At 39.8% G+C, this 144,179-nt stretch overlaps 1 protein-coding gene across 3 annotated transcripts; it reads left to right on the forward strand.

Moving 5' to 3' along the window:
- The first annotated feature begins 22,662 nt into the window (after positions 1–22,662).
- TSHZ3 (teashirt zinc finger homeobox 3) lies at positions 22,663–99,446 on the forward strand. 3 transcript variants are annotated; one of them, XM_063438543.1, is made up of 3 exons: positions 22,663–24,109; positions 28,977–29,167; positions 94,863–99,446. In XM_063438543.1, exons 2-3 carry the CDS (start codon positions 29,128–29,130, stop codon positions 98,054–98,056), a joined length of 3,234 nt encoding a protein of 1,077 aa, XP_063294613.1. In that variant the 5' UTR covers positions 22,663–24,109; positions 28,977–29,127; the 3' UTR covers positions 98,057–99,446. The 3 variants fall into 3 exon arrangements, with proteins under 3 accessions (XP_063294613.1, XP_063294614.1, XP_063294615.1); XM_063438544.1 differs by lacking the exon at positions 22,663–24,109 and having other exon boundaries at positions 28,689–29,167; XM_063438545.1 differs by lacking the exons at positions 22,663–24,109; positions 28,977–29,167 and adding an exon at positions 50,564–50,674.
- Positions 99,447–144,179: the final 44,733 nt, after the last annotated feature.

The raw sequence follows: 144,179 nt of genomic DNA on the forward strand, positions 1-144,179 counted from the left end.
GTGGTAAACACAAAAGACACCCTTCAGTTTCAACATCTTCATAACGGAACCGAAAAGCACTTTCTGTTGTAACATTTGAGTGTGTGCATGATGGAGCCAGCTTATTTGCTGTCCTTTTCAGAAAGTCCTATTTCTGAAAGCAGTTGTTGTCATTTAATTATTGTAACTGTTTAAAGCACAAAAGTATTTTCCCTGGTTTATATATCTTGTTTGCGCTGAAAATTCTGATTACTGTTACCACGATGACTGGTTGAGAACGTATATAAAGTAACGTTTTTCTTGTACGATGAACCATGACAAATCTCTGTGATGTGCTGCACCTAAACGGCACGCAGCAACAGTGCGACATCTGCATCAACTAAATTGCAAAGTTGGTTAATTAGGAAGGACTCTACACCTTGAGGAACCATGATACATTCTACCAAATATATCATTTAGAATGGGGAGACCCTCGTGGGCTCAGATAGAATGACGTGTGTCCCTGGGCGAGAGGGTACAGTGATGAGTATTTATTCAAATCGTATTAAGTATCCGACTAATCTTGGCTCTGAGAAGCCATGCACATAGCGTTGTGCCAAGTGTTCTTGTAGCTAGTAATACAAGATGAAACCATTCTATTAACGCTTTATACTTCTAAAGATATGTTTTACTTCTATCGCTTTTCTATCAGCACCTCATGATTCTGTTCGTCTTGTGGTAAATACCCACTGTGCTATTATGTTGAGGTTTAACAGTTCCAAGACATGCTGCAGGAATACCAAGACAGAGCACTAAGGAAAGATGTTTTATTTGGTTTTATAATTACTTGTCAGAAATTATTACTCTCATTTGTTTCTACATTTTATAAATGCAACTGATTATCTCTTTTCTTTTTCATTTCCAGAATTTATAAAACAGAGATAAATTATATAAATGTGTTTTTTTGTATGTGTGTATATATGTGTATATATATATATATATATAAATGACATTTTAAAATTATCAGGATAGGACTAAGAAGAGAAGATACTGCCTTTTAGAGATAGCTAGATATTCACTTTTTGTTCTGTCTCCAGAAAGCCCATAACATTTATTGCACAGTCAAATATATCCACATAAGAATATATATATATATGCATATTCTTCTATATGTATTCTCATGTGTAGATATCCGCACTCCCTCTAGCATGTAAGCTCATTGAGCAGGGCCCTTCACCCCCTCTGTTACTGTACATCCAGTTGTCTGGTTACAATTACGTGTCTGTTAGTCAACCCATTGTACAGTGCTATGGAATCTGATGGCGCTATATAAATAATAATAAAATAATATTAAAACAGTGGGTTTCGGTGTTATTGTGGTGACTACTGTAGTCCTGTTATAGCTGTGTTAGAAAAGGTCTGTATTCTTACATTATATCCTGAGCAATGTGACCTTAAACTTGTGGAATGTCTATTAGCCAAATTAATGAACAATGTGGTCCGTCTAACCCAGGCAGGCAAGTTACCTTAGTCAGCTTCCTGAGAGCAGGTGTGCCCGCTGTTAACTTGATAGTCCTCGGGCACTGACAGTGCAATACATTGATGTGCTAGGTTGTACCTAGCAACCAATGATGTGTTACAATCCATGGCTATGTGGGGGCAGCTGTAATTCACAATGGCAATATTAAATTATACTAATAAAGAATGATGTTTTAATGACACTATATCACTAGAATCCAGTGCCATTATAGTGTCCTCTGAGTTTTAATAACTCATTTCTTTTCTTGTAGTATTGTAGATGCCATGTGCACTAAATATGTATTTAGTAAAAGGATTGAATTCATGTTTGACTTGGAGTTCTTTTTTCCACAATATGTTGAATTCTCTTTTTTTTTGTTTTTTTGTTAAGCAAATCTTAAAATCCTCACATGATAAAACAAATTCCCCTTAATGTTTGCGATATATAACACAGTATAGGCAACTTTTATAAAAAAGATAGATGCATATGGTAGTGTGAGCTGCAGCCGGCCTCCCCACCTGGCATGAAAACAGTGCCAGCAAGAGCATCTTCCAGAGTTTCTTTATTTCCGATTCTCTGTTTAAGATACATTCTCAATTTTTGGCAAGTATCCTGTTTTGTATGGAGCTGAGAAATGCCACGAAACAGCTTTGTTTCCATTTTGAGAAGTAAAACATTCTGCAGCCATTCCTGACAGTAGGTTCTGCTTGCAGAGCCTGCCTGAAATTATTTTTAAACACTGAATTTGCCGTCTGTGCACAAACTGATTTGTATATTTTTGTCTTAATCGGCCCCACAAAACCAAGAACTCCAGCAGCAGAGGAAAGGCAGTAGTAAATGTTATGTGAAATTAAAAATTGCATTACTATTTAAACAAAAATCATTATCGGGGTATTTCTGGCAGATACAATTGGGATCGTGTAGCTGCAGATGATTGGGTAGAATATAACACATTATGATTCATTATGTCTGCTGAAAATTGCCCATTGAAGTCCCTAATTTTATTGCACTTTTTTTTTTTTTGCAGTGTCTACAAAACATAAATCAAAACAAGGGCTAGTTCACCTTTTGTTTTCAGTACTTTGACCCTCTTCAACCCCTGCCAATTTCTATCTCATTTTTGTTTAACTTTTACATCAGAGTTTAATTTTAAATCTGGTCCAGGAGACAGTGATGTATAGGATACATCAAGAACAGCCCAAATTACCCTCTCCCCAATGATTTGAGAATGAAAGGAGGATCTTTCTTGTTCAAGGGGGTGGGCGACAGAAAATGGGCTTTATAGTCTTTCTATAGACAGCTGTGCTGTTCACCAACTAATTGTGCTTGTTCAGCATTATTTCGTGAATACAAAAAAAAATCCATTATTTCCGTAACTATATGTAGCTACATTGTCTCTGTGCGTCTCTTTTTTTTATATCTGTGCGTTGTATTAGTTACAGTTCTAACAAGTGACCAGATACAGTTTATTTTTATATTGTAGTTTATATCTACTTATCGCCATCCTAAAAACCAAGTACAGAATTGTTCTGGCACAAAGTGAAACATGGTGGCCTGCAGTGAGTGATTGAAAGCTGAGACCCCAATTCAAACTTCAGGCAAATGTTGCTTTTAATGTATTTGTTGGCAATTCCGTAAGCACAACGTATAGATTTGATTACATCATTTATTGAACTATGCATTATCATCCACATATCTGTGAGTGTCTTTAACAGGAACACAACTGGCAGGCTAATCTTTCCATAATACATTACAAATGTTTCTAAAGTTAGGATTCAGGGGTTAAATAGTTCACCCCCAGCTCGCTGTTCCAGGCGATGTTGGATTAGTGGAACTGAAAGCAGGCATGTCATGGCTTACATGTTATGTGCCACAAACGACAAACCAATTTTAGTGGCTTCACATAAAAAGGGTTCCTCTGGCACCTGCAGCTCGGCACCTTTCTGCTGCTAAGACTATATAGTTACAAATCAACTAGTGGTGTTGCACAGCAGTGATTGGCTGAGAGTGTCCATCACTGCCACTCATTGCTGGACTGTTTTTGTATGTGTAAAGAAAATGTAACATTGCTTTAGCAATACCTCCAATGGTGGCCAGAGTATGGACATACAGGTTCCTTCATTCAGTGTTTAACAATTAAAAAAATGGGTAAACATTGAATAAAAACATGAGCTGGAAGCAGGGGATGCCAGGCATCATAGCCATTTTAATTAGATGAAGTTGTTATGGTGCCTAATATATCCCATTAATAGATCTGATATTCTTATTTTTTCCCTGCTTGGCCATTCAAGTAGGTGTCTGTTCTGGGATGCATTGATGTTTTTTGAGCAATACTTGAATTATCCCCGGCACTTGAATCATTTTATGTATCACTAACACAGAGAAAATACATCTGAAATGGTATAAGGTTCTGTAAGCTACCTAACCAATTACCAATCACAGAAATTCATATGTGTTTTCATGTCGTTGGATACAAACCACAGAGAGATCTCTGAACCCAGCCATAAAATGAGTTTGGCACTTAGGTCTCACAGGGAGACCTAGTTTCGGTTATTGTGTGACCCACCAGCCTAAAAGGATCCTGCCCTTTATTCAGATCTCTATTTCTACGGGTTCCCCAGGGGGAGTAAAACAACTCTAATCTGCTGCACCGATTAAACTGTATGTGTTCTACACATAATATTAACTCAGTCATAGAAAGCTTTCCTTGCATTCCTGGACCATGGCTTTGGATAGTTGTGTCTGGTTACTAAATAAATCTCACAAGGGAATATGGTCTTTCAACACAGTATTTTTCTTTTTCTTTTTGTCTTTTATATATATATATATATATATATATATATATATATATATATATATATAAAATATTTCAAAAGTCATTTTTGTGTTACTTTTTCACCTCTTCCTTTTGACTAAACCTTAGATTATGCTACTTGTAGATTTTTGTTACGTTGGAAGCTCTGGTCACCTTATGTCCAGTTATTAATATTTATTTCTGAATTTCTACTTTGCGCTACTCTTGTACTGCTTTAAAAAAGAGGCAATCAGGTGTCGCTGGTGCACAATTCGTTGTAGCTGATTCCCTCTTACCCAGGGCCAGATTAAGAGCCCTTTGGGCCTGGTGCTGACAATTATGATGGGCCTAATTTATCGACAGAAAACACTAAAACAGTTATACCTCCCAAGAGTCATGCATCTGGTGGAGGTGGTGCTGGGGTGAAATTTACAGGATATAGCTATAAGATAACACATACCATATGCTAATCTCGCGCTTTCATCTTTCAAGTAAATCAATACCCCCTAACAGCAGTGTCTGATGAAGCAGGATTTCGGTGGGCGGGGTAAAAGGGTGGGCCACTAACGCGAATCATATAACCAGAACTGCCCAAAGGGGTGAACATGCCCAAAATGCCTGAAGAATTAGAAGGTCAGCCTAGTGTAAATGCATGACAGGCTGCCTGCCAATCATGCAGACTGGCCAACAAAGGGTATACCATGCAGACAGCACCCTGAGCTTGGCATAAATGCGTCTAATGATGCTCTAGCTCCATGCTTTCTAAGGACTGTCTTCTAGCCCTCGCTGGTCCACTCCTCTCCTAACCTTTTCACTAGCAGGCAGAAGCTTCTGTTATACAGTCTGGGACAGAGGAAAGGTGTATGTAGTGAGTATAGAAGGAAGAGAACATGTCACAGTATTAGAGAGACTAAGACAGCAAGAGCAATTTGCATAATGCGCAAAGTCAGCTTTACTTTAACTAATTTAATTGTCAGACAGTCCACACCGGTTTTGTTCCCCTACATCCCTCTTAAGTTTTTTCTTTTTAACAATGGGCCTATTCCATGGGCATGGACCTGGAGCTGCAGCTCCATCAGCCCCTGTGTTAATCCAGCCCTGTGCTAACCCATACAAATAGTCTGAAAGCATAAAGAGGAAGGTTCATTGCAAAATGGACACAAATCTGAGAGAGAGGATTTGAATGCCTAGAAATCCTACAAGGTTTTTCTGCTTGAAAATGGTTAGAGGAAAACTGAAATAACTCCATCCATACAATTCTTGAACCTTTTTTTGTTTACTAGAGTCCCATTACAAAATTGAACTACCCACAACATCAACATTGCCCATGTTGCTACTTCTGTGAACAAAACAAAACCACACACAACATTGTTCAGTTTAGCTGCATTACTTTTTTTTATTAGCAAAGAGAAATGTAACATTCTTAAAAAGCAGTGTGACATCTTGGAATATGTAAAAAAGTTACAGAAACAAAAGTAGGACAATGAAACTTTGGGGATCTCACGCTTCTATTGCCTATTGTTTCTGTAGTAACGTAATAATGTTAATGTGTTCTATCATTATTTGGCTTGTCTGTTACATATTTATATTTATGCAGCTCTTGTAAAGTTTTAAAAATTGCAGAGTATAATGACACTAAGAGATTGACAAAAATAAATAAATCAATTAATAGTTTGTTCTAAGATGCACAGTCTATCCTAAAATTGTTTCTTCAGGTTCCCAAGCTGTAATCAAGACAATCACTTCTGAAATAAGCAATCTTACAAAATGTACTTTTATATTTTTATTCACTTGTCAAAAATCCATGTCTAAAACGTCTCCGTACATGACAAGCGGGTTGGCTAGCCTACAAAACTATTACTGAAAATAAAAATAGATGTTACATCTGTCACGAGTCCACAGTGATGAGGTTTACTGTTTGAAACAAAACTTTCTAGAAATAAATATGGTGATTACAAGGAAAGGTTAAAGGATCTAAACATGTATAGCCTGGAGGAAAGAGAAGACGGGGGGATATGATAGTATTAGAAACATTTAAATACATAAAGGGAATCAAAGTAGGAGACTATATTTAAAAGAAGAAAAAACACCACAAAAAGAGGACAAAAGTTAAAAAATAATATCAGGAAGTATTACTTTACTGAGAGGGTAGTGGACGCATGGAATAGCCTTCCACCTGAAGTGGTAGAGGTTAACACAGTGAAGTTTAAGCATGCGTGGGATAGGCATAAGGCTATCCTAACTATAAGCTAAGGCCAGGGGCTAATGAAAGAATTTAGAAAATTGGGCAGACTAGATGGGCCGAATGGTTCTTATCTGCCGTCACATTCTGTTTCTATGAGCAGTCTTTGCAAAAGGCCCCCCAAAAATTGTATTTGTCTAATCATGAGCAAAAATATATGGTAAAAGATAATCGTACTTAATGATTGCTCTGTGTGTGGCTCGCACATATTGCATGTAGCTCTCGCAGTGATCCGGACACTGATGCCTGCATAGCATTGGTAGTTTATATGTCTAAATCTTCAGCATCAAATAATATTAGATCAAAAACAAAAAGAGCAACAATTTATTATAAATTGATACTTATCTACTGAATCAAAGTAAAGTTTCTGTTGTAAAACATTAAACAGCAGAGACCTAGAATTACTAGAGTTGGAAAAAAGGTGACAAATGACTGCCAACTAATATGACCAAAAGTGTTTAACAATTTCTCACGATCTATGGCCTTCAAACAGGACATAGATGCTCTTGTTATTAATGGTGTTAAGATTGTCCTTGTTATGTACCCAGCCTGGAGTTACTGAAGCACTTCCATGTTCTTTAACTGACATTCCCATGATGACCTGGGTGTGCTCATGCTCACTTGCACATTGCTTAGAAAGTGCTGTATACTGAGGGCATCCAAGTCTTTCTTTGACGTCTGTGTTTACATGCTTTGCTAAGGCTGTGCATTGACAGTCAGCATGTGTTGAAAATTTTAGAAACAAAACAAAAAAAAACACAATTTATATATAAATTGTTTTTTGACATTTTTTTAAAAAATAAGCACTAGCCACAGCTATCTTGAACTCTAGAACGGAATTCTCCACTTTAACAAAGAAATATCACAACTGTATTATACAAGAAAAACACTTGGTCTAACTTCAGCATCCACACACAAGCTGTTGATTCTAAAAGGTATTCGCAGTGTCTTGGTTCTGCATGATACCTTGTTAGATCAGGCCCTGATTATTTCAGTTCTCATTAACTGGAGAGTGGGTTCATCATTCAAAGCTGTGGGGCTAATGCTTTGGATAGCTGTATGGTTCATTGTTTAGTGTATAAAAAACTGCTGTGTACGGCCTCTGGGGAGTTAGTAGAGTAGTTGAGCTCAATGTAGTGGTTGTAGTACTATGGGTGCCATGAATAATGGAGCACATCGCCATCCAAGAGTTCAAAAATTATTATTTTATTATTTTAAGTATATCTTGTGTATATTTAAGCCAAACCTGTCCTTTGAGTGTTGAGCCGGACTAATGAGAATCCACAGGTTACAATACAGAAATACTACTTGTAAGCTGAAGTCTGGTTTTTAATGACAGCAGACAGATGTAGCTATAGCAAGTCCACTTATGACAGTCCTACAGTTTGTGATTAGATTGTATTCCATCACTGATAAAATACATACAAACGCACATATAGTTATCATGCAGAACAAAGGAGACCCACACTCCATTGATCTGTTGCTTACTTTGTACCTATGTCATCTATATATCTGAGATGTGAGTTCAGCACTGTAATTAAGCAAGTTACATGGCAGATTTCTCTCTATATGTCTCAGTACAGAGCATATAACCTTTTCATTTAAACAGAGAGGGGATTTTCACTCTTTCACAAGCGACGACCCTTCCAAGTTACCCCATTACAAGATCACTTTCCTTTTACCGCTAGCCATTCCACGCAGCATTAAATCACAGCAATTTGTACAATTATTATATTTTTTAAAGTTAACGTACTTTCACACATTGTGTAACCTTTAGTGTTGTGTAACTATCTGAAAAGGTCATTTATTGCAATTGAATGTATCATTTCTATAATTGTTCCTGTATCCAGAAATCCCCAGCCATAGGATACAGTAGATGCCTGAATGCATTGTTATGGTTACCAAGAATTTGTAACCGTACTGATCGCTCTAATGAACTAAGATGGGGTCATCTGTTTTGTGATTGGATAAAGGAGGATAAATTACAATGCTGAGAAGATGGACATTGCAATGAATATATAGCTAAAGCTTTTGATTACTTGCAAATGTCGACAAAAAGCCACACTTCATTATGAAGATGATGTAGCATTTCAGTCCCAATGGACGACGTGCCCCACGAAATGAAAATTCCTACCTCTCCAAGACCCTAATTATATGTGTCCGTGGAGAGTATCTTCCATAACCTTTCCCTGTAAAAGAAAAAAACAACTTTTCAAATCCAGCAGTAAATGCACATATGTTAATAGCAGGTATCATTTAGCATCCTTTAACATATTCATATTGGAGAGTAATTACTTTATTACTTTGGTCAGTATTAGAGGTAATTCAGAAGCTATACCATGTTTAGAAATTATACAAATTTCCTTGCTTATGGAATTTACAAGCCAGTTTATTTTTGTAAGTGTTTTTATTTTGTTTGTTTTGTTTAAGCAGGCACCAAATTACTCTGAAATCTATTTGCACATTTGAAGGACTGCACTGCGCAGTGCACTGTTTTAGTACCATTCCACATATATTGCTTTGAGGATTCTTCTGCAATCTGGTTATCTCTCTCAGCCAGTAAGGCCCAACGTGGGCTGTGCTTAGCTGAATAGTGCCATGCAAACACCCATGTACTGAGGAAAGTTCTCGAGCCGTTTTAACATTGGCGGTGGATATGGTGCTTGAAGGGTTTGTTTAATTCTGATATGGCCTACAAAGAAAAATAACAAAGATTAAGTGACACTGTCACCCCCACCCCACTAATAAAAAAAAGTATTCCATAAGGATGTAATCTTTATAAAATACTTGTTATAAATATGTTGGAATTTCACTGAAATTCCAACCCAGTCAAGATGTATACTGAGAGAAAATAGGGACTACTTTGTCTCTGTATTTATCCTCTGCCTGACTTTCTTACGCAGAGCCTAAGTGCCAATCCCTGCAGCCATCATGAGTGACAGTTGCAGGGAATTGGCTGTGTCTATGGATCCGGCATAGACCTCAGTGCTTTACTCTTTGTGCGTGCATGATAGTACCAAAGTAACGTCAGCGCCAAGGAGGACCATGCTGGACCAAGATGGCAGCGCCCACGAGGGACAGCTTCAGGTAAGTAAACTCACAAATACTGTAAAGATAATGTAAAGTAAGCAGAACGGACTCTGTCACTGGATATAAATAACCCACTACTATAAATGGTGAAAGGTAAGCAAAGCAGCCATAATAATAACCTACCACCACTACTGGTGACAAAGAGTGGGCACACAGCCTCTGTTGCATAGTGATAACAATGAAGAGGTGACTGTGGGAGTAAATGAACACATTAGACTTTGTTAGTAATAACCTGTTACTATGCATACCGGTTTGCTTATTATAGCGGATACCTTATGAAATGATGCACTTGGTTAAATACTACCGTGTCCATATTCTAAGTGCAGTTTAAAGTACTTCTATCTGAATGTGCAATATTTAATTATAAGTTTATGTATACACATTGTTAAATACACAATATTTTTTCACCCAGTTCTAATCAATGAAGTTTAAGCAGTACCCCGTCTTTCTTTCATTTTTTTTTTTATTTGTTGTTGTTTTTTTTCGCTTCACTGTAGCTTTTAGTAATTTCAGGAAGACGTCTGTACAAATATGTTGAGCCTGTAATATCTTAGAGATATATGATCCTTATCAAATTATGTATTATAATAACATCAAGCAACACAGGGCACTTTGCTAATCCTGCCCTAGAATTTGCATGATGAATATGCTGCCAGAGGTAGAGACTTGTTCATAACTGGTATTAATGAGTATAGGACGGAATGGTCTGAACTGACCGCCATACAGTAGAACCGAGTTTAATGCTTTGTTTTGCACATTTTTGCTGAACCCTGTGGCAAACGGAAGGGTTTATTTCATTAAAATCATAGCTAATTACAAACCAAAAGACAGCATTTAGGCCAAAGTTGCAGATTTGGATATGTTCTCCAACTTGCATGAATCCACAAAATAGCTATTTTAGCTTCAGTTTTGCCATTCAGATTTTAATTCAATCCAATTCAGTGTTTCTAGTGAATAATTGTGAAAGAGTAGATTTAAAGAAATTGATAACCACGTACCAAAGCTTCTACTAGGAATTAAAGGGGACTGGTCACTTCTCAGTTTTGTTAATGTTGTTTTTACGAATCCCTTATATTTAGCAAATCTGTGTTTGTGCGGTGTGAAAAATAATATTAAATGTAGAAATTCACAGTACTGTATTTAGCTCCTTCCTGAAAATGAGCGCCTCCATCTTGGGGAGGTTGTTATACACTCCACCCCTTTCACCTGTCAATCACCACAGAGAAACCATAGAGAGGGGAAGTCCAATTAGACTAAATTTAACTTTATTATCATTATACCATGTACATACAAAGACAATGAAAAATAGGAGTCTGATCAGAAATACAGTAACAATTGATAATACAGTAAAATATAGAATGTAATTCATTAAACTTATAGCGGTCCACATAATACCATAATACATCTAATATATAAACAATATTATCCATCAATCATTACTTTAACAGTAGTACATATAGCCATTACACAAGAGACTGCAATATTATACAATACAACTATATTGCCTCCATCCAACTAAAACATCTATCCACTGTAAACCCCATACTCACCTGCAAATAAGTGCATCAAACTACAAATACAATGAATACAATCTAGTGCAAATACATTGCATAATCCTCAACAACACTCCTATATTATATGAAATAAAGCACAAACCACGATTCAATTAAACACATTGAGCATCTGTGGGAAGTGCTCGAATAGAATATCCAATCCATGGTGGCCCCACCTCACAACTTGCAAGAATTATAGGATCTGCTGCTAATGTCTTTGTTCCAGATACTACAGGACACACTGTTTTGTGGAGTCCATGCCTTGATGCATTAGAGTTGTTGTGGCAGTACGAGGGGGACCTACAGGATATTAGGCAGGTGCTTTTAATGGTGTGGCTGATCAGTGTATGAGCCTGAACTGAACTGGTTTTAACAAACATTTAAAAGGAAATGAAGTATGATATGTTTTATTCAATGGTGTAATGTCCAGACAAGTGCCTGTTCCCCTCTAAATAAGAAATACCTATGTTCACTTATATCTCCACTCAAACAACAGTTGAATTGCTTTTGGTATTATCCAACAACTTGTTGATGCTTCTAATCTGCTGGTATTGACCTATCAGTCTGCGCTGTTGTTTTATGCTGCCAATGTTGACCTTTTGCACTGTCGGACCTTGCCGTTGCCAGTTTTATTAACACTATCCAGATCTAGGATGAGGCTCTCATCTTCTGGTGCTAAAATCCCATGCTATTATCTCTTTGAACAGTTATAGTCATGCAAACAATTGTGTAAAACCTCCAATTTCAAAACAGAAGTCATTGCTTTCGCAAGGGATTGCTATCCGTGATATTTGACAGTAAGAACTGCAGTATGTTAACCGGCACACTATTTTTACCTAACTGCAGTACTTGAAATATCCACCAGTGCGCACTAAACAGAGAAACTTGATAAAGTAAATGACACACAGTGGAAATGAACCCCCAGAAGTAATAGGGGCTTTTCCTGAATAGATAATTCAATGACATATTATGGTGTGGAAGGGATTTTATAATAGCCCATTTAAAATCATGTATTGTACATTTCTCTAGAGATTGATTCTACAACTCTCCCAGAATGCAATGTTGAACATGCAAATTAGTGCTGATAATGTTCATATTTGCATGTTGAGAATGGCATTTTAGGAGAGTTGTTAAAACACAAAGTAAAAGTGTTTAAATAAAAAAATTAAAAAGTATATAATCTTCAGATCCTTAGATTAATTTGTGCATACCTGTGACAAGTAACTTAATCTTAACAATAAGTGAAAATACTTTTCCATATACATAACATTGACAGTCTACCTATAAATAAATGTATATTTTTCTAAAAATGTACATATATTTATGAGGCATAGTATATGTAAAAATAATGATTATTGCTTAGTCTGAATCTGTCAGTGGAATTTCAAACCGTGGTCCAAACACCGACAACACCCGAAGGGCCATCATGAATAATTTTTAAGGAATAGTACGTACTGTGGACTTTATTCACTAAACTTAAAACCACATTGCTGAATATAGGCAAAGGTCATTCCGATTTCAATTCACTACAATGTATTATTTGCAAATTTGTTTTATTATAAATGTGGTTATTGCACATCAGTACATCTGAGAAGTGTGTTTGTGTGTCTATATACATATATATATATATAAAATTATTTTAATTTATAATCTTTTTTGAATTCTCAGTTTCTATATGTAGAATAATGTACACATAAGGATCTATTCCCGAACTGCTTTTGCAAATTTGTTCTTTGGTTTATTGTATTTACTAACAACCATATTCTAACCGAATTGAGACAAATGCTCTCCTGCTATTTTCAAATGGATCTCATTGCTGCCATGAGATTAATTTCCTAATAGCTTAAATGAATTGCAACTGGATTCCAGCTGAACTGTAACTGAATGTAACAGCTGCAAAAAGTGCAGCTAATGTAGGTATTCTGCTCTGGGGGATTTAGGGTTAAGGGGGGTTTGGGGCAATAGTAGAATGATTTAGGATTACGATGTTTAGAATTTTGGGTTCAATTTTCCCTGGTCGCTATCAAGGGAATTAGAACAACCGAATGAAGACAACTAAATAGCTTGTGAGTAGCCAAATCACCCACATTGTTATACAGAGACTAGACTGATTTCATCCAAACTGCAGCTGAACACAAGTGTAAATTGGTTTGAAATAATTGTGAATAGCTGAATGGGTTAAAACAGCAAATTGTGACAAGTGAATCGCATTCGTCCTCTGTTATCATTCAATGTTTAACGAGTACACCCCATTGTATTCACACTTAAAGGATATACAGTTTTAGCAAGTGGTGACTGAAAGTTACATTTTATACCGTGCCCTAAACAGAACGCACATTTGCACACACTGCTGGTATAGGACTTTTAAATGTTCCATAGCATTTACATAATAATGTATGTAGGTTAGAGATATTTTACCACCAACACTAGTGAAGCCCATTAGGAAGAAATGGCATGATGGGAATCAGGGTTAATCATGGTGTAGCTAAAAATCTGTTTAAAATTGGGGTGTGACGCAAATCAAAATCACTGTAAGGTGAGTGTAAAGTGGCTGCTGTCTGTAATATAAAGAACATTTACAAGATTTTAAGGGCAATCTAAGCACTATAATCACTACAGCTCATTGTTATTGTGCTATGAGTTTATGGTCAATGGCAAGAATGGGAGCTCTCCCCATCACCCAAAGCCTGGCCCCTCTGCAGCATTATGGCTAATGCAGAATGTACAGCTGTGTTATCTATATATTCCGTCCAAGCTTGACGCACTCTAAACCTATCACTCGTAACACTGCTGTCCAAGGTGGAACAGGTCTGTACGGATAATGCAGAAGGGTAACTTCCACGTGATCCGTGCGGCTGTAGTGTATCAGACTGTGAATAGTATTTTTATTTTGTTGTCAGTATTGACAGTAAACTGGGACCAGCACCCATAACTACTACAATCAGATATAGTGTTTATGGTACCTAGAGAGACCCTTTCCGTAACAAAGCAGCTTTGGTGTATAGATCATAGCTGTGCAATGTCACTGCTTAATTCTCTGCCATTGAGCCGTTAAAAAAAACTTTGTTCATGCAGCCATTGTCACACCTCCCTGGCTCTGACTTATACAGTTTCTATGGGGAAAAAAAAGGTTTGATTTTTAAAGCACAGTTTGCTCACTTAGTAGACCTTATCTCATGATCTGTTAATTGAACTTCAATCAGACACAGGAAACTGTTGTAGGCTCTAGCAGGCTATTAACAAAGCAGGAGATAAGAACTAAATTCAACAGACTGTGCAATAACGGAAGTCTTAGACTTCTTTTTCAGGAAGTGTTGAGGAAGGCTGCAAAAGTCACATGCATGGAGGTGTGGCCAAGTCTATATAAACAAAGTGATTTAACTCCGAAATGGCAGAGAACTGAGCAGTGAGACTGCAGAGACATGATCTATACGCGAAAACCACTTCATTAAGCTGAAGTTGTTTTTAATGCTTAGCGTGTCCTTTAGGTACTGAGAATGATATCCAGTATGGCCTTGTATTCATAATAACCCCCTTCTTTCTTATTCACATGCCCATGTGAGATAGTTTAATGAAACAGGACATTTTGTATTTATCTACACTTCAATTAAAGGAGTGTTATGGAATAATATAATAGTAGTAAGTGATTTAAGGTCTGGGTATATGGGAAGGCTGAGCCGTTAGCCAGAGCCTGTAGTTGTGGGAAAGGTTACCTGGCCTATAAATACACAGGCTTCCCCTTCTTCTAGGCCGATACTGACTGGTTCAGCCCACTCACCGCTCCTTTTATCACACCATTCAATTTTGGTAAGCACTCTTTTTACAGGCCTACCCAAACGTTGGTTTCGGCACACCACAACCAGTGGTGTATCCTGGTTTTCTGCTGACCAAGGCATGACAAAACTCAGGCACCCCCGCCCCACCTTCTAAATACACATACTCACTGACAGACACATATACACTCGGTGTCAGACACACACTATCATGACACACATGCACCAGCTAACATACACTAGCTAACAGACATACACACTCATTAACACACATATACAATCACTAACAGACACGCACACACTCTCACTAACAGACACGCACACACTCTCACTAACAGACATGCATACACACTCACTAACACACAGACACACACATACTAACAGACACTCAATAACAGACACACTCACTCACACACTCACTGACACACACACACTCATAAATAGACACTCACATTTTTTTTTTAACATCCAATCCCCCCAGCCTCCCTACCTTTGGGAATGCTGGGGTGGATTATCACTTTCCCTGGGGTCCAGTGGGGCTGCTGGGTGGGCGGCCGGTCAGTGCTGTCAGCGAGGGAGCACTTTCCCCTGAGCTCTCTGCTCAGCTCCCTTGCGCGCCGCGTAGTAATGCCGGGGCCGGAATGACATCATATTCTGGTTCCGGCATCACTGTGGTACGCGCGAGGGAGCTGAACAGCAGGATTAGTGCTCCCAATTGGCGATTGGGGGCGGCTCTTTTGCCGCACCCCAGAAAGTGCCACCCAAGGCAAATGCCTTGTTTGCCTCGGGGTAAACACACCCCTGACCACAACCGACTTATACCACCACTGTTATAACTTGGCTTATTGTCACTGACCACAAATATCAATATATATATATATAGAGAGAGAGAGAGAGAGAAAGAGAGAGAACATTTTGTCACTTTTTGGATGTTTACGTTTCTGTCAATTTAAAAAAAAAAATTAAAAAAAATTATTCCATTATTTTAGTGATTAAACTTTTATGCATATTGGAAGCCAGTAATGGTGACATTTAACAGATTTAGGAAATGCTTTTAATTTTGCAGAATAGCTGAAATGATTCTCTGTATTCCAGTATTTCACAGCATTCCCATATAGCTCCTTATTGTCATCTGTTTGTGCAATCAGTGTAAGTGTCTGCCTTATACGTGTGTCATTGGCATACATGTCTGTTTGTATGTCATTCCCAACAAGAACAATGTCACCGCACCATTTGTATTGTTGTGACGTGGTTTATGATATGTCATGCCTTCTGTAATATGTTACTGTATGTCAGCTTGTTTCTAACCCTGTTAGTAGGCAATAGGGGGTCTCCCTAATCCGGCACGGGGTATGTGGGGTGTCTGTAATACTGCCCTGGTACAGATGGGTGTGCAGGACAGTAAAACTGGAAAGGGATAAGTGGGGGTCCTATCAATATTGAACTGGGATATGTGGGGGTCCTATCAATATTAATCTGGGTTAAGTGGGGGTCCTATCAATATTGAACTGGGATAAGTGGGGGTCCTATCAATATTGAACTGGGGTAAGTGGGGGTCCTATCAATATTTAACTGGGATAAGTAGGCGTTTTAGCAATACTGAACTGGGGTAAGTGTTTTTTTTTTTTTTTTTTTTTAGCAATATTGAACTCTGATAAGTAAGGGTGTCAATAGTGAAAGAGGTGAAGACTGCCTCCCCTGTCTCTATTTTACCCCCTTGTCTGCCTGTGTCCCCCTCTCTGACTGTGCCCCCTTCTCTGGCTGTGTCCCCTTCTCTGGCTGTGTCCCCTTATCTGGCTGTGTCCCCTTATCTGGCTGTGTCCCCTTATCTGGCTGTGTCCCCTTATCTGGCTGTGTCCCCTTCTCTGGCGGTGTCCCCTTCTCTGGCGGTGTCCCCTTCTCTGGCTGTGTCCTTCTCTTTGGCTATGTCCCCCTATCTGGCTGTGTTTCCTCTCTCTGGCTATGCCCCCCTCTCTGTGGCTGTGTCCCCCTCTCTGTGGCTGTGTCCCCCTCTCTGTGGCTGTGTCCCCCTCTCTGGCTGTGTGTCCCCCTCTCTGGCTGTGTGTCCCCCTCTCTGGCTGTGTGTCCCCCTCTCTGGCTGTGTGTCCCCCTCTCTGGCTGTGTGTCCCCTATCTGTGGTTGTGTCCCCCTCTGTGGTTGTGTCCCCCTTTGTGGTTGTGCCCCCTCTCTGGCTGTGTGTCCCCTCTCTGTGGTATCCCCCCTCTGTGGTATGCCCCCCTCTGTGGCTGTGTGTCCCCTCTCTGGCTGTGTGTCCCCCTCTGTGGTTGTGTCTCCCCTCTGTGGCTGTGTCCCCCTATATGGCTGTGTGTCCCCTCTCTGTGGCTGTGTGTCCCCCTATCTGGCTATGTGTCCCCCTATCTGGCTATGTGTCCCCCTATCTGGCTATGTGTCCCCTCTCTGTGGTTGTGTTCCCCTCTGTGGTTGTGTTCCCCTCTGTGGCTGTGTGTCCCCCTCTGTGGCTGTGTGTCCCCCTCTGTGGCTGTGTGTCCCCCTCTATGGCTGTGTGTCCCCCTCTATGGCTGTGTGTCCCCTCTCTGTGGTATGCCCCCCTCTGTGGTTGTTTTCCCCTCTGTGGTTGTGTTCCCCTCTGTGGTTGTGTTCCCCTCTGTGGCTATGTCCCCCTCTCTGGCTGTGTCTCCCCTATCTGGCTATGTGTCCCCCTATCTGGCTATGTGCCCCCCTCTGTGGCTGTGTGTCCCCTCTGTGGCTGTGCCCTGCCTTTTAAAAACGTGCACTGTATGTGCAGCAATTTATGAAGTACACATCCAAGAATAATCTCTCCATGTTACCTATCACCTTATTTAAATTAAGACCCAGAATGAATAATGGATTGCAATATATTATAGAGCAATATGAAATAGATGGTATTGTCTGTCGGTAGACAGGTGCCTTGCTTAGATCACAGGGGTTGTGTTATTAAAGGGACAGGCAGTAACAAGTCGTTGATTGTAATTATATAATTTAAATATTTTATTGCGTGCAACAAATATGATTAATTATTAATGGGAAAGACACGTATTCTCCTCACATAAGTCAAGGAAAACGTGGTGCCAATTAAATCACGAATATAATCCATTTATCTTATTGTGCATGGGGCTCTGAAAGGAATACATACATTTAGAAGCACTAATTGTGAGAGTGATTTATTTTCTCTTGTTTGTGTGCATGTAAAATAACATAGCATTTCTAGTTATCCGGTCACTGCGTTTAACCCAGTGAGTGCCAGGGACTGTGGTGGGAGGGGGAATGAAAGGGTTAAAGATTCCTTCACACACTCTAAGCTCAGCTGGGGGGACCATGTTCTATCAATATATGAGATAATAAAAAAGCTCACTAGGTAAGAGGAGGCAACCATTAAACGCCATAAATGTAAATCCAATGCTAATAGATGGGAGACCTGCTCACAATTTATACAGCATTTCTAATGGCAGGAATGTGTGTGTGTACATTATAATATCTATATAGGGTGTACATTAAATATAAAAAGGATTGGTTTGTATCCTGGATCAGGAACTCCAGGGATAATGATACAGGGGTAATCAAGCATTGTTTGTTACAATAAAATGCATCCGTTAACAATCAGTAATCGATAGGATTATTGCATTACAGACTAGTTGCTAACTTTACACAAAGTAGGAACTGCCAATTAACTAGTTTAATTATTGCTCCAGTAAGTAATGCCCCATCGATAGTGCAATGGAGGCTGTCTCTTTCTCTGTGTCCTCACTTCTAAAAGGAATAAAAAGCTGGGCTCTAGGATATACACTAGTGTCACACTTACAAAGTGAGTGTCAGTCCAAGAACACCACAAATACTATTCTGCAGTGGCTGCTGCTGTTGATTTGTGTTTTTTTTTTTTTTTTTTTAAATGATTAGTTTTTCATTTTAAATGTCATAAATCCCAGCCCTAGATATTAGCAGAATTCTTGATTACAATGTATTTCACGGCAAACCTCTGTGTACTATAAGGCCACAGGAAGGGCAGTCCTTTCCAGATAGCACGCACTTACCTGGGGAGTGAGGACAAGCACCCCTGCTCTCTAAATACCTGCTATGTGTATCAGATACAACTGGCATTATAATGGAACTAGTGCAGGTCATCCCTCCGCAGGCGACCGTCTAACCTTGACTGACCTTGAAACCTTTAAATTCTATTAAGAACCCACCTACCTAGAAGAGTACCTTAACCTCATTCTAGATGGCATGCCACTTATGTTAATATAGGCTTAGTGTATTTATTTTTTAACACTATTATTTTGCTAAATCTAAATTTCTTTTTATATGTGTGTGTATATATATATATATATTTATAAATGTTATTTTTGTGTTTTCATTTTGCAATTCTTGAACTCCCTGCATTTTCATTCGTCGTTTTTGTGCTACAGATACACCGCTAATATTAGCATCTATCAATCTTGTGTAGGTGATAAACTTTAAATTGTTCCTGATCCTGTCTCCCTTTCCCTCCTCATCCCCTTCACAGCCCCAGGTCCTTAGCACTGTGCTTTACACACCAGGAGGAATCTGTGTACAGACTTCATAATATGTCAGAATTGGAGAATTTACAGACACAGTGCATCTGGTTCGTTAGAAAATCACAGAGAATTAAGAAAAAACAAACTTTGCTGCTGTACAAATTCACTTAGCAGAGATATTTACATTGAGCGAGGCTTAGCCAGGACTTAAACACTTTGTATAATAGGAATCTAAGAGACTTCAAAATAGGTTGAAGAAAGAAAAATGCCTCTTTTTTTTCCGTACGAATTTCTTAGCTTCAAGGGAGACAGGAGTGGGAAAAAAATACACAATTTCGACTTAATATAGTTTATGCGGCCAATTTAGAATTTCACGAAAACATACATAGTTTATTTAGTCCTGTAAATAAGGAAGATCACATTTGATTTTGAAGCAACTAATTTTCGTATCTACAATAATTGTTTGATCTGTACATTCTTAATAAATATTGAATAGTTTGGCAAAACAATTAAATAAATAAAAATAAAGTAAAATATATTAGAATAGAAATCTGTAAATTAACTGCTTCCTAGCATGCTAAAACATTTAATTTAACGATGTTTCAAAATAAAAACAAAATAGTATTTATGCGGAGCTCCAAACCTCGTTTTTAATTTTTTTGTAGAGATCAATTGGGGGGCAAAGTTCAAAAAGTGGAGCAATCAGCAGGAACATTCTAATGGTTTCCATGGTGACTGCTATACCTTTAGAACTTTGCCCCAGAAATGCCCTTTCTAATAATATCCCCTTTTAATACCCCTATGCTCCAAAACATTTTATTTTTGTGTCAACTGTAACGAGATCATCAACTTAGGACAAAGTTTCCAGTGAAATAAAACAGAAATAAAATATAATTTTACAAAATTGATTGGAAGGAAATACAAAAGAGCAAGGACTTACCAAAATCAGTGCAATAACTGAGAGTTGTAGTAAGGATATTGAAGAGGGAAACACGTTAAAGAGAGAGGTGTAGAAAGGTGATTTATCATCGAGGAGTTAATTTATCAGAGTAAAAGCTCTCAGTAAGTTTCTCTCTGTAGTGATGGGACTGCAGCAGCCTTGTGCCTAATGCCATTTAAATACCTCTCCTCATGCCAGCTGTGAGGTGGGCACACAGTCTGACTTTTTATTGGCACACACAATCAGTTTTATGTCCTTATAACAAGCCTGCTACATTAGGAAATTAGTCTTATTCATTTAGATCTGATTGTGTCACAGAATTACATTAAAAAGTCTCTTAATATAGAGCATCCTTTCTGCTATGTCTGTGATTAGCAAACTGTGTGTGTAAAAAAATGTTTATACATGTGTGTCTTTGTGTATTTATGTACAGGAGTGTGTGTATTTATTTATAAAATATATATGTGCGTGTGTATATTTAAGTAGATGTGAGAGTGTGTGTATTGTATATGTGTGTGCATGTTTACATATATATATATTACACACTTTAATAAGGATGAAAGCAAGACATTGTCCCAAACATTGCGGTATGATCATAATGTCCTGGCTTTTCAGCAATACAGGACATTGTGGCATATTAAGGGCTAGGAATTAAAGACTAGTGGGGTTATTGTTTTTAAATAAAACACTGGCAGTCGCTAGTTTTTGCAGTGGGTGGTGAGCCCTTATCCCACCTCTAGCACTGTCTCCTGTATGGCAGACTGATAAAGCTGCACAGGCCTGGAACTGGGCTTAAACCCAACAAAGGGGGGATACAGGTTGCAAGGAAGGATGTGGGGCATGCACTGGACATCTCAAGGATCAACAAATTACACCAGGACTGTGTGAAGGATTGCTGGGAGCTGGGCAAATCCTGCAATGAAATGGTTAATGTAACTAAAATAGACCAGGTCTGCACCCCCCTCCTCCCCAATAAAAACCTAATATAATATGAAAGGTATAATCACTAGTCATAGGTTAATCGATAAGAAAGCCTCCACTCCTTTTTATTCAATGACCACTTGGCAAACACATGTTTGTTTTATTTCTAAATCATTACATAATGAGCCTAACCTAAAACGAATTATTAAATGGTAACTCTCAATATTATTCCCAGGCATCTACTAACCCACATATTTATCTAATAAGGGGCTTGTAAAAAAAAATATTTCATTTCATTGTAGGAAATTAATTTCTTTCCCAGTAATTTGTATTTTTTTTTATTCGCACACATGCTATTTCTATTGTTATTTTTTTTTTTTTTTAAAGCTTAAATGAAAGTGGGAAGCTTCTCTGCATTGAAATTAAATTTACTGGTGATTAATTCTATTTGCACAAGCTGATATGATAAATGATCTATACCTGGGCTTTTATAGTTATAATAAATAGGCTAAATTCAATCTCATACAAATACAATAAATTATATAGCATTCGAACCTGCCTGTGTGAGTATATCTATCTAGCAACCTATACCAAATTAACCTACAGATTTCAATTCCATGTGATTGTGTAACAGTATCAGAACGTGAATACAAAGTGTACAGTGTAACCGAAACTTGGACCTAAGGCTCTACGCGCAAAATAACTTTATTTTAAGCTCACCCCTCTTTATTTGTAAGAAATAAAAGGCTCGCATTTTGTGTAGCATGCTACTTCATTTACAGACATTTTTCTTTTATGAAAGTAAATATATATATATTTAAATCCACACAAGTTATAACTTTTAAATCTCGAAAATAATTAATGTACCTTCCTCCCTTTGTAATTCACTTGCCAATAAATAATTCAAACACTCCAACTTCATATATATTTTGTTTAAGTTCTTTGCATGATTGATAGATAGATGGAATTAATACATTTTGGAATTCAATGCACTTTGCTATGGAATGTCTAAATTAAATATTCAAACCAGGGGTTACCGAGGGCTGAATTAGTCCTTGTGCTTCCTTTTCCAATTTTATTTAACCCTTTAAGTACCAGGGACATGCGTTAGCCCCTTGAAATAGTAAATCTAAACTGTGTTGTCTCATTAAGGGAATCAAGAGAGCGATGTGAGTGTGTCCCCAAAGTGTGAGTCCCTTCCATTGAATGGCAGGCGGTGTGTGTGTGTCTCTGTGTGTATGTCTGTGTGTGTGTGTGTGTGGTGGGTGCACAGTGCAGCAGTGTGACACTGATGGATGAGCCAATGGTTAGACGGACAGATGTTTGGGCGGATCTAAAGCCAATGCCATAGCAGCAGATAGAAGGAGAGAGGAAGACAGACAGAGAGGTGGGAGGCAGTGAGAGAGAAGGATAGGCTGCAAAAACCCCACGATTCTCTGAATATCACCTCATCCTGATAGACACCCTTTGGACGTGGACATCATTACCTCTGCAAATCACACCTCGGCTTCTTCTGATCCCCACAATCTGCAGCTGTGACCAGGGGTTCTGAGCAAAACAGCTCATACAAACTCACCATTTTTCCTTCTCTGATTTGCTATTATATTTTTTTTGGGGGGTGTTTCAAATTCCGCCAGAGCAGAATTTCCAGAGGACTTCAGGAAAACTGCAATCCCTCATTACATCAGATCCAGCAGCTTAGAGGATCAAGCACTGAGGGGAAAAACAAAACAAAACAAAACCAACATAAAGAAAAACCAAACAGCAGAAAAACTTCAAAGTTCTAAAAACACCAGTATCCCTGCAAGTTGGTGTCCACACGATCCTCTGGCTCTCAGTACAGGATGTGAAGGAGCAAACATCTGCCTCTTAAAAAGGTATTTGGACATATCCCAGGTCCTGGAGGATGGGGGCGGTAGGAGATTTTTTGATCTTGTAAAGAGATCATTCTCCTTTTTTATATTCTCTCTCTCTCCCTCTCTCTCTCTTCTCTGTAAACTCAAAATAGGGGGTAAAATGCTACTGGTATCTGCTTCCCTTCTTTAAACAAGACAAGGCAACCTGGGACTTGAAAGGAAGCCTCTGATTTGCTGTAGCTGTCATGAAATATCTATTAGCCTCACAAAGAAAGGGAGAAAAGAGTGCAATTGGCAGCCAAGACGGTGTTTGGCAATAGCCTGCAATCCATGTTCAGAGAGCTTTGAAACATTGAGTCCATCCCTCCCTTCTGATGTTACAGGATTGCAGCCAGGAATGTGCAATCGAGCCCAAAGTGAATCGATTTGCCAGAAGCTCAGCCTTGGGGTTTCCTTGCTGTAAACTTGGGACTGAAAGTAATACAGAGTCTCATCAGATTGAAGTGATCAGAGGAGTCCCCTGTGTTGTTGGACACCAGAAGTGATCGGTTCTGATTAAGAAAGCCTCGCAGGATCCTATAAGGAAGAGATCTGGTGTTCCAGATGTTTGAAACGTGAGAACATACTTTGATCTGGTAAATCTCAGTAAATCTCAGCATTAAACGCAGAAGCAAAACCTGTTACTCAACAATAAATACAACCTTAAAAAAGACAAAAGTAAATTAATAAATCATACAATCAAAACAAATATAAATAGGCAGTGTGTGCTGCTGACAGATAAATCCTGATGCACCCCAGGGAGGAAAACAGAGAGGTACAATTGAAACTCCTAACTCCTTTCCAGTAAGCCAAGTGGGGTTTTCAGTTGGAGACAGGAAGGTGTGCCCTCTCAATCATGCGTTGATCTGTGTATGTGTACATGGAAAAACACATCTGGCAGCTCTCCACAAGAACAATAGCACATTTTGTAAGTACATTTTTTAAGTATCTCTTTTCAAAACAGAATTAACCCTTACAGGGCAGAAAGAAAAACTGTATTCACCTCTAAAACAGAATAGCTTTTATTTTTTAATTTATTTTTTACAGATGTAAATTTCTGATTGGAAAGTCAGACACACACAATCCACTTGCCTTAAAGGGTATGAAAAGTGTGTGTGTGTGTGTGTGTGTAAGTAAGTGAAAAGGTATGCCATTGTCCATATTTGTTCAGTAAAAACTGAAGTGAATTGCTTAACTGTTAGCTTTGATCCCAAACATTTAACCCCCTCATGCCAGAAGACTTACCTGGACTGTCAAGTGATTGTCCTGAAGGGGTTAAGCCAATAGGTGATGTGAGAAGCTGTGAGCATTGAGTGCTGGAGTAATGAAGTGTAGTGTGTGTTAGGAGTCTGGTGTATGTGGAAGAGGAGAATTCACACCAATGTTTGAAGTGGCCTGAAGTCACTTCAAACAAATGGCGTAGAGCAGCTTCAGCCTAGGATGAGAGATGGCTGTTCCAGATTTATAAACTCCTCTAGCCAGCTACATTGAATGGAGCCTGTTTAAAATAACGAAAACTTGTGCCAACTGTCTTCACTCTGGGAATGTGACTCAGGATCATTTAACTGCCTCCCACTATCTGGAAATAGATGATTAACACAGCAGACTGAATGCACAAAATACTCTTTTTGTTTTAGATTGCTGGATCCTTTAGTGTTTGTGTGTGGTGTCAGGGCTTTTAAAATAATGCAATTCTTCCATAGTAATAGTAACAGGACTGATTTGTAACTCTTTGTGTACCACAGTAGAGACTCAGCATCTGATGCAGGCATGGTTTAAATGGAGTATGCTTGATGTGTATGGATAATAGATCATGTGTAGGCCTTATCCTATGCATGTTTAGCTCATCTTTATATAGACTGTCTCCTGTATGTGCATGTTTAGCAGTTGGTTATAGACGATATATTCTATATATATATGCATGTTTAGCAGTTGGTTATAGAGGATATCTTCTATATATGCATGTTTAGCAGTTGGTTATAGAGGATATCTTCTATATATGCATGTTTAGCAGTTGGTTATAGATATTGTCTTCTATATATGCACGTTTAGCAGTCATTATATAGGATATGTTCTATATGTTAATGTTTAAGTAGATGGTTGGTTTTGTGGATGATTATACAGGCCACATATTCTATATTTAAATTTAGTAAATGGATAGATATGAAATCTTTATTTAGTAAAGTGTATCCCCTGTATATGTATAATTTGGAGTTTAGTGTATAGCGTGTATATATATATATATATATATATATATATATAGATATATATATATATATATATATATATAAAATAAATATGCGTAAGTTCTAGAGATGGTTCTAGACTAGAGGATATCACCTACAATACTTCTTATATCTCCCATATGTCCATTATAGGTAGACATTCATATAGAATGTATTCTATGAAATATTTAGTTGATTATTTAAGATATAGATATGTGTGTGTACACATAGAAATATACATGCACAGTCTGTTAACGTATACATAGGAGAATAAAACCATATACTAAACCATATACTTGCACTTATAGGATAGAGTTCTTTTTTGCCATCCTCCTTGTTTCCTTGTATTGTTGTAAATATTACGTGTATTTTTACTGTGTCATTCTATAGAAAACAATATTTATGTGCATGTTTAATAGACCGCTATATAGGATGTTTCCTGTATATGCATGTTTATTACCTGGTTACTTAGTGTACCTTATTTATGTATATTTGTCTTATTTGTATATGTAATATATTGAAAAATCTTCTTTATGTGCATCTTTAATAGCTATGTAGGATATTTCCTGTGTATATGTAGCAGTTTGTCATAAGACACACACACACTTATGTATGTGTATATATATATATATATAATGGGTGTGTGTGTGTGTATGTCTGTGTATATGTATGTATATGTGTGTGTATTTAGTAGCTGGCATATACTATTCCACTGAAATGTTGTTTTTGTAGCTGTTATAGAATATGCCCTATATAGGTTATCCTGTAGTTGTCTGGTTGCTAAATATAGACGACACATAGTATATTTTTAATATAAGATAACTACTATATGTTTAGTAATTTATATACCCTATATATATTTAGTATTTGGATGTACAGGATGTGCCCTATATATTTAATATTTGGATGTACCCTATATATTTAGTATTTGGATTTTCAGGATACGCACTTTATATTTAGTATTTGGTTGTACAGGATATACCCTATATATTTAGTATTTGGATATACCCTATATATTTAGTATTTGGATGTACAGGATATACCCTATATATTTAGTATTTGGATGTACAGGATATACCCTATATATTTAGTATTTGGATGCACAGGATATACCCTATATATATATAGTATTTAGATGTACAGGATATACCCTATATATTTAGTATTTGGATGTATAGGATATACCCTATATATTTAGTATTTGGATGTATAGGATATACCCTATATATTTAGTATTTGGATGTACCCTATATATTTAGTATTTGGATGTATAGGATATACCCTATATATTTAGTATTTGGATGTATAGGATATACCCTATATATTTAGTATTTGGATGTACCCTATATATTTAGTATTTGGATGCACATGATATACCCTATATATTTAGTATTTGGATGTACCCTATATATTTAGTACTTCGATGTACAGGATATACCCTATATATTTAGTACTTGGATGTACAGGATATGCCCTATATATTTAGTACTTGGATGTACAGGATATGCCCTATATATTTAGTACTTGGATGTACAGGATATAGCCTATATATTTAGTACTTGGATGTACAGGATATGCCCTATATATTTAGTACTTGGATGTACAGGATATGCCCTATATATTTAGTACTTGGATGTACAGGATATACCCTATATATTTAGTACTTGGATGTACAGGATATGCCCTATATATTTAGTACTTGGATGTACAGGATATGCCCTATATATTTAGTACTTGGATGTACAGGATATGCCCTATATATTTAGTACTTGGATGTACAGGATATACCCTATATATTTAGTACTTGGATGTACAGGATATACCCTATATATTTAGTATTTGGATATGCCCTATATATTTCGTACTTGGATGTACAGGATATACCCTATATATTTAGTATTTGCCCTGTGAGTTATGTGGAGGTGGCCATGGTGCCAGTGTCTGTAGCATTGTCCTGCCAGCAGTGGACCGATAGAGAAAGCAGTGCATGCCTCCAAGCACGGTCACTGCATGCTGTGCTTTGCCTTAAGTGCCACACACATCCGGGTATATCCATGTCATCTCTTTGTTAATAAGGTGCCTGCCAGTGTGTGTCCTCTTCTGTGGGTTCAGCTATTAACCCTTTCAGTGCCAGGGAGGTGCTATTAGTTGTATAATTGTGTGTCAGCGGAGTTGGATCTGGCAGTATGACAAGCTCTGTGTGTGTTGTGATGTTGGTGCCATTTAGAGTCTATAAGCAGGAAGTGTTTGGGTAAGTTACAGTCCAGCTATACGAATAGGCCTACTCCCAACCAGTGAATGCAAAGCTTGTATGAAAGTGTCCTGTTTACATGCAGAAAAAACAGAGGGTTAAAAGGCCATTCTGTGTATCTGACTGTCTTATCAAGCTCACAGCTTCTGTTACCTACATTTTATAACATCTGTGTCCAAAAGTTATCCCCAGATGGTGTAGAACTACAGCTCCCATGAGGCTTTGCCAAACCCTTATGGGATGTATAGTACAACAAAAAATGGGGGGTGGGGAGGTACATCTTTAAGCTGCAGTCTGACATTGTGGCGGGTCTATGTAGTTGTCTATCAATATATACATTTCACAGCCCTGTATAGAAACCAGTGAAAATGATAAGTACTTTGATCAATAATTACACACTGTGTGTCCCAGACAGCAAAAGAGTCAAACAGACTGCCACTTCCTGGCTAAATTGGTCCCACTATAGTCAGTAGAGTCGCTCTGTATTGGTGGCTGTGAGCAGGCATGCTCTGTACGCCCTCCCTACCATATACAGTTAAAAGATAAATCACAGCTCCTCCCCAATAACCTCTTAAAGGAGCAGAATAACAGTGTCTTCTATAAGTTAAAATGAAAGCTATCTATAATCGGCAAGTAATACTTCACACCCTCCTGGAAAGAGTTTAAATGACAGACCCTCCAGCCCAGCTCCCCAGGAAATAGTTGTTGAAAATCCCTGCTCCCCTCATCTCAGAGTTAATATGACAATCAATGCTTCCCAGGAAGGAGTTAAAGTGGCATTCCAGGCTCCCTCCAGTTAGGAGTTAAAGTGACAGTTCACGCTCCCTCCAGGAAGGAGTTAAAGAGTCAGTCCAGGCTCCCTCCAGGAAGGAGTTAAAGTGACAGTCCAGGCTCCCTCCAGGAAGGAGTTAAAGTGACAGTCCAGGTTCCCTCCAGGAAGGAGTTAAAGTGACAGTCCTAGCTCCTTCCATCAAGGAGTTAAAGTGACAGTCCCCCTGCTTGCTGTGCCCCTGTTCTCACACTAGTAGTTGGAGTGACGCTCAGCTCTCTCTTTAAGCTCTGCCTGTTGCAGCTCAGTGTGTGGATCAGAACAGCCGGGGAGCCTGGATTACTGGCTGGCTATCCCCCAGTCCTCTTTCCCATGCTTTGCTGTGATCCAAGCCAGGGGAAACCCACTCCCCCCCGCACACACATCTCATCTCCTCCCCTCTGATCTCTGCAAACCGAGGGAGACATTGCTCTGTGCACAGATCTTATTTTGATACATTTGTGTCTGTATCTTGTTGTCTGTTGTTTCATTGCAAACTTCCGATCTACAGCCTGCCTCCTCTCCTGAATCGCTCTCTGTGGTCGTTGCATGAAATCTACAAGAAGTGGATCAGCTCAGAGGATCTGTGGGGCCAGAATAACTCTTCCTGCCCCCTCCCCAAAAAAGCCGAGCCAGGCACAGCCAGCAGCAGTAGCAGCAGCATGCCGAGGAGGAAACAGCAGGCTCCCAGGAGGGCAGCAGGTACTGTATGAGCTCTGTACATTGTGATATGACAACCCATTACCCACCCTTTCCCCAGATGTGTGCCCTATACCCTTCCCCCTCTCCCCATCCCATGCCTTGTGCTTATTCCATACCCCCTTTGGGGACAAATTGGCTTATAATTTCAAGGTGTTTTTGTGGATAGGGTCATGCAATAGAGCTGCATTCTGCGTGGCTTGGGAGACCCTTAACCGGGTGTATATGTAAGCAATGAGGAGGGGGTGTCTGTGGATTAAGCATGCTTTCTACTTGTCTGCTGTTAGAGTGCACACTGGGGTTATTTGGCTCTCAATGGGGTATTGCGAATTTGCAGAACCGGAGAGGTAATTGTTTTATTCTTTCCTGGTTAGAGGGGGGCTGGGATGACACAAATATCTTTGCAGGGATTGAACCAAGAAAGTTGTGTTCACAAGGGGTGACTGTGATCTGTCTGAACTGGGGCTGTTCAGGCTCTTTTCATTCTACTTTTATTGCTCCTCTGATTCATTTCTGGAAATGAAGCGGTTCAATGGGGTCAGGGCTTGTTTGTTCACAGGAGGAGGTTATGGTGGGATGTTTTTAAGGTTATTGGGGTAACAAGGGGCCAGGGAAAGTTCAACCAAGGACCCTGTTGAGAAGGTTGTTGAAGGAATCATGGACTTCATATGGGAGCAAGGGGAAGATGTTACAATGCTATTGATTTTTCATTTCTCAATCTGAAGAGCTGTGAGGGGGAAAAAAAAGATAAAAAGATCTGTTTCTTGTCAGCTGTCTCTCTAGCTTTGATCCAGCTTTTAAATATGTCTCCACTTTCTATGTTCTCCTTTTTAGGTGTAACTATGCGTGTATATACGTATGCAATAATGTGAGTGTTTATGCATTTATATATACACGTATGCTTTTTAAATTTGTTTTGTATATGTGTGCTTTTTCCCATGGATGGCTGTTATTACGTGTAGCATTTGTTCTAAATGTCAGCTCTTATTACGATTTAGCAATCTTTTTCTGAGGCTATAGGGGGTGAGGAGGGAGGGTGAAGTAGGTAGGAACAGAGGCAGAGGGGGGGAATAGAGCCAAAACATTATTTTGCAATAATGTTCAGTTAGGACATGTGGAATGAGAAAGGCTTTTATTTTATGGGCTGTTGCCATCCTCCATTTGATGGCTGATTGATGGCCTGTCATCTAGCTGTCTTTGATCTATTCATTCCCAATAAACATCAATAAATCACTTGCCATGGTAACATCAGGCCCAGTGACGTCAGCTTTGCCCTGTCAACCTCCTGCCCAAGCAGATTTTTTTTTTGTTACGAACTGTATCTATAACCGGGTTCATGTGGGCTCATATCTCCTAGCACATCTGGGGCCTTGGTAAAAGCTTACTTATATTCCTGCCTTTTCTTTACACCCCTTCATAAACGGAGAATTCCACACGTTTTCCATGTATCTTAGTCCTCCCCCATTAACTCATTTTATGGTTGCAACAATAGCTAAAAAAAAAAAAAATGTGATTATAATGAGAGAAAATATATTTTTCACCTTCCTTTATACTAAAGTCCCTTGAGTAATCATTTAATATGTATTTAATGAAAGGCAATTGGGCTACGAACAAAATCATGCCTTTCTTATATTTTCATAACGAAATCTAATTTAAAAAGACTGCATATAAACTATACAAGTGTGTTCGAATTTCTTTTGTGTGTGTTAATTTATACATTTATGTTTGTGTTTTAAAGATGCATCCACATATGTATACTTGTATATTTAGCAAATCATACAATCACATAACTTAAGTTTAAATAAAATAGCTTGTGATTTTTCAGATTTAGTTTTTTTGGATCTTTGTATTTTATTAGGTTCTCTTGCATTTTGATTAGTAAAAGTATGATGATTATAAAAAGTAAGATGACATCATCATAAACTCAAAAACCAGTTACTTGCTTCAACGCACATTACTCGAAAGAACTAGGCCTCCTGTAGCTCTGTTTAATAAAAATCTTAGCAATGCATATTTTTCATAAAATAAAATGCAATAAAGACTTTTAAGGCCATTGCAATCGCTATATAGGTAGAACAAGTAGGATTGAATAAATATTAAGTAAAAAATGGATACAGTGTAAAATAAATCTACAATTCCGTCTGTGAATCTAAACATTGCTATATGTGTCAAACAGATCCACGGTGACATTGCTCTGGTCACTATTAAATCCATGCAGCAAATAATGCTTGTTTGAGATAAATAAGCCAGTAGGTAGATACGACTGGCAGGTTGTACTAATGGTCAGTTTTAGGTTAGGTTAGACTGCGGCTCTTCACATCTGGCTTAAGGAATCGTTATATAGCACATTAAAAGATTCGTACCATTGCTGAATACACATTTAATGCGATACAGATGATTGCTTTTTTTTTTCTTTTTCTGTGCCAGTTATATGTTAAAGGAGACTATATGTGCATTCACACACGTTTGTACATGTATATAGTTTTTTTTTTTTTTTTGTGTGTCTTTTTAAAAAAATAATTATTATTGTTTCACTTCCTACAAATCACGAATGTTCGGGGTTCTTGCGAAAATTTATTTTATTTAATTAGAGGTTTATTTAGGAAGATTGAGAATAAGGGGAATAAACTTAACTGGTATACTAATAAAATATCGTAGAATGGTTTTGCTTTATCAAAATGACCCGTCAAAACGACTTTGTTTCATATTTGATTTAATTGTCTCTCTCATGACAGGCACATTCATCAATAGCTTAATGGCCATTCAGAAGTTGGCAGAGTGAATGCTCTCAGTCTCTCTCATGGATTGACTCCTGTTTTACTTATCAAAACGCTTCTGTCTAATGGATATGGCTGGGGAAATGTCCAATGCACAATTTGTTACTTATTTAAGTTGAGGGAAGGTGAAACAAATATCACAAATGCTTCTGATGGAAGCAGGATGCAAAATTATAATTAAATTATGTTTATATTATTTATGGGGGGAAAAAAACTTTGAGAAACTTGTAATTTCAATTTTCTTTTGGATCTTTGCGGCTGTACGTTGTAGAATTTTGACTTTCTATGTTTCGTACTGAGTGATTGCTTTGTACTGGTAAGAGTGGGGGGAAAAAAGTCTGATTGGTAACTCAGTAAATTCATTCACCACCAACCTTGAAAATACTTGAGGATTTTTTTTCCCCCCCTAAACTGAAAGGTCTGCTCAGCCGTAACAAAAAAGAAAAGTTGTTTTGCCAGCTTCATTAGTGCTCACCTAATTAGCTGTAAATCTGATGGATTCTTGACAGCTCTAATGATTGGAGATGACAGTCTGCAAGCAGTGTCATCTAGCAGAATTAGGTTTGCAGCTAGTTTGATGTAATCAACTTGATATTACACAGTCCTGCTTGCCTTTAGTTGTGCATTAACTCAATTTTCTGCTGCAGGTGACAAATGGATTTTGGTACCTGGATAATCATTTCATAGGGATTAGGCCTTTTTAATGGGGGCTGGAGAAAAATAACAACTACTAAGAGGTTTCCGCAGCACAGACATTGTATATTTAACAGACAGGTGCATAATTCCTTTCTGCCAAGCAAGAGCTTTAATACTGCACTGGCAAGAGCAGAAACCGATAATCTTAATCAATAAAACATATAATGCACACCGAGATTTCTATTCACAGTTAAAGCATTTCGTTATCAGCAGCACGTTTTGTAATGATCTCTTCAAGTGTCACAATTTCTTTTTCTGTGTCTTTATTTTTTTTATTTTTTTTTATTACAAATATTGTGGATCCCGGTTTAAAGAAAATACGTTTTTTTTTTTTTTTTAAATGCAAAACAAAAAGGTGTATTGCACACATATCTGCATGAGACGTTCGATACACGGCATGGCCCTCTAAACACTGGAACTTAGCACTGTCACAACAGCCCTGTGTGCATTAGTCACGTAAAGAATTGTGAAACATTCAGACCATCCACTTTCCTTCTTGTACCATCAAAGTACTTGAACTATGGATGTCTAAACAAACATAGCATAAAGCAGACAGTTATCTAGCTTAGAAACTGACCCCATTTTGGAGGAAGCATTGACAAGAGCCAATGCGCCTTTTTCGGAATAGATATGAGACAAGAATATATATCGAAACCAAAATTTTATATATATATATATATATATATATATATATATATATATATTTTTTTTTTTATGTGTGTGTTTGTGTTTTAATGTATACAAGCATTGTACTTCTTAATTTGAAATAAGAATATGAAAAAAGTGAGAACTGGCATTTAATATTAAAATAAGTATGTGAAAAAGGGAAAACGATCCAGGCTCCGTACGTTTTTACTTTTGAAGAAGGAGAAATTCTGTGCATTTTAATATATCTGATAGACATTTCGAGAGCCTTCGAATGTGTTGAGATTGTACATGCATTGAAACCACAATGCTTTCTACTAGAAATGCTCTTACACTGGGGCACATAGTGTGGCTACAAAACTGCCAGGCCTATTGGATGGAGATTCTCCCTAGTAGCAAGATGACAAAATGATTAGTTATGGCTGTCCTTTGCTTCTTTTCTGCATAGAGTAAAGAACAATGTAAAAAGGAGGACGATCCCCCCTCCCTCCAAATGTAAGCATGGTTGAAAGATTCCACTGAGTATCCTGGTGGAAAACAGACATTTTCAGAATCAGCTGCCATTTCTCCCATTAGTCTGACAGCTGTCAATTAGGGCCCTCAGTGTTCTCCCCCGGTACAGTTTACTGGATTCCGTTGATGTTGTCATTTTATTCTCTGGTTTGCCTTGAGCACTATCATGAGCAGGAGTGAAATAGTCAATAACTGATGTATCAGCAGTTATTTCTTAAATTGGCTCACAAGTCTGCATTTTCTTTTTTCTTCTATTTTTTTTTTCTTTCTTTCTTTCCTTTCTGATTTTTTTTTTCTCCTCTCTAAAGATTGTTTTGCCCAGTGATTAGAATGAATTGTGACTGTTGTGTAGGGAATGCAGTGCAGGGTGAGTTTATAGGATCAGTTCCTTAGTGCTCTTTGCAGAATTCTAGTGATGTGGGGAGAATTCTCTAAATGTAGGGAACGCAGCATATATTTGGCGCTGCGTGTTACATCCCTGTGTAACTGTGACATTATCGCTATTGTATTTGAAAAAGGCTGTGTAAATAGAATTCTGTTCACCTTAAGGGAACACAACTTTGCAATTAGCTTACTGTTAACCTTTTTACATTAACTAGGCTAGTAGACCTCTCAAACGCGGGTCCACGTTTTACTAAAATGCCAGGAACATTGCACGCTTAACCCACATGCAGGCACTGTAGTTTTCTCTCTGACCTTGGATGTTTCATTGCTAGTCTAGTTGTTAAAATTCCCAAGGAGCTGTGGATATTTTTTTAGATTTTTTATTTTTTTTTGCTTTAAAAGGTTGCAGTTTATTGCTGTCCTAATTAGTGTGTAAACCCAAGAAACAGATGCATGGTTTAGAATACAGAGAGCAGCTCCAGGTGAATTGCTCAGAGTGATATTTATCTACTAATCTTCTTACTGCAGCTAGTAGTGGGTGGCTAAAATGGGGAGTTAGGCACCCTGTATTGTGTTTAACAAGACAGCATGGGCAGGTATCTTCAGATGGATAATATGCAATGTAATTAGCTCAATAGACCGCCTCTCATCCTTTCATTTTTGCTACATGCATAAAATGCTCATATAAGATGAGTAAATGATAATTTTATGTAAAGTTGATGCGGTGTCCATACCCTTCAATTTAATTAATCACAAGCCTTCTATTCTGGAATATTCAAATGTGGGTTTTGCATGGTTAACATTTTGTCTTGTAATCTTTTTTTTTTTTTATATATATATATATATATATATATATATATATATTTTTTTTAATAAATAATATATATATATATATTTATGTATTTTTTTTTTTTTGGCTATCAACTCTTTAAAAAAGACATCTTCTAGCATGTGAAAATCACGGCAAATTGGCTGCCTAAATGATGTTTAACTGTTCCCATTTAAAGGATTTTAATCCATAATTAGTAAATTAATCAGTGTTGCTCTGTAAACAATTAATGGGTTATGTAACACTTAGAAGCTCAGCGAGTAGTTGAGGTAGTTTGCCATTGCACCCTCGATCATACTCGCATCGATATTTAATGTGTATGAGTCCTGGAGAATAATGTAACTTTCCTTGTTTGTCCTTAATTATGAATTATTAATTCATTCTGTCAGAACACATGTTATTAATTATGGCTCTTTTTTTCACCTCCACCAGCTGTTTGGGAATGAGGGGACCAGGCTTAATAAACTCTTGTAGGAGTTGTACCAAATTCGTCCATATTATCAATATTTAGTACGATTTAATGTAGAAAATACTAAATATGGATTAGTGCTAAAATATACTACAAAGATAAAAGAACGATTAAGAAATTAACCAATTTATTTACTTTGTGTGTGTAAAAGCACACTCGCACACAAATATCTCCACAGTTTTTTGTTTTTTTAATTCTAAATAAAATGTTCTGATTTACTGTTTCTCAAGGGGAGGAAAAATAAACATTCATAGTAATGTTTAAATAAAAAAAGGTTTTTTTGTGACTTCAGTAAGGATGTTACAATAGGAGATATATTTTGAGAGCAAAAAAAATAAAAATATTTAGTCAATATTAATAACTATACAGCCTTATAAAACATTCAACAAACATATTATTATTATTATTGGTGATGGCGAATTCTGTGTGATAAATTTTGAATCTAATATTGCATAGCACATGTTAACCGTGGACAATTGTAGAGTGCCTTGTTCCAATATTTCAGGGCTGCAGTCAGTTTAGTAATCTTCACAATTTTCACTTGTATTTTCTTTCAAAGATTACAATATGCATACAATTAGCTGTTGGCTATCATAATGCACTGTTCAATTTTAAATGGTATTTGAATATAAATGAATATTAATGAACTTGGATGAATTTATTTTGCATAAGTAAAGATGTATAACCCTTTCGTCCATTAACTACGGTCATTAATAAAATCTGGTCATTATTTAAGAACATATTTATTTTGATCGGATTTTTTGCATTTCCTCTAAAGAGACAGGCTCAATTAATTATTCAGCGTTGACAGCATTTAACAGGCTGCAGTGTATATGTGCTTGGTAACACGTAATTTTACATACCTGAATTTTGCATACACAGCAGCAGTGACCTTTTGGGTTTTTCTCTCTCTCTTTTTTTTTTTTCTCCTTTCGTTTATTGGTGAAGATTAGTCTGTCCAATAAATGTGGATTCAGTTTGTCTCTTTCTCTCTCCCTCTCTGCTAATGTCTAACGCATCCAAAAATGATGTGATATTTTATAATTAATTCTCCAAGATGTAATTGCTGTAATCACTTAAATGTTACACACAGCAAAGACTGTGCACTAAAACATATGGAAGAATATACTGTAAACACCCTTGTCTAAATCTCTAAATAAGCATTCGTATGTGGTTTGAATTGCTAAATTGCCGACTGGTTGTTTATAGGAAAGGTAAGATTCTGCCTTTGCTTTGATTACCATTTTGAAACCAGTAAATGGAGACTTTAATCCTGGTAAAAGTAGTTATTGGTATTGCCACTAGCTAGAAAGTCTTAGTTCTCTATGTGTTCTAAGCAAATAGGCCAGCATTATGGCTTATGTTGGTACCCCAGGTTGTTCTGGAATCCATTCTTTATAACTCTCACCGAGCCATGCTGCTTGTAGATTATAAACGTCTAGGGTGCAAAGGTTAGCCATCACTAGTATAGGCAGATAACAGGGGTGCTGAGGTTACGTTCACAAGCTTTTTCAATGAGTTCCCCAAAATTATTATTTTATGGGCAATTAACCATTGTTCTGTTATGACCCTTTATACCTGGGACTTCCGGCTGGAAGGAAGTTAACTTTTCATTGACGCTCCTTTAGTGAGCAATGGTGCATTGACACAGTACAAGATACATTTAGGCCATAATATCCGTGTTTGAACTTTGGTTCCAAATTTGCTCTCTGCATTATTTTTTTATAAATATAAAGTAAAATGCTATCTCGTGAATTGTGCATATTCTCCCAAGGAGATTAACTTGGAGGGAAAAAAAACAAGAAAAGGAAACAAATAGTGGAGTCAACAACAAATTGAACTCCTGTGCCAGGGTGCTGAATCCAAGAGAACGACTGCAGTTATACGATTTTGTCTGGACATCCAGGGTTTGGTTAGATTTGGCCGGTTAACCCACATAGGATTCTATTACTTTGTATAAAGAATGCAGTAACAATATTAAGCCTCTGCTGTATAATGAACTTTCTGTGTACCTGTACAGTGCTGCCATTTCTTCTCAATCATTTTATTTGTCTCCCAGATTGTGCTGCAATTTCAACGTTGTGGCTTGCAGATATTGTACAGCACTGTGCGGCTGCTCACACGTATTGCTGCACGCACTGCCATGTTAGAAATTTAGTTAATTCCCAAAATATTATTTGATTTCACAGTCTTGCCATACAAACAGATGTCCTCAACACTTTGTAGTATGGCAGTGTTTGTAGTTTTGCAGATGTACTCCTGGGTCCCGGAGAAACATGTTTTCAGTCCTTATGTTTTCAGCCATATTTTAAAATATTAAGGAATGCCTAGATGTTATAGAGGGAGAGTTTGAGTGAAAGTGTTCACAGCACTTCTTCTGACGGAAAGGCATTGCCTTTGTCACATAAAATTAACACATTTTTATTGCTTTTGTCTCATGATAGCTTTTGATTTTATTGGCTACGTGGCTTCTGCCACACACCTCTTTCAAAGTTATTGACTGAATGGCTGCAAAAGCATTTTACCTTTATGTATCATTGACTAATTGGCTCTTGGTGCATCATTGGCTGCACATTTGGTATGTGATCTTTGTGAACAGCAGTAGTTTGGGTTCTACAGCAAAAGATTCACTAGTAGACTGGGAATTGGTAGCATTCATTGGCAGATTCCACAGCCCATAAATATTTTACAGAGTAAAAATACTGTAGGTGCCAAATATCGAGGTGTCTTCAGAAATCGTATAGAGAAGCCTTTCCCAATTGGTGGTTCCGCCAAAAGTAAAAAAAAAATAAAAAAAAAAAATGGCCGTGGGCAGGAGGGAGCAGCGAGCAGTGATCTCCCTGCTCAGCTTCCGCGCGCGCACAGCAGTGATGCTGGAGCTGGAATATGACGTCACTCCGGCATCACTAAGAGACGCGCAAGGGATCTGAGCAGGGAGATCACTGCTCCTTTTCTGCTCAGCAGCCCCTCTGGACCCCAGGGACTGCACGCTCAGCACGCCAGCCGCTCAGCAGCCCCACTGGACCCCAGGGACTCCATACCAGCACTCCTAAAGGTAGGGGGCTGGATGGAGTAAAGTTTTGTGTCTGTGTATCTGTGTGCCACTATCTGCCAGTGTGTGTGTCAGATTCATACACACTGGCACATACAAACACAGATACACACACCTTGATACGCATACAAACACAGATATACACACACACCTTGACACACAGATACATACAGATATACACTGTGTGTCAAGGTGTGTGTATCTATGTGTCGGATACATACACACACACTGGCACATACAAGCACAGATATACAGACCATGACACACACCGTCACATACAAAAAACGGCACAATTATTAGAATTTTTTTCCCCAAGCTGGGGTGGGGGGGTTACACGATGTTGATACACTATGTCAAAGGGCTCCACGGGAAAAATTAATTGGGAACCCCTGGTATAGAGTAACAATGTAGGCCTCAGCATTGTCGCAGAAACTCATAATGCACATAACACAAAGGTTTTAGGAAATCCTGGTTAAGCTATATTCAGATTCCAGCACTGGGCTATTTTAGAATTCAACATTTGATGGTGAAGGTTTTACCTTCCATTAGAACCTTCAGGTTTCTCTTTGACAATAACATTTCAGTATTATTTGCTACACACTAGCTTTAGGTAACACTGACTTCTACACATACTAGTTATTGATTAAATAGTTTGTTTCCAGCTATACAACGTCTGACAACCATATCGTTGGGTAGCATATTTTACTAATGCTGGGTCCATGTCAACTTATTGTTCCTGAAACATTTTGTAATTGTCTTATCTATTGTTACATTTCCCCCTTTATAATATTGTGAAGAGCTGTGGACTATGTTGGTGCTATATAAATGACGATGATAATAATAAAAATAATAAGCCATACACTTTGTACTGCACATCCTATGCAGCTTCTACTGCAGCGTTGGCAGCTATACACCGTATATAACACGCCAGCTTTGGTTTTATATATAAATTTTTTTTTTTTTTTCAATGTCACTTTGTGTATATTTTTTTGTATATTTGTTGGCTTTTGAAAGGTAACGATCCTCACTTTGGCCAGCGCAGTGATTGCTGTCAGCAGCAAGCTAACAGGAGACAGGAGCTAAGCAGCTGCACCCAAATGTGTTGCTCACTGTTGGTTGGTCAGAGTATATTTTAATGAATACTTTTTTTATAAAGCTGCTGCTCATTATTTACTATCGCTGCACTACCTTCATTTGATACTGGGAATAAAAATTATTTGGGACTTTCTAGTATACTTTACAATACAGAAGAAGAAGGGAGACTCTTCTGTGTTTAAAAAAAAAAAAAAAACTTTAAAAATATGGGATATAATATACATACAAACATACACAGTCCATGTATTTATAATCTGCTTTAGTCTTAGTCCGATTAAGAGACCAAAGTTCGATTTGCTTTCTGTCTTCAGGGGTCTCAGTTGGTTTGAGCAGGCAGTTTATAATCATCATCCTTAAAGGACCACTATAGTCCCAGGAAAGCAAACTCATTTTCCTGGCACTATAGTGCCCTGAGGGTGCCCCCACCCTCAGGGTCCCACTCCCGGTTTGTCAGAGACCATTTTAGTACTGGGAAAAGTCTGCTTAAGGTGTTCAGTAGAATCTTTGTGTGTTATCTGTTACAATGGGAAAATGGACCTCTAAGCTAAGAAAAGATGTAAGAGCCACTGAGTTAGGGGGAGCCAGTTCATTTTCTACGCGTAACTGAAAACAATTTCTCAAAGTTTCCTAACCTGCAGAATTGCTGCTACAGAAAGGACAATACTAGGGTTGCTTTATTATTTTCAGTATCTTTTGGGTCTGGGCTCTGTGCCCAAACTTTCTTTCCTGCTGGGTCAGGCCTGTTGCTGGAGGCCAGATTCTCAGCAGGGGCCCCTCCTGGAAGCTTGGCGGCTGCGGCTCGAGACTGGCAGCCATCACTCATCCATCTGCGACACAGAGTCTGTTTTTGATGGCAGGGTTGATAAAAGGCCTGGGAACTGTATAGGCCCTTGTAATCAGGGCCAGTACTGACATCTTCTCAACTTTGACAGCTTCTTCCTTTTCTCTCTTCACCGCCAAGACTGTCTGAACTGATTTTTTTTTTTTTTTCTCCCTCTCGCTCTTGTTTCATGTAGTTGATCATTCTCAGATGCTGGGAATAATTTTTTGTGTCTGAAGGGAGGGGGAGTGTTGCTTTGGGTTTCTGGGTAGGGCAGGTGTGAGAGGAAGTCTGTACTGTAGGCCTGTTGCTAATTAATGTTCCTCTATAAGATTCTGTCTGAGTTGAGTAATGTTTTTGATCTTTATGTCTGATAACTGCATACTTAATGAGATTTCAAAGCTGTGAGTGCAGCTCCCTACAATTATTGACAGATGCCTTTCCTTCGCCATTGGGTTCAGCTTCATAAATCCTCTTTCTGTAATGAGGTTCTGAAGTGCCACCCTGGCAGTGAGCTAATGAAAGAGGGGGGAGGGAAACGGCTCATGCCTGTCTGACACATTTTTTTTCTTTTAAAATTTACTATGCAGATGTCAAGCTGCAAGATGATTACTTAAAACATGCTAATTTTTATGGTGCATATTGCTATTACAGTGCCTGACACGCGACCCCCGTAATCTTTAACCTGTATCACCCTATTGGTGTACCGGGTGCCTGGAATTTATTAAAAATACCAAAGTGTAATGCAACACTAAACAGTTAAACACTCTTTGCACGTCATACAGGCTGGGGGGCTCATTTTGTGCACTTTTATTCTACACCTGCAGAAACAATTTTAAAAAATAAAAACAAATGATATATTATATATTTATACGTACGTACACACATACAACAGAGATAATTGGCCTGCATGTGTGTATATAAAACTGGGAGGAAGCTTGTTATTTTATCTAAAGTTGTTTATGAAGCTTTGTATGCGTGAGGGCTTTAGAGGTGTGTGTATGGCACTTTGTAGGCCTCTGTACATCAAGCTGTCCTAACTGTTCTCTTGAAACATTGTAGATTTGATTTTGCAAGTTCTGAAACCGAATCCTGGTGGGGGAAAGCCTTGCCATGCCAAACAGTCGATTTCCTTTTCAGCAGAGTCATATATCACTGACCCGCCCTTTCCTCCTGACAGAATGACATGTGTCATTTATCAAATCGGCCCTGGCAGACAACAAGGGAGGCAAAGAACAAGGTTTCATAAAAACGCTGTTCTTTTCCCTTTACTTCAGTGTTGCAAGAACAGCAACTGCAGATTGCAAGTCAAAAGGAAAATGTATACAGTGGGGGGGGAGGGGGGGGAAGGGGTCTGAGGGGCACTGGGTGACAGTTTGGTGCTGTGACCAAAGAAGTGTTGTTGTTTTTTTTGCCTCTTACAGTGCTGCTATAATCGTCTTTTCCTTCCATATGCCATATCCCTTTTGAAAGTCCTTTTGTTTTATTTTGAGTTTATGCACTCGCAGGAAACCCAATCGTTCTGACAGATATCATTCAAGTTGCGCCAGCTTGCTGGGGGTTTTGTAAATGAATCCGGGAGCTCACAATTTCACAGGATTCAAACATGCATTATGCAAGATGGATGTTCTTTACGAAAGATTGATGACGGATATCAGACTTATGTTGCCGTTTATCATTTGGAATAGTATTTAGACGTGCCGTGTAGAGCTGTAACTTGAGAGGTGGACATGCCGGAACAGAATGGGGGCCGGGATGCTCTGAACTTGATGGATGAGGCTTTGCTTTCTTTTATTGTTTGATACCAGACTCAGCCAGTTATTGCGGTCTTCGTTTACAGCTACTTAAGTGTTAAACTAGTGTTTGTCAACATGGGGTGAGGCGAACTGTAGTTATATTTTGTGGATTTGTAGCCAGTGTGAATTAACGTTGACAAACAGCATTTGATCAGACCTGTTAACCTGTTGTGAGAAAGTGTGTTTTAGTTTGGTTTACTGTACCTCTGTGAACCCGATGGATGGTAAAAGGGGTTGCATTTGTGTAAGCACACATAAAGAGTTAAACCCCATTGCAGCCACAGGTGGTTTAAATAGAACCTAATCCCAGAAAAGAATGTCCCTCTTTATCCTCTTTGAGACTTGCTCAGTGTTTGTAATGGTTCATTAAGTTTTTTAGGGTTTTTTCCAATTTTTGAGGGATGTATGTAAGCATGAGATCTTTTGTGCTTCAAAATTCAGACTACATTCACAACCTCACATTCACCTGTTGCAAGGAGATCATTTAAGAAAGACCTTTGCTGCTAATAGTAGTATTAGCATAATTCCAATTTATTTACGCTAACATGTTTCCCAGCACTTTACATCTATAGAAAGGGATAAACACAACAAATAAAAGACAAACTATCACAAAGGATGGTACAAGATATGTGTATAGTGTTCTCTTATGACAAATAGCGGCAGTCCACCTAAAAGGAGTAACCACACCTTGTAAATAACAAGCAGATAAATACAAACAAATGTTGAGCCGCGTTTAGTAATTAAAAAGGATTATACATACAGTCAACGGAGGAGGATAATTGTGAGACTTATCTTTAACAAAGAAAAGTACAATAGTATAATACTGTAAGAAATGCAGTAGATATAAAGACAGTGCCAGTAGAACACTCACACTTTTCAGAGCTTCAGTTAGCTCTAATATTGCACGTCAGGACGGAAGAATCCCCGTCCAAGGATGTGATGTCAGATATCTTGAGCAGCAGTCAGTAATGTATGTGGAGGGAAGCACTTCAATTTCAATTGAGGTTTCTGGACTTTCAATTCCACTGTATACATTTATAGTTTATTTTGTTAGTGCCCAATTTTTTTTAAATCACTTTTATTGTTTTAATAAAGTACTTTTTTTAAGTAAGTATCCAGCCCTTTGGATTTTTTTTTTCTTAGCTGGCTCTCTGGATATCCATTAAATCTATAGGTGGAGATCATTCCACCCAAGTGCTCCATACCAGAGCAGGTTCACGCTCTGGAAATTGTAAGTAGAATACTTACCTGTATAATATGTTTATTTTATAATTGGACTACACCATTGGTTTTCCTATCTGTGCTTCCCTCCACATACATTACTGACTGCTGCTCAAAATATCTGACATCATATCCTTGGACGGGGATTCTTCCGTCCTGACGTGCGATATTAGAGCTAACTGAAGCTCTGAAAAGTGTGAGTGTTCTACTGGCACTGTCTTTATATCTACTGCATTTCTTACAGTATTATACTATTGTACATTTCTTTGTTAAAGATAAGTCTCACAATTATCCTCCTCCGTTGATTGTATGTCTAATCCTTTTTAATTACTAAGCGCGGCTCACCATTTGTTTGTATTTATCTGCTTGTTATTTACAAGGTGTGGTTACTCCTTTTAGGTGGACTGCCGCTATTTGTCACAAGAGAACACTATACACATATCTTGTACCATCATTTGTGATGGTTTGTCTTTTATTTGTTGTGTTTATCCCTTTCTATAGATGTAATCCTTTTTAATTACTAAGCGCGGCTCACCATTTGTTTGTATTTATCACAAATAATAACAGGATAAAAGTTGTAATGAGGGTCATGCTCAAATGTGTTTATAATCTAGATAGAATGTATATGAGTTAAAACTAAATAGTGAAAAGCGAATTGTCATTTAAAACAAACAGTGTCAGTAATCAAAATATAAAGAGGAGGGGTAAAATAATATTTGACTATTTCCTTGATATCAATATATCCCATACATAAATGGGTAGTGATAACAAAAAAAAAAATAATCCCTTTAATTTTATTTTTTTCTGATTGTATTCTGGAATAATGCAAGTTTTGTTTCACTTTTCACCCATCTATTAAGTTCCCTAAAAGTGTCTACTAATGCCAGGCCTCTTATGTAATACAGGGTGCAAATACCTTTTTGGGATTTTTCCAGATGGATTTGAGGCCACTCTGTGGTGTTTCCATGAACTCTAGGAGTGTAGAGATAGACTGTAACCTGTGCAGGCTGTGAGGCCTTGAGAGAATTCTTGGCACAGATGGCTGATTTGGTGAGAGAGAGCGAGTAGGGGGCTAATTGACATACCCACCTAGTGATCCTTCTGATGTCAAGGAGGGGATGGTTCTCAAATGGCAATTTCTGACTTAGGCCTCGATTTTAGTTAAGAATGTCAAATTATCACAATTTATTAGAAAAAAAATATTCAAATTATTTATCTACATACATTCCAATAGACTTTAGTGGTGACTTTGGCAGCAAATCATTTGAAAAGCCTAGCCAAAAATATTGTATTGAGCTGGTTGTATTTATTTATTTGGTATTACATAGCTTCTTGGTTCCGTTCTTGATGTTTCTTAGATGTTTTTTCTAAAGGCACTCTATAGGCATTAAAACAACTTTAGCTTAATGATGCAGTTTTTGTGTATAGATCATTCATTTCACTGCTCAGTTCTCTGCCATTAAGGAGTTAAATCACTTTGTTTCTGTTTATGCAGCCTCAGCCACACCTCCCCTGGCTTTGACGGACACAACCTGCATTAAAAAAATAGTTTTAGACCTGACTTAGTTTAAAAGTTTTTATCTCCTGTTTTTTTAAATTTAAATCACACACACAAGGCTCCTACATGGCGTAGAAGGCTATTAAAAGTGCAGGAGATAAAAATACATTTGAAATGCAACAGATTGTGTAATAAAGGAAGTTTAAACATTAGATCTCTCTTTTTACAGGAAGTGTTTAGGAAGGCTGTGCAAGTCACATGCAGTGAAGTTTTTGCAAAACATGTGACATCATGGTTGTTCTAAGAATCACTAGTAGGGGCAAAGAGCACACATTTTAGTGTGGCGTCAGATCAAATATTTGGCTATAAACCTCATAATTTCCTGAACTGCTTCTTTAAATAACACTGGGGCATTCCTACGCACTCAGTTAAACCTGCATGCCCCAGATCCCAATTTATGTCTTTTACTGTTTGCTATTTCATTTTGCTGTTTAACCAAAACCTTTGTTTCAGCTGCAACCATGTATTGCAACATTTGAGAAATGTATTTATTTTTTAAGAACATTTACATTCAACGTACATTTTATTTCAGTAAAAGCTAGGAATCCTCATTTGATTGCTAGTGTTGGAGTATTTCAGACAAAAAATGAAAACAATAATAAAAAAAAAATGTTTTAGATCTTGTCTGCAGAATCCTTACTTTATAATGTATCTGACTCCACTCTGTCTGTAGAGTAATGACATAACAATGAGCATTACAGCATATTCCTCCTCTGGCATTTTGTATAACACTGGAAACAAGGCTGTGAATCCAATTCTCATGTTTATTTAGCTTTAGACATTCCAACAGCTGCCATTAAGGAACAGCTCTGCCCAAAGGCCCAGCTTTTGTACCTTGAAACTATTTTTCAAATTATTAAAACGTCCTATCAGAGAGATCCAGAACCAACTACTTAGAACTTGGTTTTGGTGCTTTGAAGAATTAAAAGGGGAAAAAAAACAAACTATAAATATCAGATTTTGCAAAGCGGTTTGTGATGAGACAACATTTCTGTATGTCTGACCACACCATTCTCTTCTAAATTCCACCAACCCTATGGCAAAGACCATTTCATATTTGCTTAGTCAATTATCGTAGAATTTACTTCTAGTGTTGCCATGCAACTGACAAGACAAATATCATGGTGTAAGGTTTACATGTCAAATAGAAAGAGCTTGGAAGAGTGTCAGACGCGTCATTTTGGTCCTGTTTTGCAGGACAGGTGCAGCATGCTCTCAGACCCCCCTCCATTACTTTTTCTCTTTAGAAACTCTGGTTCCAAAACACTTTGATCCAGGATCCAGATTTTTAACTTACACTTTTCTGGGTTTTAGATTTGTTTGTCTTATAATTTTACTCCTTTTTTGACATACAAGCTATTTTGTTTCGTTTTTGGAACTGACCATGATGGCCCTTGGTGTCTTACATTACCTGGTGTGACTTTTCTTTTTTTCTTTTCAGCATCATCAGACAGAGGTAACATTTCAATGGCACCCAGGCCAGTCCTTTGACATTTTGATTTAATTCTACACGGTTAGGTTTGTCAAGAACAAAGTCCATTTCAGGTATAATTGGGAGGGAGCTGTACTCATGAGAAAAAAAAAAATCTTGTTTTGTTTTTGTTTCATCTTATTCTCCCCCCAGTTTTATAGCAGGAGACATGATTTATTGTAGCTATCCATCTTTGGGGTTCATCCATCATGGCCTGGTTGCTAGGCAATCATGGCAGCAGCTGCTTGCTTTGAATCAGACAGAAACGTTGTCAATCATCAGAGGCAGGTGAATAGCATTGGAAGCCCGCTATTGTCAGACGGAATAATTAATCAAAGAGAGAAAAGATAATTAAAAAGATATGACCCTTGCAAGTACTTGCTCTGGGTTGCCTGGAAAAAAAAATTAGTAAAAAGAAAAACTGCCTGGTCTGTTCTAGACACTTAAGCAGCTGAAAGCTGATAAAATATGCACTCTGCAGTGCATAGTTTTTAATTAATTGAAAAAGGTTCAACATTCAAAGACGAAGCCGGGGAAAAGTCTGATTATGAGCAGAAGTAATATTTATTGTTTGCATGAAAGGCCTGACATGAAGTTTTAACGTCCTGTCACAAATCTCCTGCATAGTTTGCAATAAGTCGCTCTCAAGGTTTGGATCTCCACTTTGGAATTGCATTAAGGAAAAAGGAAGGAAAAAAAAAAAAGTTTGAAGAACTTTGATTCAACCTTTTTTTTTATAGAGACTCCCATGTTTCTCTGCCTTTTTTCCATTGGTTTCTGGTGGGGATAGGCTTCCATTTTGCTCACACAGAGCGGTGCCATATTAATGGAATTTGGAATAGTTGATTATGGAAACAAGTGTGCAGTTGGCTGCTGTGTAGGTTTTACATTGAGGAGATTTATGCTTTTCTATTTTAGATGAGCTAATGAATTCCTTCACCATTGCCATGAAAATAGTATCCATACATCAAAGATTGCATGTTATTTCAGAATTAAAGGAAATATAAGTGAAGTACACTAGTTGGTCAGTAACAGAATAGAATTTTCTGTTAGCGGACACTTACATTTTGTTCTCCTCTTTCGGTCATAGGTGAACCTAAAAAAGATAAGTGATAAAAATAATGTACTAAATCATAACAACATGTTAAAAACAAACATTTTAAGCGTCTTTATATGATGGTATTGTGGCACACACAACGTCCACTCTTAACCCGTCCATAAAAATGTGTCCTGATTATCGTCCTGGGGCTTTGAGGAAGGTAGTTAGGGTATAAATATTAACCCTTATTTCATTCAAAAAATAAAAAAATAAAATCTCATCAGTAACACAGAGCAACACGTTGACCTCTTTTATTGGGGTCATGTACAGAGCTGTAAAAATACTCCTCTGTTTACTGTCTCCTCCATGTACCGTAATGGTTTGTTAAATGTTAAAAGGCCCACAGTCCATTGTTATTTCCATCAGTCATGTCACATGGACAATGAATGGTGTTTGTGGATTTTAAAAAGTAACCAATTAATAAGAAAGAGACTGGTTTACTCACCTGTTTTTGAGCTATGCCCATCGAAGTCTTATGGTTTTTTTATGTTCAATTCATCCTTGACCTCTGTAAGAACCTGCCATATTAATGTTTTCTTAGTTGTGCATTTAAGGGGGACACTTAATTGAATTAAAGTACTGTATAGTTGCGATCCATAAAACAAAAACACTTGGGGGCACTGTACGCACCATAACCACTACAGCTTATTTTATTATTTCTGGTTCAAATAGTATGCGCTGTCAACCCTGTTTAGTGATTATTGGAAAAAACTGAGGCTTTCCAGGTGTTTAAATTACTTTGCTTGCCACTTGGCTAACAGTGAACTAAACTTCCACATTACCCAGTCCTTCTTCTTTAGGCAGCAATGACAGTCTGAGGATGCTGGGATGGGTGTGATGCTTTGAGTGTCCCTTTAATACATAGTTTATTCAGTTTATTTTTCATACATTTTTTAAAGTCAAATGATTTTTTTTTATTTTTTTTTTTGCAGTGCATGTAATGAATACAAACTGGCTGGAGGTACCCCAACGGCAATCCTCTAGCTGCTCATTATACGTAACAAGTGGGGTATTCACTGTTTAATGCACAATTTTATGGTGTAAGCAGAAGAATGATAACATGCTGTGATACATTATTAGAGTGTAGTGAAGGTACTAGAGTGCATATGCATATGAATGTAAAGGTTATGTTTAGAGCTGAAAGCATGTGGTATAGCATGTGTGAGGTAAAACAAACCTTTTATATACGGTAGTATAGCAGGCTGGAACTAGTGTTTGTGGAGTACACGAGAGAGTTGTCTGTGTGTGCCTTGTTGAGTGTACTCCTTGAGTTTTAGTACAAGAGATAGAAAATTGATACCGCAGATGAATAAACCAAATCATACTAAACAAAATAATAATAATAATAATGTCCTCTGGGGTCCCCCAGGCTTGAGTCCCACTCCACACAGGCCGGCAAAAATAGAAATGTGCCCCTAAGAGTTCCTGCTATGGCTTTGGGTGCTGTGTGAGGTCTCCCAGCCGGGAAAGCTAGTGTCCCGGTTCACCCTATGCCGCGTTGGGGCTGCGGTTTCCCATGGTGCCGCGTTGCGGTGCAGTGATCGGGCGGGTCTGTGTGGGGTCGACTGGCTGGGCCGTGCTGCTGGGGTAGGGTCACCCCTGATGCGGTGGGTACCTGAGGCGATTGTGTTTAGCTTCAACGGTCCCCTCCGCCTTGCCGTCCGGCATGGGAAAGGTGAGTGCCCGCTCCTCCGCCTTCTTCTAGCTTTTGCTTTCTTGGGCCTTGCGTCTCGCTTCCGTGCTTGCTGTTTCGGGTGAGCTTCACCCTTTTGATTCCTCTGTCTCGTGCGGTGTCTCTCAGATAGCTTTGAGGTCCCAGGGGTCAAATACCACACACCTTCGCTCTCTGTTAGATCTCCTGGTCGTGGCTTTGAGAGGGACCGCTGTTGGAGCTGGCTTTTCTTGGTGGTGCTGTGGGAGTATGCTGCGGCTTGTCCCCAGTCTGGCCTCCTGCTGGGCACACAGTAGTGATGGCTGATGCTGCTCCTCAGACGCTGAGGGTCTCATGCGGGCTTCCAGTTTTTCCCAGAAATCAGCGAAGATGCTGTTCAGTCGCATCTCCGTTCCCTGCCATGCGTTGGGTGGGTCAGCGGAGCAGCAGGTTCCCGCCATTTTAGCGCCCACAGGGACAGTTGGTTTTGGGCTTTGCTGAGCCGGTACAGGTTGGGGGAAGACCGGGATGATCCCTACCGGTCCAGGGGGGGGGGACGAGAGCCCACCGCCAGATATCTGGCACGGTGTTGCAGCTGGGGAGCGGCCGTCTCCCCTGCATCTGCCATGCTTGTAGGCCCCACAGTGAGTTTTGCTCTGTTAGTCGCTTGAGAGGTGTCGTTCTCTTCACCTCGATGCCCACTCTCCTGTGGTGGCCTTTTAATCATGATTGTATGCCGGTGTGGCAGTGAAATTCGGCTTTAGGTGCCAAGTTCAGCAGGAGCTGCTGAGATGAGCGTCTGCACAGCTCTGTAGTTAGGCCCTGCCCCCAGTCAAATTATTTTTTATTAGAACAAACCATATCACCCAATTAATGACTTTTAGCAAAATGTAATTTTTTACAAATAATTAAATTGAACCCCTCTGACAATCCAAGTTTTATGCCATTTTCAGGTAGAACAGGCATCCTAACTAGGTTGTGTTTTTTTGTTGTTTTTTTTAAATTTAATTTATAAAGTGTTTAACTAAGAAGAATAAGTTAAGATTGTTCTTACCTTCGGGCATGCCCCAAATAGCTTGGACAATGCAGGGTTTAGCATTTAAACAGAATTGTATTTCAGATCATTCAGAGTGTTCTTCTCTAGGCAGTGTAGGTGTTAATAGAGCATTGACGTGTATGTAGCGCTGACATGTATATGTTGGGATATGCATACACTTCCAGTTAAATGTTCAGGGTCATTGACCTGACACACAGCTCTGCTTACATTCCTCCTGTGCCGGGTGCATCGAGGCGTCTGGGCAGAGCAATGTGTAAAGCAGAAGGTGAGCTGGGGCAGAGTCCCACATCCAGCTTGGCTGCTGAGCTACACGTTCCGGCTCTCAGAGCGCTGACCCCAGCAGTGAGATGTGCAATCCATGCTTTCCACAGTGCTGCGTAAGTAACCCCTCCACTTCCAGGGAGGAAAGGATATTCTGCGCTTTCTGGTATTGTTTCCAAAATCTCTCTGAACTTTATTATAATTTTTTTCTTTATTTTTTTGCATGTTGCAAGACCATTGGTAACCGTCTATTTTTAACGTAAAAATGAGTTTGTCGGAGCTGAAAGCACACTGTATCCTGTGTGTCAAATTTCTAATATGATATGGTGAAAGGTCTCCCCCTGCCCAGCCTATCTTCCTATTGTGTTGCATAGAGAAGCCCGCAGCGTTCTCAGAGTTGGGAATCACTTGGCAGGTCACGTGACACTGAACCACAAGTTTTAAAGATGGAGTTCTGTTTAGGAGTATTAAAAAACCCATGCACACAGTAACTGGCTTGTTCACTGAAAATGTAACGTCAACTTTAGGCTAAGAAAGCTAGGCTGTGACACATTTTGTACCTGAAGTTTGCAGGTTGCTTTTCAATTCAGTACAGATCAATGTTTAGTGAATAATCCCCTAAGAATAACTGCAGCGTGATAAATCCTCAGTGTAATGATTGCAGTTAGTGTTTCTTAGGAAGGATAGTTTGGAAGTAATCTTGGAATCTATTGCATTTGTCCTGCTTTTTGCATGTTGGTTTCTGGCTCACCAATATATACGCACTGTTTAGCTCTGTTTGTTCTATAATGTCGTTTTGCTGGCTGTATATTAAAACCCAATGTAAAACTTGTTCGGGGAGAGACATTCGGGCTTCTGTTTGTTCATACTTTCTCTGTTTTAGGAATATTTCTCTAATTTGTGATCTACATGACAAACCTAGATTTTGTGTTAACCTTTATGTGAAGTTCTGTTTTTCTTTTAATTTTATATTAAAGATTTCGCAAAAGGCAATCCAGTTAAGTCTTGGCGCTGCCAGTGCGCACTTTGCAAGTGGAGATGGAAATGGCTACGATTTACTTCTCTTTTCTATAAACGTTCACACCTCACCAATACATTTGTTAAATATAGGGTGAAAGAAAACATAATATTAAAAATCATGGGAAATGTCAGTTTGCTATTAAGGGTTAACCTGCCTTCATTCTTACCTGCGCTCAGCTTTCAAGATTTTGTGGTGAAAGCATCGACAGCCCCGAAATAGTCCATTGCCCAAGAATTGATTTTGGTAATGCAGAATTAGGATCTCTTTATTGATATCTGTGAAGAGGGGGCATGACCGCAGGGACCAAAGGGATTCAGGTGAGTGTCAAAAGTTTGAATACAGTTGAACTGTTCAAGAGACACTCCAGCCCCCCAAAAGCACTAAGTTCTTTAAGGGTTAGTTATGTGTTCCCTCTAGTTTATTATATAACAGTTTCTGTGTTCCAGTGCTGGTCTGGGAGAAGCATTTGATTGACTTTGTAAAGAGTAGTAATAGTGAGTTTGAAGCAATGTGCCCTAAATGAGTGATCCATACCTTTCTCTATGGGAGCACATCATTTGCATCTTTGTAAGAGGGGATAGTAAATAACAAGTGAGCTCCACTGTGTTTTGCTTGCAGGGTTATCCAAATAACCTCTATCTCAAGCGGAATAGTGACCATTTGTAAACATGTTTTTAACCCTTCCCCCTCCAATGTATAGATTTACTGGATGTCTTCTCCAACACGACTGTGCTGATATGGCGGACTAGAATTGAGTGTAGTGTAAAGTGAGAATGTCCGTCTTTTTTTAGTCTTTGCAATAAACATTTGTTTTATCTGGTATGACCTCATATTTTCTGAAAGCTGTTGCTGTTTTAGTTTAGCAGATAAACCTTTTCAGTTTTATTTTCTGTGCTATGGAGAATCGAGGGACTTGCTCCCTCTGATCTAAGCTGCATTAAGGAGATGCACTGATAGCCCCTTTAGCTGAGGGGTTCTGTCTTTTGGTCAGCAATGTGATAATGGTAGGAATTGCCCAACCTGTATTTGTCTTTCTCATGGGATATTGTACTTCTTCTATTTAAATTTCTTCTTTTTACACGTTGCTACTCTCTCACTTAAAATATACATGGATTTTCCCTTTAAAAAGCTACACCGTAGGGATATATAGCACTTTTCCCACATAATACCCCGCTAGGGTTGGGATTTTGCTTTTGGAGCTGCACAGCATTTTGGCAGCTCACAAGTTAATCTCACTGCCCTATTTTAGGATCATAAAACATGCCTCGTTTTCTGATTAATCGGTAGGCATTGAGGAAACACAAGGATCAGAATGTCTCCACAGACTAACAGAAAGCTGGCCGAATGACAGCCGTCTTCCACAGCAATTGTTCTCATTTTCTCACACTGTAAACAACCATAGGAAACTGCCGTCCGTGCCACAGCTAAAAATTCCCCCCTCGTCTCATGGTCGTAAATAGGTAAAGAACCCAAAGCTCAGCAGGAACACAAGCCGGCCAATTATATTTTCTTAATGACAAATTTACTGTCTAGCCACATTGTCAAATAAATATGAGGTATAGGAACACAGTAAGGTCAGCCCACAAATGGTTTATCCTTCATTTCCTTATTCTGTCCTAATTTCCCCATGACAGACCTCATGCAATATTCTGCCCTTAAACTGAGTGGTCACTTACCAGGATTTTTTAACATGTTTTTTCCTTTCCCCTATAATGAGCAACTACATTTTTGTAAGGTCTAAAAGAAAACAAAAAGAAAATGTAGGTATCCACTTTTGTATTTATCTTTATCCTAGAAGTGGGTGCCTCCATCTTGGCTCCTAGTCAATCACTTCAATGCATTTTGCACTTTTTTTTGCCATTTATAGTTATTGGAAGAGAATAAACAAACAGTGGTTCTGTTCCCCTCATTTGCATTGTGTGCCCTGACTCTGCCTGGACTAAACTGGATTCTTAGGTAATTTGTTATATATTTAATGTACATTTAAAAGAAAACTGGGCATCACTTGAGAAAAATGTTAACACAAGTTATAGGTGATTTTTAATGCAGTACCCCTGTCGTTTTAACCTTGCAATGTAAGCTTTGTTGTTTTGTAGAAAATGCAAATGTTTTCATTGCAGGGTTAACAGACCTCTAGTGATTGTCTTCCTAGTTGACTCAGTTATACAATTAAGTGCTTCTCATAGGAAATGGTTGATTGGTGCAGCGCAGCGTTTGCTGCCTCTAGCCTCTCAATGCTTCTCTAAAGGGAATTATAGGATTGACTGAGAGCATTAAGATTAATGATCTCAGGGGGGCATACATAGGTTGGGTAACACTAAAATGTATATATTCATTTATCATATCCATACTGAACGATCACCACACAGGTAGGGAGGAGAGACTATCTCTGTATTAGTATCTGTTTGTTTCCAGGAGATGTAAATAGATTGCAGAGGCCTTGTTTAGGCAAGGAGAGAGCGGCATTGATCTGAAGCCAGCAAAATGCTTTTCAAGAGATTTTGAGATGGTTTAAGACTTTTGGCTTCGTTGCACAAGCCTTTTATCAGGTACAAGAACTGTATTGTGTTGCTGCACAAAACTGGCACTCTACCAGAATTAGTGTGTTACTGCAGAATCTCAATGGGGGCATTTAAGTTTGGTGTAAGTTTGCTAGTTTTTTTTTTTAACTAGTGCACACCTATGTGAATTGTTATGCTAAAAAAGCTGGCTATGTTTAGTAAAACGTTGGTTAACCCACCGGGGTTATAGTGTCCAGAACCTAGGCTGAAATGTACATTGTACTTTTATGTTGCAGTTTGACTAACTAAAGGGTAAATCATAAGGGCCTGAACCTTACACATCAAACAGAAAAGATTGACAGATCAATATTGACAGCAGTTCTGAAGGCTATTACATGTCAGGGCAGGATACAGGAGATCAGTTATCTCATGATCAAAGAAAACAGCATGGGGGATGAAATTAGCAGAGAGAGACCTGTGAGATATGGCTTGCATACCGTCTTTTTTGATACAGCATTCGTAGACTATACATGCAAGCAGTTTGCCAAAATGTTTAAACAAACAGGTTATTCAAAACTAAAGCCTCCATACAGGCTGTTAAAACATCAGAATCACTTTCATAATGTGTATAATAAATCTGTAGGTAAAAGTGTGTTTTTTATGTGAGCAGGGTTGGACATTACCAGCCCAAACTCCCGTGACTGGTATGAAGATATAGCCGAAGAGTAGAACAATCAGGTTTTCTCTCTCTCTCTTTCTTCACACATTGTGAGTGATCTACCAATGGTGGCCTTTCAGGTGTGTGCTCTTTGCAAATGCACCAGCTGTGGCAGGGTTAATGCAGGTAGTTCTGGTGAGAATAGCTAATACTGCTCAGTGTTCAACCCTTATACCCCTTACTTAGACAGAAAGAAGTGCCTTAGCAGGGCTGAGAGGGCAGTAGCTATCACAGATGCGCTCCGTGTGACTTGTAAACATTTACGTACTCCGTACTCAGCATCTCTGGTCCTTTACACTGCATGTGGCCTTAGAACGAGGGATTTTGTTATAAAACGCTGCACATACTCATTTTAACCCTTTTGCCACCAGAGGTGTACTTCACCTCCAGCAGCATCATTAGCCAACCTAGAACAAGAGTTAATCAACGGACACTCCCAGCCAATGAATAAGCGGCAGGATTGGATTCTGCAGCTCTGCAGTAACCAGATGTTGTAAGCCTGACGGGACCCAGATAAGAATCCATTGTAAGACAGTCTGTCCCATTACCGAGGAAAGGCACCAGGGTACTCCTAGCATCATAACCACTACAATGGGGTCTGGTGGTTATGGTGGTTGGAGTAACCTTTGGGTAGCAGGGAAATACAGAACCCTGTCAGCAAAACCCCCACTCCATGACTGCCATTATCGAGTCTCATCACTATAGAGATTGGTTGGAAATAGGGACTCCGGTAGCTGAGACAGAGACATACAGGAAGTAGTCAAGGCACAAATCTGTTCGTGTTTCACAATATTACAGTCATTGAGCCTAATGACTTTGTGCAGTCAGATGGTTCTCATAGAGAGACATTAAGGACACGCTGCACATGCGTGACAATTGCTGCAATTTTCCAATCCAATGCTTTTCTATGAGAAGCATTAAATCCAGTACTTCTCACGCTATGCATGCTGCTGCCAGGCGTCAAATAGACTTGATAATTAAATCTTGTTCAGTCCTAAAACCCTAGTGGATTTCTATCTAACAGCCTCTCTTAGACTTGGAAACCTGTACAGCAGCTCCAAAGCCCCCAAATCACTTCATTCAAATAGTTATTTCCGTGCTTGGACTGCCCCTTTAAGTATACTTGAGGTCAGTTTTATTCAGTGTCTCTTGAGATACCAGGTAGAGATTGGAGATCAAGGGCTCCTTATTTATAGAAAGGAGGGAAGTGAGCATCTTGGGAGCACCCTTCTTCCACTCATCATCCGAAGCACTAAGGCCGGTCCTGTGGGCTAGGATAGTTCTTCTGTGGCTTCTAAACTTTAGTGAACTTTTTTCCAGCTGTCATAATGAAGTTCTTCTCCTTTCGGCACAGTAGCTGTAAAAGTGACTGGCTAAGTATCATGGGAAGGATAGTTTACAGCAACTAAAGTGCCAAAGGTTAGCCAACACTGTTTTATGGCATTGCATGCTGGTCCCAGGAATGCCATGCAACAACAAGAAATCACCAAAGCTATTTGGAATGTGACAAAAGGTATTTGTATGCAGATATGATCACTTATGATCACAAACAGCTCTGTCCTAGGGTAGTCCAGCTCTGAATACTAGCACTATGTCTCGCACTGTATAGCTGTGATATTAAGCAGTCAGGGCCTTACCTAGTCACATATTGTCTCAAAGTGAAATCTGGCACATTCTGGGGTTCATGTCTGTGATAGGTATTGCCAAGTGATGATGTGTGGAATGATCTCAGACACCGATATGGTTGGAATTTGGTTTCACTTTCGAGATCCAGTGCATCATAAAGAAAGTGTGATTGTGGTTTCCATTAACCCTGGGAATGCCATGGGGCCAGCAGGTGATTGTGGTGTTGAATGATCTGGCAATTAAAGTGTTAATGTAAGAGGTGACTACTTTATACTTCCCAGGGTGGAAGGAGTAAGCTTGTGACGTTAAATTTAACCCTCGGAATGCTAGACATTTATCCATTCGCTGGTAGTAAAAGTTATTTTGGTTCTTTGTGTTAGTTTTCTCCTTCTACGATAGTCATCCTTTTAATAAGACGAACAGAAAGACTTCTAAACAACAAGAATGCAACCCGGTAGTTGCCTGTTAAATTTATGCCAAAGTAAGATCTAGAACTATTGAATGCTCTTTCATGAATTGTCCCCTTAGGAACCACAGCACAACTTTCGAGAAGCAGATAAGGTAATTTGCATCTAAATGTCTTTTTCGCCAAAATGACATACATTTTTTTTTTCTCATTGACAAAAATATAGTTTTCACATCGGAGCTGTATTCTTGATTCAATAACAAGATCATACATAAAACACTGATATTAAAGTCAGATTTCATTGGAATCCACTAGGCGGGAAAGGGTTAAATTAAGGTCTGGTTCCTATCTGGGTCGGAATGGTTAATGATCCGGCAATATAATGATTGTTGAGCATAGAATCCCCTATAAACATTGGGTGTTTACAGTACAATGCACATCCATAAAACCTCATTTTACGAGGAGAATAAGTGCAGAGAATTGTGAATGTACTAAGGAAAAACACTGAGTTGTAGATGAAAGTGTTTCCGTCATAGATTAATACTTTAATTTATTGTAAATGTGCCTGTGATGGATATATGACCTTCTATTTACACTCTCATATAATATTTGGATGATCTGGAATGCACTCATGGCACCATAACCACTGAATGTTACTTTAATAGATATATGTGTGTTCTAGAGCTGGTCATCCTTGATGATGGTGTTCAGTAGTAATACTCAAGGTGACTGTGATGTCAGAGTATGGTCTCTTACAGGTGACTGCAAATATCTGTTGGATAGGCAGAGAGATATGTCTTGTCACACCATCAGGAAGTCCAAGGGTTAAATGCTTGAGTCCCCATAGCTGAGATATCTCTGGCAGATTAACGTGGTAAAACATGTCCCATTGTCATCACCCATCTCTGCTGACTATGCAGAACGCTGCTGTCACTGTAATCAATGTATAGAACTGAGTTCTAATCATTCTGTGCTCTTCTTCAGTCTACAACTTTATCTGCATTTGGGCTGCTGGCGTCGCACCTTGCTGTGCTGCTGTGTCATTTAACACCTCCTGTGCAGGCAGGATATTCTCCCATTCCGGATCTAGAACCTATCTGGATTTACAGGATATATAAACTCTAAATCCTTGTCTACATCCTTGAGAGTTGGAGGTTTAACTCAGAATCTACACTATGTTTGTTTTTGTCAATCCGAGTTTATTGACGTTGATAGAAGAAAGTAAACACAAATTGACAACTGAGCAATCCTAACAGTCCGTTACACTTGCTTGAGCAATAGTCTCACGGCACATGGTCCAATCCTGCTAACTCTTTAACGTTGGAGTCAAGGCAGGCCTGAGGCCCATGGACCCCCTCTATGAAATGTAGTACTGGCATTGCCAACTTATTTCTCATTATTATTTCATGTCATTTGATATTATGTGGCTTTTCCTGTCTCCCACCTCCTTTGCATGTCTCTTTCTATCACCCCTACCTCCCACAAATCCTGTACATGTCTCTTTATCTCTCCCCCCCCCCTCCTTTACATGGCTCTTTCTGTCCCTCCCCCACACCTCCTTTACATGGCTCTTTCTGTCCCCCAACTCTTTCATATGTTTCCTTACCTTTTGTAGTATTACTGATCTTCATGATGGTAGCCCTGGCTGTACCTTCCATTCAGTCTACTCAGTATTGGAACATATCTGCAGAGAACAGTAAGGTACAATGTGTGTATTGGGAGAGCCAGGCAAAAACGTTAGTGTGCCTTTGCCTCTCAGCTTTACTCACACTGTTCATACGACAGTACAAGTAACTGCTCAGTGCCTCAAACTGTGACAGCAGAGTGTCTCACTGCAGCACTCTCCGAGTCTCCGAAACCCCCAAGGCCTGACCTGGCGGGAATCTGATAGCTCATAACCTCTACAGAAATACTTTTTAAATATCATATTTGGTAATAATGTTTTATTTGAATATTTTACAAGCAGTTAAACAGTGAGCAGGGCTTCTAGAGAATAATATTTACCGATATTGGTGCTAATTGCTTTAATTACATTTCTCTACATTCCAGAATTCCTCAGAATATTTAACACAAGTGACGGTGGTCTAAGTTATACATTTTTTTGCACCCTGTAAGCATTACATTCTAACAGTCCCGTGACTGAGGTATTTGTACAGTGATCGTTATTACATACATTCTCACACATCTGTTGTGCATGTGGTCACAGACTTAAAGGAGCAGTAAGACAAACTGCTTTGATGCGATAGCATTCCTTCAATAATAATAATAAGAGAGATTCCTCTGATACTGAGCCAGCATGCTTTCCTTTTTGTCTGGTTCGCCAGTGAGCACATGGCTAGTGTTGTTGACTCCCTAAGAAGGACTGTGAAATATACAGGTAGAACTGGTACTTATTCATTACTCTCTCCTTGACGTTCTGAATAGCAGTGCATGTGAATGACAGCCTCTTACCATACCTATAAGGTGACAGTCTATCCACTCAGGAGTTTTATCTCTTTGGTACTGAATGGTTAAGGATTGGACAATCCCTGTATCACCTCATTGTAAAACGTCACAATGATGCAGCTGCTTCCCTTGCAGCATATTCCATTCTCGTAATATGTGTTAAATGTTCACTACACATTTCAGGGTAAATCATGGAGAGTAAATTATCATTTATATAGCAGCAGCGCTTTGTAATAATAGAATGGGGATATTTGAAGACAAGATGTGAAAAGGGTCGCGCTCAAACAAGCTTACTGATTCATGTATTTATACAAGGGACAATGTATGTGTGTGAGCTATAGAGCTTCTTTCTACATACATATGAATTCTAGTCAGACAAATCATATTCATTCCCAGAATGATATACATACACATACACACACACACACATATGTTTTTTGATGAACAATCTCTTAAAGGACCACTATAGGCAGCTCCATAAAGTAGTCTGGTTGCCAGGTCCCCCTGGTTTTAACCTTGTAGCTGAAACTATATTTTCGTTGAGGGTTAATCCAGCCTCTAGTGGCTGTCTCACTAACAGCCACTAGAGGCCGCTTCCGCGATTCTCCGTGTGAAAGTCACACTGAGATGACGCTGATGTCCATAGGAAAGCATTGAGCGATGTTTTTTCGCATTCGGAGCTGACGGCAGGGGAAGGAGAGGTCACCGGCGCTAGATTAAGGTAAGTGGCCGAAGGGGTTTTAACCCCTTCAGCCCAGCGGGAGGAGGGCCCTGGGGGGGGGGGGGGGGGGGGGGGAAGAACCTAATAACCATATAGTGCCAGGAAAATGAGTTTGTTTTTCTGGCACTATTGTACTCCTTTAAGCACTAGATGGGAATAAAACCATATCTTCTGTGAAACTTAGGCAGGAGCTCTATTTATTGTAGCTCACTAATGGAACTGTGGCCGACTGCTGGAACGCATGTCTCATAAACCTCTGTGACCTGAAATGTGTTAATAGACCAGGTTTTAGTATTCCTCTAGAAGTTCTGATTCATCCTCAAATTTTGACTTTATGTTAGTTTCTCTTACTATGAAATGATGTGATTTTCAGTAAGGGCCTCTGTGGGACTAGGCTTGTTACTTTAATTCTTTTTTTTCCCCAAATTGAAAATTAAATTAAAACATAAAACCCACTTTGTTTAAATTGTTCACATCCAATACAATTTGATCTTCGGGTTATTATATGATCATTCTGATTGTATGACTTTTTGGCATATCTATGCAAGCCTTTAGGTATCAGAAATCATTTGCATCCAGATGTCTTCTTGATATATAGAAACATGAGAAAATATTTTATAAAAGCTAACTTTTGTGTAATGCAGAGTATTGTCGTATATATCACCACAAGGTCAAATACAGGTCTCAATTTCAATAAAATGGCCCCAGGTGAACAATGTTTTATCACAACGTTGCAATCCGTGGCTGGAAGCATATTTCTCTGACTCAGAACTGGTTTGCAAAGCTTTCTTTTTATATTTGCAAGTTATCTTTTGGGGCCAAAATTCCCTTGATCAGGTTTTTTTGCAGTTAAGAGTGAGCGATTACAGAAAGCACTCTGTAGACAGGGCAGGCCTTTATCTTGCATTCCAAGACTTGCTGTGTAATGTAATGCTTCCAATCTTCATAGATCAAAACACCGTTTTACGGATTACCATCGTTACCCTTTATTTAATTAACAAAGGATTAAGAGTTGCAGCCCCAGAAGCTGGCTTAGAAATCTGGGAGTTGAAGTCCGACAAACTAAAAAACCACTTGTGGACATTCTTGCCCAGTAAATGTTATCAAACGTGAATGACATTGATAGGCTACATGTACTGGACTATCCTAACGAGAGAGGGAGGGGTCCTATGTAGCGCTAGGGACAGGGACACTATAGCGTTAGGAGCACAATTAGTTTTGTGTTTTGTAATTCTGGACCCATCAGAGTATATTTAGTAAGCGGAGATTCCAATACATTTTGGAGAGGGATAGTTGTTTCCGATTTACTAAAACTGTGTGCGTAACAATTATAGATTTTAATGTTAAGAATGGTTAAGTATGAACTTATTGACAGAGTAAGTATGTAGAGCCTTGTGTCAGTTTGTGTGTCGTATTTCACACTGACGTGTCCCATTTAAATCCCATAAACTCCAGCAAATGAAAACGAGCCTGTTAATAAAGGAGGTTTCACACAGTGTCACTAGTGCATCAGAGGAAAATGGGGGACAGTCCGTGTTTATGACTGTAAATTGCAATCTTGGTTCTTTGGGCTAGGTGCACTCCCCATCCTAGGGTTTATCGGTCACTAGGAATTGTAGATGATCTTGAAACTGTAACAGCAATTAAAGCCGCCATATTTCAATGGTTTAAGATACATTAAGTATTGTACTCGTGTCCTCCCTCTTATGGAGTGTTGTAATATCCTTTACTCACTGCTTTGCTGTCAATGTGTCATTCAAAGCATGATCTCTAGCGTGTGTCGTTAAAAAGAAAACTCTCTGGATTATTTACTAAAGTAAATTTCGGGTTTAAGGCCAGAATAGCCAAAGTAAAATGCATAGCTGACTTTTTCCCGTTTGGATATTTTGACTTTAAATTTGATTCACTTTGAATTCTCACCTTGGTAAATAGCCCTAGTTGTGCTGAAAGGGCCATTTCTCTGATACTGAAGTTTCATTTTTATAAAAATGTTGATTTCCAGAGAAATATCACAATGATGTGTCTTATTTACACAGACTGATTTCTAAGCACATGTATTGTAGTTTAAAGACACATTAGTCCGGGTATGATTGCTGTGGGCCTTTGGTATAATCATGATTGGCCCATGATTTGTCCCATTGCAATTGTAGCAATTTTTAAAATGCCCCCCTAACAGCCTTTCCTCCCCCCCCCCCCAAAAAAAAAGAGTTTTGCCTTTTCCCCTTCCCTTGGTGGAGGGTTCATTTAAAACTGCATTAGTGATGAGGTTTTAAACATTTTTCCCTATGAATTGTATTTAATGGAAAACTGCACACCCTATAATCCAATGTGTATGAGCAAATTCTTAATACATTTTTATAAAGGGGCCACCATTTGTAAGGGAAAGGACTTTGATAAAGCCTGCTCTGTGTGATATATCCCATCTCTCGCATTGTAACAGTAGATCAACGGCCAAAACCTGGAGATATGTCTGCATCACACACCTGCTCAATTTAACACAGCTCATCCCCTCCCCATCCAGAGGCTAGGGCACATTTCTCCATTCATTCTCTGCACAAATCATGTACATTCCCGGTGCCCTGCTCTCCTTTTTTTTCTTCATTTGTTTGTGTTTCAGTGTCAGAAATGCCTGATTCTAAGACAAGGGATTACTGTGTGTATGAAAAAGAGGTGAAGTGGATTCCCCTGTACATCATAAAGAACATTCTGTTAATAAAAGGATCAAAGCAGCTCTTTCTTTGACTGTAATGTCTGTGAAAAGCATTCATTTTGAAAGGAAATATGTGTCTCCTCCTGAGGGAATCTTTATAAAAGAGATTTGCTGTATTAGAGATTTCACCCATTTCAGACACATTTAGAGAGAATTTTTCACATGATCTGTGATTATACTGCCGGGTCTGTGATAAATTCTATCAAAGTAAGCTCCAATGCCTGCTAAGAAATAGGGATACACTGGAAGACCAGCACAATGCTTTGCGGCTCCTAAACAAATCAGGTTTCTGTTTGAATTGTACAGAGCGCATCTGCGTCAGCCAGCAGTCACTACATTTAGATTAGGCCTGTTTTCACCTATATTTTAGAAAAAGTGTCCCTCAGCCAAAAACATTTAAAGCTTTTATTCTTAACCCTCCCACTCATTTTGTGAAGGACTGAGAGGGTGGATTTTGCCAGTCCCTCTGTAGTAAGATGACCCTCCATATTTATTCTAATTTAAGAATTGTTAGTTCTTGAGCGGCTTCAGCTATGTTGAAGCATTTGGGGCTGATATGATGAGTTTCAGAGAGGAGCCAACTGGGCAGGATCCTGATACAGACTGTGAGCTGTGTGTGATGGGAGCTGCTTTATGTAAACTTTATCCCTAACGCTTTAGTTTCCCTGTCCATAATTATAGAGCCCCCCCCCTCTCCCCATGTGTGTGCTGCTTATCTCTCCTCCATAACATGGCCTCCTCCAGCATGGTCCAACCCAATGCTCCTACACACAGCCAAGTTCCCACTTTGGAATGCATTGACTCAATGTTGTCCTTTGGTGGCTTCTGCATCACTTGAGTATTACTGTGTCCGTGCGGTGGAACCATAACAGCCACTATAGGTGTGTGTTAACCTTCTAGGCAAACATTGCCACGTCTGCAAAACACCAATGCTTTACATTGACTGGTTAAATTGACAGGACCATTGAGATGAAGTGGCCTGTGTGGCTTTAGAGATTCACAATTCCAGCATGATGCATCTCCATGTAATATTTGTCTATATCAAATAATGAAACATTCTTTAACAGTATACTGGCAATTAATGCTGTGGTTTAGTATTAAAGGACCACTATAGTGTCAGGAAAAGAAACTTGTTTTCCTGGCACTATATAATCATTAGATTCCACCCACCCTCAGGGCTCCCCTCCCTCGGCCCTGGTGACCTCTCCTCCCCCTGCGACTTTGGCTCCTAAGTGGAGCCGAATGCACATGCACGGCCAGAGCCGTGCGCACATTAAAAACACCCATAGGAAAGCATTTCTCAATGCTTTCCTATGCATTTTTTGCATTTAGGTCGGGGATGCGCCTCTAGCGGCTGTCAGGAAGACAGCCACTAGAGGCTTCATTAACCCTGCTATGTAAACATAGTAGTTGTGATGTATTTTAAAATCCTAGCTTTATTCTGAAATGGCCGGATTCTGAACCTATACGGCATTTTACTAACTATATGATTCCCTAAGGGGGTAGTAGTTTGTTAGCTATGCTATTGGTATTTTATATTTAAATGTAAACTTTTGGCAAATATGCATTCCTTATTTATAGTGCGTTATACAGAAGATGCATTAATAAATATACTTGCCTTCAGAGTTTGAGGCTGTGTATGCATACACCAAATGTACTAGTTGTACAAAATTGACACAGTCGAAGAGAAAGTAAAGGCTCCTTAACAGCGGCCTGGCTTGTAGTTTGCAGAGCATTTAACAAATTACCGCAGTTAAAGCCACTCTCAAAGAGAGAGTGGATGCAGTGTAGTCTTAAAGTGCAAAGTAGTAATGGTGCTTAGATTGACCTCTAATAATAAAATAAATGTTACATTACCCACAATGCTCAGCCAGATGGGCATTGTGGACATGTAGGTCCCAAACATCTGAAATATCAAGGTTAGTCATCACTGACCTGTATGGGAAGATGCAGACCAACGGGGGATAGAAAAATCTCAGGAATACATTTATTGCAATATGCCGTTCATAGGTTTAGAGGCAAATTATTAACATTATAATGGGATTCTTGATTGTGTGACGAAACAAAGAAGTAATTACGGAGCCTGAGATTGAGAGCCATCCGCGTACTCTTAATATTCTCCATTGAAAATGTTCTAGCTGAGCAGCTCCGGTGACTTTTATCATTCACCTCGAGACATTCATTTTCCCTGAAACCACAATACACGCAGAATTTAATGATAAAATCTCTGCATGTCATTTTTGTTTCAGTGTAGGTGTTTATGATAAGAGAGTCACATTTGAAAACTAATATTTTTTTTTTTCAGAACCTCTCGAAAAGATTTAGGAAAGAAAACGTGAAACTATCTTTCTGAAAGGGAGTACAGCTTAAAATATAGATATTTTCTTTTAAATGGGCTTGGCACTTTTTTTTACATTTAATAACAATAATTATTACAAATAATGTAGAATTAATTCATGGCTCCAATCAATCTAGTGTGGCTGGGGTATCATTAATTTCAGACATTTGGGGATTATCAGATTCTGTTATCTTCTGTTCCGATACTGACCCACATTTATTATTTTTTTTGTCCTGGGATTAATCCACATTTGGCGTTTAAACCTGTATTCAACCCCTTAAGGTAAATATGCATTTTTACTGATGATATCATTGTTGTGATAGGTTAATATTGGCTAATATTTGTGTTCAGCGAAGTCTTCTGAGTAAAACAGTACCCCCATGTACAGGTTTTGTGGTGTCCTAGAAAGTTACAGGGTTAAATATAGGACTTGCAAGCCAAATTCTCTGGACGTTCAGCTTGGGTTGTCAGGCAGATCCCTCAAATTGTAATTAATAAAATGACTTGATTATGTAAAAATATTATATAAATATATTTGTAGAACCTAAATATATATATATATATATATATATATATATATATATATATATATATATCTATATATATATATATATCTATATATATAGCTAACTTATTTAGAATTATATATATATAGATGATTTTTTTTAGAATTATATATATATATATATATAGATGATTTTTTTAGAATTATTTTTATTTTCAATTTATTATATTATAAATTAACGTCATTCTACGTGTATTTTAATATTTATATATATTTTAATATTAAAATAGGCTTTTATTAATGGTTTGTATGTGTTTGTGCATATAAAAGTATTTGGATCATATATATATGTATATGTATGATCCAAGCACTTTTATTTACTTTATTAAAATTTGTATTAACTTTTGTAAACGTTAAAAACTTTTTGCCGGCATTAGGGGGGCAGCCTGAGAGCAGGCACTGCATAAGCCGGCTATTCCGGTCATGTGATCGCAAGGGACCTGCGATCACATGGCTGGGGGGTTGTGTGGGGGGATCGGGGAGAGGGGGTCTGCCTGAGCTCCCAGGCAGACCCCAAGATCGCGACCGCCGTCAGGGAATGGCGGGGATGTTCTATGTATTTAGGACCACCCCAAAAAGGACAGCATAAGGAACACTCCAAGCACCATAACCACCACATGACCCTTTTAGAACAGTTTGACTTCTCACCTGGAGTCTACCATGAGCTGTTCCCTGCCTCTTCAGCTAGCTGTCCTGAGCTAAGCCCTAATGTACAGTTTATTGATTGAGAACATCAGCTGATTGCTCTCGCCAAGTGGGCTTAGCCCAGCACTGCTGATCTTGGCTCAGGCAGGGAGTGTCTGCTTTCTGTAGCAGACACATGGTAAGAAGTCAAACCGTTCCATTTGACTACTTACGCCTTGGCAATCTTGACACCATAACAACTGTACCATGCTGTAGTGGTTATGGTGCCTGGAATGATTCTTGAAGCATATTTATTAAACCCCATTAATTAATTAGGAGAATCTTGTTTGGGTTTTCACTTAACTGGGATGGTGGAGAATTGACAGCTGCATTGGCCAAAAATTCTTGCAGTTCTCTTAGGTACAGTGTTTAGCAAATAAAGGCATTCACATAACTTAATACAAACCTCCATTCAGCCATGGCATAGATGTCTGGTCTCACATTCCTAGTTTTTACTGTTAAATTGGGAAGGGGGGAGGAGGGACACTAAAAAAAATAATTGAACAAATGGAGACATCTAAGTAAAGGGGGAGATTTAGCCAATAAATTCCTTTTAAGTATTGTTGGTTTTTGTAAACCCCATTCTGAGAAAGGTGTACTATAGGGACACTGCCTGGTCTCTTCCCATCATGATGGTTTTAGTAGGACAAAAATTGCATTTACTTTATTACATCCCTGCTAAAAAATCCAACTTCGGCCTGCTCGTAGTGAGCTGGTACATGATGGATAAATCCACTGACAGTTTTGGGAAATTCGTCCCTAACTGTAATGCCAGTTTACCATACGTTGTGCTGTTTATGTAGTAAAGTATTGTGAGCTGTGATCTCTGTTTGTTGCCTGTTCGTGAATTCCTCCAGTGTCTCTCTGGGTCAGTGTTCAGGACTGTGGGAGACTGTAGCTGTGTTGTGGAAATCACCACGGGATAAACTGCAGACTATAAATATCCGTCCGTTCAATATGCTGGGCAGTAATTAAAGTAGTGTATTCTGCTGTGGGTGGCTCGTGGCAGCTTGTTAGAATATTGGTGCTGGCTTGATGTATTTTAACTGCCATTTACACAGTGATTGAGAAAGTTAATGCTGAAACTTCCTTTATTGGCTTGTAGCAAGAACTGAAAAATAGATTGTGTTGTCTTCAAGGCAGAAACTAATTGTTCTTAGATTAGTCTACTCCTTCCGTGCAGGACCGGCTCCATGCTTTTCACTAGACATTTTGTAAGTATGTGAAGACTGTTGTTACTAAGCACTTATTCTCATTTTCTGCAATTTGTTTCTTGTAATTGCTGTACTAACAACTGTCCCTGCTATTTGTGTAGGTGTGAACCGTCTCGCCAAAATTAGGTACTGTTGTCAACTAGAGAGAGGATGTTTTTTGGGAATGTGGCGCAGGCTCTGGGGAATATTGGCAGCCAATTCAACAACCTCTCTGACAATGTAAGCCGACTTCTGTTTACATAGCGAAGAAGAATCTCTGAATCTATGTGCAGTCTCCGTATACGCCATGTAGTGTATAACTATTCGTACTATGTATTGCGTCACCCTTCGGGCGCTACTATCCACTGAGTGTCATCTATGCCTGTCCGGCCACAGCGATCTCTTGAGCTCACTGCCCCCTACTTTGTTTCGGTTAATCAATGCCTCTTGCTGCACTAAAATGCTTAAAGTACAGCTCTCACTTCTTTAATAGTTACTGTTGTTCAGTCCCTCATCCCAGCAAACACAAATGGTGCTTACTGGGGTGAGGAGTGCAGTTAAAGACGGGTATAAAACACACTTGGCTCCGACAAACTTCCAGTTGTGGGTGACATCACCACACCACGATTCTTTAGGCAAGCATTAAAGGAACACTGAAAGCACCATAACCACTACAGCAGTCTGTATGCTTGAAGGTGCCCTCACAGTGACCACACGCACAATGTCATGGAGTGTAAATAACTCTATATTATATGTTTGGCTGTGCTTCCTGTCATACCATATAATACAAACCATTTGTATTAAAACAAAACAATAATAATAAAAAAAAAATACAATCTACCCAAAAATGTTGTTAGTGCAAAATTAGAAAATCGACGGTTCCACTTCAATTGTTAACTGGGCAATGCTTACGATTCATCTTAGAACGCTGTGTGTGGTTTTATAAAAGCCATATTCTTTATTTACACACTGTATTGCATATTATATATAATATGCACAATGGCATGAATTATTTTATTCACTTCTTTAACTAACACCAATTTTCATTCAATAAAATGTAAATACATGTAATATGGGTCATCAATTCTAAACATTTTGTAACTGTTAATAAGGTTACAGTAAATTATTGTCCGAGATTCCCCTGTAGATCGGTAAAGCGAGTAGTGAAGAGCTCTGCTTTTACACTTAATTCTGACATTTTCCTATTCCCTTTACTGTGTTTAGATTTACCACCTCAGCTGGGGGTTAATGCCCTGATCCTGTAACTCTTTCTCTGTAGTAACCCCAGAATTGGAAAGTTACGGCTTGACCTGTGACCCAGCACTCCTGTCTCTGTAAAATGATTCTCTCACATGTTAAGCTCTATAGGGGCAAGTGAGCATTTCTATTGAATCCCCCTCTACATAGCGAGGTCACTGAAAGTCCACTGACACCTAGAACTTCAGCCACCGGACACTGCCAACTAGTGGAACAGATGCACAGTTGTCTATTTTGCACAGTTGTCTAAGTTACTAAGTTTATCATTACAGCAAAGTAGAGGTATTTGTTTTCATTTTGTTTTAGTGTATAAAAGTGTTAAACATGCTGAATAATCAAGCTGAAACAACATATTACAGAATATATTTAATATCTGATTCTGATTTTGTGTAGGATTGAGGATAAGCAACTTTAAGTGTCTTTATGGTAACAGAGTAACCTTGACCTTCATGGCTAGAACATTGAGAAATGCAGCATTCTGTGACCGAAAGGGGTTACTGACTAATTTTTCACATTTTATGCCAAAGTAACCGAACTGGAAACATGAAGATTGTTTTTTCGGCTATATTGGCCTTAAAATGTAAATTTGCTTTGCAATAACTTGGAATTCCTGACAGCTCATGATTTATTGAATGATCCTAATAACATGCCATAAGGATTCTTTTTTTGACCTGATAAAGGTACATAGAGACAGGCTGGGTTGCTGCATTGCTTGTGCAAGTTACAATTTCTCTTTTAAGACATACAACATATCCTAAATAAACCCATGTCCTGCATCCCGCGGTAACACTCAGACAGCCCTAGCTAGTGAGAGAACACTGCCAGAGTTTGATTCTGGAATCTCCTGGGGCCCCCTATTCATTATACTACAGTGTCCACAGTGCGCGCGCGCACACACACACACACACACATTTTTATATATATTATATTTAGTCATGAGAAAATGAAAGTACACCTACTTTGAGTTTTTATGGCTTCTCAATTTTGGCTTTATTTTGGTTAAATCATGACATGGTTGTATTTACCTAATTTTAAGACCTGCTAAGGAACAGATGATTGTTATTATGTCCTGATATGTAAAACCATAGAAATCGAAGAGGGTGTACTTTATTTTTCCCATGACTGTATATGCACATTGTACTCCAGGACTGGCAGAGGGGAGAGCGGATACTTTGTCTTTGCCCTGGCAGCGGATTACAAGATGATAGGGAGACTTTATCTCCCCGAACAGTCTGGGTCCCCCAGGACCGCCTTGCCCATGACAACAGTCACTGTATCACACCCTGATGGTGGCTCTGGATGATCATTCCGAATGCCTCCATCTGCAGACGAAAGAAGTATTAACTTTGCGGTGTAATCTTATTGTGCCGCTCCCTTAATTAGATACAAAGATTCACTTTTTTATATCAACATCTACTTTCCCCCCCAGTAAACCAAGTCCTCTGCACTAATTAATCACTCTCCCCCTATTGGCTGAGGAGAGGTCACTGCCACCCACATGGATTATAGGACATTCTGAGTTACCCCTCTTATAGTAAAAACCCTGAGGGACTGGAATCTGGGAATATAACATTATACTGCAACCTCTCTTGGCACTGGGAGTAGCAGTGTTTGGTCAAACACATTTCCTATGTATTTCACAGAGAGCACTGTCCCAGGGTTAAGAGATTTCTAAAAATCATCCTAAATTTGCCGTAGAACTCTATTCTACTATTCTATCTGCTAAACCATGTCACCTTATACAGGCAAACAATTATCATCTGTCACACATACACTTCTAAAGTCATCTTTAACTTTCGTCATGGACAGGAGGAGGAGGGCCTTACAGATGATTAGCTGAATTATAGATTTATCCAGGGAGATTTCTGTGCTAAAGCCATAGTTTCTCCCTAACCTGTAGCTATTCAATAGAAGCACAGGTAAAGCATTAACAGACTTAGTTTGGGAATTTACTTAAATAGCATGAGCTGTTTGTGCTACATGCCGCTTTAACCCCTTCAGGGGAGCCTCATGCTTCACACTAAAGCTTGTAGACGGCCTCATTGGTTTTCTTTTCACAGTAAAAGACCCTCCACACGTAATATAACTGTGGTAGCAGTAAGAGTTTGGGGCCTGCCGTATGATTGCTACGGCATGATCAGCTGTGAGACTGTGCCGGGTGTCAGATGGCCTGGACCGACCGTGTCACACACATTCCCGGAGCGAAATAAGAGTTTAATGCTTCAGTCATTTTCTGCTACATCAAAAATTACATTTACATTTTTTTTACCCATGAACAACTGCATCCTTGTGATAACAGATCTCAACAAAGAATAAATTAATTTACCTTTTTAAATGATGAATTTACACATACAGTAGGGAAAAAAAACACATAATACAGCAAAAAAGACTGTCTTTGTAAAAATAATACACAGAAATCCCATAGGATAAAAATTGTTTATTGAATAACGCAGTTACATTTCAATCAAAATAGCCAGGTTTGTAAAATAATTTAATTCAGCAAAGATTTTTCCCAACTCGGATATTACAGATTACATTTTGCCCTAATGGCTGAGTTGGCTAGTGAATGACTCACATTTTGCCTAAAATGTACTAGTTTAATTTATAAAGCTGGTCTTCCATCAAACCAATTCCTCCCTTCTAGACAGGCAACAAGGCAAAGATTTAGAAATATTCTTTGAATAGTTAACATTTTCTTTTTTTTTTTTTTTTTGGTTCGTTAAAACCATATGTATTATGAGGTTTATCTCGCAAATCTGGCAGAGCAGAAGTTGTAGAATTGCAACACATTTTGTCCGACTGTGAGGCCAGCAAAACAAACATGTTTCCTTGTTGTAGAGCAGCACTTAGCAGGGATAGCCATATATCTCTTTATTATGTAACTTGTGACAGGAGTACAGACCTGCAAACCGGAGTGTTCTCTTGGGCAGAGATTCTGTAATGTCCGCATTGGTCGGTGTTCCCATCTACTCTGCCCTCGTTCTGTAAATTAAACCAAGGTTGGTGGGTAATTGAAAAGGAAACTGAAAAATGTATTCAGAGTTGTCTAATTTTCCAGTCGATTTCGTGAACAATAAATAAATAAATAAAATCTTCAACACACACTGGGTAAGATTTTATTCGTGAGTGTTTTCAGTTCACCAGTTCAAGATTTAGTGAGAAAGATCTCCAGGTCCATTCACACTGCAGGGCATTGTCCTGGACATTTTACGTGGCTGAATTGGAAAGATACTGTTAGGCAGGATTGGGCTTTGCAAAGTCACACAGGCTTTCAGTAAAACAGGAGTCTTATCAATTTAGCTGCCCTCAAAGGGTTAATGACAATTCAGCATGGTCACTTAACATTGATCCATACGATATGTAAGGCGAGACTTCCTCCGGTGTATTCCAGGCAACGGGATAGGCTATACTGGTGCTAAAGAATTCTTTGTAATATTTGAACCTTTTTCAAACCGTATGACAAAAATCAGATAAGTTGCAACCATAGAGTTTTATGACAATAAGACTATAGCCGCCATAAGCACGACAATAAACTGCAGTAGTTATATCTTTGCTTTTCGACCACTTTCGAGAAAAAACATGTCAGTGTTTCTGGCTGCAGTTTGCGTGGGCACAGAGTTAGTTTGCTTCCTGTGCAGCGTGTCAGGTCTGCTGTGTGGAGACCGAAGCTGATCTATTGGGTGACAGGACAACCTTGAGTGATCTTGCATATACATATTTTGAGGACAATGAATTATACAGGTAAATGGTTGGATTAAACTTCCAGACAAGAATAGGTTAGGAGCAGCATTCAGCTAGCCAGTATGCACGGCCCCTAATATTACAAGGAATAATCTCATCATCTATGGCAGGGATAGGCAACCTTTGGCACTCCAGATGTTGTGGACTGCACCCCCCATAATGCTCTTACACCCATAAAGCTGGCAAAGCATCATGGGAGGTGTAGTCCAAAACATCTGGAGTGCCGAAGGTTGCCTATGCCTGACTATGGTAAAGTTTAACTTTTGTTTTTGAGTTTTCCATATAAAATGATTCAACTCAGTTCTAATTATGCACCTTTCAAATAAAAGATACACTTTTCCAGCAGTATTTAATTTACTATAGAAAAAAAGCATGCGTTTACCTTGTGCTGAAAATGCTTGTGCATTCGGTAAAGACTGCAGAATGCTGCATATTTGTAATAACGACGGTAAAATGCCATTATTTGTTCCAGTCAATTCTGGCCATGTTCAAATTCTGTGTTGGAGTCGGCATGCAGAATGCAGTGTGCATAAATTGCCTTAAAAATAACCCTACCTGGCTAGATCTTTATTTAGCTTGATGTAAGAGCTGTGCCTTCTAATAATTGCTGCTCCCTATCACGTATTGCTCAACAGAACTGCAAAAATGTGGCAGATTTAAGGGTCAACCATTCACAAAGCAGGTGTACACCTCTATTTAAAAATGTTAGTTAACGTGTTATGGAGCAAGATTTGAGGTAGCTGTGATGGTGTTCTCACAACAATAAGAGAGACACTCCAGAGTATTACTGGGTCCTCAGAAAGAATCCACTTAATGCCCATTAACAGAACTCACACCCTATCTTCCACGGCATTCATATACATGTGTCTCTAACCATCTGTTGCAAAAATGATTGCAAAAGGGAAAATTGAGAGGCACCCAGACTCTATTAGCACTTCTGTGTGGTTTTTATACATGCATGGGATTTTAGGGGTTTTATTGTGAATTTTCAAATTATCTACTATACTCTCTTCCAATAAGGTTTCTATCAGACATAAAACAGATTTATATTACCATTGAAACACAATATCAAAGACTGAATAAGCAATTTCATAAAACTACAGTAACACTCAAAAAAAAAATAAAGCCCTTTTCAATACCCGTTTTATGTTGAAACATTTTGCAGGCAAATATGTGTTTATAGATCTTTTTAAATGGGAACTCGTAGATGAGACACATTCTGCTTTTCCAGAAAAAGCTTGAACCTTTCCTGAATATTTGGGCAGGAACAATGAAAAGAAAATCCCACATTGTGTTTATGTGTACTGTATTATTGTATGATTGACCTGGGATAGTGTGGCATTACTTTCAAGCAGTGGGAAGGGGTTGGGATAGCATAGTGCTGTGTATACGTTGTGATGTACAATATGTAATTATATACGTTCAGGTCCACCCTCTTCCTGCTGAGTGAAGGGTGAAGACATTTTTGTTAAATATGTTTAGTAGTCTCACTATAATGAAAGTGGTTATGATAAACCGTTTAGATCACAATAAACATGAACTCTATCTATCCGCTAGGACCTCATCACCTCCTTGTTGTATTTGTAGCACGGCCAACTTCAAGACATTAATAATTATTTTAAAACAAAATTAAGTGTATGGTTAACCCTTTCACAGCAATAAAATGTTTGTGTTAAATAGTTTGAGAGATGTACTATACTGCACCCACATTTTTTGCCTGTCAAGCAAAGACACTAGCTAATTTTAGTGCTGAAGGGGTTAAAGTGACATTAACACAGGCTGGTCACCATAAAGAGCTTCCGCTGTTACAGGATCGGATGGGCCTGTGAATCTAGTAAATTAGCATGTATATATTAATTACTGCGGGGTAACTTTTCCCTTCTCCCAAGGGCAAGTGCATAATGCAAAAGCCCTGACAGAACATGTGGATTGTCTGAGTCTGCCAGCGAGGAGACTGTGAACTCCTAGGCTTGTGTGTTATGTCATACGGCAGTCATAATGTCTGGCTCGGTGGTGTCTTAATTACGCATCCTGTTTACATCCTTTGTTTTTAATTCCAGTGTGCAGCTTACAGTTCCCCTGTAATCACCGGCACCCTTTCACCTACACCACTAATGGTTACAACACTAAGAACGTGAAGGAGGCTTGCAAAACGAGAAAAATCAATGCCTTGGACATAAAAATATAAGTGCATTTAGCATCATTAGACCGGCTTTCAAAAAGCTTTCTTTGATTTCATTACCCCTGGGGCTGCAATAGCAGAGTATGTTAATGTTCGAGAGCTCTCCAGACATTCAATGAGAAGCAAATCTCACACTGACCCTGGTGGCAGCCGGAGAGTGTCTGCTCCAAATCCTCTTCCTTGGGCCTTGGCATCTCTTACGCTTTGAGTTATAGACTCGCTGTACAGGAAATAAAATCCACACCACCATCGTTTTTGTTTTTTCCCCCCAATATGGTTTGCTTGGTATAAAAATCTGCTTTCAACTCACGCACAGGAATTTATTTATATACAGTGTAATCTTATTGCACTCTGGCGCTGTTTTCGGCGTCCTGTTTGGATTGAACACTAGCAATATTTAGCACTACATGACTGCAGCAAATCGCACCATTTCTATAGCACAGACTGTTTGATTGCAAAAGTCCTGATTGCATCATTAGTTCCAAAGTGCTGTGCTCACTGAAACAAGCGAGCATCTCGTGGACATTAAACTGGTATCCTGTTGTTTATGAGGAGAGGCTTCATATATATAGCACTTCATCTTACAAACCTGCCTTCCCCAAGAGCATTCGTGCAGCATTAGGTAAACAATTATACGAGATGACTTTAGTGGTAGTTTCTTCCTCCTTAATTCATGCATACACGCATTCTGCATGCACGAGAGAAGGAAGGGGGGGGGGGAAGAGGGAGGGGGGTTCTGTAGCGACCCATAAAAACTAAAAGATTTCCTCTCTGTAACCGAATATGCAAACCATCACAACCTTTTCCGTCAAATCCAACAGTGCTTTGAAATCCAAAGCCACTCATTTGCATTTGGGTGTGCATCTTGATATGAAGTGTTGGGGGTGGAGGGATTTCTAGAACAGTAATTATTTTGAGCCGTCCATTCTTGCCTTAGGTTCTACATGATTACTGGACAATCAGTGCGTGCTCTCTAAACAGGAAACAAAAAAGGGGGCACTATGTCTCTTTAACATCTTTGTCCAGCTGGTTATATTTTATATGAGCTCAGCTCACATCACTTTTTATTAGCTTAATAAATCACCTTTCTTGTCAATCAAGCAGCAGAGAATAATTGGATATGGTTGAAGCCTTCGTGATGGATTATAAATCATTCAAGATTAAATTAAAAGATAATGCACAAACTTAATGGTTTGTGTTTTGCAGTCTAAATTGCCTGGGAGCACTGCTGTTTCTAGTCATTGCAGTATTCTTTAAATAAGAAAGGAAGAAAGCATGCTATTTCTGCTCTTATTGTAATTCCAAAATCTGTTTTATTTTCAATTTTTGATGATCAAATCCGGTTATAAAAGTTGCAGCTGTTGATCTGATTATTTAATGTAGCCGTTATTAAATGTGTAGTTTTAGGGTAAACTTACCTTTTTAGATAATATTTAACCTGAACATAAAAACTTTGTTACAATATAACTTGCAGCTAGAAAGAAGCTATATTCTGAATTACCCCTCTCTGAAAATCTTTCCTATATTTAGTTAACAAATCATTAATTATACCTGTAGCAATTATAGGAAATGAAACCCTGACGAACTTCGTACATACGATCTATGTCACAGTATGTTCTGCCTTAAGAATTATTATTTTTTGCTTTCTTGTCAAACCAGACTATGTTCTCACAAATTCACGTATCATTGTCACCGCAACATCTGTCATTTGTGTTGTGTAAATTCACTGTATTAATTTTTGTTTGCAAGTCATTTGACGAAGAGGAAAGCTTGATTCCATCACGGCTGCAAGTTGCGACGATAGCTAACTACCACCCACTGCTGACAATCGGAATGTGATGGTCACATCTGCATGTCAGTACCATACGGAGAGATCCTCAATCTGTCACAGTGTAAGGAAGCGCATTAGTGGTTTCAATTCTGCTTTATTTTCAACTTGAAATGGAAAAAAAAAACAACAAATAAGGAAGCTAAACAGTGGCGTGAGAGCCGGCAATTTGCTGGCTTTCTACTGACAGACACTGCATTATCATAATTGTCTCTGCTACATGATAGGACAGAAAAATAATAATGTCATTTTATTTATAGCTGGGATGCCCCTTTTATGAGAGTCAAGCAAGTTCCTGCCAAGTGGAGTAGGTCAAATGACATCTTTTGATCAGGCCTGTCCAAAGAGATCAAAGATGAATGGCAGGTAATGGATACCCAATGACAAACCAAATCTAAAACAGAAATAGGCCTGCCACAGGCTGCCAGTTACCCATTAGAGACTCACCTAACTAAGGCAGTATTCCTGACACACTGGCCGACCACCTAAATCAGCCAGGCGGCAGTGCTAAAATTGTGTATTATCATTGGAAATGGCTATTATTTCCCCAGTAACATTTGTGTTAAGGATTAGTTTGCATAGGGATGGCCTGGCAGCAGCCACCTTCATAGAATATTGACTTAACGCTTTCCTCTCCATATAACATCTCACATTCTGTATATTTCTCTCCCTGTTTGCAGGGCAGACATGGAATTGCACAAACACATTATATCCAGTAAATATACTGATTTCATATTAAATGTGGGGCAAGTATTGCAGACATTCCCACCGTGGTTCCTTGATGCATTTATGCACTTACTTGTAAAGCCCCAGTGTATATTTATTTCTGATAAAAAACAAAGAATAAAGTACGTTAACTGTTTGGGTGCCAGAATAGTAATGACCAGGCTGGCGCACACTGTAGGTGCAATGTGTAGGCCATGTTAGAGTTAATTATCCTGGGTTTGTATATAAGTAAGCACCCCCTACTGATTACAGGTGTAGCTCAATCTGAGCAGTGCCCACTACTGATGGCAACTAGATCTTCTAGTAAAATCTTTAGTTGCAAAAGTTCTCTGTAATGTATCAAGCTCCTGCAAATAGTGTTCTATATCACCTGCCCCTATCTAGTAGCAGAGATTTTGTAAGAATATTTTAGTACAGTTTAACAAAATCTGGGGCTCTATAACACCTACTGCCCATGCTCTCCGCTTACAGCTTAACCCAGTGCTTGCAGCCTGTTGTCTTGCCATTAAAATACGCTGTAGTGATTGCTTAACCGTTTAAGAACAGAGGCAGGCAATTGTCCAACTTCTGAACCAAAACAAAGTTTTTCCTCTAAGTGCTCCCATACATATCTATCAGAGGGATGCCCTCTGCTGATGTCCTCAGATCTCACAGTACAGAGCTCTCTGTGAGCGCCCTCTACTGTGTGATTGCAGCTTGAGAGGGAGATGCCCCTCACATACTACAGCTCTGGCATACTGTCACATGTTACGGGGGGCAGGCTGAGGGGAGGATGTGAGCAGCACAGAGCCATTGGCTCTCTGTTGCCAGTATGCTGACAATAGATGCCAAATATGCACATAATTGACAGCCTGGAATTTATGTTTCGATCTGGTTAGTGTGGAGTTACACATCAGGCAGCAGGGGGAATACACTCTTTATGTGCCGCGTTTCATAGCGAAATGCTTCACGTACAAACTCCAAATCACTTACGTAGTCTCGGTGCATGGAGTAGCCCTATAAACGTGACAAAAAGCAAACACTTTCCAATACCGCCATCATAAACTGGAGTGTGAGCAGAATGGCCAAGACTGTCTTAGTTCTGCATATACTAAGCATCTGAAGAAAATCACAACAAACAGCCACATTGAAAAACACATGAGGCTGCAAGCCAGCTTTCAATTCACCAAAGTCCTGGTTAGGGGATAACGCCCCTAATTTCTGTCTGATGAAATTAAAACTGTGCACTTCTGTAGTGTGTGTCTGCCTATCACTTTCCAGGTTTAGTAACACAATGGCATTCCTCTGTGCGGGCTGTGGGAGATCTATTCCATACTCAAGAGCAACAGGTTGAGGCTACGCAATCTACAATTGCTCAAACAACCATATTGATAGCAACACTTCAAACTCAAACACTCAAAAGCCCTAGTCACTGTTGAGTTCTTGGCTCCCCTAAAACACATCTGCATAAAAGCCATATCCCCATAACTCCATTAAGAAACAAAGAAATCAAGGTGTCACCAATTTCTTGAAATCTTGCCCTAATTTGAAATTTTAAGTCTACTTAATTCTTTGTCTTCCAAAAATGTGCACTCCTCTGCAACCTTCAGTGGCTGGAAGCCATTATCGAGTACTGTATCTCTAAATATGTACCAGTATTGAGAAAGCAAATCACCTTTCTATCATCCACTGCAATTTTACTTCTTTATTGTAAAGCCAAAATCGCTTTCACTTACAATGTTCCGCATTTCCAATCTATCAACAGATTACAGTTTTGTTTAATTTTAATGTGGCTAACTTAAGATGTTGTATAGTAAATTTATGCAACTGATCACAGTTATTAAATTACCGCATCTGCACAAGAAGCAATCAAACCTCTTATTATAGTTTTTGTGTGTGAATGTTAAATGTCAAGGATCTACCAATGCACTGCGGGGAAGCACAGTACAGTTAAGGATGCATAAAATATCAGCACTTTTTATGCCTGTGCATCTAACAAAGACTCCCATCATAATTAACTAGTATGCAAATAAATAATTTTTACAAACTACCTTGGAAACAGTTGTACAGACAATTTTTTTTCCCAGTCAACGTCTTAACGCAGCTCAGTGATATTTAAACCTTAAGACACATCTCTATCCGAATCATGTATGCAATAAAATATTTAAACCTCACAGGGATGGGAAAATTGTATTATAAATCTAAATCTCTGTGGAAAAAGGTAATTTATGATGATAAATTTAATTGTGCTTTTTACAGTTTGTGAATGCAATTTTTTTTTTTTTTTTTTTGCTTTCCCATTGTGATTTACCTCGGTTATTCCAAGTAGCAACATTGTAGGTTTTTCCTGCATTATATATTTCTTTGGCTCTGGATGATTTTCAATAATTCTTAAATGATATGCAAGGTGTAAAATATCTGGAGATATGTCATTTAGGTTAAGTTTAAATTTAATATCTAAAGAAAAAAATAACTGCTAAAATTGGATGAATTAGTTGTGATGAGAATTTGACCAGATGAATAGAAGTTAAAATAATAAATGACAGCCTCAATTGTGATGTAGTAAATGGTGCCGTAACAGTATCAACCGGCATAAACGGTTACAAGAATTTTGGCCTTGAGCTTAAAGGGACACTATAGTCACCAGAACAACTACAGCTTATTGAATTTGTTCTGGTGAGTAGAATCATTACCTTCAGGCTTTTTGCTGTAAACACTGTCTTTTCAGAGAAAATGCAGTGTTTACATTACAGCCTAGTGATAACTTCTCCTCAGATGGCTGTTAGAGATCCTTCCTGGGTCATGGCTGCCTAAAATGCATCCAAACATTCAGTATCTCCTCCCTCTGCATGCAGACACTGAACTTTCCTCATAGAGATTCATTGATTCAATTCATCTCTATGAGGAGAAGCTGATTGGCCAGGGCTGTGTTTGAATCATGCTGGCTCTGCCCCTGATCTGCCTCTTTGTCAGTCTCAGACAATCCTATGGGGAAGCACTGTGATTGGATCAGGCTACCACTTCTGATGATGTCAGCAGACTGCTTGTTTTTCTGAGTCTAACAGCATTCAGAGTTACAGCTTCAAGCTTGAATACAGTAAGATTTTTGCTATATTTATGGAGGCATGATGGGCCCAGGGGGGCTAGATGGTGGTGTTAACACTATAGGGTCAGGAATACATGTTTGTGTTCCTGACCTTATAGTGATCCTTTAAATATATTCTGTTGATAAGGAAAGTGTATATAGTCTGCTACTTAGATGTTTAGCAACTTGGAGATCTTTAGATATTGATATAAAGTAGTGTAATGCTAGACCCATTCTATAGATTAATAAAAGAGTCTGTGGAACTTGTGAAATGACCAGGATGTATTTAAATATTACTGCCAAAGCGGCAAGTTTTAAATGTCAGGAGTAGTTTCAGTAATGTAGAATTGGTGCTGCTTTAAATCAGTCTGACTGGGGTGTCTCTAACTTCAGAATGCTGAAGATGCAACTCCCATCATTGTCAACTAGGAAAACAAAAAGTGTGTTACATACACAGCATCAACTGTGCCCATGAGAGTTGGGGGTCCCCCACTCTACCCACAACTTCTAAGGTATACATTTACACTGTGTGGTTCACAGCAGGGTACCCTGTGTTGTGATGGCTGACAACATGATGATGCTTGCTCTTTAAATGTCGACATCCCAATGCTTGCAAACGTTTTCACCATGATAATCCACTGTAGAAATACAACATTTTATATAGTCATTTTTTGCCCATTGTGAGTCCATAGAATTTATGAGAGGTTAATGCTGGTGTCATTTTTTTAATTTGTAGCTAAGCATGAAGACGTTTATTTGATTTGAAGCAGATAAATATGCATCGATCATCAGGATGTGCTCATATTTGCTTATATCTAACATTTAAGGCAGGATGGCATCTTTTTGGCTGCAAGGGAATGGGAGGAAGTTAAATTAATCTCGCTGGCCCATAGATCAGGCCATGACTAGCCTTGTCACTTCCTGTGTGTGTTGTCAGGGCTGAGAGATTTACTACATCATTTAGTCAGAACAAATACAAAATTGCAGTTGACAAGTAACTAAAAAAATCTGCTTCTGCAGATCATGCAAAGCTGACCTGTTCATCCCAGCTTTTTCTAAATCCTTAGGAAACCGTAGTATTTTAATTTTTATAAAAATATTTGAAAGTCCATCTCCATAACAAAAATTATATTCTTTCAAAGAGCCTTGTAGTGCAGTTTGTCTTTTCTGCAGCCTCTTGGGTAATCTCAATATGTGGGGGTCTCAATGAGAAACATGTTGAGTATGCTTTATATTCTTAGATCAGAGAAACTGATCTCATCTTTCCCACCATATAAAGAGCTTTGTTAAAGGGGCACTTCAATCACCATGGCAGCCTATTTTAACTGAGGTGTTATGGTATAAGGATGTGTGTGTGTCCCTGGCTGTACATGACCTTGTTTGTAGTGGGACTGCAGAGTAACCCCCATTTCAGATGAACGGTGGACACCACTGCAGTCACAGTAGATTAAAAAGGAGATTGTCCTGCGTACAAGCATATATGTGCAGCCAGGGGTACATATAGCTTCCCTACGTGATGTCTAGAGTGAGGGACGTCGCGTAGCAACATAGAGATGGGAACTGGCAGTTCCTCCAACACATACACAATGAGCATACATTGTTCTGATGCTCAGAGTAGATAGTGTCCTTAAATACATTCCACTGACCGCACAATTTATTTTACATTTTTAATACAAATACACATTTCACACATTTTCCTTTGTAAAAACAAACCCAATTAAGAGTTTAAAAAGATCTCCGACAGAAGCTGGCTCTGTGCCGAACAGCTCTATTGCATTACACAGCCACGCAGCCTTCTGAAAAGGATCTGAATCCAGTGTGCGATGAAGGGTTAAACTGAGGGAAACCCTTCTCTACTTTTACAGACATTGTAAAAACATATATACGGATAACTCCCTTTTATATGTAGAAATGGTTTCCATTCCTTGTTTATGGCCTTTATATAACACTGTATCATAGAGAAGGATGCAAGATGAAATATTTATGTTAATATAGGTTTGGGAAATAGGAGGAAACAGCACCTAATTAGTGAAGCTTTAGTTTGCTATCAAGGCACGTGTGTATACAGCATGTATAAAATATAGCAAAGCTAAGGCAGTCTTTACATCAGTTTCTATTTCTTGATGCCCTGCTCCATGTGGCTTTGTACAATGCTTCACTATATTAGCCATTGGAATCATTTGGGAGCGGATCATCAAGAATGTTTTTTTTTTTTTTCTCTCTCTCTACCTAGGGTATTTGAAATGCACAACTGCTACTTACTGTGTTTGGTCGTTTTTAAATTCTGTATTGGAAATGACACTTGTTGCAGACCCTACAAAACTAGAGCTGGTCTGTTGAAAGAACTGAGGTCAGTCATCTAGTGTTGGGAGGAATGGATACAATGTCAGCATTAGCACTACTAATGTAATAAAGGGCTTCTAACCCCATTTATATTTGGGAAGTCCTGTTTGTCTACCTTGCCTGGCCATCAATTATACAGATAGGCATACAAGTCAGGATAGCACGGCCCCCTATAAGCACACAATCAGCAGGGTTGACTCAGCCCTTCATCCTTCCGAGGTAGATAAAATGAGTACCATTAAATTGGGTAATGGTAACAACCCCTGGATGTCGGGCTAAGGGAACATCCCCAGGACGTACTTGAGGGGAGGGGAGGATGTATTTTGTGCAGGTTCTAATACACTGTGGGGTATTTATTATTTTCATCAGGCTACTCTTGTACACAGGACAGGCTGGAGTTGTTTGAATGCAATTAATACTACAGAGGGGTGCTACGGGAGAGCAATTTAACTGTGATCTGGCGTGGGCACCTATACCAGTCAACCTGTCATACCTGTGCACCAGCCTGTCAGTCTATGACGCACACAGCAATTCTGACACATTCCTATGCCTCCCAGTATTGGGGGAATGTTTTGTTTACAGTGATTGTCATTAACTAGCTAGTATAACCCTGTGAACTCTAAAAACATACGGAATTGATTGTTTTCTATTTGTACTAATACATTGCAGCATTGTGAGACTATGTAAATATATATTAAAACCAATACATGGTGGTTGTGTAGCAAAGAAATATGTCTTTATTCTGACAAATGCCACTAGTTGCCTGCAACTGATCTCGATTAGAATACGATCGTAGCTGCATCACCCAATGTGGGGCACAAATAAACCCATCCTATCACTGCAGAGCACAAATATGGTCTGGCTGTACGGAATTACACAGTAAATATCTTCTCAAATTGTCTTCCAGTTTCATGTATGGGAAGAAAACTTTGCATTGTGAGAACAGTAAACTGGTTTACCTTCCCTTTGTCAATCCTAACAGATCATCGAAGATATTTTTATAAGCCCTAAGTTAATATTTAAACTGAGGTCTTCTGAAGGTTTGTAAAAACAAATATCCAGTGCTTGCAGGTGGCGGGAGGTCAGCTCATGTTAAAAACGGTTCTGCGTAAGTAACAAAACACGAAAATATTTTAATGTATTGGGTTCTTTCATATTCAGATATTCCCATTCATAATATGATAGTTTAGTTTTCCAGTCATAGGTGTAAATGCTAAAATTCAAAAGGAGAAGAGTTAAAACTAAAAAAAAGCAGAACTGGCAGACATGGGGCTGCTTCACAGACCTTCAAGACAGTAATTTCCCTATTTTTGTTGCACAGGTAAACGGTCATAAATTAATTCTCCCAGATCATACTATCTGCAAATATTAGAGGGGAACTTTCATTTAAAAACATTTACAAATTACCTTTAAATTAAGTTAGGCTTTTTTTCTTCATTACGATGCTCCATTAAGTGTCTGAAAGGGATACTATACTTACCAGAACCACTACAGCTTATTGCAGTGGTTCTGGTGTCTATAGCCTGCCCCTGCAGTCTGAGCAATGTAAACACTGCCTTTTTCAGAGTGTTTACAATGCTGCCTAGTGACACCACTAGTGGCAGTCACTCAGACGCACACTCTGGATTGAGACTCATTGATTCAATGCATCTCTATGAGGAGAAGATGACTGGTGCTGCGTAGTGTTTTGCCGTGCATGCGCAAAAATTTCAGCCATTTTGGTGGGGTGAGACATGGCGAGACCTGCACAGCGAGGGAGAAAAGGTTATTTTAAAACCTTATTTCTTAACTCTGAGGTGGGCCGGGCACCTTAATAGGTAGTTCAAATCTATAGTGTTAGGGATACATGTTTGGATACCTAACACTATAGTGTTCTTTTAAATGTTAAGAAATGTCATCATAATCTAGCTTTTCCGTGCACACATTGCAAATATGGAGGAGAAATCGAAATTGTTCAATTTCTCCTCGTCTGTCTGCTTTATTTATGCTGACTAGGTGCAAATTGCAGAGCTTAGAACAGTGATTGACAGTAGGGATCGACCGATTATCGGTCAGGCTGATATTATCGGCCAATATTCAATATTTTCGATATTGCCGATAATACATACTAGGACAGCCGGGCTTGTAATGCTTACTTACCTTCCCAGCAGCTCCCTGTCTAAATCTCGCAAGTCCCGCGGCCATCAGAGCATTGCCACAGGTTACCATGGCTGTGCCTACATCGTGATGACAGTTTATAATTATTTAGAACATCACACGAAAAAATGGTTAACATACACTATAAGGTCATTTTCAATATTATTTCATTGATTTAATTTCCAGGAAAGTGGCCGTTCATCTTTAAGAGGTTCTATACATTTTACCTGTCCACACAGATTCAGTGAAGAGCTCTTGTGCTTAGCACTCTTAAAACACTAAAAGTGCAGCTTTCTCCCCTCCATGCTTCAGACTACTTCCAGTTAGTGTGTTTTTAGCCCAGGTGCACCAGTTGTCGCATTGCTTGACCACTGGTAATCAAATTGTTCAATAATTGTCCAGCTGGAAACAAACAATATGGGGGCAGATTTCATACTCTGATAATAAATGTAGCATTGCTTTTGGATGACAGTGTATGTACTACTGTGAAGGGACACCTTTCGGGTATAAATTGGTTTTACTCTAGTGTTGTGATCTCAGTTAATGAACATTGGGCACCAGTAGGGGCAAAGTTTTTTTTATTTGGTTAAAACACGAGTCTGATAGGAGGCCTATTATGGAAAAGGAAATTACTATAAGGGTAACGAGGGGACACTTTCATTTTAAATCTCATTAATCTGATATTAAATAACCAGTCATCTGTAATTTTACAATTGGATGAAGATTTTTATGAACTTTCCATCTTTTCTCAGATTCGGCACGTGGCTTTTGTGAGAAATGCTTTACAGAACTTCTCTTTGCTCTTTTCCACGACACCGGCACAATAAGTTCATAGTCTATGTCTATTGTCTATGACAATCCTGAATCCTAGCAGTTGTGTTACGGACAAAATTGTACAAGCATGTTAACATATTTACTCAAATCTAATGCACACTTTGTTTGGAAAATAAAGTTTCCAAAATTTGAATGCGCATTAGATTCAATGACGCATTACATTTGGGGCAAAATTCAGAATTTTCCGTCGAATTGCATTCCAGCAAATTCAAACTGCTGAATTTAAAGGGACACTATAGTCACCAGAACAACTACAGCTTAATGTAGTTGTTTTGGTGAGTATAATAGCTCCCTTCAGGCATTTTCATGTTCTCGGAAAAGGCAGTGTTTACATTGCCCCTAGGAACACCTCCAAGTGGCCACTCCTTAGATGGCCACTGAAGGGGCTTCCTGGCTTAGGGCTGCACAGTAAGCAGCCCTGCCGTTCAGCGTCCCCACGCATTTCGTTGAATTCACATAGGCAAATTTTGTTCCTGAAAGACTACTTAAGAAACAAGCAACAGTAAATTGAAATACCATTATTATTATTATTATTATTATTATTTTATTATTTATATAGCGCCAACAAATTCCGTAGCGCTGTACAATGGGTGGACTAACAGACACATAATTGAGATCAGACAACTGGACATACAGGAACAGAGGGGGTTGAGGGCCCTGCTCGATGAGCTTACATGCTAGAGGGAGTGGGGTATAGTGACACAAGGGGTTAAAGTAGGGGAATTAAATAGTTTGTTAGAGAAGGGTTTATTGAGTGCTTGGTAGGTCATTTTTGACAGTTGCAGGAAAGGAGTCATGGGGTGGGGGATGAGATACCTGCTGACAGTGTAATTGATACGCTTTAATGAAGAAGTGAGTTTTCAGAGATTTTTTGAAGGAGTGGAGGCTGGGTGAAAGTCTAACGGGGAAGGGAAGGGAGTTCCACAGAAGAGGTGCAGCCCTGGAGAAGTCTTGAAGGCGAGCATCAGAGGAGGGGATCCGGGCAGAGGATAGGAGTAGGTCTTGGGCTGAGCGCAGGGGTCTCGACGGGACATACTTGTGTATCAGGGAGGATAGGTATGTTGGAGCAGCATTATTTAGGGATTTGTAAGCAAGCGCCAGAATTTTGAATTGGGCCCTATATCTAACTGGAAGCCAATGCAGGGACTGACAGAGCGTGGAGGCGTGGGAGGTGTGACCGGACAAGAAAATAAGCCTCGCAGCCGCATTCATTATAGATTGCAGCGGTGCAAGCTGGGAACATGTAAGACCGGTGAGAAGGGGATTGCAATAGTCAAGGTGAGAGAGAACAACAGCATGAACCAGTACCTTCGCTGCGTCCGGTGTTAGGTATGGGCGGATGCGCGCTATGTTCTTGAGTTGGAAGCGACAGGATTTGGCTATCGATTGGACATGGGGAGTAAAAGAGAGGTCAGAATCAAGAAGAACCCCTAGGCAGTGAGCATGCGAGGTAGAGGTGATAGTAGCGCCGTTGACTTGGATGGAGACAGACACAGGAGTAGCAGCACTTGAGGGAGGAAAAACTAGAAGTTCTGTTTTGGACAGGTTGAGCAGCCATCCAGTTGGAAATAGCAGAGAGGCAGTCAGAAACACGAGTCAAGGTGGGCGGAGAGAGATCAGGGGAGGACAGGTAGATTTGCGTGTCATCTGCATATAAATAATATTGGAAGCCAAAGGAGCTGATGAGTTTACCAAGGGAGGCAGTATAGATAGAGAACAGTAGGGGACCAAGGACAGAACCTTGGGGGACGCCGACAGAGAGGGGTTGGGGAGAAGAGGCAGTGTCAGAGAAAGAAACACTGAAAGAGCGCTGGGAGAGGTAGGAGGAGCACCAGGATAAAGCAGTATCCCGTAGACCAAAGTTACAGAGAATGTGAAGAAGCTGTTGATGATCAACAGTTACAAAGGCGGCAGAAAGCTCAAGGAGGATTAGGATTACCATCAGTGTTACTATGGGAAACGGCAATAAACATTTTCATTGTAGCACAATGTTGTATAGTAGTATCTTCTTGTATAAATGCGCATTACATTCGCCAGCAGCTTGCAGGTTTCAGAAATTGAGGTTCGCATTAGATTCAAATAAATACGCTATTTACTGAGCTTGTGGCAGGGGTAAGAACTACAATCTCCATTCTTAGAAAAAGGTGTCATGAAACTGAAACTAGTAGAAAATAAAGCAAATAATGATTTGCAGTACTTATTCATTTCTTACTTTTGAGGGGTGATGCAGTGTTTGTTACATAGTAAATGTAGAAAGAAGCCATTTTTGGCCAAAAATCACTTTTGTGAAGATAGTGCCCCTTTAAAATGAATAGATGATCTGGATGGTGCCGTATTGGTACGTGATGGCTTCTGTATATACAGCCATCAGAACGCATATGAATGAATGTCTTTTGGTATAATATTGTGTGCTCTTTATGTTTGTGTCTGTTAGTGTTCCTGTGTGCAGTTGTGCATGTGTAAAATGTGAGGGCAAAGTTCTGACTAATGTCAAGTACAATTCTAGGGCAACTGAGCTTTACAGGTACTGCAGTTTATAACATCCTTCATAGGCCCTCCAAATGTTTGTAAACTGCAGTTCCCATGAAGCCCCAACAGGGTTGACTGAGCATTACAAAAATTGTATATTCCATCACTATTAAACAGCCCTAAGACTGGCCCTGGCTGCATGTCACGTAATTTTCTGAACATTCACACAAAGCTTATAACATATTCATACATATGCTTTCTGATTTATGCAGATAGAATCTGACCTCAAACAAGTATTCTAACACTGACTATACTGTATATACTCAGAAGCTTGAGTAAAAGGATGGGAATACATTGTTTATTATTTCTAATGTAAGCTTTATACTGCAAACATTTGCTGGCCATGATAGGGTTAAGGTAGACCCTATTGTCTACAAATTCAACAAACTACATCGTAAAAATATACAGCTCAGACTTCTAAAACTTCATAGTGGCTTTGAAATGTTTAACCCCTTCAGGACGGCGGGCGTGGTATGCAGTCCTTAGGGATCCGACTCTAAATGCCGGCAGGTGGAATAGCACGTCCACGCCGTCCTTCGCACTTACCTGCTCGCCGGCGATTGCGATGGGGGGGATTTGCCCCCTACTGCCAATCCGGCCCTCCTGGGCCATGTGATCACGAGGACCTGACGATCACATGGACGGAACAGCTGTCCATAGCAATGCCAGCAGGGGGAGTGCCTGAAATAAAATGATATAAAGTTAAAACAGTGTAAAATAAAACAATATATATATATATATATATATATATATATATATATATATATATACTTATACATACACTGTCTAAGTGTATTTTAATATTAATATATATTTTAAAAATACACGTAGAATTATATTAATTAGTTCAAATTAGTTTTTTGCATTTTTCACACACGAACAAATATTAACACTAACTTTGGCCAGTGTTTGTGACTAAGTGGCTACTAAAAAAGACTGGACATACCCCATCTACAATACCTTGGGTTGTCTACTATTGTAAATGGAATGCCTTCATGGGGGTAATTCTCATTCCTGGGCTACCATAAGGTCTCAAAGGCAACGTAACCAGTCTGGCGAATTTCAGTGTGAAAAAACTGAAAAATGTAACATACTATATTTGACCCTGTAATTTCCCAAAACACCATAAAACCTGTACATAGAGGGTGCTGTGTTACACATGAGACATCGCTGAATACAAATATGTGTATTTTATGGCAGTAAAAGCAAACCGTATTATGACATTCACAGTTAAAATGTCATGCAGAACTAAACATTTTTTTCTTAATTTCTCAGATTTTCTTTTATAGTTTATTCATATTAAATTATGTTTTATAGCTAAATATTTGATGTTAAATGAAAGCCCTATTTCTCCTGAATACAATGATATATAATAAGTGTGGGTGCACTTAATATGAAAGAGGTGAATTACGGTTGAACAGACATATAGTCAAATTCCAAGTTTTTTGTTTACATTTTATTTTGATCAAAACATGTACATCTGGCTCAGTCCTTAAGGGATAAAAAAACCTTTTTTTGGTAAACGCTGGATGCCTCTCGGGGAGGTTTTTTAGTAAAACACATATTGGTTTGGAAAATGTTTCAATTCAGCATTAAAGCTTTGTGAAATGTGTTTAATGTAAATACTCTGTCACATACCCTTCATGTAATTGACAAGATCAGATGATTAGCAGTGTTCTCAATGGTATTTTTGCATAATCTTCCATTTTGACAGACCCCGCACTATTTAAATTTTTTTTTATTGTCGTTATTTTGTTCTGTTCTTGACAAAGTTGGCTTTGTCATTTTAAATATCCTAAGTGGCCATTTAAAATGTTTGGTATGCACAGCACAGAAAGTACGGATTACAGGAAAAATACTGACTTCACTTACCTCGTGGCTACCTAGATTATACATTTTAAATAAATTAAAATTAAGTGGATATTTTAACAAAAAATAGGATGTAAATAGGCTAGTTTAAAAGAAAAGGAAATGATTCAAGGTAAATTTCATAAAATGCAGGAATCTGTGCTGATATTAACCCATTTATAACTGTGCTGTCATCACAATCTGGTCCATGCCTATAGCACAATCCAAACAAGCAGATTATTTAACCTCTTAAGGACCAATGACTGTCTATGCCATCATAATAACATCATATTTAAAGATCATTTTCCAAATGATCCATAACGCTATAAGGTTCCTAGGGACCGGAATGATATTGGTAAATATTTGAACCTGAAGGGATTAAAGACCAGACTGCAATGAATATATATATTAGATATTGTTTTACATAAATCCAATGTGTACTGCAGCACTGTACATTGGGAATATTAAACTATGCTTGACAGGTTGAACAGACACAGTTATACACTGAGACTGGATTGCTATCCCAAGTAGCATTGCCATCGCAGCAACAGTTTACTGTTCCTCAAATATGGGAGCTATTAGGTCTTTTATTATTATTATTATTATTTATTTTAGTCGTGCATAAAATAACAAACAAGTTTGTAGTGACATTTCATTAGATTATGTTTGACATGAGTAAACTATATGAGAAGAGATGTCAAAAAATACTGCACAGGTTTTAATTTTTTTTTTATAAGAACACCAAAAACACAATACAGGTCAGGTATAGAGAGAAGTCAGAATGCTGCGGAATATAATTGCAGATGGATTCAACAGGTAAGTAAGCACCACCGGATAGTTAGAGTTAACTATGGCAGGTCAATTAGAGCACAACTACAAAATTAGCCAGGATAAATCATGAATATTATCGACATGGACAGGTTTCGGATATGGCTACCTGCCCTTAAGGACAAACATGCAAAATACAAATGAAATCTAGTGTCACTAGAAGCCCAGAGTATCATAGCCCATCACATATCATGGAATACCGCATTCTTTGAATACAGGTATCATAGCTGCAGAGACATGATGATACTGTCACGGAGCTGTTCAGCCGATGCTACTAGATGGAGGGGCTTGAACAAACGTATGCGAGAGTCCACCAAGTCGTGGAGGAGCGCCCCACCAACTTTGAGCGCTGATGAGTGCCTGCTTTGTGCTTCAGTGGATCCAGCTGTGCACAGCCTGAGTAGCAGGGTCTTGGAACCGTCTTGCTGCACATGATAGGCCTTGAAGTGCAGGAACCTTGTGACAGCGTGATGTGCAACTGCAGATTCGCCTCTCTCTGGAGCGCTGTACTAGTGCGCGGTGTTGGGGTGCATCGGTAAGCTTTTTGCTGGGTCTAATCGGCTCCAGCCCCCGTGATTTGCTCTTCACCACCTGTAAGGCGCTTGCGGGACATCGTGTAGGCTTCACTTGATCTCGGCTGCACAGTGGCCCAGTCTTGGATCTGCTTGCCAGGACTTTCAGGTGGGTTATTTACTGCTCGATTGTAGATCCTGTTCCAGAATCCGGAACACAGGCGACCAAAGGCCAGTAAATACATGTGGGTGGGCGGCTGTGTGCAGACTCGTGGGGTATATTCCATGCAGTCGGCCATCTTAGTGAGTAGGCCTCTGGTTTCCACGCTTTAGATAACAGGAATAACCCCCACCGGTCCAAAGGGAGGAGGGGAATTTCTCCATGCTTTACTGGATGCAAACACAAATATATATATTTGATTCTTTAAATATCAGGAAATTATACATAACTCACCACTGCAGATTGTGGTAAAAAAAACGTAATACAGGAAAAAAACTAAAAACTTTGCTGTGATTTAATTCAGCATTATCTCTGCGGTGCGGACAGGCTGCCAATCCCATGCTTTTCTCCCAGCTAATTTTTGCTGTTAAATACTGTTCTTCAATAATCCTTTCTACGTATCTGACTGAGGCATCATTGATTCATAAAGCACTCATTACTACATGTTACATTAATTTGCAATATAATAAAACGTCCCCCTTATTGTTTACACGAGTTCTCTAATCTATCTCAATAGATTTCCTGGGTACAGCTCATATAGATCTGACCAGTGACAGAGTTAGACTCGCCTTGGAGAACATTTCTTGTAGCTCTGAAAAGCTCACATTCATCAGCGGATTAGGTCGATCAGATTCTACCAGGATCAATGGCAAGCAATGTGATCCCTCTTACCCTCCAATCCACATACATACACATTTCTCTGTCTGAGAGCCATTTATCTTACAATGTCAAATTGCAATAATTAACCATTATTGATCTTAAATTCAATTAACTTCATTAACACAGGTCACGATGAGGGTTCTTGGAAGTGAGCAGTGGTACTGTCTAATATTCAGTGTTTGGCCCCTGTGTGTTCCTACAGTCCCAATATACAGGACAAGCACACAGTTAGGATTTTTTTTTTTTTTTTCCTATTTGGCTATATTTGTATTTGGGTCACAATGTAGATAATCGTCCGCCGCAAGAGTATGTTTTCCTCAGACAAGTAAAATACAAACTACCAAAAAAGGCAAAAACCCGTAAATCTGCCATGAATGAAAATATTAGATTTACTCATGGTCAATGGGCAGTTTTCTGACCAATACAGTAAAGCTGGAATATTATTTTTTTTTTTGAGTAAAAACCAAAACATTTGGTGGAATATTATTTTAAAGCAAAACTGACATTTGTTGGGTGTTTGCATTTCTCTCTTTATGAAAATCTACAAAGTAATCGTGACAAGTTAGGTATTAAATCCATTGGCAAGTCATTAAATACTATCAAAATGATCGGCCATAAAGGGTTTATATAGGCCAAATCTCAGAGTATGAATGGGATCAGATATTATATTTACATTTATTCTATATTAAAATGGATCATTAAAATTGGTACTATTTATGTTTAGAAGTTTTAATTTAATACAAAAAAAGCAGAGCATGCTACATACTGCAAATCAAGTTAGTTATATTTATAGGACTAAAATAGCCTCTCAAAAGCAAACGCCACCAAAGAGCAGTTTCCGTTAAGATTGATGTGGATGCCTCTTACTAACAGAAGGGATCATGGGAATGTTTGCACAATATCGTTTTTAAATAGAAGTTCCTCTTTTGGACGTATTGTAACCACAACTGACCTTCGCACAACAAAAGGATATTTATTTTTTAATACATGCTATCCAGATAGAGAACAGATTTATTTGATATTGGAGCACTGCTAAGGATTCACGGGCCTATTCTAGCAAGTAAAGTACTGGCATTGGACTGTTTTTTTGGGGGGAGGCGAGGTGGGGGGATGGAGGTGGTAGTTCATGTAGTGATTACAGTACTGGAACTTGTGAAAGGCTTCTGAAATGAAAATGATAAAACTCACGTTGTTAGATATTTGCTTAAATATTGATACAGCAGCCTGTTCTAGGTATTGGGAGTGTGTGGGTAGAAATCAATTTGTGCTATAACAGGCCATAGTGAAAGTGTTATGACACGCCAAGGGACGGTGTGCGTCCTCTTTAATCACAAATGAAAATCACCCAGGAAGTGCCATTATGCCAATTCAAATGCAGTCCCTGCTGTGCAATTAAATGTGTGTGATATATGTCTCCTACTTCTAGTCTTTAAGCATTTTACCTTGTTTTTAATGGAGACTTTAACTGTCTTCGTACCAGAGGGGCCGCAATAGGATTTAGCTCTATTGATCGAACAATAGATACCTTGCAGAAGACTCAGTTTATTGGTTTATGTAACAAACACACCGCAAACAGAAAGATCACGGCATATTTTAACTCATCCTCTGCTACACACGAAGGTTCATGCAGAGGTACCTGTATCTACATATGATATACATGTATAAGGGCTAGATTTAAATGATATTAAGAAACCTATTTAACTGAGAATGAGTACCATACAATGTTATTTGGCTTATTAGAATAAAGCTATTATGGGGCATTCTGCTCGTTTCCATGGTGATAGCTCAACTTTAAGAACTTTGCCCCAGATTTACTTTTTACATGTAAACCCCTTTGTCTTCTGAGAACCTTCTTTTAAAATAATTAACAGGTGCTGACTGTTGTGCAATTTTCATTAAACGATGGATGGCTTGAAGTCTAATTTATTATTCTTATGTGTCTCTCTCTGGGGCGATCACATTGTGCAAAGAAAGGTCTGCAGAACCTTTATCTCTCACCTCATCCCCTCCTATCTAGAGAAAGGGAAGAATATGTGCTTGGGACATATGGGGTTAATGGAAACGACTTAGTGGCACCCACATCACTTAAAATAAAAGTGATTATAAGCTTTTAAGCCATTTTCTTTTTTACACTCATGACACATACAAAATCTAAATCATTTTTTAATTTATTGTAATTGATGTAAATTTCTTCCTTTGTACGAATTATATTGATAGTTCTGTACTTTATGTTTATTAAAGGTTGAGCATCAGAAATGTAATGCGGGGAAAAAAAATGTGTGCTTAATTTAAATTGTGAATCTGTCTGTCAGGAAATGCATTAGGGGTAGAAAAAGCTTAAGACATATTAATTGACAGACAGGAACTGCTGTCTCTAAGGTTGATACAAGTAATTTATTACTTTAGAAATGAATGCCACCTCTAGAATGTGCTTCATTAATTTCAAATTTACTTTTAATTTCAAGCTGTTGCCCCTTGAGAACAATAAGGTGGCAAATTATGTTTGAAGAGACTTTTTTTTTTTCCCATCCGAGAAGAAAACACTATAGTTTAACTATTTAATATTAGAAATAAATATGCAGCTGTTTCTGATTTATTTATTTTTTTGAAAGATTTGAACAGCTGTTGAGGTCACCATCGCTAACGCCTGTCTTTTTGTTTCTCATAGCGTATGTGTCTGACGAATTGAAGGCTGCCGTACTTGATGATGATGGGGAGACAGACGACACAGCGGCGGATGGCGAACCTTCTGCAAAGTATGTCTGTCCTGAAAAGGAATTCACAAAGAACTCTCCCATTTACCAACACTCTCCTGTCGGAGAATTTTCCAGCCATGAAATGGACAGTGATTCTCACGTCAGTGAGACCAGTGACAGAATGGCTGATTTTGAAAGTAGCTCCATAAAAAATGAGGAGGAAACGAAGGAGTCTCTGGTTCCTCTTGAAGACTCCAGTGTGTCTGATAGCTTAGAACAAATGAAAGCTGTATATAACAATTTTCTTTCCAACTCTTACTGGTCAAACCTCAGCTTAAATATTCACCAGGCTACTTCGGAAAAGAACAACGCAAGCAGTAGCAGTAGCAGTAGTAGCAGCAGCAGCTGTGGAAGTGGGAGCTTTGACTGGCACCAGACGGCTATGGCAAAAACATTACAGCAGGTTTCCCAAAGCCGGGTTCTGCCTGAGCCCAGTCTTTTCAGCACTGTCCAGTTGTACAGACAGAGCAGCAAGTTGTATGGATCAATTTTCACTGGGGCCAGTAAATTTCGTTGTAAAGACTGTAGTGCTGCTTATGATACATTAGTTGAGCTGACTGTTCACATGAATGAAACAGGACATTACAGAGATGACAACCATGAAACAGATAACAATAATCCCAAACGTTGGTCCAAACCACGAAAACGCTCTTTACTTGAAATGGAAGGTAAGGAAGATGCACAGAAAGTTTTGAAGTGCATGTACTGTGGTCACTCTTTTGAATCCCTTCAGGACTTAAGCGTACATATGATTAAAACAAAACACTACCAAAAAGTGCCTCTCAAAGAACCTGTCACACCTGTTGCAGCAAAAATGGTCCCAGCTTCAAGAAAAAAACTGTCTTTGGAGCTTGATCTCCCAAGTTCTCCTGATTCTACAGGGGGAACACCAAAAGCTACACTTTTAGATGGAACAGACACATTGCAAAAGAATTCAAACCCATACATCACACCAAATAACCGCTATGGGCACCAGAACGGTGCCAGCTATGCTTGGCATTTTGAAGCAAGAAAGTCCCAGATCTTGAAGTGCATGGAATGCGGCAGCTCACATGACACTCTGCAGGAGCTCACCGCTCACATGATGGTCACAGGCCACTTCATAAAAGTAACAAATTCTGCACTGAAAAAAGGGAAGCCAGTCTTAGAAGCACCATCGACCCCTACATCGGTGCTGGATGAAAAGGTACAGTCTGTGCCGCTTGCTGCCACCACATTTAGTCCTCCTGCCAACAACAGTTCGTGTCTCTCCCCTAAACTATGTGTTGAAATTAAAAAAGAAATTGATAAAGAAAAGGGGATCCTGGAAGATAAAATCAAAGACAAGGAGAAATCAAACGAAGATGAAGAAAAGTTTGATGTTTCTTCTAAGTACCATTACTTAACTGAAAATGATTTAGAAGAAAGTCCTAAAGGAGGACTAGATATCTTAAAATCTTTGGAAAACACAGTAACATCTGCTATAAATAAAGCGCAGAATGGCACGCCAAGCTGGGGGGGATACACAAGCATCCATGCTGCCTACCAGCTTCCGAATATGATGAAGTTATCCTTAGGTTCCTCAGGGAAAGGTACACCATTAAAACCAATGTATGGAAGCAGTGAGGTTTTATCACCGACCAAAAATCAGCCCCTGGTTTCACCTCCTAGCAGTCAGAATTCTCCTGTGCCAAAAACAAACTTCCATGCAATGGAAGAGCTTGTCAAAAAAGTTACAGAGAAGGTAGCCAAGGTGGAGGAAAAAATGAAGGAACCAGAGGGAAAATTTTCACCCATTAAAAGAGCAACTCCATCTCCCAGCAGCAGTGAGATCAGTGAGCCCCCAAAATTGGACACTTCCAGTGACATTGTGTTAAAAAGCCAGCAGAACAGCCCTATTTCACAAAAGGACAATTGTAAAGAAAATCCAGGTTTAGAACCTGTGGAAAACGGTAAAGAACATGTGAACTCCATAATAGGCAGTTTAGGGAGTAGTACTGCTATAATAACAGATCATCCACCTGAACAGCCGTTTGTTAATCCACTAAGTGCATTGCAGTCTGTTATGAATATCCACCTTGGAAAGGCAGCTAAGCCATCCCTACCAGCACTGGATCCCATGAGCATGTTGTTTAAAATGAGTAACAGCTTGGCAGAAAAGGCAGCTGTGGCCACTCCACCAATTCAATCCAAAAAAACAGACCACTTAACAGACCGTTATTTTTATCATGTCAACAATGACCAGCCCATAGATTTGACGAAAGGGAAGAGTGACAAAAACTGCTCTTTGGCTTCAGCGCTTTTGTCATCTACATCGACATCTTCTGCATCTTCTTCATCTACAGTGACAACGGCAAAGACATCTGCAGTCGTGTCATTCATGTCAAACTCACCGCTGCGAGAGAACGCCTTGTCAGATATATCTGATATGCTGAAGAACCTGACAGAAAGCCACACGTCAAAATCTTCTACACCTACCAGTATATCTGAAAAGTCTGACATTGATGGTACCACAATAGAGGAGCCAGAGGAAAATACACCAGCTCAGAAAAGAAAGGGTCGTCAGTCCAACTGGAACCCTCAACATCTGCTCATTCTTCAGGCCCAGTTTGCTGCCAGCTTGCGACAGACTTCAGAAGGTAAATATGTTATGTCAGACTTGAGCCCTCAAGAGAGAATGCACATTTCAAGATTTACAGGACTTTCCATGACCACAATCAGCCACTGGTTAGCCAATGTGAAATACCAGCTCCGAAGGACCGGTGGAACCAAGTTCCTTAAGAATTTAGACACTGGTCACCCAGTGTTCTTTTGTAATGACTGTGCCTCACAAATCAGGACTCCCTCTACATATATCAGTCATCTTGAATCGCATCTAGGTTTTAGGATAAGGGATTTGTCTAAATTGTCCAACGAACAGATACACAATCAAATAGCACAAACAAAATCCCCCTCTGAAAAACTAGTGGTATCATCTCCAGAAGAAGAGAGTGGAACTTCTTACCAATGTAAACTTTGCAACCGGACATTTGCTAGCAAGCATGCTGTGAAACTTCATTTAAGTAAAACACATGGGAAGTCTCCGGAGGATCACCTCATGTATGTCTCTGAGTTAGAGAAGCAGTAGCATTGGCTTTTTATTACATTAAAACTGTGGTTTGCTTTGAGGAAGACTAGTAAAATGAAGCCTTAAAGCTACAGTGTACTGTTTTTGGCACATGTTCCTATTTTATCTCTGGAGAAACTCACTCTGAGAACAGAACTGTTTTATAAAACTGTACAGTGTTTAATAGAGGTGCATACTCAGCTGTTGTTACTGCTACAATATGAAGGGTGAAATGCCATTGGTGTTTTTAACCTGTGTAAATTGCGTTAGCGGTATACATTGTCTAATGCGCCACGCTGCATGAATCAACAGACATTTTAATGAAGCATTTCTATTTAAAGCTGGTACACTATTTTTCATTCCACTCAATGTGTGCTAGTATTTTTCAGCCTTTAGCCCTCTGAGTACTTTGGAGCACTCATGTTTATTGGTAAAGATCTGTGTTTTTTGTTTTTTTTTTCTTTTCTTTTTTTTGAAATATAAAATAAAATGTACTTGATACAGTTCCACTTAACCATATGAGCATCTGCATTAGCAGCTCTACAGAAGTTGCATTCACGGTTCAAAGCCTTTACCTCCCACTGGGGCTGCTATGCATTGCAGAGCAATGTATTGCCAGTTCATCTGTCAGAGCAGGGGTTAAATCCGTGTATATAATGTACAGACTCGCATTATGGAAATTGTGGTTGATGTTAATGGAATATTTTCTCCCCCTCTGGCATTTTTACGATTTTATTTTTTCCTTTGGTATGAGATGCAGTATGCCTCCTTTACATAAGCTGTGCCTATGTATAGTGTAAAATTTTATTTGGTTGACTTTTAACCTATTCAGTGCCAGAAGATATGTTTTGGTTTAAGATCCACTGGCAGTGAATGAGTTTTGGGTTTTTTATTTTGTTTTTTGTTTTTTAATTAACACCCGAGCATTGTAAATTATTCAAAGGATACAACAAATAGTCTTTATAAAATATTCAAACAAAAATACTATTATTCTAAAAACAAAAAAGCTATAATTGTTTTACTATACATCTATATTGTTAGAAGTTCATGTTTAAATTATACATATTTATTAGCGAATTGATATAATTTGTTTGGAACTATAAGCCCGACACAAGCCATGGGACTTCTGCTTGGTGTTACTCAGAACGATTTTGCACAATATGACTTTAAAAAAAAAATAGTATTTATTACGGCAAAAACAAAGATCCGCTAAACATTCTCAGTGCTCGAAGGGTTAAATCTATTTGAAGACAAGAAAAAAAAACTGTACTGTATTCCCAAGAATTGCTAATCCTTTTAAAAAGAAAAAAATGTTTGTACTACAATACTTTGCTTAAACATAAAGAGGCATTCTGTAATATAACCTCTTCTACTTATTTATAAGCACCTGTGGGTTGTTATTCCGTATAGAATGCCTTTTTTTTTTCTTCCCATTTTGTAACTTTCTGGTTTTTGTTCTGTCTAATTATTCTCCCAAGATGCAACACGGCAGCTTTATCTTAAGGCATATATAAAGGGTAACCCGTGGTTACCATCGCACTAACTCATTCAGTTCGTCTCCATTTTTGGCAGTTAATTTGCAGAAGTAACTGACAGCTGACAACATACGAGGAAACTGTGTATAAAATATTGGCATGTAAACAGCACAGACACTGTAATGCACTCCGTGTCTTTTTTTTACTTTTTTTTTTTCTCTGACATTGAAGCAACATTATATGATTCTACATATATCCATTTTCTACGGCTACATTAAAATCGTTTGTTTTCTATTTTATTTTTTGCTACAATATTGTTAGCGACACAATCCTGCATGTGATCTCAGTTTATGAGTTCTTCCCAACAAAAGCATCTTCATCAAGGTCCATGTAAAACGACTTTAGAGGACATGAAATGCATGTTCTACATGGAGTTGGTAAGATATGGTGCAGCAGATTAAAGATATCCAGTAAGTGGTGTACATACACTGCAGATACAGTTATTCTATACGAATCTACACTTTCAGCAGAAAAGGAGGAAAAATAGTGCCTTCGTAATGCACAAATAAGCCACATATGTCGTTATGGAGACTGCACAGACAGGTAATCTTAACAATACATCTATGGAATTACAGAATTTAAACACTCAGAATTTTATGTGAAATTACAAATACTTTTCCTAAAATTAGGGATGTATATTAAACACCAAACACGCAACGTTCTAGTAAAAGGTTTTGGGAAATTGTAGTTTGCAAACAGCCAGTCCCCCTATATTAGAATATCCCTGCTATTCTAATATGCACTGATATAAAACATCTATATTTCATAAAGCTAATAAAATGTGAAAAAAATACGTTTTTTCCCAAGAGTTCACAGATTATGTTTTAAGGGATAATTTCTGATATAGGAGAAGTTGAAAAACAATTATTTAATTTTAATACAAATGTATTCATACTAAATTAAAAACATGGGGGTCAAAATATAGCTATGACACATTAAAAGAAAAATGATTTTTTTTTATCCTCTATCACTTTGGTAAATGTACTGTAATGTCTAAAAAAAAAAAAAAAAAAAAAGGTATTAAACAGCCTTTTACAATGCAGACATTAACAGCTCAGAAATCCCCATGATGTAAAAAGATAATAATCTAAAAGCATCATGTAAGGTTTTGTGCTAGCAGGTTGCTAATAGAGAACTAAGCGACTGGACACGTTTAGATAATGTAGATACAATATACACCACCTCAACCAGTAGAACAAATATTAGGTTACGCCACAATTATAAAAATATATATTAAGATAACTGAAATATTATTACAAAAGTGTACTTACAGTAAAAAGCCAATCAGAAATATTAACAGTCCAAAATATAGGATATACAAATAGTATCCCCAGGCCACTGAATGAGCGGTACACCTGAGCTTTAACTAGCTCTACAATAGGTGAGTAGGAATATTACGTATTGTATACTTCTCATCATCTGCTCGTGACATTTTCCCAATATTTACAAACCATCTTTAAGATTTAAATGAACAAATTACTAACAATTTTAACACCAAAAACGGCTTCCCAAAATATCACTTTAAATTTAAAGGGATACTATAGACACCAAAACAACTTTAGCTTAATGAAGCAGTTTTGGTGTATAGACCACACGCCTGCAGTCTGACTGCTCAATTTAGGATTTAGATTACTTTGTTTATACAGCCTTAGTCACACCTCTCTGCATGTGATTTGCATAGCCTTCCTAAACACTTCCTGTTAAGTCATCTAATGTTTACACTTCTTTTATTGCACTGTCTCTTTAATTTAAAATTTCTGATCTCCTGCTCTGTTAATAGCTTTACAGGAGCCTCATGTAGGTGATTACAGTTCATTTTACAGAGCAGGAGATTAAAAAAATAACCTAAAGTAGGTTGATATCTTAATAAAAATGAAACCAAATGTTTTCATGCAGGCTGTGTCATTCACAGCCAGTGGAGATGTGGCTAAGACTTAAAAAAACAGAAACAAAAGTGATGTAACTCCTAAATGACAGAGAATTGAGCAGTGCGACTGCAGAGGCATGATCTATACACCAAACTACTTAAAGGACAACTATAGTGCCAGGAAAACAAACTCGTTTTTCTGGCTCCCGCCCCCACCTCTGGGTCCCCCTCCTGCCGGGCTGAAGTGGGAGGAAGGGGTTAAATTCTTACCTTTCTCCAGCGCTAGGCTCTCTCCTCCCTCTTCCGACGTCATCAGCTGAATGCTTTCAAAATCACAGTGAGAAGCGCCTCTAGCGGCTGTCAATGAGACCGCCACTAGAGGCTGGCTTAACCCTAATGCAAGCATAGCAGTTTTAACCCTAGATGGACCTGGCACCCAGACCACTTCATTGAGCTGAAGTGGTCTGGGTGCCTATAGTGGTCCTTTAATGTTTTGATGCATATAATGTCCTTTTAAAATGTTGCTTGAATGACTCTTGTTTTTGCCCAGAAGATAATTTTTAGTGTTAAATATTATCCCAATCTATGCCATAACAGAGTAACCTTTTATGTGGGAGATGTAGCAAGACCTCCAAAATAACAACCTACAATTTATTTGGACTAAGCAGATAAACACTTCATTAAGCTTCAGAGAGTTAATGTGGTTGGAATAAAATTTTGTGATATTGTCATAGTAGCAAAGAAAATCATGTAAATAGCAAGATTGCATATTTGGGATAAACACACACACACACACACACAAATCAATCTCAAGGTTTGTGCGAACAGGCATCACATGGTTTCTATGTAACTAACCACTAACAGAGTGAGAGAGAATAAGTCCCCGAATGGGCCTTAATACATTGTAAGAAACATTTTACAAATGGGAAGTCTAGGAACACTGCTAAAAATGAACTCCCATATACATCTGCAGGCTCGTTTGGAGAGGTGACCTACATGTAACCCCACCCTGGCTGTGTAGTGTCTTCCTGCAGCACACCGTATATCTCTCAGCCATCCCATTTATGCAGTATCTCAAAATAACATTTGTGATAAATGTGCAATTTCACTAATTTATGGCTCTGTGATGTGCTCAGGGCTACACGCAAGATGAAAATCTTAAATGAAGCTTGAACAGCTCAGTTCACAACAAGAAATCAATATGCCAGCGCTTAGAGAGCTCGTCACTGAAGCTAACATTTCAAATATCACTGGCTGCACAGTTATCCTGTTTATTGGCCCAGGAGGGGCACGATTACGGGGAAGAGAACCTGTGTGGACTACGGCCAGCTCTCCACTCTGCTCATTTAAAGCAGCAGATGCTACAGAACCTCTTGGGAAGAAAAAGCATCAATCTCTATGCTGCCATACAATACCACGCCTTGCAGAGGACAGTGATTACCAGCTATTTCCGCCAGAGCTGTCACGTACATTAGAACAAAAATAAAGTGATGAATGCATTTTTATACTTAATTCTGGGAATCACAGTTTCCACTCAGGAGATTAATAATGACAGGCAGCTTTTTTGACTTGGGTTGGGTTGGGTTGGGGGAGTTCTTCCCAATGACCAAACAAGGTTTATCATTTAAGAACAACTTAATTAAAGGACAATTTAGGAATTGAACACTCCCACATCTTAATCAAATTGTTTTGGAGCATGTAGACCACCTCTGACACCTTGTAAGTGAAAACAATGCCTGCATGATTTACATTTTACAATGCCATGTCTTCTACTGGCTGTCAGTATGAAAACCAACAGGGGGTTTTAACAGAAATAGGTTCAATTAATTAATTAATCTATTTGGCATGCAAATCATGATGGTGCCAGCAGGGCTGCCACTAGAAATGTATGGACCTCTGACACAGTTTAAGGTCTGGGGCCCACAAGCGCCCACAGGGCCCGCCCCCACCCACAAGGATGCAGTTTGTGTGTACTGAATGTGGTGAGTGTATAGTGAATGCAGAGTGCGTTTGTGTTGTGGATGTAGTGTTTATAGTGATTGTAGAGTGTGTGTGTATGTAGTATATATAGCGAATGTAGTGGATGTAGCGTGTAAATGTTATATAACATAGGGGCTGCATTCTGTGGTGGTGGGGAAGCTTTTTTTGTGGGAAAGAGAAGATGGCAGGGCCCCCTCTGCAGTGTACAGCAGCTGCCCCCGGTGCCATGCCTTGGACCACCAGGGAGGTGGGAGATTGCATTCCCTGGTGGTCTAAGGCATGGCGCAGGGGGGCACCTGCTGTACACTGCAGAGTGGGCCCTGCCAGCGCCATCTTCTCTTTCCCGCTGATCCTCTCTATTTAAGTCTCGCAAGGCTTGCTGGGGTGCCGCGCAGGGTTGCCATAGGAACCCCTGGCACCACTTTGACGGCCGCAAGGCTCTTGAGTGTTAGAGAGAATCAGCTGGAAAGTTAAGATTAAGTGTGCTGGGCCCCCTTTTCAGTGTACAGGCAGGGGGGGGGGGCTGCTCTCTATCTCTATATATATATATATATATAGTGATAATCACTATTATATGTGCACATAGGGAGTGTGAGGCCCGGGACTCCCAGAGCAGTCAGGGCCCCGCAGGGCCCATGAGAACTCTCATGGTTGTCATGCCATGATGGCGGCCCTGGGTGCCAGTAGCTTTGTGCATTCAATGCTTCTTCATAGAGGTTATTGCATTTAATGATTCTCATAGTCCTCCATGCAATCCCATTGGGTGAATCCCAATCCATATAAACCAGGGGAAACTGTTAGAGAAGAGAGGACAAAGCATGGGAAAGTGAAAATGAATGAGGATGGGAAGTAGATTAAGAGTCTGTGGACTGAAGTGAGCATTAGCAAATATATTAAAGAAACACTCCAGGTACCAAAACCATAGCTTGCTCTAGTGGTTATGGTTCAGGAGTTAAACTGCAGGGTGCTAGTCCCCACCACCACTACCACGGAGAGTTATCAGCATTAGTTCAGTGGAGCAAACAGACGTTCCTGCTGAGAAATGTCCACTGCTCCAGGACATGGTAGTGAAGCCCCAGGTAAGAAGTAAAAAAAAAAAAGGTTTCACTCTTTACTATAGGGGGCGCCAGGGCACCATCACCACTACATCAGGTTAGTAAACAAATTCCATCACTTGTACAAGCAGTCCTGTGGAGGTGAGTTCCCCCCCATTAAATTGATTAATTCCCACGTCATCAGGTTAAATAGCAAAGTATAAGAGCTTTGTCAAGACTTTTTAGATGTCTCTGTACGGAGTTCTTGACAACTTTAAGGCTGAGAGGTGTGATAAACTTTAATAAATCTCCCCCACTGTGGAATCGTTTAAGGAGCATGTGGAGGGTATGAGGTGTCTGGTCAAGAAACATGAAGGAAATGCTGTGTTGAAAGACACATAGTGGAGAGGGTTCGTTTTAACATATACCATATTTGTAGGTATTGAAATATGGCCAGGTCGGTGAGGAGGGCTGTCTGTGTCTTGTCATAATCCACGTTACAGACTGCAACAACAAGGATGTTGGAACTGTTCAAGCACAGTCCATTATTGGACTTATGTAAATTCATTTACCGTAGTCACATTTATTCATTTCATGAATAAGCATAACCTAGCAAATGGATAGGGGGCAGAGCAAGTCCATATGTTTACACTGGGGGGCAACAAAAATATGGGGGGGGAGTGGCCTTTGTAGAGAAGAGGAGCTCCCTCAATCTAAGGACACCATTAGATTGAGCAAACCTTCAGCTACCTATTATTATTTTATTATTTATATAGCACCAGCAAATTCCATAGCACTGTACAATGGGTATGGTGTAAAGGACAATTATTCTGGTCACCAGGGGCCAAGATAGCACTCTGGAATGCTAATGAGCACTCAAAAGATTACTGGGTAGTGTTATCCACAGAGATGGGTTTTTATTTTTTTTAACCCTTCTACAGCGGTGGGTGTGGGGGCAGAAGGACATTATACTGTTAGGAATACAATTTTTATTCCTAACACTATAGTGTTCTATTACGTACCACTACATAAAACACAGAACTCCTTTGTAAACTGTGTCAGTCCTTCACACTATTCAGCCTTTGTTGTCAGTAAAGATTAATCATCAAAGTCCCAATATCCAGTTGGTGGATTTTACTGTGTCTTTGGGGATTAACCATTTATATACACATGCCCAGGTGTTTATTCAAGTTGGGACTCTTGTCTTTGGTCACAAGGGTGGTGGGCAGGGAGCGTATACCCGGCCGGTGCAGAGCTGGACTGGCCCACCAGGAAACTCTATAGCCATGGCCGCCCGCTGCCTACTTGTGGCTACAGGGAGGTTTGAGAAGTGTCAGCAATAAACCACTCCTTACAATGCGCAGGACTCATGGGCCCCGTATTCATCATGACGTCATCCCAGCAGCGTATACACTGTTAATGGGCAAAGAGAGCATTAGGCAGGCTGCACAATCACTGCTTAACACCTTGGCAGCTGCTGGTAACCTGGGCTGTGTGTGTGTTAGTGTATCACAATCACATGCTGCCAGCACACACCACTCACAGCCAGAGCACCTCACACACATGACATACAGCCAGCATACACCATACTTCTACCAAACACAGCCAGCACTCACTGCACATACATCACACACCACACACTATGAAAAAGGAAGAGACTATGGGAGGGCAGAGGGTAAGACACTCTGGGCACTTTACAAGACACATTATTTTGCAAAACAAACTCAAATGGCAAAAATAGCCATGTTGTGACTATAGCAGAGTTCAGCAAATAGCCCGGTCAATATCCAAGGATCTTGGCAGGGGTCCCCTATCTTTTTAATTAAAATTAGTATGAGATAGGACAAGTAGATCAGGTTACCTGTTTACTCCCTTGGACAATTAGGTTTATTTAAAAATTCCCCACCCCTGTGCTACAAGCAACAATCCAGTAAAACTGTAAAACTCACAGTGTTGATATAAATGGGTTGCTGGTCAGATTATTGTCCCATTAAAGTTTATTCTTGAAAAGTAATGAATTAAACTGCTACTTGCCTAGTATCTTTGATTGTACATTTTGCAGATCATCACAACCTCAGCACCCAGTGGTGTTCACCATAGCTGATTTATGAAGCGACTGCCAAATAGAGCTTAGAGGCACATTATAAGAGTTATATGACCTCTTACTGAGGGCTGGGAGAGCTTCCTCTCTGCCTATAACAGGACAAGGGGTATCTTGTGGCTCTGACAGAATCAAGGAGATCATTTTTAAATAAACTACAGAAAGCTGTCTGAAAGATTTATTTCAGACACAGCATTTCAAATTGGAAAATGGTTGGTTTTATCAATCCAATATAAATACTAGCTTGGTCAGCACATTGCTGCCTGAGGATGCTGTAATGCGTCTCCCACAATCCTTTTCTTTTTTCCATATTCATGTTGCTTTCTCCGCCTCCCTCTTACACTCTTTAATAACACTATGGTCATCACAGGCCTTTCCTACCCTTCAGACTTTCTCCCCGGCTACGGAACAAGAGGTGACTGCGCTTCTCCTTTCCTCTCGACCCACCACTTGCCCGCTTGATCCTGTCCCATCTCACCTTATCAGATCTCTCTCCCCTTCTCTTGTGCCTTTCTTAACACATCTTTAACTGCTCTCTCTCTTCTGGCATTGTACCTGCTGACCTTAAACATGCCACTGTAGTACCTATCCTGATAAAAACATCTCTCAACCCCCCCTCTAACTATCGTCCCATATCCCTACTCCCTTTTTCCTCAAGCTTCTGGAAAGACTAGTCTTTATCCGTATTTCTCACTTCCTCAATTCCAACTCTCTCCTTGACCCTCTTTAATCTGGCTTCCGCCCCCTCCACTCAACTGAAACTGTTCTTATCAAAGTTACTAATGACTTAATCGCAGCTAAATCCAAAGGCCACTACTCCATACTAATTCTTCTTGACCTCTCTGCTGCCTTTGACACCGTTGATCATGCTCTCCTTCTTCAAACTCTTCAATCACTCTGTCTCTGGGACACTGTGCTCTCTTGGTTTTCCTCCTATCTCTCCCAACACTCATTCAGTGTCTCCTTTTCTAATGATACCTCCTCCATCCTGTCTCTGTTGGAGTCCTCCAAGGCTCTGTCCTTCTATTTTCTCTTTATACTGCCTCTCTTGGCAAACTTATTGCCTCATTTGGATTCCACTACCACCGGTACACTGATGACACCCAGCTAGATCTCTCCTCCCTAGACCTCTCCCCTGCCGTCCTGCAACGTGTCACTGCTTGCCTTTCCTCCATCTCTGACTGGATGTCCTCCAGCTTTCTAAAACCAAATCTCTCTAAAACTGAACTCCTCGTCTTGACTCCTCCTAATAATGATCCTCTCCTTTTGCTCTCCCTTCAAGTCAGTGATATCCTCATTAGTCCATCCTTGCAAGCGTGCTGTCTTGGTGTCATATTTGATTCTAGTCTCACCTTTGAGCCTCACATCCAGCATGTTACCAAATCCTGTAGATTCCATTTTAAAAACATAGCCCGCATCCGCCCCTTTCTTATGCAAGATGCTACCAAAGAGCTTGTCCATGCTCTAGTAATTTCCCGCATGGATTATTGTAACCCTCTCCTAATTGGTCTTTCCAAAAACCGTATTGCCCCACTACAGTCTGTAATGAATGCTGCTGCCAGACTGGTTTTCCTCTCTAGTCGGTCCTCTCACACCTCACCCCTTTATCAGTCCTTACACTGGCTTCCTGTATCCTATAGGAGTCAATTGAAAATGCTAGCCCATGGGGGGCGGGGCCTGAACCTCATGGCAGCCACACGTTATCTCGAGAGCTAACTCAGCTAACTATTGAAATCTGCAAAATAATTGACCTCCGGCGTTTTCAATTAGCACCGAGTGTGACTTACCTGTCTTCTGAAACGAGTGAGAGCCCGGGCAGAACTTACAAGGTGCCTGCTGTTTAAACTATACAGAGCTCCAGGTGAGGCCTAGTGCAGGCATCGGGAGGGAGAGGCGTCCGCTCTCCTACTCAGTGCAGCACTGCCTCGGCTTAGAATTCTCTACAGTCCCCTCCCCCCACAACAGCTGGGGTTATCCTGGTCCCCACTGAGCATACATACATCTATCAGTGCTAATCAGCTGCACCCCCTGCCTTCCCAGGGAAGCTAAGGTTGCCAAGATGGCGGACGCTTTCCTAACTCGCAGATAAGGCCCGACACTAACCCCACAGTACTCCATTGAAAACTCCCTGTTGAAGCTAGACGCAATTTTTGAGCGCTTCTGGGCAGCACTTTTTTTTATCATGCCTCACTCAACCTCAGCTATCGCCCATAAAACTAAGCTCTTGCTGTTACCTTTCTTAACATACCACTTATGAGCTAGCTAGAAGGCCTTTATTTCTATGCATCTACTTACTTATAAAACTGATATGTAAGATAGCTTACTCTATGCTGTGAACACCCAGTGGTTTCCTCTCCTTTTTGACTTATGCCGGTAGCATATATTAAGCCTCTCTGATAATACTTGTGTGTCAAAGTACACTGCTTACACTTGTTAGCACAACTATTGCTCTTAGGCAGTACCTGTTTAACCATAAATACTTTGAGTCCACATTGACACCAGTACATATCTCAGATTAATCAACTAATGACTAACATCGACAGGTATAGCCCTTATCTTGTTTTCCTCTTCTTATGTACTTACAAGCATGTTTATTATAAAAAAAATTGTGCAGTCTTTACTCATGCCATATTAATGTTTACTTTGAGTTGCTAGTATTCACTGTTGTGGCAGTACCGGCATGCATGTACCTTTTCTGCACATCAAAAATAAAGAATTACAAAGTGCTAACCCATACCTATAAAGCACTGGCCAATTCTAGCCCCTCTTATATCTCTTCACAGATCCATAGGTATGCCCCTTCTCGGTCTCACCGCTCTGCCCCTGACTTTCTCCTGTCCACTATTCACACCCGTACGCCCAACTCATGCTTGCAGACCTTCTCACTGGTGGCTCCCTTCCTATGGAACAGCCTGCCTACCACCATCAGGCTCTCCTCTAGTCCTCAATTGTTTAAGTAGTGCTTTAAAACCCATCTTTTTAGGAAAGCTTATGGCCTCCCAGAGTAACCTCTACCGCACATACCTGTCTCTTGCTCTCTCCTGAAGGGCAACACTCTACTCTCTCCTCCAGCTCTGCTTCACTCCCAACTATTTTGATTGCTGTTTCCTGTCCTAATGTGTTTTATACCCCACCTCCTATAAACTGTAAACTCGTTTGAGCAGGGTCCTCTTCAACCTATCATTCCTGTAAGTTTTCTTTTAATTGTCCTATTTATAGCTAAATCCCCCCTCTCATAATATTGTAAAGCTCTACGGAATCTGTTTGCACTATAGAAATGGCAATAATAATAATAATCACGAAAAGGTATGCCGACGCTGGTCCTGTACAAAAGGTTTGATGCCCACTGCCAACCAACTGCCATTATTGTCACTTGGCAAAATATGGAAGTGTTTATTTTTATTTTTTTTAAAGCGCCTTATTACAGTTACAGTATCACAGACATAACTTAAGACAAGTGTCTAAGCTTGTCTGTGAGTACGTGACTATTTAATGCTATCATAAGTGGATTTTTAAACATGTAAAACGTAAATGTTCTTTTTAATATTAAATGTTAATAGCATTCTAGTAAAAGCAGCCTTAAAACTGAGCATTTTTCGACCCTGTATGTTTGTGTCTCTACTTCCTTTTACTGTGGGTTCCCTTTTTAAGGCAGCAGATTCCTGGACATATTTGTATCACACAGCTAGGTTACAATTCTGCCGCCCATCCCATGCGTTCCCTATTAAGGGTTAACAAGTATATAGGGGTGTATATAATTAAAAAAAAAAAAAAAAAACACCTTTCTTTCTGTCTCATTAGAGATGTTTTTGCCAGAAGCTCAAGGAAGCAAGGTAAAGGGTCAGAGTAGGACGCGTCTAGCGGGGTCTGCCTTGACGTTGGCAGGCGGGCATTCCCTCCACTGGCCATTGGAGTAACTAAATGACCTCCATTTGATTAAATATACATAGGGATTAAGGAGAGAGCGCAGGTAACTTTTTTTCTTTGGTTTTTACTATATGTATTAGCTGATGTGTACTGTAGTCGTTGCTCCTGCCCAGGAGTGATGGGAGTGAGCACAGGGCTTTTCTTTTTGTATTTAGATTCCTGGATATAGCATGTATACTGTCACATCCTGGACTCAAGAGCAGGTGGAGTGAGCAAATAGCTGAATCAGTAAATTATTCTATACTTCCTAAAGTGAGGGAAGACAATTTCTCCTCATCTGGCCAATAGTTTTTAACTCCCATCCAGCCACTACACATTGGTGCATTGCACTACCTGTCTTGTCCCCGAGTGGGAGAAATGGTATTCACTAAAGTGTTAATTATTTAACTTTCCATTTGGAATTAAATTTGAATTCCCAAGTAGCTAAAGAGGAAGTATAGCTGACTTGGCATATTCTTACAGATTGGCTACTTTGACCTTAAAGGACCACTCTAGTGCCAGGAAAGCATACTCGTTTTCCTGGCACTAGAGTGCCCTGAGGGTGCCCCCACCCTCAGGGACCCCCTCCCGCCCGGCTCTGGAAAGGAGAAAGGGGTAAAAACGTACCTTTTTCCAGCGCTGGGCGGAGAGATCTCCTCCTGCTCTCCTCCTCCGATCCTCCTCTTCTCCCCGTCGGCTGAATGCGCACGCGCGGCAAGAGCTGCGCGCGCATTCAGCCGGTCACATAGGAAAGCATTCATAATGCTTTCCTATGGACGCTGGCGTGCTCTCACTGTGAAAATCACAGTGAGAAGCACGCAAGCGCCTCTAGCGGCTGTCAATGAGACAGCCACTAGAGGACATAGGGGGAAGGCTTAACCCATTCATAAACATAGCAGTTTCTCTGAAACTGCTATGTTTCTGAAAAAATGGGTTAACCCTAGAAGGACCTGGCACCCAGACCACTTCATTAAGCTGAAGTGGTCTGGGTGCCTAGAGTGGTCCTTTAAAGTGTTACTCCAACTCTTTGGAGGGTTTGGGACCTTTAATGTGTAATATACCCTATTCCGCACTATGAGTTAGGTATTCCCCTCTATTGGTCACTTCTCACTTGATCTTTGAATGAAATAAACATTTAGTGGCCAGTCACTTTTCTCCCTCCTACCCTATAACCTGTTTTATGCGCCAAGGACAGAACACTGAATCATGAAACAAAACTGTTCGTCCATTACCTATTTCATTTTGGTTTAAGTTTCATCCATGTAGTGATTCGAAGTTACAGAATAAAGACGTCCCAACGATTGTTCAAAAATCTGAATGATCACAATTGGTAGTGCTACTGTGTTTCCCCGACAATAAGATATCCCCCGAAAAAAAGCTCTAGCTTATTTTCAGGGATGCTCGTAATATAAGCCCTATCCAGGGAAGTTTCCCCGAACATAAATTTGCGGTATTCTATTAGCGAGTAAGCTAATCTATGTTCTGGGCCCAAACATAGATTTGCAGGATTCCATGCCCTAGAGAACTGGTCTATGTTCGGGGGAATTCATCTTGGGATATGTGAGTGCCTTGTAACCCCAACAAACCCTTGTGATCTAGTGGGGTAGCAGAGTTTTAGATGCTCTAGTCTAGGTGGTATATTGCTTTCCTCAGTGGCCCTTTATTATAAAGAGAAGACAGAGGAATATGCATGTCTACATGAGAGAGCAGAGTCAAAAGAGCTGTGCCGCAAGGAGATACTCATCATTTGGTTCCCTCAGCAAAAAGCATGTGTTATAATGGATGGATGAAGTCAAACATGCCATATGAGCCCCCCCCCCCCCTTAATGTCATTATGTGTCTGGGTGGGAGGCAGTTAATCTTTTTGCACATATGTATTACAAGAGAGTTGCCATTTTGTAGACATCAAAACACTAATAAGGCATATGAAGTGAGCATACATTACATACCTGTGGGCCCCATCCTTATCTGCAAGGTTGGGGTGATCCAGAGAATTTGCCTTTGTGTGGTGTGGTGGAGTGTCAGTTGTCAGTGCAATACAAGGAGTGTCTATGTTACCTACAGAATTATTAATACTAATAAAAAAACGTTAATCCTGTAGCAGTGGCCCAGTGTGAACCTGCACAAAATGGCCAATGGGAGGGTGGAGCTCTGCGCACTCATTGGTCACATGAATTTTGCGCACCTACGGCGTTTTGCCATAAGGTGGTCACCTTTCCTGCATTATTGTAGCGCCAGCCCTGACAATGACCAAAATAGCCTTTTATTTGATATATTCTTTTAACCTCGAAATCCAAATTAGGGGTTTTCTGTTATAAACAATATCTAAAGAGTAGGAAAATAAAGATTTTTTTTTTTTTTATTATAATGCTTTCTCTTTATATGAGAGTAAAAAAAAAATAAAAAAATTTTTTTTCATAAACATTACAAGAGAAACTGGGCATTAGCCAAGCTCTCAGATCAAAAAGAACATTTTTTTTTCCAGCCATTACAAATTAGCATAGTAAAATACCCAATTCCACTTAGTTGTAATATTGGCAGATCTATTTTATACTGCAGGAAACTGGGGACACATTTATAACCCATAACAATAAATTAGTGACCTTTTTAGCCAAGAAAGAAAATCACTTCAAACTGAAATTTGGTTTAATTGCTGAATTCATAAAAAAGGTAAGGGAAAGAGGCAAAGTATATTTTTATATGGTCTCTTGGAAATAATCCGCCCCACCTGAAATGACCCTCTCTTTACCCAGATGCTAGGCTTGACTGTTTCAAAGCCAAGGAGGAACGAGCAATGCCCCATGACGCCCACGGCAATATGATGCTTTATTCAGCCCTCTAGTGCTGAAAAGGTTACAGCTTGCAATGAGATAGGTGTGTCTTAAAAGAGTCCTAGTAACAGACACTGTATTTCAGTTTAAAAACGGGAGGTACAGTCACTGCAGTTCTGCCTCAATGACCATGAGCCCGAGTCGGCAGAAGCTGAAGGACTCGGCTCCTGAAAGCCTCATCAGGACTTGTCATCGCTCTAATGAATATCATTTAAATTGCTTTGTATATTGGTGGAATTTGGATGTCGATTTAATTTGTGCATGTGTTTGAGTTCTTCTGCTTGGCTAGGCTAACAGAGAGCAACAGCCTAATGAAAAGTGAGTTGGTGACAGTGTGATAAGCCCCGTCCCAATCAAATGGGTTTGAAGGCTTGTTTTGACAGAGCTTTTAACCCTGTCAGGGCTGGATGGGCCTGCCTGTTTTTTTTTCCCATCCAAAGCTGGCATCTGGGCAGGCATGTTAAAGTGATGTCTTGAGAAGCAGTTTAAGTGAATTTCCATGTCTTTGTGAAGTAATCGACCTCCCCAGGTGTGTGGAAAAAAAAATCCATGCAAAAACAGCAGGGCGTAGAACGCTAAAATGCCTTTATTTTTTAAATGCTCTTGAGATAGAGTCAAGGTGTAGGTGAGAATGTGTGAGTATGTGTTAAATATACATCTGTTTTCGTGGATTACAACAATAAAATAAACATTTCATGGAATAGGAGGGGTGTATATATATATATATATATAAACAGAAATAAAGAGATGCACTCCAAGGACTTGGTAGATTAAAAAAGGGGTAGTTTATTCCAATAGGTATAGCATTAAAAAATAGCCGACGTTTCGACCCGTTCGGGTCTTTCTCAAGGTCCTTGAGATATATATATATATATATATATATATACATACGGTATATATATATAGTAATACTGTTCCAGATAGGAAATGCATGGTTTTGTTGCAGCAATGGCCCATGTACTGATGGGGATGGGCACAATGCTGGCACAGAAACATTAAATACTATATAATCCACTGACATCTATGGCCAAAGGCAGCGTATCACATATCCATACATTTGTATTGCCATTAACATTTTTTTTTTTTTTTTGCATTAACACTTTACTAATAGATTAACTGAAGTATTACGCTGTATATATTCCATCAATGGGATTCTTTCTATAAAATATTCTGCGTGATATTAGTATCAGTCAGTGTAGCAGCATTAGTACACCATTTATATTGGGTTAGTTTATTTGTTTTTAACTGTAATCTGTTTTGGTTTATTTATTTTTTATTCCAGTCTATAACGGGAAACAGGTAAGTGACCTGGCACTTGTTCTTATTTTCTGTGTGCCTGAAACACACTGACATTTTAATAAAGTGGTTATTGGTTTAGCCCTATGTATTGGGCAGGGGGAGGCCTGTGCAGGGGTGCACGCCTGTTACTGCATTGGAAATGAAAGCAGATCGGCCCCAACTATGAGAGAACGCCACTAACTGAGAACCAGAATGGAAACCTCACACCTTCACAGGGGCATCTTTTCAATGAAATATGTTATTTGTCCACCTCGTCACATTACCCCTGACCTTGTAATGGCGAGCATATGGAAAACACCTGGCAGTCTCGCAGCTGTTGTGGTTTTGCCAGTAATACGGAGAGAACTGCAAAACTGTTTCGTGAGACAATGAAATCGCTTCTTGTGTTTTCTGTTTTGGAAACAGAGTGACAATAAAGAAATATGTAATATTACAGCTACACTCAAGCATTGTATGCAGCAGGGGTGGAGAAATGTTTGTATCCTTTAGGAGCTTCTCTAGTTGCCATTATTAGCAGCCTGCATGGAGACACTGAAAGCATTAGATTGGCAAGTCTGATGATCTCTGTGACAAAATCCACTATTTTGTCTGCATAGGAGATGTCCTTCTCCTAAAGTCACTAACAGGTTCCTGAACTTCATTCATGCTTTTCCCTGCATTTGATAGATGAATCTACCAAAAACCGAGCACCCCCTTGGCTCATTTACTACAAAAAAAACACATGATTAAGTGCTCTCTCTGGGTGGCCATTGTTCGTATAATCGAACGCCACGTGCTGAAGAAAACGGCGACCATCTTGTTGCACGAACACAGGCAGCGGGACTTGGTCTTCGAGTGTCTGGAACTCAAAGCCGGACACTCGACTGCACGAACATTGGTGAAACCATGCAAACGCCTGCTTGTTTCTGCGACAAGCCAGGAGAGGGCTGTTCGTTAGGTTTGTATGGTTCGTATGGACAAGCCAAACAACCTCCTGATTTTGTATATAAGTGGGCCAGTTGGCCAGATTAAACACATTCATTTCTACCCTTCATCAAGTCAAGTTGATGTTTGGGGAACTTAGGCTATAATCACTATTACGCTTGGGACTTGGGAGATTTATAACGGATATGCTCAGCCGGAGTATAGGGTATCTGTTACAATCTCAGCAAAGGAGGTAGGGCCAGCTGCCACGAGACCGGTGTGACGCTGGAAAAAAAGGTGAGTAAAACACCTTTTTAAAGTAAGCAGAGGGGGGTCACGGACCTCAACTGAGTTTTTACAACAATAGCATCAGGAATACATTTTTGTACTCCTGACACTATAGTGTTCCTTTAAGATACACAAATACAGGCAAGAATGCAATGGATATCATATCACGTCAAAAATCAACACCATGCTCATTGCAAAATTTCCAACTTATAGAACAGCATTGAAGTGTACCCAAACTGCAGGGACTGTTTGTTATTTGGGGACTGAGCAGAATCATGTAATAATATTGTAACTGTAAATATAGAAATATTTCTGGTTGTCCTGCCAACTGCCCTGCTGTCTGCCTTTTTCAGGCCGGCCTCCTGACATTTTGTTAAGGAGAGGGCGGGTAGGAGGTAGGACCCGGGAGCCTGCTGGATAGGAGGTGGAGCCAGTACAGCAGGCTGTGATCCTCCTGCAAACAGGCAAGTTGGAGCGTTGCCACGTGTTAACATGGCAACGCCCAGACAGCGCTCTGTTCGCGCAAAGAAAAGAGTAAAGTCAGCCGGCACCCGGAGGAGGTGCACACGAAACCACTGGACCACCAGGGATTGCAGTGATATGTCCTCTCCTTCCAGGCCAAAAGGTAAGAAGGAGCGGTGCTTACATTGGTTTTCCTCTTTTTTTTAAGTAAAAGTAAAATTATAGCTTTTCTCCACTGACACATATACCCGTCACACAGCACCCAGGGCCGTCTTTAATATTGATTGGACCCTGGGCAAAGCATTTGCTTGGGCCCCCTGGTACCCTCTCCCCAGGTGTGCAATCACGTCCTCCACCCCAACGCAGTGGCAGACCTAAAGTAGAGAGGTGCAAGAATTTTTTTGAGCCTCCCTCTTGCACGGGTGATTGAAAGGTAGTTCCTCATCTGTCGTGCAACTCCAGCAATGCATTGACAGCTGGGGCTCTACCATTTACCCGTGTTTGAAGGTTTGTATTTAGCACTAAGCTGTTTTTATGTGTTTGAATGTAAACAGGTTTTTGTATGGAATATGTTTGTATGTGGTGTTGGCGTACTTGCATGCATGTATTTATGTGTAGTGTTGGTTTTTGAATGCAGGGGTGTGTTTACATATAATTTTGGTGTGTAACACAGACGTGTGTTTGTACGTAGTGTTGGAGTTTGAATGCAGGGGTGTATTTATATGTAGTGTTAGTGTGTGAATGCTGAGATGTATGCACACACACACACACAGATATATATATACACACACTGAAACACATGCAGACACAGAGATATACACACTGGCACACATGTAGATATACAGACACATATACACACATGCAGATACACAGACACACACAGATGCACCGAAACACACAAAGACAGCATACAGATACGCAATGATACACATACAGACACACAGATATACATACATACATATATAGACAGACAAACTGACACATACATACTGACATATGGACACCGACACATACACTGACAGACATGCTGACACACACACAGACACATACCGAGACATACTGACATACATTCACAGACACACACAGACCTACTGGCACACACATACACATACTGACACACACACAGACAGACATAGTGGCACACACACAGACATACTGATCCCCAGGGCTACATACTGGCACACACACAGACAGACCTACTGACAGACACACACACAGATCTACTGACAGGCACACAGACAAACTGACACACACACACACAGACCTAGTGACAGACACAAACACAGACCTAGTGACAGATAGACACACCACACACACAGACAGACTGACACACACAGACAGACTGACACACACACACACACAGACCTATTGACAGACACAAACTCAGACCTAGTGACAGACAGACTGACACACACACACACACACACACAGACTGACACACACACAGAGACTGACACACACACACACACAGACCTACTGACAGACATAAACACACACATACTGACATACACATGGGCAAACTGTAAAGCCCCCATCCAGTTTCCTACCTTCCCTGGGGTTCAGTGTGCTGCCACGGGTGGTTGGAAGTTGGTGACTGGCTCTCTTTGCTCAGTCCCCCTCCTCGCTGCCTCCTGGCTCAGCCTCCCTCCCGCGCGGCTCATCATCTCTGAGGGAGGAAGTAACTCGTGAACGTCACTTCCTCCCAGACTACCGTAAAGCAGGAGGCAGGGTCGTGCTGTTAAAGGGCCACAGCATCCGACCGGGCCCCTGCTGAAAAGTGCTCACCGGGTGGCCCTAAGTGTATTGGCCACCCGGTGAGCCCCCTTAGAGTATGGGCCCTGGTGCAGCCGCAATACAAGCACCGCGGGCCCATGGTTGGGGAGGGAATTTTTCTTATGCAGGCAATGGGCGGCGGGGCCACGGGGCAGCTGCTTTGGGCCCCCCAGGAGTAACTGGGCCCAGGGCAGCTGCCCCGTTTGCCCCGCGTTAAAGATGGCCCTGACAGCACCCCTCACACAAATACATAGCCCCTCACACACACACACTGCACCCCTCGCACAAACACTCTGCACCTCCCCCCACACACATACAGCACCCCACACACACACAGAACCGCTCACACATGCTGGAATAGTCTTCCAGCTGAAGTGGTAGAGGTTAACACAGTAAAGGAGTTTAAGCATGCGTGGGATAGGCATAAGGCTATCCTAACTATAAGATAAGGCCAGGGACTAATGAAAGTATTTAGAAAATTGGGCAGACTAGATGGGCCGAATGGTTCTTATCTGCCGTCACATTCTATGTTTCTATGTTTCTATGCACACTGCACTCCTCGCACAAACACTCTGCACCTCCCCCACACACACACTGCGCCCCTCACACACACACAGTACCGCTCACACACACACACATAACCCCTCACACAAACACACTGCACCTCTCACAAGTACTCTGGACTCCTCACACAAACACTGCATCCCCCACACACAAACCACACATCCCCCCTCCACACACACACAGCATCCCCCCCCCACACACACAGCATCCCCCCACACACACACAGCATCCCCCCACACACACAGCATCCCTCACAAACACACACACACACTGCACCCCTCACAGAAACACGCTGCACCCCCCTCACAGACACAGAACCCCTCACACACATACCGCAACCCTCACACACACACTGCACACCTCACATGCACTCTGCACTCCTGACACACGCACTGCACGCCACACACACTGCACCCCTCACACACACACAGCACCACACACATCGAACCCCCCGCAAACGCACACCGAACCCCCCACACACGCACACTGAACCCCTCCACCCACACACAGCGAGTATTAACATCATCAATACCAGCTAACATCACACCAAGTACTGAGTTAATTAAATGTTGACCAAATACAGCAGGCTAATTTTTAAGTTATTTTGTATGGCCCGCGAGTGATGTTTTAAATATCCAAATGGCCCTGGGCAGATAAAAGGTTCCCCACCCCTGCCTTAGATAATATTAGAGAGGGCTATAGAAAAATTATCAATATGGCCGTGCTCAATCAGCCGGTGCTAGCGATTCACAAAACTGTTATCACAAAGTTAATGTAAGATGGTGATACAAAGAAATGCAATCACATTTTTTTTGCTCATATAGTTGCATGCATTCACAAAGACAGCGTAACTTCCGAACAAGGCAGACTTCCTACTTTATGAGGTCAGCCTCAAAAGGCACTAGAATATGTTATATGTACAGGAAAATAGAGAATTAAGAAAGAAAAGAGGCTTGCATGGATTTATATTTTGCAAATCAGTTGATGGTTCAAGAGAATTCACTCTTTAGTGAATAAGCACACAGTGCATCATAATAAAATAATATCCACGTATATTGAGAGCCGACTGACACGTAATAATTCCCTGTGTTATTTTAGCCATTGTCTTGAGTTTGCACGGAGCAGTGTATCACTGAGGTAGACTTTTACAGCTATGCATATTTTAATGGTTATTTGGCAACAAGGCTAAAACTAAAAGAAGCCTCTTAATCTAATTAATTGACATTTCTGAATCTTGCTTTTTCAACAACACATGGTTTCATGTTCTGGATTTTAGCACTTGTCAGGTTTTTTTGGAGAATGTTTTGGTCAAAATGACAAGATAATTTGTGACTGAGGCTCCAAGCAAGAGAAGTGTTTAAGGGCTATAATGATTTATTATCAGCATAGCATAACAAAATTTACAAAGCATTTCAGTTGAAATTCTAAAATGCATTTGCCACCAGGGTAGCAGAATGAAGTAGGTTTCATAATTCAAATACAAATTCCTGTTAGACGTTCTGCTAATAGCCATATTAAATTCATCTTGGTGTTTTTTTGACAAAGGGCTGTGTTTGTTGGGAGGACAAAGGGTGATGTAAGAGCTCAGTTTTTGAAGCCCATTCTCGCTTTTCTCCACAATCAGATTAACTTGGGGCAAATATTTAATTTTCTTAATTCGAATCAAAGAGAAAAAAACGAATCAAAACAAGTACGGTAATTAAAAAATGTTGCCTTACTGTCCCAATGATGTTTATTTCATGTTCCCTGATGTCAGCGGTTTGTTAATGAGTCTGTTTTTGGCCCACTTTGTTTTTGTCTGTGTCCTGGCCCTTAGCACTAAACTTACCTCACTCTCATACAATAACAAGCTTTAGCCAAATCAGAAAACTCTGCCAAGTTAGGCAAGCTTACCATGCTTGTGTGAGAATGTAGGAGACTGCAAACATCCTTCTAGAGCTGATTGATTAGGGAATCTGTCATGGGTCATTATTAAATATGTAGTTCCCTTTCAATTAACATTTATATATATATAGTTCTGCCGATAATATTATTTTATTATTTATATAGCGCCATCAGATTTCGTAGCGCTGTACAATGGATTATCTGCCGATATTCTGTATTTTGGCAAATATTGGCCACTATTGTTACCAATACTACATATAATGTAAGAGGAGGTGGTGGCCCAGCGCACGCCATATACATCTCCTCTCTCCAAGTCTCGCAATCTCGCAGCAATACCAGGCTTGCGAATCGTGAGACTTGGAGAGAGGAGCTGAATTAGCATGTGTGCTGGGCTTCCTGGTAGTCCACATGTTTTGGGACAGGCTGCTCTGCCATATTGTGTCCTCATTGGCCCCCCTCTTGCCGATAGTGTCCTTCTGGTCTGGGTGATTAAAGTCAGGTATTTAATTTTATTTACTCCAATACTCACTCAGTCTCTCACATTTCTCTGTCTCTCACACATATCACTTATATATGCTGTAATGCCTTGCAAAAGTCAAACTAAGCTGCAAATACATAAAATATATTGTGGATTCAGGATTGTGAAATGGATTTAGCCAAGGAAAACATCAAATATAAAGGAGATTTTGTTGTTTAGCTGTGAGCTCAGGTGGAATTACAGGGGGTGTGATCAGGGCCGGTGCAAGGATTCCTGCCGCCCTAGGCAACAATCCATTTTGCCGCCCCCTCATGAATGCAACTACATTCCCTCAGAGGTTTATTCACTAAACTCTGAATTGCAGTGAAGAGACATTTAGAGAAAGAGATGCACTGGGAAGACATTAAAGGGAAACTATAGTGGCAGGAAAACAAACTTCTTGTCTTGGCACTATAGCTTCCCCTTCTGTCAAGGCTTCTCTCCCCGTGGTGCATAAGGGGATGAAAACCCCTTCAGTCACTGACCTGGGACCAGCGCCAAAGTCCCTCAGCGCTGGCTCTGGTGTCCCTCGGCACTGGCTTCGCTCTCCCGCAGAAGTCAGCTTGCAGGGGAGACCTAATGCGCATGCGCGACAATGGGGTTCTGGATTATGGGGTCAGGCAAACTGCAGCTGGGTTCCCTGTAGTCCCTGTAGTGGCTGTCTGGTAGACATACACTAGAGGTGGAGTTAACCTTGAAAAGTAATTATTGCAGTTTCTTAAACTGCAATACCTACCATTGCAGGGTTAAAGGACCTGGGACACTGCACCCAGATGAGCTGAAGTGGTCTGGATGCCTTTAGTGTCCCTTTAAGTGAAAACAGACACACAGTGAGACATTTACAGAATGGAAACAGCCAGAGGAGACATTTAGGGAATGCCTAATACATCCATACATACTGCCTATTACATACAATCAACCATACACACATAGCCCAATACATAAACCCCCACACACGTCCCAATAAATACATCTATACACATACACTGCTATCTGTCTCTCTCTTTACACACAAAAAAACACAGCAATTTAACACACACACACACAATAAACAGTCCCCCTTAATCTCTAGGGCCATACCTGAGTGCTGTGGAGAGGAGGGATCCTGCCTGTGGGAAGTTGTTCTTCTTTCTGCAGGCAGGAAGCAGTGTGCTCTGCTCGGGTGCTGGGGTTACAGTAAAACCCAGTCCCTGAGCAGGCAAGCAGCAGAGAGAAGTCCAGCAGATAAAAGGCACCGCTGGGGGGTGGCTGAGGAGCTACTCGTCCAGCCCACCAGCCCCAAACAGCAGCAGGGCAGCCCACCAGGAAACCTCTCAGTGGGCGCCCCCTACAGGAAACCTCTCAGTGGGCGCCCCCTACAAGAAACCTCTCAGTGGGCGCCCCCTACAGGAAACCTCTCAGTGGGCGCCCCCTACAGGTCGGCGGCCCAGGAAATGCCTTGTTTAAGCACCGGCCCTGGGTGTGATGCTGCTGGGAGAAATACAAGTAAAATGAGAAGTGGTCTGCATCTGTGTCATACAGAGCAGAGGAGAGGGAACACGTGTTTTTTCTGTATAATGCCCAATATGTTAACTTGTTTTAAATGTATTATTTATTTAACAATCAAAAAGAAAGATTGACGGGGCAGGGCCTGACCTGCATGCTGAACAGTCGCATGGTGGGAGGAGCTCCCGCTACACATGCTGCTTTTAGGGAAAATACTCACTGATTTCAAGCCTAAAACGATGCCGGGGCACGCTATCCAAGTTGGGGGCACCCTGGTGAACCTGCCGACACCAGATCAGAGTGTTTCCCGCAATCTTGAACCTCAGGAGGCGGGCTGTGGCCTACGGTGGACAGGGCTGGGGGGAGACGGCCGCTCTTCTCACCCATACGCTGGGGGCACCGAGCCACTGCCTACCCGCTCCCCTCCCTCAGGACCGTTGGGGGTGATCCGGTCCAACCTCCCAAGCAACAGGGCTATTACAAGCACAGACAGCAGAGTCTCGCAGGATGCCCGCTACCACATGGGACTATCCAATGGTGGACGCCACGTGTGACCACAATTGCCACACGGTAAGGCACCTCACCTTGACAAAGCTAGACGCCATATTCAACGCCTTCTGGGCGAGCATGGCAAGCAGGGAGCAAAAGGCCAACGCACAGGCATACTCACCTTGCGAAAAACCTAAAAGTCCTTGCAACAGCCGCGCTGGTCCCCGCCTGACAAGACCACAAAGGACCATAGAGGACGGAGGCCTCTCCCGCTTACACGCCAACAGACACGACCGCGCCACGCAGTGAAGCCAGCTCGAAAAGGTCCACGGGCCTCCCCCAGACCCAGCATTAAGCAGATACCTGCGACAAAACCACCGGCAGACGGGCCTACCCCACGGCACCGAACGCAGTTGCTGCCTGGGAGAACTCCAAAGACACAGACGGAGACATCATTTATCAGCAACACAAACGCAGGCCTCCACAGCGACGGACAGACGAGAAAGCCAACGGAACTCGCAACGCTGCACCTTGGTCGGCCCCAGCAGAACTCCCATGTATCCTTAAAGCTCTTTCCTATGCTGGGTATAGGCTGACAGGGAACTTACACTCCAGGAAAGCGCAGAGGTCCCTGCATAGAGCCTCTGCCGCAAAGGACGCTGTCCAGATCACACAACAGCCTCCTCAACTGAGACTTGCTCACACCAGAAAACACTCAAGAAACCCTTAATGAAACCCTTAATGCCAAAGTTTTCCTTTTTCTGTTTTTTTCTTTGCGTGCTTAGCATTATTATAACAATACTTTAATAATCGTGTAAAGTTGTGGTACACACACGAGACAAGCTCCCAGATGACCGACCACCTGCTACTCTCATACTAATAAGCCTGTCTGCCTGGCAATATCTTGGCATCTCCTACCTCTCCTTTACTTGAGTTTTATAAGCATGCACTATATCTTAGTTTTCAACTAACGACACATATAAGAGTGACTCAAAGTTACCGTTTTAATCGTACACCCATACACATGGGACACGCATGTATCACTTGTGCCCTAGCTATTTCACTTAAAATTGTGTGCAGTTACCTCTTGTACTTTAACTTTACCATAAAAATGTGCTGACGCAGCAAAATGAAACAAAGTAATACCTCTCATAGATCACTACCTTATGTACCTGTTTCATTGTGAATTTTACATGTTGTGACTATGCAGGGTAATTTGTTCACTTGAGCACAATAAAAATAAAGAATTTAAAAAGAGATTTACAAAAAAAAACTAAACATTAACAATAAACACACGGCTAACGGCAGATTTGTGTAGAAATAGTTGTTGTTTTTTAAAACTGTAAATGCACAGAATATCGTTATGTTATCGACTCTTGGCCTGAAAGTTCACAGATTATCGGTATCAGCTCTAAAAAAATCAATATCAATCGATCCCAAATTATATATATATATATATATTATACAACTTCCACCTAAACACCCGTGGAAAACGCGTTTTGTTCCCCTTAGCCAGGCTTATTTGTGCATTTGTCATTTTGTTGGCAGTGTATGTGATTACATATTTTATTGTTATTTTTAATTTTGGTCCCTGAGGAGGTTCCCTAAGGTGAACGAAACGCGTAGGACCGTTATCTATTATTTATTTTTTATTTAAGTGTATATATATAATAATTTTTTTTTAAAGCCAATAAATCTTTTTTTGTACCCGACCATTGGGAGTGTGTGGACTTCCTTATAACCGGATTTGGCATGGTAACCAGCAAAGGGGAAAAAAAACTACCTAAGGGGAGGCACCTTGAGGGCCTGACTTAATTCGGCAATTTGTGAGTGTAACCTTGAAATGTGAAGCGAGTGTTCAAAGTTGTAACTTTATTACACTATGTTGTATTTCATGTTTCCATTTTAGTGGTACAAGCTGGATCCCTGATTGTTTTGTATTTTATAATATATATATATATATATATATATATATATATATATTTGCATATATTATAATATATATCCCCACCAAAGTTACATTCAGCTTTGGAATCAAAGTTAAAGGACCACTAAAGTGCCAGGAAAACATAGTTCCATAAACTTACCTCTTTCTCCAGCGCCAGGCGGGGTACTCTCCTCCTCCTCGGCTGAATGTGCATGTGCACATTCACAATGCTTTCCTATGGACGCTGGCGTCTTCTCACTGTGAAAATCACAGTGAGAAGCACGGAAGCGCCTCTAGCGGCTGTCAATGAGATTGCCACTAGAGGCTGGATTAACCCTATTATAAACATAGCAGTTTCTCTGAAACTGCTATGTTTATAGAAAAAAGGGTTAAACCGAGCTGGACCTGGCACCCAGACAACTTCATTAAGCTGAAGTGGTCTGGGTGCCTATAGTGGTCCTTTAATTCAGTAATTCCCACACACAGGGTGGGACACATTGGTTGGGTGGGCAAAATATGTAAAGTGTTGTAAGTGCTCAGAATAAAGGCAGCTGAAGGAAAACTAAGTCCAGCAAAGATCTCATTAACCCGAAGCCTGCAGGATTAAATCCATTCATCACAGGTATGTTTATTTCAATATAAAAGCCCAGTATGCTTAATATTATGCAAATATTTTAGGATAGTCTTAAAATGTGCAGGTTAGTAGTTATAAGTGTATTAAAGGCACACTATAGGCGCCCAGACCACTTTATCTCTTTGAAGTGGTCTGGGTTAAGTGCCCCTGCAACCTCTAGAAGTGTTTCCTGGTCTCTAATGGAGTTTAACTCCGTGAAATGACGTTTGACATCCTTGCGCTTTGCATGATGGCTAATATCTTCAAATAACCCATAAGAAAGCACTGATTCAATGCTTTCCTATAGAGAAGCTCTAATGCATGTGCAGCACTAGCCATGCATTAGGTTTCCCATCAGTGTGAGGAGGACATCTAGAAGGACCTTGGAGCTGGGTGAAGTTACAAGACAGAAATGTTTTTTAACCCTTTGATGAAATGGGGAAGGGGGTTGGAACTAAAGAAATAGGGACAAGGACACTATAGCATTAGGAATCCATTTTTATATTCCTAACACTATAGTGGTTCTTTAAGTGTTGATTTATTCAACATCTCACCCAAGACTATGAAAGTAAACCAAAACAATAATAAACAATTTTTATTATTGACTCAAGGAGCATATACATGGAGGAGAGCTTCATGGAGTGATTTAAGAAGTATTGCAGCTAGCATGATATCGCATGATAAAATGACAGAGTATTGTGGAAGGATTAGCATAGTATGTGTATATGATTTCACTAAATCCCAATGTTTTTACTTCAGATAGGTCATTTTCCATAGACTTGAAATATTTGAAACTACCTCCTGTAGTTACTGTACCTCTTGTTAAAGCGGCACTGTCATGTCTTTTTGTTTCATAGTTACATAGCTGAAAAGAGACTTGAGTTCATCAAGTTCAGACTTCCTCACATTTGTATTTTGCTGTTGATCCAAAATAAGGCAAAAAAAAAAAAAAAACAGTTTGAAGCACTTCTAATTTTGCAACAAGCTAGGAAAAAAAATCATTCTTGACCCCAGAATGTCAGATTTAACCTTGGATCAAGAAGCTATTACCCTACACTGAAAGATTATATCCTTGAATATTCTGTTTTTGCAAGTATGCATCTAGTAGCTGTTTGAACATCTGTATGGACTCTGATAAAACCACTTCTTCAGGCAGAGAATTCCACATCCTTATTGTTCTTACAGTAAAAAAAAAAACCTTTCCTTTGCCTTAGTTTCAGTTTTCTTTGCTTATGCTCCCTGTATCTTAAAGATTACACTCTCCCTTTTGCCACTTGCCTTTATTTATATTTCTGATCTCTACTTCCTTGTGCCAGATCTCAATACCTCCATCTTCCTCTGTCCATGATGTCTGCAGTTTGCCCTTCTGTGATATTCTATTGACTGATGGATTGTGGGTAAATGATCTTAGCAACTGAAATTTAACTTTGCTGAAGTTACGCCCATTACTCCAATGTTGCCAAAGATCCCGCTGTACCTACATTTTCTTATGCGAAACTGCAAAACTAAGGTGAATTTAAAAACAAAAACAAAAAAACAAAGAAGAATAAAAATGGATTAATGTAAAAGCAAAATCTAATTGTGAGAGTGAGAGTCAGATCAACTGCACTATAAACTATGAAGCACTATATAAATTATAGTTAAATATATCTCTTTATGTATTCGTTAAAACTGCACTTTTACTATGATCACGTCTGCTGTAATAAAGATATTAGCACAATATCAACAAAATAGTATAGGATTGCCAAGCCAAGCAAAATATCTTCCTAAAATCCCACACATCTATTGACTGTACATGGCATTCTGAAGGATTCTGGGTAGGAATATGCAAATGCATTCTACACTGATTACCTTTAGCTTGTGGTATATGATATATACATAGAAATGTATAGAAAACCTGTCTAATGAGTAAGTAGATATATGACAAACAATTTGTGATAATTGTTTTTTTTCTGAGTCCTAATTCAAAATTAAACTTCAGCTAGTTATAGAGATTTACTTCAATACTGACTTCAACAGACTGTCAGAAAAGGACTGCAGGCATGTTTATTCATTAGAATAGCACCTTACATAAACAATGACTGAGTGACAGCAAATTAACATACTGACATTTACAGACTATCAGAAGATCCGGTGTATAAAGAGATGATACAAAGTGACACATACTCGTCATCCTGACACTTCCAAAGAAACTGCCATCTAGCATTTCTCTTCCCAAACACGTTGCTGCGTGTCTCTTATTTTAGGCATCACGTGACTGTAGTGTCTACCAGCCTCACCTTAACTGTGCGTCGTGTGAAATCCACATCTTTAGGCTGCTCTATCAGACATACATTTACCCCTTCCAGGGCCGGATTAACACAGGGGCTGATGGAGCTGCAACTCCAGGCACATGCCCATGGGATAGGCCCATTGTTAATGTTAAAAAAAAAAAAAACTAAAAGAAAACTTAAGAGGGGAGGGGAGCAAAACTGGTGTGGACTGGCAGACAATTAAATTAGTTAAGGCAACATGTGGCATGTTCTCTTCCTTCTATACTCACTACATACACCTTTCCTCTGTCCCAGACTGTATAACAGAAGCTTCTGCCTGCTAGTAAAAAGGTTAGGAGAGGAGTGGACCAGCGAGTGCTAGGGGACAGTCCTTAGAAAGCGTGGAGCTAGCGCATCATTAGACGCATTTATGCCAAGCTCAGGGTGCTGTCTGCATGGTATGCCCTTTGTTGGCCAGTCTGCATGATTGGCAGGCAGCCTGTCATGCATTCACACTAGGCTGACCTTCTAAGTCCCCTTTTGGGCATGTTCGCGTTAGTGGCCCACCCTTTTACCCCACCCGCCGAAATCATGCTTCATCAGACACTGCTGTTAGGGGGTATTGATTTACTTGAAAGATTAAAGCGCGAGATTAGCATATGATATGTGTTATCTTATAGCTATATCCTGTAAATGTCACCCCAGCACCACCTCCACCAGATGCATGACTCTTGGGAGGTATAACTGTTTTAGTGTTTTCTGTCGATACGATTCTGTAATTAGGCCCATTATAATTGTCAGCACCAGGCCCAAAAGGCTCTTAATCTGGCCTTCGATAGACAGAGGGGAGAGCTGTTACATCCTCTAATATTTTTACTTTAACAATCTACCCCACTGCTGGAGAAACAAGGCATTGCTTATTGGTGATTCTTTCAAGAGGCAGATGTGGCTGATTGGAGTTCTAATTCAACACAAGCTATAGAGTTACCTGTTGCCTATCTCGGTTACAGAACATTATTATATATTTGAGAACCTACTAGTGCTGGAACCAGTAAACATTGGGTTGGAAGATTGAAAGAAATATGTTCTTAAATATTTGTAATGTAGCTTGGTTTTCCAGTAAACACAGGCAGAATAACTAAAACAAAGTTTTCCATTTCCATTGTGGGGATTTTTTTTTTTTTTTAATTAATTGTTCATTATAAACTGTTGTTCAATCAGGCAATTACGTTCTAGGTCAAAGCTCATTATTAAATAGCTCTGCAAACTTTACTGTGACATAGGACTATCTTAGGATATTTTAATGAGGCCTATGACAATTACTGCTAGTGTAATCCCTCCCTCTCTGTGTAAAGTGTTTATTTAGTAACTAAAGTGTCCCCCTGGACAAATAGGGAAGGGGGAGCATGACTGCTGCCCAGGATAGTGGTATGGTATAATGGGAGCAACAATGTTGCAAAGATGGAAGGATTTATAAAGGGGGAGCAGGGGAGGAGACTTACCAGTCAGAAGTAGATTGTCATTACCCTGGTTTAATTTCCCACCCTCCCTCCCTGTTTTTTTGGTGTTGTGGTGTGTTGGTGGTTTCTCGTGTTTTTTCTCATTGTCACAGCTGGCGGTTTTCCCTGGACAGCGGAATCGAAAAGGAAAGGAGTATGACGCAAGGTCACCTTGGGGAGACGACAGTCGGCGCAAGGCTGATGGCTAGCGACGGCTGGGTTGGGCTCATGGACAACAAAGAAGGAGAACTGCCTGTTGGGTCCTCACCCAACAGCTGGCAGGAATTAAGAATTAAGTTTACTGTTTAATAAAGCTGTGGCCGTTGCCCTTATCCACTTAAAAGGTGTCCAGTGTATTATTTGGGGGCAACGGTGGGATGGAATATGGGTCAGCAGTCATGAAACGTGGTGAGTTGACAGAAATGTTAGGTTGAATTAGACAGATGTGAAAAGGTAGGAATAGTGAGGTCACATTGTGCACAATCAGGGAAGCCATCTAAAGTGGGGCCTATTCTCTGATTCAGGGATCTTATATTCTCACTATTCCCTTTTCTTATGTGCTCAGAACGCACAATTGCCATATTTTATATTGTATACCAGTCTTCCCTCAATCTTTATTTTGTATGTCCTTTCATTACTATTTAATTTTGGGGTTATTCATTTTTTTTCATGTGCTACTGGATTTTGACCAATTTATCTCAGATCATGGCTGGCTTTTTAGCTGATGCATAGGTCTAGAACAGGGGTCAGCAACCCATTGCAGCACTTAGAGGGAGTGATCTCAGATCACTTTCTTACAGCACTTGTAAAAAGGATCTGAAATACAGTAAGCAGCGCACAGCAGCTATCGCACCCCTTGCCTTGACGTTTACTTGTCCAGCCCAGTCCCCAGTGGACCCCAGGGAAGCCACCTACAATGCTAAATATACACAAAACAACATAATAAGCCTCCCTCTCATACAAGGAAAATAAAACACAACGCCACTGACAATCCACATACATGCACACAACCCCACATTCAGTATCACAAGCAGGCCACATTCATAGGTATCATACACAGTGCCACAAACTACAATATAATAGTCCACATACGCACAAATACAATGCTACAGAGCAACTGCAGCCCCCATAAATTGCACAAGCAGAATACGGCAATATACAAACCTCAATTTAAAAAAAATAGGACCGGCACGTCAAGGGACTTCAAGATCTTGATTTGGCACAGTACTTCTAAAAGGTTGCCTACCCCTGGTCTAGAAAATCACTGAGATGAGATAGTTTGCATATGCCAGGTACCCACCAGCCCATGCTCTGAATCGTGGGCTCTGAACAGGTTTTACCTGCACTGAAATGTATTAATATACAGAAATATGGGATCTGGGGGTCTGCAGATCGCAAAAAAGTGCACTTAAAAGGATTTTCCACATGTGATTGCTACAACCTCTTACAATGATATTAAAATGAATGCATTTTAACCAATAGGCTCCCTTTATTCACTCCCTTACAACAGCTTCCCAGGGCACAATGTCTGGAACCGGTCAGGAGAGAGAGGGGCAGATGAAGTTACAGAAGGTACCAGCGGTTCTTTCTCTATAGTATCGTCTCTACATTGGTTTTTTTTTGTAATGCAAATCCTTACATTGATTTGTGCTAATATTAATTTTATCTCATTTAAGTAATATTAGATTTAACATCTGTGCAATCTGGGTAACATTTATCTCATATATTATTATTAGAATATTATTTATGCCTATCAGCAAACTCTATATATAAACACACACACAAAACCATATACTCATTGAATGCATTTCCAAACAAAAGCTTAGAACATACTGTTATAATCAGGAATCCAAACTTATCTTTCATCACTAGCACCATGGAATTGAGAGAACAAAACTTATCAGCCACTTTCATACATGGCACAACAGAGCTGCGGTTTCACCATAACCAGAATTCCGTTAGACTCTTATATACAGCTGGGCATTATACGGTGTTTGGTGTCGAGTCTGAATTACAAATAAAGCCAAGTTTAGGCAATAGGAGAATGAATGTAACCAGCTGCCTTTATCCTCGCTGACATTGGATACAGTGCCTCGCCATATAAAGCCACACTATATGTAAGGGACTATGCTTAACCATTTGTCAGAATGAGGATATACAGAGTTATTTTCTGAAGTTATCAGCGAAAGGTTTGTGCATAGCAAAATATGCATTAGACGCCAGGTGTGTAAACATCTGTCAAAATATTGGGATTCTCCTCTACCAAATACAGTTTCCTGTGTACAGTGAATATTATACAGGATTATTAATTCACACCAGAAATCTTCATTTAGACAAGTAGGTACAACATATTTAATATTTAAACACTCCATTGCCTGCACTAAGGTTTAACCCTGTCAATGGCACCAAAAGTGTTAAGCGGCACAGTGTTTAAAATCACTCATGATCTGCGATATAGAAATTATCAGGCTGTTTCAAACTCACTACGTACAACAAAATGCACTCTGCCATCAGGAGCGATCCAATCACACAGGGATTACTAGGAGAATTTTTCCACGTTAACTAACTTACAGGGCGATAGGGGAAGCAGTCTCTCAGAGCGTAATTAACTGATAAGTTCACATTCAAGGGACATTTCCGTGTTTCGGAGACTGTCAAAGACAATGCCAAAAATAGGCTGTCTCATGATGAATTCCCTTATTACCAGCTACATGTCTGTGTTCATACGGTGCAGCTGGGGAGCTACGCAGGACAGTGTCTTCACAGCACACACACATACACAAACATTCCCACTAGACTCCTTAACCTATTTAGTGCTGCAAAGAATGCTACATTTCGCGGGTCTCCTTGTCAATGAAAGGGTTAATGATGCTAACCAAAATAGGTACATTTTATAAATAACAAGAAAAATAAATAAATAACTTCTTTTGCACTGGTCATTGCACAACATTACACATTAGATTAATAAGTAAATAAACTTTAAAATCCTGAGCTGTGTCTTCATCTATAAATTGGTGTGGCAGAGAATCAGATATTTTGTCTGTCTGTGTGTGTATGTGTGTGTGTGTGTGTGTGTGTATGTGAGCTACGCTACAATGGTGACTGTGTTGCAGTCACAGAGTTTGAAGCGGTGACCGTGACAGAATCTCTTCTACGCGTGCTACAATAAATCACTGCAAGATTACTGCCATTTTAAAATTGGATTAATATTTTTTTTTTTTTACATCTGTGGAAATGTCATAGAGACTACCAGTTTCTGACTGTGAAACCAAGACATTAGATTGCACCAGTACCTGCGTGGTTTGATTTGTGAATGTCGCTTAACTTGAAGCTAACGTGTCACTAGAAATACATTCCTGCGTTGACTAAATCTGGCTGCTACTGAGACAGTTGCCACGTATTGGCCTAAAAATGTCACCTGGTTTACGAGCCAGGCTAGGAAAACATTAGGTAAGCCAAAGAGAGGAAATGTTACATTATAAAGATAGAAAGGGGCCTTTTAAACCTGCGATATTGTTTTCCTTGTTGGAAGGAAGTAGTTTAGTAGAAACTGTATATTGACTAACATGGTTACAGTAGATTCCTGGCTCTCTCTAGTCAAGCTATTCTCAATTGGTGAAGATACTTCAATCTTGAAAAATTCATCAGTTTGTCCAAGTGCAAGTGCGTCAAATCATTCATCTCTGAACTTACAGTCATCTTTGGTCACCTCTTGTCCTATTCTGGAACTACTAAAGTTAGAGTTATGCTAGCATAAGGAGATATCAGCTGCCATCGTAAAGAAAAATAAACTATCTTAACTTTACAAATGAAAGTGTAGAAAAAGAAACCACAAACAGAATAAAACTTTTTTTTTTTTTTTAAATGTTATGTTTTCAAACTGTTTAAGTCTTGCAGTTAAAATAAATAGTTTGGGGTGTTTTGCATGTTAGACAAATTAAAATATAAATTTCACATTCAAGATTTTTGCATGATTAAATTGGCTAGCATCTAATAAACTTTTTCTACCCCCGCTACTACCGAGAAAATAAAGATTTTTTTTTATTTTATTTTTTTATAGCATTGTGATCCCCAAGAGATATGTAATGAGGAACGTTGGCAACCTGCACACAAAACAATGTAAAATACATTTACGCAATAAAGTCTATTATGCAAAATGAACTCTATTCCGATATTTACTTCCATTCGCTGGTGTGCAATTAAGGTTCCCAATAATACAAGGTGGACAGTGATCGACTAAGTATACAAGTACTGTAATAAAAATTTAAACTGAAAATTGCCAGGAGGGGAATGAGGGAAAAGAAAGCAGGCTCCGGGGAGCAATAAGTGGCACTGTAGTCATTGCAATGGGAAGTCTCTAAAGCAATGTGCCAGTGATTGTGTAATGTATTCTGACAGAAAGTCTTCTGCATTATATGAATTTATGGAGCTATTTATGGCCTTTAATTTTTGTAAAATCTTTGTGGTGTCTTTTATTCTTCAAATTTAATTCTATACTCTTACAATTTGTAACAACAAAACTGAATGTGTTCAATCATACGATTTGCAGAATTCACCTACAAAACCACGGCAGGAAGCTGGCAAGAGACGTCATGTGTTTTCAGTGACTTGCTGTCGTTAGGCATGAGTCCAGAGATATACCATGTGCCAATCACATATCCCTCTTCATGTCCACTTCATGTGATAGGAAGAATTAATGAGACGAGAAGTGTCAGATTAACAAGACACAATGGAAAGAGCCATAGACAGGGTTGTGAAAATGGGGTCCAGCAGATCAGAGCTGGAATGCTCGCTGTGCTGATTACTGCTATCAAACGGATGGGGTGAATTGTAAGCGGTTACAGACTTTGGCTGAAGGAAATATCATGACAGCAGACGCCAGTGAGTGACAATAAAAAAAATATCAGTTTGGTGAAACCACTGAATATATCAGATTGCATTCTCTGGATAAAGACAAACATTTTTGGAGCCTCTAAGATTCGTATGAGATGCCCTTTAAACTGAAATAACCATACCTAATCTATTACAGCGAAGGTGATGTAATATAACAAATACCCATTTGCTTTCATTTGCATGAAGGATCATTCACTATATTTAAGGCATTGCACCCAACTGTCCCAGATTCAATTGGACAGTCCTGATATACGACTTCTATCCCAGTGTCCTGAGGTATTATATGGCTGTCCCACAGAGAAGTCCTAAGAAGGGTAGACTGAGCAGATATTTGAATGCATTTGTGGCTCATAAGACCAATGCAGGGAATTTCTTCCCATGCTTCAGTTGGCATTTGCATGTGGGCAGCCCTGTCTGATTTGCAATTGAGATTACCCGTCAATGTGTGCCAAGCTGGCATGCCCTCCCTTCTTGATGACATAGGTCACCAGCCTCTGTCACAAAGGAAACATTTCTATAAGTTCCATAAGGGAAGTTCGTGGGCCCACCTTCTTACAGTTACACCAAGCACAAGTTCTGAGGTAATAGGTCCCTAAGAGTAAATATATTGCTTGTCGCCCAAACTCTTTTTCTTTACTGTTAGGCACAGCTAATTTAAATGTTTAAAGGGGAACTGTCCCTACTCGAGACTTTCGCCACTGAAAAAAACAAATCACAGACAGCTTGTGTTAATCTTTTTTTGTTTTTTTAAAGAAGGACTATAGAGCTATACTTTTAGGGTGGCATAACAATGATAGGGGACTCCTGCAGCTCAAATACTTTTTATATATATATTTATATATATATTGTCATTCTAATGGTATATATAATTACATGTAGTAATATAAAAACACTCTAAATGTATTTTATATATTATTCATGTATAATTTTTGATATTTTATTAATTATATATTGAGGGACCTGCCTGTCAACCCAGGCAGAAATACGAGAGAATTTAATTTCAAGTCCTATATCTGACCCTATAAAATTTGTACATGGGGTACGGTTGTACATGTGAGACATCGCTGAATACAAATATGATGTTTCTGATGTTTCTGAGCAGTAAAATATATTATGATAACGAGATCATCAATGAATGTGCAGTTTGTGTGTGAAAACCCCCCCAAAAAACTAATTTGAACACTTGCATTGGCCAGGGTTTGTGACTGCTAAAAAAGACTTTACAATTCCAATTTGAATAGCCTGGGTTATCTAACTTCGCAAATGGTATGCCATGACGGTGGGCGGCCATACAGTCTCAAAGGCAACATAGGCCCAGCAAGCAAAGCAATCTGTAAAATTTCAGTGTGTAAAAACTAAAATGGGCAAGCTCTTTATTTGACCCTGTAACTTTCCAAAACACCATGAACCCTGTACATGGAGGACATCGTTATACTTGTTGGACATCGCTGAACACAAATATGCTAATAGTATTATGACATTCACAGTTAAAATGTCATGCAGAATACAGAAGACAGAATAACAGGTCTTAATTGATCACATTTTTTAGATTTTATTAGTATTACATTGTGTTCCATATATACATATTTGATGTGAAATGAAAGCCCTATTTCTTCAACAAAATTATATATAGTAAGTGTGGGTGCACGTAATATTAAAGAGGTCAATTATGGTTAAACAGACTTATAGCACAAATTCCATGTTTTGTTTTCGTTGAGAACTTGGGACAATTGCCTCTGTCCTTAAGGGGTTATCAGGAGGATACACACACACACACTGCATATGATTGTTTCATTTCTCCTCTTCTCTCTATGCTTTTTCTATGCTGACAGCAAAGGAAAGAGCTTAGAATAATGATTAACATGGAGCCATGTTTGTTAAAAGGACACTATGCACCAGAGCCACTACAGTGCAATGTAGTGTTGTTGGTGCAAAGAAACTGTCCATGTAGTCTCAGCAAAGGAGTTACTGCATTTTCTGAGAAACTGCAGTGTTAAATCACGTCCTAAGGCCATCTCTAGTGGCTCTCACTTGGACAGCCATTAGAGGTGCTTCCTGGTACTGATAAGGTCCTGCAATCTGTGCAGGACAGACGTTCAATGTCTTCACTCTTAGCATGAAGACCCCAAATGCACCCCATAGAAATGCATAGAGTCAATGCACCTCTATGAGGAGATCTTGATTGGCATAAGGGGTGATTGCCGCCCAATCTAGCCCTCCCTATGTGAAAGCTTTGGATGGGCTGAGATGCCACCTATACGAATCCAGGTACAGATTACATGGTGGTCCATAGGAAAACCATATACTTATTTTTGTACTAAATGTGCATGGGATATCCTGCAAAATGAGGATTTTAAACCCATTATTTGCTACGGAAGATTCCTGGCCCATGGCTATTCAGCCATAAGACTATACACTTAACTAGGGAAATCTTTCAAATGACACTCCAGTATGACTGAATTTCTTCCAAGGATAATGTACAGTACAAATAGACCCTGGGGATTATTAAATTAAAGTGAAACATTACTCTAACACTATCTACTGTATGTGTAGTTATTGAATACCAGGCATCCCAACTATCCAGATTGGCAGGACATTGCTGTTTTTTGGGTCCTGTCCCAGTGTATTGACTTAGTACCTCAAGCACATCATTAAACACTATGTTCAAGGCACAAGGACCATCAGAGGAACAATGCCCCCTGCAGGGTCTTCCCTCAGTTGGCTGACCTGGCTGATTGGCAGTCAGACTTGAGTGCATTTGGGTGGCGCTAGTGATTCCATTTTATTCCCCTCCATCCGACTTCCTGATTCTCTGGATGCTGGAGTTGGGATGTAAGGAAAATTGAACCCCTCAAGTTAAACTAGATTTTTTATTAATGGAAATAAAGAATGCCACTAAGTCGATATTTTCATTTCCAGTGATCCTTATCTCCTAGATCAAGCCAGGTACTGGTAACTTTGTAAAAAAAAAAAAAAAAAATTAAAAAAGTAAGAAGACAATACTGCTGGCTTTATGTGATCCACCTTATCATTGATCTAGACTGAATTCTTTTTCTTCTTTCTAATAAACTGAATCAAAATTGTGTGATGAAAACCTATTTTGCAAATGGCAGTAACTTTAAATTCAGACAACAAATAAAATGTGGAATTTGATAGGATGCTTTTTGATACATGAAAGACCTATGATGGTTTCTGAAACATTCTGGGTACACTGTAAACCTAATGTGCAATGACACGGCCAATTACATCGGGGCAATGTTTGAACAACATGTCACAGGCTGTGTATCAACACTGGAGACTCAATCCTTCATCAGAGAAATGAAAACAGGAGCAACGTCAGATGTGGAATGCTGAACTTATATAAAGCATGTCTTTTCGCCTGAATTATTCGACAGGCCAAACCCTATAATCTTCATGTTCCTCTTCTACTGTCTCTTCTTGGAGATTAACATCCACTGGCAGTTTTACAAAATCTGTGCGACTGTCTGATTTACATATTGTGTTGACAGTAAACACTACTTGCCAAGCCTTGCTGTAATGTTATCTGGTGGGCAAGCTAATTTCTGAACACAGGGTTCTATTGAACGGATAGTTTGTGCATGCACAATACAATGATAACTTTTCCCATGTCATCGACACATCCCAGCAACGTGGGAAAATACAGGTAGTCTATTTTTCTGTGCTGTGTCGATCAATTATTCTAATTAGAAACAACATAAGCTGCATGATCACTTTTGCATAAGAATGGGTAAATGATAAAATACTTGAATTAAAAAATGTTTTTTTGGTTTTTTTTTTTAAAAGAGAGAACAATGACCAAAGATATCTATAAAAATGCAATTGTGCCAATATAATTTTATCACTTGTTTAAAAATTTAGTCGACCCAAAAGACTACAGAGTGTGAAATTAAGGAACATCTCCGTAGTTTTATGGAAATCGCTCTCCTTCACTTATCTAATAGCCAGGATTTGTCAGATCGTTCATTTCCCTGTATTTAAAATGAGGTTTGACAGACAGAATTCTATTCTACTCTTATTAAAACCAAAATATGTAAAATGCATTTAAATTAAGTTAGCTCGTTCTTTAACCTCATAAATACAACAAAGTATACGGCCACCAACAAACTATATGCAGAAACATATATTACATATGCCATGTCAAAGAATATTGCGTGTGTGCGAGTGAGGGCTTGTTAGACGTGATTTAGCTGGGTACTGTTGTAGCAATTATTTGGATAGGCTTGTCTGATTTTCACAGACTGCTTTGCCAAAGCCTTATACATAACCTCTCGAGCCTTGACTATTGGAAGTGTCATTATGTTTGGCTAGAATAGATCTTTGTATCTATATTATTTAACTTCCAGGTACTGTTTCAGTGCACGTATCAAAGCTTAATTCTATATTGCCATCTGCACAATATGGTCAATTGTACTGTGCACAGTGATGAGGTTGCCTCAAGTTGGACATTTTTTGAAAGCATAAACGATACAGAAATATTAAGTCACACATTGTGTCATTCAGTTTTTTTCTTGAAAGGATTAGTTCCACTTTAATGTGTATATATTAAACGTGTATCCTTGTAACATTTGCTGTTTAGCATTTGATCTGTTTGGGATAAGCTTTTGCGCTCTGGGAAAAATCTTCAATATTACATTGACCACAATGCTGACCTCAGTGACTATAACTGTACAATTCTACAAAACACAGTAATATACTGTCACAATTAAGGTATTGTATACAAGCTGTGGTTGTCCCAGCTGTAGTGATATAGGGAACAGAGATTAGAGGGCATGAATGAGCTCCAGACTAATAAGATCCGAGAATCGATGGGAAAGTGTCTTAGAGGAATTGTGGAATAAGCTTGGGACCATCTGACCAGTGTAAGGTGACTTCTCTGCGATCTCAAATCACGTTAGCAGAGTCTCTACTTTTGTGACCTCCGATTTTTTAAACCGAACATGAAAAATCAAGAACACACCGTACAAAGAATGCCCACATCTTAATAATCATTTAAGACTCTGCCACTGAAAATATAGCAGAATAAATGTTAAATCCCTCCATTCCTCCTATATTACACTGGTACCTGGTATTCTTTTAGAAAATAAAATACATATTTGTGGAATTGAGTAGGTGTGGGGATAGCGTACCTTGGTTGCAAACTGTGGTGAGATACTGCAATCCTGACCCCAACAGTGATAGCAGTTATATTTGACCTCATATGCACTAAATAGATTCAGTTTGAATTACTATAGTAGGTTCTTGTATTTATTTTATTTATTAAGAAAGTACAGCTTATAAAGGCTCTTTACCTCAACAAAAACTTAGCGTTTTGTTTCATTGTGTTTTAAAGCAATATTCTAATCACCAAAGCAACTGTAAAAAAATGAAGCAGTTTTGGTGTATAGATCATACCCCTACAGTCTCACTATTCATTCTCTGCAGGGCCAGATTAAGAGCCCAGTGGGCCTGGTGCTGACAAATATGAGGGGCCTAAGTACAGAATCTTATCGACCAAAAACAGTAAAACAGTCATACCTCTCAAGCGTTACGTATCTGGTGGTGATGTTGCCGGAGGGAAACTCATAGGATGCAGTTATAAGAAAACTAAGTTTCTCTTAAAATATGCTAATCTCTCTCTAATTCATGCTTTCATCTTTCAATTAAAACCATACCCCCTAACAGCAGTGTAGCAGGAAGTCAATGGGCGGTGTAAAAGTGGGCCACTGACGCGGATCAAAGGGACAAACGTGCAAAAAGGAGGCGTGTCTGCCCAAAGAATTGGAAGGCTAGTCTGACATGAATGCATGTCAGGCTACCCGCCAATCATGCATGCTGGCCAACAGCATCCTGAGTTTGGCATGAATGCGTCTAATGATACGCTCACTTTATGCTTTCTAAAGACTGTCCCCTAGCACTCACATATCCACTTGTCTCCATATCCCTCTTAAGTTTCCATACTTAAGCAATAGTATGTGAAGAGTAGTGAGGGTTGCCACCTTTCTTGGAAAAAAAATACAGGCCTTACTAATTTGCCTAACTAATTATGTATGCGTGACTTGATGTTAATCACAAGGAATGACATAAGAGAAAATTCTGAAAAATCACCAAAAAACACTTACAGTTTGATTCTTATGAATAGATGGATTGCTCCCAGTGTCCCCTAGTATCTGTGTCCCCATGTCTCCCAGTGTCCCCATGTCACTAGGGGACACTGGGAGACATGGGGACACTGGGAGACCTGGGGACGCAGACTATGTATTACAGTGTCCCTATGTATCACAGTGTCTCAGTGCCCCATGTCTCCCAGTGTCCCCATGTTGTCCAGTGTCCCCTAGTGTCTGTGTTACCATGTCCCCCAGTGTCCCCATGTCACTAGGGGACACAGAGACATGGGGACACAGGGAGACATGGGGACACAGACACTAGGGACACTGGGAGACATGGGGACACAGACACCAGGGACACTGGCTGGGAGACACGGGACACAGACACTAGGGACACTGGCTGCGAGGCATGGGGACAAAGACACCAGGGACATTGGCTGGGAGACATGGAGACACAGACACCAAGGACACTGGCTGGGAGACATGGGGACACAGACACTAGGGACACTGGGAGACATGGGAACACTGAGCCACCAGGGACACTGGCTGGGAGACATGGGGACACTGATATACCAGGGACACTGGCTGGGAGACATGGGGACACTGAGACACTTGGGGACATTATGTCCCTAGTGTCTCAGTGTCCCCATGTCTCCCAGTGTCCCCAAGTGTCTCAGTGTCCCCATATGTGTCCGTGTCCCCATGTATCAGTGTCCCCATGTATCAGTGTCCCCATGTGTGTCTGTGTCCCTAAGTGTCTGTGTCCCCATGTCTCAGTGTTCCCGTGTCTCAGTGTCCCCATGTGTGTCTGTGTCACCATGTCTAAGTGTCCCCATGTGTGTCTGTCTCCAAGTGTCCCCAAGTGTCTCAGCATCCCCAGAGGTCTCCCTGTGTCCCTATGTCTCACAGAGCCCCCTATTGTCTCAGTGTCCCCATGTCTCCCTGCAGCCTTTACCCTATCACTCACTTCCCTGAGCTGTAGGTTTTCTCTGCAGGCTGGGAGCTGCTGACTGGACTCTCTGTGCTGTGTAGCTGCTCCCCGCGGATCAGTAGAGAGATGCAGGTATATGCTTTAACTTCCTATCCCTACCACTCTCCACACACACAGTTACCCCTACTGGCCGGTGCTGGTATTGCAGACATCTCTGTTTATAATGAGAAAAATACTGTCATTTGTATTGCCGGTATTACTGTGATATCGGCACTGGCCAGGCAGCCTCAAATAAATACCGGCCAAGTGGCAACCCTAAGAGTAGTGTGTACAAAAAAAAAGTTTTAAAAAAAAAATGCATTTCTTTTTTTTTTTTTTAAATCAACAGGCCTATTCCATGGGCCTGGAGCTGCCGCTCCATCAGCCCCTATGTTAATCTGGCCCTGATTCTCTGCCATTTAGGAGTTAACGAAAGCTGACATGTTAACCTATATTCTTAACGCATTGGTGTTGCTGTCCCTAGGTATATTCAGTCCCCCCACCCACATTTGCCGCAAAAATGAAATAAATTATAGTTGCTTATCTTTTTCCACTGCGGAGACTCCCTCTGCACTCCTTACCACTCCACCTGATGCGCATGCGCAGCAAGTGCCACACATACATCCAAGCTTCTCCAATAGGAAAACATTGAATTAATGCTTTCCTATGGGAGTTTTCACATCACTTGACAGGGTTTTACTCAGTGAATGCTGGGGAAGCGCCTATAGTGGCTGTATGAGAGTCCATAAAAATGAAGTTAACCCTGCAATGTAAACAACAGCAGTTTCTAACTTAAAAAAATGCAATAATTTACATTGCAGAATTGAAAGAACATCTGTACCCAGACCACTCCATTGGATTATGTGACTTTAGTGATCCTTTAAATCGCTTTTGTTTCTGTTTATGAACCCCTGGGTGTGGCGGACACTCAACATGAAAAATGTTTTCATTTTCAATCAGATTTTAAAGCACAGTTTATTGTGCACTGTGCAATCAAGGAAGTTTAAAAATTAGATCTCTCTTATGGACAAAATGACTGCCCAAATACGAGGCTCCATGAAGACATTCTCCAAGACGTGGGAAACTATAATGACAAACAACAAACGGGACAATAGAACCGACCAACGAACCAATAGACAACACACTGACCAAGGCACTATCCTAAACCTTCCCGCCTGCCCTCACCCTTCGACATCCCAGCTATCCAACATCCAACTCTCCTACTAGGCAGAGATTTCTGGTACCTCTGTCTACTGAACTTCTTTATACGCTATAGAAGCGCAACTATGTTACCCTTACGAAACTCACTGTTACTTATTGTTACTTGTGTTTTCATGTTTCCTCACATATCAAAAAACCTTTATCAGACAGCAACCATGCCCCACATGTGAAAGTATGATATGCCTTGTATATTCTTTTTTCTGTACCAACCACTGATTTCTGAACCATGCTTTGGCTTTTGCACAAGCCTTTATACAGTGGATATGCCACGACTTCTGTCATTGCAAAAATAAAGAATTATAAAAAAAATTAGATCTCTCTTCACAGGAAGTGTGTAGGAGGTTGTGTAAGTCTCAGCCACGGGAAGGTGTGGCTATGGCTGCATAAACAAAGTGATTTAACTCCTAAATGACAGAATCGAGCGGTGAGACTGCAGGGGTATAATCTATACACCAAAACCATTTCATAAAGCAAAAGTTACTTTGGTGCTGATAGTGTCTCTTTAATTGTGGATCATTATTAATGTTTTTTTGTGCTTACATCCATCCTTCGTGATTTTTTTTTTTTTTTTAACTACCAAGCAAGATTATTGTCAAAGCAGATGCACCAACCCAGATACTTTTGTATAAAAATAATAAGCTAGTTGAATTCCGCAAAGAAGTGCCACAGAAGTACTAAGTACCCAGACCGGGGCCTCAGCTGGCTAGTTTTGGCCTGGGGGAGGAGGCAAGTACAAATTAATTTCCTTTTTTTTCTCACAAATCTCACAGATCTCTTGGTGTATGGTCCTACTCATGCAATGCATGTGGTATATGGGTCTGACATACAGAAGTTGGCTGCTGGGAGGGAGCTGGACGGTTTGGAATCATATATCCCTTGCTCATTCAGCAGTATAAACTGGTCTGTGCATGTCTAAGAAACACCGACTGTTTCACACAACTCCATTGTCACCATTCTCAGTAGCACGGTCATCTTACCCAGGAGTCACTTGTAAACACGTCTAGTGTTTAAATTGCTCATTGCCTACCAACCTGGTTGGACCCTAATACTGCTGTCCATTGGAATATACCCCAACGGCCAGTCTAGGCCTTTGTAACTTGGCGATTGTGGTCCACCAGCTCCTGCATATATTCATACAGTGCTGAGCCAACAAGAGCCTGCACAATTGCTGCATGGCTGTTGCATTCCAGCAGTACACCTCCAAGCAGGCATCCCAATACCTATCTAATTATTTTAATCATCAATAGATGGCTTTGAGGCTATAGCTCAAAACTCCTTTATGCTAGTGGCCGAGGAGGTAATGGTAATTGTATCTGTTGCTAGGACATTAGCTTCTTTTTAAAGGGTGTAGAAAATATATAGGCCCCAGTGATCACAAAAGCCCAGTTAAGGTGGCTGCCTCAGTAAAGCATCCTAATCCTTATTTACATGTATGCATATACAAACATTTGCCCCAAAATAAACATGCTTTGTGCTAAGTGCTTCTCAGCCTATCTGTAAACACTGGTACCTCATGATGGAAGACTCAAATAATGTATTGCTTGAAGCAAGGAGTTGTCTTTTCAGCCATATTAATATTGAAGGAAAATTAAGAAAAACAAAATGTAGATTCTATGTTGTCTCTGTTTTGTGTGTCAAATGTGTCTATTGCTGTGTAGGTGGCACTTTCATGCAGGTATTATGCAAATGGCAATAATGTCCTTTTATTTGAACTCTTGCCAGCACTGATCATTGACAGCCCATGCTA

The sequence above is a fragment of the Pelobates fuscus genome, chromosome 12 (assembly GCF_036172605.1).
Source record: "Pelobates fuscus isolate aPelFus1 chromosome 12, aPelFus1.pri, whole genome shotgun sequence".
NCBI classification, from domain to species: domain Eukaryota; kingdom Metazoa; phylum Chordata; class Amphibia; order Anura; family Pelobatidae; genus Pelobates; species Pelobates fuscus.

What these genes read in the sequence shown, in the direction of transcription:
- TSHZ3 (XM_063438543.1), top strand. Translation starts at nt 29,128, where the DNA reads ATGCCGAGGAGGAAACAGCAGGCTCCCAGGAGGGCAGCAG. An exon ending in GGCTCCCAGGAGGGCAGCAG is followed by an intron (nt 29,168 to 94,862) that starts GTACTGTATGAG and finishes TGTTTCTCATAG; the next exon opens with CGTATGTGTCTGACGAATTG.